Genomic DNA, 144,179 nt, shown 5'->3' on the forward strand with positions numbered 1-144,179 from the left:
TATTGCTCTTTGGCTGACAAGATTTGTCTTTTCAAACTTGCAGCTGGAAAAACAAAACATATCAGTGCTGTATCAGTATGAAACAAAGCATGGCTTTTTTTTTGGTTTGTTCTTTTTTTTTTTCCTTTTTTTTTTTCTTTTTAAATCAAGTCCTCTGTGATTGCAGAATGTCATCCTTATTTCTTCTAACCCTTACAATACACGCATTCTTCGTATGCTGGATAAATTAATCCTATTTGCACACTCCAAAGGGATTAAAGGTCCTCTGCTCTGCACATCAGAAGGAACCCCTTAAATAGCAGGAAGGGTACGTCTCTGTTGTGCTGTTAGCTCAGGGTGCCACACATCCACAATGAATATCAGGCGATAACTTTCAGCATCCTGCCATACTTCATGTTCAAAAGAGTCATCAAAAATAAGTACTTTCCCTTCTTCCCAGGTCCTGTAACACAAAAAAGAACATGCTTTAGTGTAGTATTTGAAGAGCCACGGAGCAGGCAAGCTCTATACCAGCTCTGAAGATGCTCTTTGACAAATGCGAACGATTTAAACAGTATATATTGCACAGTCAGGATTTCACTACCTAATATAAAGAGATTGGAGTATCAGAGTTTTAATTGAAATAAACTACAGAAAGATCATTCTGATGTACCTTCATATTACTGAGGGATTGCTTCCCCTCACTCTATGTAGTTATGCCCACATACACATTCAGACATTTATAATATTTGTTATTTATATACTTTTAATGAGTTGAGTCTGGTAAACAGAGAGCAGGTATAATACCGGTGTAGTAATCAACTTTTCTTCTTTTCTAACCAGATACATACATAATGAGTGATGGAAACTGAGGGAACGACCAGTAACATGGTCATACGGTTTGAAGACAAATTACATTAATCAATCTGCTTTTTCTAAAAATCAGAACAACAGAATTAGGCCCTGATTGTGCTTAAAATTTCAGAGATACTAACAGTCTTGTCCCATAAATCCATTCAAAGCACAGAATCTAAAGATTTCTCTTCACAGCAAGGTTATAATGCCATAGTGTACACTGGCTTAACTATGTCTTTAAAGCTGACCTGAAAGGATGAGATCACATAATTTAAAGCCTCTCTGCTTGCCAAGTACTACTTAGGCAGAGCAGATCACTGGACGGACAGAAGTACCCTGGGTGAGTGTCCACTACAGCATGGAAGATACGAGTTTTAACAGTGGTACTTTTCCAAGATCTGTACCTTTGTTCGGAGAAAAAAAAAGGGATGCACACAATTTATTCAAAGTGTGAGGTTTTGAGCACCTCCATTGTTTGAAAAATAAAGAAAATTACCAGATTTAAAAGCAATAACAAGAGGCAATATAGAAGGGAGACACTAATTGTCAGAAGAATCAATGTTCCTGTCAATTTTATGAAGGATAGAATCACAGAATAATTTAGGTCAGAAGAAAATTTGGAAGGGCATCTGGTCTGAGCTTCTGCTTAGAGTAAGACACTGCAAAATTAGATCCAATTTTGAGGTTAGGTGAGATACGCAGATATGTCAGGTTCTTCACGAGTAAATTTTTGAATATCTGCAACCTTGGACGTTCCACCATTTCTTCCTGTGTTTCACCAGCCTCATCATGAAAATTTCCTTCTATCTAAAAGGAATTTCCTTCACTGTCACTTGTGTTCATTATCTCTCATTCTATAATGGCACGTGTCCAAAAAGAGTCTGGCACTGTCTTCTGCACTGTCATCATTCATTAGTAGTTGAAGACAGTAACTATGTCCTCCTTTAGCCTTCTCTTTTTCAGACTCTAAATCAGCTCTCTGAGCTTCTCCTCATGTGTTGCATGCTTCAGTCTCCTGATCATCATCTTCATCCTCCACTGGACTCCCTCTAGTTTATCAACGACTTTTTTTTTTGTACTGAAGAGCCCCAAACTGGACACAGTAACTCCAGAGGCAGTGTCTTGAGTGCAGAAAGAAGAGAAAAATTGCTACCCTTAAACTGCTTCCTATGCACTTGCTAACTCGGTCCAGTAGGCACTTAGCCTTCATCAGACAACAGCACATTATGACTCCTGTTCACCTTGTCCTCTAGGACCCTTAAGTTCTTTTCTTCAAAGCTGCTTTCTATCCAGTCATCATCCAGTCGGTACTGGGGCAAGGTGTTATCAGTTGCAGGGCTTTGCATTTGCTTTGTTGAACTTCAAGAAGATGCACTGGCACACTTCTTCAGCCTGCTGAGATATGGATTCATGATTTCGAATAGAGGATTAATGCCTGGTTACATGCAGTTCTGATACTGCGAAAAATCAACAACTGGTCAGTGACCACTGGTGTTAATGTCACAACATGTCAAAAAGTCACTGCGCTGGTCGTTTGTCACTGCCTCTCACATCTCAATCACTGCATTTAGACATAGCAGCTGATGATGTGTAATGTGGTTTGTCTGTTGTAAAGTCAGGCAGCAGCCTGAGCAAAGAAAATTTATTTTGCATTGCAGCAGGACAAAAGTGTGCACCTGATCATACACCTTCAGGTGAGGCTGGATGAACAATAGTCAGTCGAGTCAATAATGGTCAAAGAAGTGTTATCTCCTAAAACCATTCTACAAGGATAACATAATGAAGTTATTTAACAGGATCCCTTAGGAACTGAAGCAGTCCATAAGGACAGATGCCTTCAAAGGGAATTAGGAACTGTGAACAGTAGTGATGGTAAAGAAAGAAGATCTTCCTGTCAAAGATAAAAATACATTTCTTAGCTCATTTAACTGTTCATTCACAGAGAAAAAAAAATCTCTTTTTTCAAAAACAGGGTGAAAACAGGATTTAGACTCCTAAGTCATCTTGGTATTTTTAACTTTTAATTCAACAAAAGCAAAAACTAAGCATCAAAATTTATGAGGTTATGCTGTAATGTTCTGAAGAGAAATGGAAATTGAAATTGTACCATTTCAATTGAAATGATCATCTAACATATTTTAAACAAGAATACATAAACCAGAAAGCATAACAGGGCAAAAAATTCTCACTTGCTTGCACACCAACATCAGCCTTGAAGGCCCATAATGAGCCTTTTGCAGGTTTCAGCCATGATCATGTGTTTTTCCTGCTACCAATCAGTTACCTGGTAACAAAAATGTTTTATGTCAGATACCCTCAGTCTCTGCTAGGGCACTAAAAGTTATGTTGGTATTATCCAAATTAATGGGAATCAACCACTTGCAGTGCTATAATGCAATAAAAAATCAGGCTGACTTTGGGATTTTTTTGGGGATGTGATTTTTTTTTGGTTTTGGGCAGGTTGTTTCGTTTGGGAGGTATTTTGTTTGGGTTTTTTTGTTGCTGTTTGTGGGGCTGGGGTGGTGGTTAGGTTTTGGGGTTTTGATTGTGTTTTTTTTTTGTTGTATGTTGTTTTTTTGTTTGTTGGGTTTTGTTTGTTTAGGTTTTTTGTTGTGTTTTTTGGTTTGTTTTTTTTTTTTTTTTTTTTAATTAAAGCAAGCCTGAAAAATCCTGCCCTAAATAGCCTGAAAGTGCAGCTCAGTTAAGGACAATAAAAACTCCAAGCACCCAGATGGAGTAGCTTCAGAGGTTAAAACCCAGGATCTATCATTTGCATCATAATGGGATGGGATGTTTTCCACAACAAAGAGAAAGTCATAAAGTTGACAGAACTATTAGCTCTTTCTGAATAGATAACAAAACCCAGCATTAGCATGCAAATAAATATTTTCCAGATGCCTTCCTGGTGTGAGAAACACTTCACAGTGGGACCATAGGGACGATATTATTCTGGTCTGGTGCTGGGGCACTTTGGAGTAGCTTATATCACCACCTGCATAGCTCTAGTGTCACCTGTTACAGGTGAGATCTTGGACTGGCTTCTGCATAAGGCTATAATTCTGCACCTTCATTTCAAAACACAATTACGTTGTCTGACAGAGATGTTCAATTTTGATAACTGGACATTATTTACCCACCATTTTTGTGCATTGTACCCTGCACTTTACAGAGCTGGGACTTCAAAATGGTCCAACAACCTAAAATTACTATAGCTGTACTGACTAACAATGAAGTGTATGAGCTCCTCGCAGCTGCAGAAAGACTCTTCTGCAAGTGAAGGATTAAAACACAGTACTAGACAGAGTTGAGCTGCTTGCCCATGGAAGGGTAAGTTGTGTCGTAACGTTGCGTCGTAACGTTGCTCCTCTAAACATCCACACTGGGTGGCACAGAGGTAACCAAGCACAAAACTTTCATTGTTTCTGTTCTCTCATACGCAGAGCAGTGGGACAGGAGGCCAGTTAAAGCCTGACCTACGCTAACCTTCATATTTGAGCCAGCTCTCCTATTTGAAACCACCAGTTTAACACTGCTCTGAACCAACAAGAGGGGAGGAACTGCAAATGCCCAAGGCAGGATTTCCTCCTGGCACCTTTCCCTTCCACAGGAGACCACCCACCTCCTCTTCCATGGGGGAAGGGATGTAAGAAAACCTCCTTTCATTGCCATCAGTAGACACACTTTCAATGCTTCCAGGGAAAATCCTGTCTTTGATTCTCAATGTATAGCTCTTGCCAAAACCAAGGAAAGCTAACATATTCCATCACAGGCTGTAGTAAGCTCTTAAATGTTTTACATTTCAAATGAGCAAGTCTGATGCATAAATATGAGCCCAGTTCAGGAGCCTGGACACTGGAGCGCTCTGTCCACAGTGTAACATCAGTAACAGGCGTTTCTCCACTCTGACTTTGAGGGAGTATTGCTACAAGGAGGAGGTGGTTAAGTTTATTTTCCATGCTGCTATCTCTTCTGTTCGGATTAAGACAAAGAAGGGTGCCAGCCGTAATAACGGGTGGCAAGTCGTGGACACCTGCTGTTTTGGAATGAGATCAAAACCACCACCTCGTTCACACAGGCTACTAAAGGGCCACCTAACAGTAATGCCTTTCAGTCACGATGATCCAAATCCACAATAATGTCGTAAAGTGAAAAGACTCCACGTCTCCCTGTTACTTCTCTAAGTGCATTGGCTACCACTCCCTCCATCCACATGTCCATCTTAAACTTGATTTGGATATGGTATACTGAAAGCCAACATGTTCATTACCACCTAGATGTAGGTAGTGGAGATTGTAACACTGATTGACAGATAATTAAACAAGCTGGCAAGAGTCCTAACGTGTCTATAGTGACATTGTTGATTATTAACAGTTAGATACTTCTAACCTCAAAAATTCTAAAAAACTACAGCAAGAAATTTTTTTAAATGTTCTGAAAAAAAACCCTTTGCTATGTATTGCAGTCATGCAGACAGAAGTGGCATTTCATTTCTCAGTTATCAGCTATGTCTGTGCATTAGTACTATGAAAGGAATTCAAAATCAATGCTTGTTGCACTCAAATGGTACAGACAAGGCACAGAACCCTCCGAAAATAGACATATAGATACTCAGCATCATTAGAATTCCACTTAAGTCTCAGAAAATTAAGTCTGTAAGCAAAAAGCAATATAGTTAATATATTTTTCTGTCTATGTTTAATAATACCATGCAAAAATCTATCACATTTTCTCACGTTTCCCAGGGCATTATATGCCCTGATTGTTAATGTCTAGCTATTGCTTTTTTTTTTTTTTTTCCACTGAGCAAACAGAGACAAAATTAGTCTTCAAGTCAGCACAAATCTTCCCTGGGGGGTAAGAATTCTTACTTAGAATGCACTTCAAAGAAATTTGCTACCTGCGTAACTCATTGGGCCAAATACTTCATAGATTTGTTCATCTTCAAATCAACTTCAACTGGAATACTTTTAGCTGAAATATAACGAATAACACCAGCTAGGAAGGAAGCTTCTGCCAGAAATACAAGAGTATTCTATCATGGTGGCGAAAATGGAGGTACAGCTCAGTTTCAGCTTTTGCTGAATAAGTAATGAATTCTAAGCCCCTCGAGATCAAAACAAATAGAGGAACTCCGTTAGCAGTTACATTAGACTGGCATTGTAAAAGTAAACAGAGAGACTCTGGACTAAACCCACAGTTACTTTCAAGACACAGCACAGAAGAGCAGCTTTGTCTCCAAAGATTCTTCTGGTATTGTTTGAGAACTGATATTTGCACGTTTGTTCCAAGAGTTAGGGTGCAAATTGCCTGTTTAATGAATTATATTACACCTCTTCATCAGTAAAACACCTCTTTTCTTAAAAAAAAAAATAAAATTACACAGTCCCACCCCTTTTCAGCCTTGAGGAAGGTGGAAAAAAGCCCCCAAAAAAACAAACCATACCTGTTCTCTTGGGCACACCGAATTCTGCAGCCTTCCTTAGGTATCACCAAGCCCAAATGCATCCTTAGCCGACAATTGGTGGGCCCTGTGTGAGGCCAGACATGAGTTCCCGGGTGCATGATAGAATATTTGATCTGCAAGGAGAGAGAGGCAGGCCTTCAACACATTCATCTTCACAATCATAGTGCTCAGAGTTCAGGACTTCGTTACATCTCATCCTTGATGACGGGTCAAAAGTGCAATGTCACCTTTTGTTTGAGTCTCAGCAACAATGTGCATTCTCACATCCTAAAGGTGTTCGCTACTACAAAAACCATGTCTTGAGGGGGTGATGGCGTGGTGTGTCCACTTGTTTGCGTATGCGCGTGTAAAAGTACATAATTTTCATTTTGCTTAAAATAATCAGTATTCGTATTTCAACCTAGAAATAATTATCTCCTATCTACAATCAGAAAAATACCTTCTTTTCTGTGGAAGGACTCACAGATACTCTTCTCATTTAAAAGGATGGACCACAGGAGACACAAAGCCTGTGTTAGCCAGACTGACTGGCCCTTCTTAGATGACATCTGGGTTGTGAAGATTACTCTCAGCCTTGGCTGGAACAACTATGGGATGGTGGAGTTCAGGATCATGAGAGGAGGGAGAAAGGCAGAAAGCAGGATTACTACCTACAGCTTCAGACGAGCAGACTTTATTCAAGGATCTGCTGGGACAAAAATCCCATGACATGCAGTGCTGGAGAGAGGAGGGGTCTAGGACAGCTGGTTGATTTTCAAGGATCACCTTGTACGAGCTGAAGAATGGTTCATCCCCATGTGCCGGAAGCATGGACACCCAGACAAAATTGAAACACAAAAAAAAGGAAGCACACAAGAGGCGAAAGCAGGGTCAGGTCACCCAGGAAGACTGTAGAGACACACTCTGAGCATGTAGGGATAAGGGTTAGGAAAGTAAAATCTCTCCTGGTATTGAGTCTGGAGATCGAAGTGAAGGGCAACATAAAGGTTCCCACAAATACATAAGCAGTAAAAGGAAGTCTAGGGAAAACATGGGCCTGCTGCTAAATGCAGCCAGAGATCTAATGACAAAGGACAAGGAAAAGGCTGAGGCACCACATGCTGTCTTTGCCTCAATCTCTACTCATATGACTGACCTTAAGGAATCTCAGGCACCTGAGACCAGTGGAAAAGACTGAAGCAAAGATGACTTAACCTCAGTGGACGAGGATTAGGTTAGGGAACATTTAAGCAAACTCAACAAACTGGTCCATGAGTCGTCATGGGATCCACCCGTGAGTACTGAGGGAGCTGGACAATGTGAATCCACACTCAACAAGCTTTGAAAGGTCACAGCAACCAGCAGAAGTCCCTGAGGACTGGGAGAAAGCAAATGTTGTTCCTATCTTCAGGAAGGGCAAGGAGAAGGATCTGAGGAACTGCAGGCCAGTCAGCCTCACCTTAATCCCCAGGAAGGTGTTGAAGCAAATATGAATGAATGGTTTGGGTTGGAAGGGACCATTTCCAAACACATGAAGGCAAAGAAGGCGACTGGGAGCAGTCAGCATGGATTTACAAAGGAGAATTCATACTCAACCAGCTTTCTGTGGTCAGATGTCTAGCTTGCTGGATGAGGGAGAGTTATGTGTGTCATTTAGCTCAACTTTAGTATGACTTTCAACACTGTCTGCCATAAATATCCTTATTGACAAACTGATGAAACAGAAACTAGGTAAGTTGACAGGTGGATTGAAAACTAGCAGTTCAGCCAAGCTCCAAGAGTTGTGATTGGAGGCACGAAGTCCAGTTGGCGGTCACTCATCAGAGGCATACCCCAGGGCTTAATACTGGGTCCAACACTATTCATTAGCTTCACAAACAATGCAGATGATGGGAGAAAGTGCATCCCCCTCAGTAAGTTTGCAGATGATAGAAAATGGGGGAGAAATGGTTGATACTTTACATTGGGGTTTTCTGCCATTCATAGGGACACTGGCAGGCTGGAAAAAGGAGCAAACAGGAATCTCATGATGTTCAGCAAAGAAGTGCAAAGTTACTCAATGGGCAGGAATAACCCCATGCATCAATACATACTGGTGGACAACTGTCTGGAAAGCAAATTCCCAGAAAAAGACCTGGGGTCCTCACAGACAACAATTTTGTAGAATCATATAATAGAATGGTTTTGGTTGGAAGGGATCTTTAAAGATCATCTAGTTCCAACCCCCCTGCCATGGCCAGGGACATCTTCCACTACATCAGGTTGATCAAAGCCTCATCCAACGTAGCCTTGAACACTTCCAGGGATGGGGCAGCCACAACTTCTCTGGGCAACCTGTTCCAGTGTTCCACCACTCGCATTGTAAAAAATTTCCTCGTAATATCTAATCTTACTTTCCCCTCTTTCAGTTTAAAGTCATTACCCCTCGTCCCATCACTACACGCCCTTGTAAAAAGCCCCTCTCCAGCTTTTCTGTAGGCCCCTTTAGGTACTAGAAGACTGCTATAAGATCACCTCAGAGCCTCCTCTTCTCCAGCCTGAACAACCCTAACTCTCTCAGCCTGTCTTCATGGGAGAGGTGCTCCAGCCCTCAGATCATCTTTGTGGCCCTCCTCTGGACTCACTCAGGAACTCCACATCCTTCTTGTGAAGGATACTTCTGAAGGTAGTATTCCAGATGGGGTCTCACGAGAGCAGAGCAGAGGGGCAGGATCACCTCCCTCGACCTGCTGGCCACACTTCTTTGTATGCAGCCCTGGATATGGTTGGCTTTCTGGGCTGCAAGCGCACATTGCTGGCTCATGTTGAGCTTCTCATCCACCAGCACTCCCAAGTCCTTTTCCTCAGGGCTGCTCTCAATCCATTCTCCGCCCAGCCTGTACTTGTGCTTGGGATTGCCCTGACCCATGTGCAGGACCTTGCACTTGGCCTTGTTGAACTTCATGAGGTTCTCACAGGCCCATCTCTCCAGCCTGTCAAGATCCCTGTGGATGGCATCCCTTCCCTCCAGCATGTCCACAACACCACACAGCTTGGTGTCATCTGCAAACTTGCTGAGGGTGCACTCAATCCCACTGTTCATGTCATCAACAAAGATGTTAATTTAAACAGCACTGGCCCCAGTGCTGACCCCTGAGGAACACCACTCATCACTGGTCTCCACTTGGACATCTAGCCATTGATCGCAACTCTTTTGAGTGCAACCATCCAGCCAATTCCCTATCCACCGAGTGGCCTATCCATCAAATCTGTGCCTCTCCAGTTTAGAGACAAGGATGTCGTGCAGGACAGCATCAAATGGTTTGGACAAATCCAGGTAGATGATGTCAGTTGCTCTTCCATTATCCACTAACACTGTAACCCCATCATAGAAGGCCACCAATTTTTTCATAAGCCAGCAATGTGCCCTTTCAGCAAAGACGACCACCAGCCTCCAGGGCTGCATTAGGGAGAGCTTTGGCAGCAGGCTGAGGGAGGTGATCCTTCCCCTCAGAGTTGGTGAGACATCTTGAGTGCTGGGTCCAGCTGTGTGTTACCTACTATGAGAGAGACATGGACATAACGATGCAAGTCTAGTGAAGGGATATAAAGGTGATTAAGGGATTGGAGCATCTGAAATACAAGGGGAAACAGAGAGCTGGGACTGCTCAGCCTGGAAAAGAGAAGGCTCAGGCAGATCTTTTCAATATATACAAATATCTGATGGGAGGAGTGAAGACGACTAAGGTAGGCTCTTCTCAGTGGTATCCAGTGAAAGGAAACAGGCAACAGACACAGATCGAAACCAAGCTGGGAGGCTGTGTCGATCTGCTCGAGGGTAGGGAGGCCCTTCAGAGGGATTTGAACAGACTGGATCGTTGGGCTGAGGCCAATGGCATGAGCTTTAATAAGACCAAGTGCAGAGTCCTTCACTTGGGGTATAAAAACCCCAAGCATCGCTATAGGCTCGGGGAGGAGTGGCTGGAGAGCTGCCTGGCGGAGAAGGACCTGGGGGTGTTGGTTGACTACCGGCTTGATATGAGCCAGCAGTGTGCCCAGGTGGCCAAAAAGGCCAATGGGATACTGGCGTGTATCAAGAATAGTATGACCAGCAGGAGCAGGGAAGTGATCCTGCCCCTGTACTCGGCACTGGTGAGGCCGCACCTGGAATATTGTGTCCAGTTTTGGGCCCCTCGCTTTAAGAGAGATATTGAGCTCCTGGAGCGAGTCCAAAGAAGGGCGACTAAACTGGTCAAGGGGCTGGAAAATAAAACTTATGAGGAGCGGCTGAGGGAGTTAGGGCTGTTTAGCCTGGAGAAGAGGAGGCTGAGGGGAGACCTGATTACGGCCTACAAATACTTGAGAAAAGATAGTGGGGAGTTAGGGGAAGAGCTCTTTACATTAGTGACGGGTGATAGAACAAGAGGAAATGGGCATAAGCTTAGTCAGGGGAGATTCAGGTTGGATGTTAGGAAGTATTTCTTCTCTGAAAGGGTTGTCAGCCACTGGAATAGGCTGCCCAGGGAGGTGGTTGAGTCCCCATCCCTGGATGTGTTTAAGAATAGGGTGGATGAGCTACTTGAGGATATGGTTTAATGGGGATTAGGGATGGTTGGACTCGATGATCTCTAAGGTCTTTTCCAACCTAGAAATCTATGAATCTATGAATCTATGAAACACCGGAAACTCCATTTAAACATAAGAAAAAAACTTTTTTACTGTACACTGGAACAGGTTGCCCAGAGAGGCTGTAAAGTCTCTGTCCTCCAAGGCATTCAAAACCTGACTGGACACAGTCCCAAGCAACCTCCTGTAGTTCATCATGTTTTGAACAAGATGTCCCTTCCCACCTCTGTCTTTCTGTGATTCCACAACAACCCAACACAGGAAGTGTGACTATTGCATGTTAGTGGTGAGAAGCATCTTTTCAACTCAGAAATCTGCACATCAGGCTTGGATAGGATAATTTTGATAAATCTTAAGAGTTTAAAGCGTTGCCTGCTCTCCAACTGTAACAAGTCAGCATAAGACAGAATGTGTCTAATGTGTTAGCCATTCCCACTATCCGAGGTTTCAGCTTACCAGCAGTTTCTTACAACAGCAAGCAATAAGCTCCAGTGACCACGATGAACACAGATGCTCCAACCCACCACCTCTTGATTGCCCTGTCAGACTCCAATGCAATGCAAATAACTGGCTATGCAGGATACTTACTAGTATCTCAGAGAAGCATTTTTTTTAATCCTAATATACCAGCACTGCAGAATGATTACTGGCATGTACTTTATCTGTCCATGCAGATCAGTCCAGATATGTTTGTGGATTATATATGTATGCCCTGTACTCAAGTACTATATACAAAGAGTTGTGAACTAGTGACGAGTTATACTACAGTTGTTTAGTTGTTAAGTAAAACTCCAAGAAGCTAAGAAATGATCAGAATTAAAGTTACCTGTGTACCACTTTTACTTAACATCTATTTTTAAGAAGGATAACTTCTAATAATATGATCACTTGCTATTGTTCTACAGTGTTTCTCAGCAGCACTGAGTGGGTAGTTGATTTTTCTCATTACTTTTATCTTTGTCAAAACACAAGGTGCCCAAAGAATCCAAATGGTCTATCTACCACAGAATTCCTAATTTCCTGATTGTGTTTGTTCCCAGTGCTTCAGTACATAAATAGAGATTAAGTGATATTTTAGATGTAATTTACCAGTAAGAATCTGAGGCATGACTAGCATAAGACCAAAATTGTCCCAGGCATCCTAATATTGGATATAAAACTTCAGACTTCTACACTATTTTACATTTTATATGTCCAAAGCACATGACTACAGCTATAGTTGTTAATACATAATGCTTCCACAAACCACATCCTGGTGATAACGTGAAGTGCCAAAAAATGATGAACAAAATAGTAGCTGTCAAAGAGAATTTGTTTTCTGAGATAGAACCATTTTGGCTACGGATGCTTCAGAAAGCAGTTTTCTTGCTGTTAGCCACACTGAGCATCATGACCTTTCTCATCAGTTATATTCACTACAACCAGCCTTTGCAACAAATCAATGAAACAATAACCATGTTCATTCCCAGAATAGTAGCCATTTAGTGCACTTCTGCACATCAAAAGCAAGAGTCTGATGAAAAAGTTGAACACTTACACAGGAAGCTCTGAATTAGGATTATGCTAGCACTGTGATTTCCAAGTTTTGCATCCTTAATTTTGCAACCTGAAAGTTATTCTCATGTAGTCATTATAGATAAAATATAATAATTTTTTTGACCAAAAAAAAAGAGAAAAATTCAGTCCTACAGAATCATGATAATATGTATTTGATCCATAGAATGTAAATTTACTGCATGCTTTAACTAGGTTAATTTATAGCAGAGCAGTCAGTGTAGATCAGGCAATTGAAACAACCTTTTTTAGCACCCAAGGCTACAGCTCATGGATGTAAAGTTTCTTTCCTTTACCTTTAGGGAAGAAGCAAGTGAGAGCAGTACTGTTGTTTGGCTTCCATGAGTCAATTCTCTTGTCTAATGCAGCCAGGCTGGGGTAGATGGGTGAAATTTATCACAGTGAGCTCACTGGCTCACTGAAAGAGTCTTGTAAACTTAGGTTCAGATAAGAGTAATTGTAGGAAAATTTGGGTTATAAAGGACCTAATCCAACCTCTTTCTCAAAGTAGGGTTAGTTGTGAGTCAGATAAGTTTAGTAAATTATTACTTATTGGTTGACCCATGGCAAATAACGTCTTACCTATCATGAGCTCTCAGCAAACACAAGGTAATTTGGCTCAACTAAAGACGCCATAGAAAGGCTTCAGCTAACGTATTTTACCTTGCATTTGCTGGGCACCAAAATTGGGCATATTTTTACTGTTAACTTCATTGTTTGCCTCAGGCATCATTAAATATACCAAGGTCATGCATCCCTCTATACACATTTCTCAAAATCACTTGCTCCCAGCAATAGTAATTTGCAAAAACAGAGAAGTTTGACAGGTACCTGCCCTCTTCTGCAGCCAGTAGCTTCTGGGAATCTTTCCAATAAAGCACATGTTTTTGGAACACTTTTACAAGCATTCTCATTTTTTCTTCCTAGTGAAAATAATTAATAGAGCATTGGTAAGAGCAACAAACAAATATTTCATTGTTTTCTACTTTGCAGAAGAACAGCAAAGATGTCAAAGAGATGATGCCACAAGGCATGTAAATATTATTATTCCCATTTTAGAGATCATGAAACAGAAGTACTTACACGTTGCAATATCAGAGCAGCCTGCAACGTTTACTTTTAAATTATTTGTGAAGAACAAGCTTTCTATCAATTTTAAACATGATTCTACAAGTACAACCATTAATGAGGCTGCACAGAAAAAAAAAAAGATGAAAAATGCCAGCAACATCATACCGTTTCAACACGAGACTATATTTTTATATAAGTTAAGGTCATTCCTGTAGTTGGGTGTCCCCCTGCACAGTTCAGCGACAGGGCAGCAGCAGGCTTATTAAAGCTCATAGTCTTTGACTTATACCTTTTCTGAATGATACATCTCAGCTAGCTGACAACACAATTTTGAGGATGTGCCTTCCCCCGCGTTCTTGTCTCCCCTCAGGCTGATCCGTAACATGTATTACCATGCAAAATGTCGGCAGCCTTGCCAGGAGAGGAGTCTTACCTCAAGGGAGTCTTAGAAGTGCTTGGGGACAACATGGTTTAGAATAAAGAACTCTTGTTCACTGTCACAGGGGTCCCAGACACTATTTTATTAGCTCACTTCTGCAGTTTCAGTGGTTTCAAAATAGTTCTGGAAAAAACTGTGTTGCTACTTCTTATTACACTATATTAATCTGAGAAAGTAAAATTGGGGAAAGAGAATGTTTTACCTTGTTGCCATAAGGTAAACTGGCTCCAGTCTCCTTTTTCTCGTAGATTCTCATCTTCGGGCAGGAAAAGGCTTCTTTTTTTATCCATCACAGCAAGCCCCTCATCCCGAATGAGCTTCCAGTTTTTTTCTAAGGACTGTTATGAAAGTCATGTTACTGCACTAAGAACTTACTGCCTTTTGCTTTAGTACCATTTTTATTTTTCTCTGCCATCATTAACTTTTTCTTAAATTTAAAAGCACTAAAAAAGTGTTCATCATCATTATAAAGTTTCTTCATATTCAATTCCCTTCTGACACATTAAGGCAGGAAAAATAACTTTCACAGGATTCTTCAGATTCAGTTACATTGGAATCATAAAATTTCAATAACACCCAGCTTCTTTGCAGACGAGGTCTCACTTTTTGATTTTTGATTAGCCTAAGGGCTCTTTAACAGACCTTTTTGTAGAACAACATTGATCTTCTTAAACACAGCGCATGTTACCTGGCAGCACTCCTGAGACTAGAAAACCACTCGCACAACCTGGAACTCCAGGTGTAGGCAAAACATCACGGTTCAAAGAGGACAAACGTAAACAGGCCACTTATCTTGAGAGTTATGATATAGACCTTCAAAAAGGTTTGCAAAGATTCACTTGCACATGCTGATGCTATTGAAAAAGATCAAATACAACTTGAAATGCCAGGTAATGATTTATCGATACAACCATTAAAAATGTGTAAGCTGCCTTGTACTTCATACACACCAAAACCACAAGATGTAGAATTAAAAATTTTGTTCTCTGCTGCCTTACGACATTATATTTGTAAAAATCAGATAGATTAGAAAACCTTTTATTCTACCAATAAGAAGTCATTTCAATGTTATAACAATATAAATGGAAAACCCACAGTGTAACAATGGACTTGGATAAAAGTGACTTCCATTTCCCAGCTGCTTACTTTACTTGCTAAACCTTATTTTGGGTGAATAGTTTTCATTTTTCCTTTGTCCTTTTGAGCAAAGCATTTCTGTAAGACGTTTTAAATCAATTTAATACTGAAAAAGGCTAAAGTGTGTTCCCGCACTACCTCTTGATATGATGTGTAAAGCTGAGTAAAACTGAAAAGTCTGTGAGCCTAGGTGATATAACTGCCCCTTTTTAGCTTTAAAACTCCATATGGTTATTAGCCTTCCCCATATAATTTAAACAGTTGCGTTTTCCATTTGACTTTTTTTTCAATTAAAAGACAAGCTGATCACACAAAATAGGTTGAACCTTGATATATCATAAAAGGCTCAGCAAGCCATGGCTAGAACATGCTGTCTGTAATATGACGACTTTCTCGCACTAGAACATTTTTATGTAGGCTAAGGCATATGAAAATTAGGATTGTTTTCTCTCTCATTTATCAGCAAAGAGGAAGAGTGCTTATCATTCTTCCTGGTGCATTCACCTTACCCTCTTCCACTGAGGGGTTTCCATAACACTTGTTTAACAGTCAACATTTCTACTTAATGTTTTTTAGAATATCTTTGGAAAACTGACTTTTTCCAAAATGCAAGGGTACAAAACAAGACTGCAAATTTCCACCTGATCAGAGATGAATATAGGAACAGTGCTGGTACTGATTAAGCACTACCATATCTACAAAAGGAAATACCAGCTTGAATACCTGATTTTGCACTGGCTGGAGAAGAGAAACAAAAGAATAACTTACATTTACACAGGCCTCAAATTAAAGTGATACAGATCAACAAAACTGGGAAACATTAAAAGATATTACAATGCTTCTCTGTTTCCTCAAACTCCTACTCCCTCATGTGAAAAAAGGTAAAAGGGAGCATTAACCCATGCAGATAAGATGATGCATGAAGAGCACTAGCACTGGTGGTCCAAGCAGTTGCAGGCAACAGCTGCTTTGTCACCTCTAATCCTTCACAAGTGCCACAGGCTGAAAGTTAACCTCCAAAGGTTCGTGTTTGTCTTCACCTTTTAAGACTCCTTCCCTAACATGTGGGATATGAAGTGATTCAAACACATATCACTGATTTTGAACTAGCTCCTCAATGGTTTTAGGCATAACTTGCACTGAAATCAACAGTGTCTCTATTTTCATGGACACTGTCTACAAAAAACACTGACAGTGCTTTACTATGAGTAGTAGGCAACTCCTAGGTAGAAAGGAAGCAGGGAGTTACAGGATTTCGAACACAGCTCAGTCTTGATCTTGATATAGGTATATCTTGAGTGGTAAGAACACATAACACCATTAAAACACAATGACTAAGTCCAGGACTTGGACTTAAGGCTCTTGATCCAAGAGCTGGTATCTACAGAAAAATGGTAAATAAGCTTATGCTCCACAATACGTAGGGATTCAAGCCCCAGGTTAGAGCAATAAATTCTTATTATATTTGGTGTAATATCCTGATTTCAAGTGAAGAATCAGGTGGTGAACAGCACTGGGAGCATATGTACTTGTTTCCCAAAAGCTGATTCCCATAAACCTCCATATGGCTTTTTAAATATCGTTCCTAACAATAATGGAAGTTTACAGTTGCTTTACATCTGGCAATAGTGTAGATTTTTTTGGCAAAGAAGTTACTACATTTAAATAGAGATTTCTTAATATTGGTTTATTTTTATGTGTGGCGATTACATTAAAAGAATCCTGACTCAGTGCTGTCAAACCCTTTCAGTGCATGATCATAAATGACACAGGCAGAGATTAAGAGGTTACTACCCCTCATGTGAGGCATAACGACTGACCACACTTAATCCATTGGACTATAAAATAAAATCATGATGAAGCCTTTAATCTATTTCATTTTGTTACTGGAATGGAGTAGGAGAGTATTCACAGTCAGTTACTGTATCTCTGCTGGGGAACGCTGATGACCTCCAAGTAAGGGGCAATTTTTCAACCTTTCAAACTAGATTCCTTGCACCCATTCAGTCCCTCACAGTGCTTGAACATCAGCATGCGTACACCTCATCTCTGCTCTTTTCAACACAAGGCTTCCCTTGAAGCATCCAGTCACACTTTAAATGCATATTTCAATATAATTTCTCCATTAAATATGAATTTTTAGCTATTATTAGCTAAACCTTTAAGCCCTAGCTGTCACTCCACAGAAAACATTAGGGATATGTGCTGTTGCCAGTACTTTCATTCTCTTTCTGTGCTTTCCTTGCTGCACTTTAAACTTTTAATTGATAAAACCTAAGCCATTGTCCTAGTTTTAGCTGGGACAGCGTTTTTTTTTAACAGCTAGAAGAGCTCCATGTTTTGGTTTTACTCAGAGGCTCACTCTGAGAAGAACACTGATAACAAGCTGCCAAGGACTTTTCAGTGTGCCGGAGTGCAGAAGCACGGCGGGATAAGGGGGGAGCATAGCTGGGACAAGGGGGCCACGCATCCCCTTGTGATTTGTGGTGGAACTTAAGATTGAGGGCCAAACTGGCCAATTAGTATGCCATATCATGCAGCGTCATGCCCAGTATAAAAGCGAGGGTCAGCCGGGAAGAAGGGCTTTTGCGCTTTGGCTCTTTTGCGCTTGCTGCACTGTTGCTCTGCTGGTTTTTTCTTTCTTTTCTCTCTCTCTCTCTCTCTCTCTCTGCCCCTCTCTATTTCGGGGCCTCACGTTCGTCCGGGATTGCAGCTTCGGGACGAGACGGGCTTCGCATACGAGGGGGTGGTGAGCACCTATCCTGTGTATTAAATCATCTGTATTAAAATCATTCTTATCTCAACCCACAGGTTTCCCGTTTATCCTTTAATTCTCTCCCTCATTCCTGGGGTTGGGGGAGGGGGAGTGACCGGCTGTGTGTGGGGGAGGAAGTTTTCAACCTAACCCACGACAGCCATCAGAGAAAACTGATAACAAAAGATCTATTTTAATCAATCAGCTGTTCACTGTAGTACATTATTGGCAAAGCATCCTCTGGGTCCTTACCAAAAGTCAATAGACACAACATGAGGACAGGACAGAGTTACCTAGGTCATTACCTATGCATTAGTTTCAGACTGGTGAAAAGCCTCTAGGATCCACTAGCATTGTACCTCTTTTATGATTTTTTTTTTTTTAAAGGAGCATCAGAATAGAAAAATAATGCAATACTGAGATTCTACAAAAGGTACCAGAAAATGACAGACAAGTAGGTAATAGTGAAGTAAATAAAGAATGAGATTGGCTTTAATCTTACCCACCAGTCAATTAAACATCAGGTCTAAATTAGTTGTCTAGGCTTCTTTTTTTAGTAAATCAGTAGGAAAGTTAACACCAGAAAGGGAGAAGGCCATCCTTAGATAGTTATTTGACATAGTAAAAATTAATCATTCTCTGGAAATACCTCTTTTTGACCTGTAATCTAGATCACTGGCACAGACAATATGCCTTGTGTCTATACAGCTACAGTTAGGTGAGCTGAACGCCCCTCAGAAGGTATTTATGAAAGTGTGAATGCTGAAAAAAAGACAATTTTCCCTTCAAGTTTTCTGTGGCTAAAGCAAGGCATTGTCAAAATTAACATCTCCATCTCCAGTTCTAAGAAACCACATGACACTTTATAACCAAATCAAGCCAGGTCTGTGCTATAAGATGCTACTGACCACAGCTGTACTGGTTAATAGAACGAACCACAAAGAGCTGCCAGAGTCTGGCTTTAGCACTGTCTCAGTCACGAATAAATCCTCAGTTAGTACTGTTAAGCTACTAAAATGTTGAAAACAGCTTGTTGACATTTAACAAGTGGTGAAACACAGGGAGAGGGGGTCTTCGCACTTTGCCCTTCATACAGCAGTTTTTAAGGCCAAATTCTATCATTGGGATTTGGTAGCATTTCCTATGCATCCTGCTCAGATGTAAGAGGAACGTAACAAGATGAAGTAGTAAAAAATAACTGCTGCTTGATTTTTGCTCTGTGGAATAGGGAAAAAAATGTTTTCTTTAACTAAAACATGTACAGAAGTTTGAATATTTCAGAAATTAATAAAACCAATGTCTTCAATGAGTTTTTTCCATTTTCTGGATAATACTACTTCAAATCTTGCTTGCAGAGACATATGTTACTAGAATCAAGTCTGCTTTCTTTCAGAACTTCAAGTACTTTCTTGAGTTATGGGGGAAACACGACAATACAAATACTTTTGTTGATGCACTTATGTTTTGGGTTTATACTTTCAACTGTGAATGTTATCTTGAAGAATATAAATCTTACTAACTTCGCATTATGGTACCTATGCAAGTAAATTAGCAGCCACAATTTAGTCCAGATTCGATGACATATTGCTAATAAACAGCTAAAATATATACCACAAAATGATTAGATTGCAGAGGTATGACAGGATTTCAGAGAAGCAGTTGGGCTGTGGAAGTCAGGTGTGAATTTCTGTCCTTGCTGGTCTTCTGAATGGCTCTTCTAGGAGTCACGCAGGATGCTGATCCAAACTAAGACAGCCATATATGGTCTGATCCATCTGAAAAAATCCCTTCAAGGTGGAGCCCTGGCCATTTTATAACAGGAAACTGAATTCTTTCATCCTTCAAAGCTGATTTGTCTCCTTGCACCACAGGTGAAGGGACTATTACCTTCTGTCACTTAGGAATTTGAATGGTTTACGTGTAAGAGACTGTAAAACATCACTGCAGATAGCTCTAAAGCATCAATAAAATAGTATATATTCTTTCCTTTTTGTTTGGCAAAAGTATGATAAGAAGTTCCCAGCTTCTCCTTCTCTTTCATGGCAGGAAGTATCTATTCTTACATATACCTGAAGAATGAGTTTGTATTGATATACACATTTCAAATTTTCCCAAACATTAGTTCATAAAGCTAAATGCTTTTTTGTGTGACTGAGATTACACTGGAGAATCACACTTTAATCTAAATTTCCTAGTCTTACTTATGTTGCCATCAAAACCATAACAAGAAAAAAAAATTAAAAATCTTCCGGGTTTAATTTCTTTGTTTCTTTTTTTTTTTTTTTTAAAAAAATAGAATAATCCTTTTATAATAAGTGTTTTAACATGTTATGTAACTAAGCACAGTGAAACAATCACTCTCAAGGAATCTCTCTTGCAAATAAACATTTCTGCTTTTAAATTATTTGTGCAGAATATTTCTAAACCACATACTGAGAACTAAAACACACACATTCTTCCCTCCTTTTTTATTTTTTAGGAATTATGATTTAAATTATTAAAATTAAAATAAAATAATAAAAAATAGGCAATTTTGGAAGCACAAACTATTATTATGAATAATAACCAGACTATTTGTCTTGCATTAAATAAGAAAAAATAACTTCAAACAACTTAAATTCTGTGTTGTTATCTTTTGCTAAATCCATCACTGGGAGTCTACGTTTGTTTCTCTTATGCAATTAAAAGCTTCCAAAGAAGTTACCAAATTTTACACGAAGGATGAAGGACACAGCCTTAGCCGACTAATTGAAAATTCACAACAGGTGTCCCAGACATTACCAAAGTTTGCTGTCATTTTGCACTTGAGACATTACAGTTGTCTATCATGCAAACTTCGTATTCATTAATCATTTCAGCCCTACTGTGCTCATTTTCAATTTTGAAAATGCCTGAGCTTGTTTTATAGTATCTTAGTTAAATCTTGTGCTCATTCTGAGATTGGTGTCTGGTACCCACAGCCAGTGATTCAGACCTTATAGATTAGCATTTTCTCTGCTTAATACCTTAGATTATAGTTGTTATTAACAAAAAATAATCAAAATATACAGAAACAAACTCTTACCTTCACCAGTTCCGTATAACCAGTTTCCCTTGCTGTCCACCAAGGCTGAGCTTTCAGTCCCTTTACATTGTAGAGGGAGCGCTGCCAAACTGATGCAAAGTGACCTCTTTGGTATCCAAGTTCATACCACTTGTATGCCTAGAAGATTGCAGTTGTTACCAATCAAATTCATATAGAATCATAGAATGGTTTGGGTCGGAAGGGACCTCAAAGATCATCTAGTTCCAACCCCCCTTCCATGGGCACAGAAATCCTCCACTACACCAGGTTGCCCAAAGCCTCATCTAACCTGGCCTTGAACACTTCCAGGGATGGGGCAGCCACAACTTCTCTGGGCAACCTGTTCCAGTGCCTCACCACCCTCAGAGTGAAGAATTTCATCCTTATATCTAATCAAAATCTGCTCTCTTTCAGTTTAAATCCATTGCCCCTTGTCCTATCACTGCACGCCCTTGTAAAAAATCCTTCTCCAGCTTTCTTATAGGCCCCCTTTAGGTATTGGAAGGCTGCAATAAGATCAACCCGGAGCCTTCTCTTCTCCAGGCTGAACAGCCCCAACTCTCTCAGCCTGTCTTCATAGCAGAGGTGCTCCAGCCCTTAGATCATCTTTGTGGCCCTCCTCTGGACTCACTCCAGGAGCTCTATGTCCTTCGTATGTTGGGGACTCCAGAGCCGAATGCAGTATTCCAGGTGGGGTCTCACAAGAGCTGAGTAGAGGGGCAGAATCACCTCCCTTGACCTGCTGGCCATGCTTCTTTGGATGCAGCCCAGGATACAGTTGGCTTTCTGGGCTGCCAGCGCACATTTCTGGCTCATGTTGAGCTTCTCATCCACCAGCACTCCCAAGTCCTTTTCCTCAGGGCTGCTCTCAATCCATTCTCCGCCCAGCCTGTACTTGTGCTTGGGATTGCCCTGACCCACGTGCAGGACCTTGCACTTGGCCTTGTTGAACCTCATGAGGTTCTCACAGGCCCACCTCTCCAGCCTGTCACAGTCCCTCTGGGTGGCATCCCTTCCCTCCAGCATGTCCACAACACCACACAACTTGGTGTCATCTGCAAACTTGCTGAGGGTGCATTCGATCCCACTGTCCATGTCACCGACAAAGATGTTAAATAGCACTGGCCCCAGTGCTGACCCCTGAGGAGCACCACTCGTCACAGGCCTCCACGTGGACATTGAACCGTTGACCACAACTCTTTGAGTGCGACCATCCAGCCAATTCCTTATCCACCGAGTGGTCCATCCATCAAAACCATGTCTTTCCAGTTTAGAGACAAGGATGTCATGTGGGACAGTATCAAATGGTTTGGACAAATCCAGGCAGATGATGTCAGTTGCTCTTCCCCTATCCATCAATGCTGCAACTTCATTATAGAAGGCCACCAAACTAGTCAGGCAGGATTTGCCCTTAGTGAAGCCATGTTGGCTGTCACCAATCACCTCCTTACTTTCTGTGTGCCTTAGCATAGTCGCCAGGAGGATCTGCTCCATGATCTTGCCGGGCACAGAGGTGAGACTGACTGGCCTGTAGTTCCCTGGGTCTTCTTTTTTCCCCTTTTTAAAGATGGGGGCTACGTTTCCCCTTTTCCAGTCAGTGGGAACTTCACCAGATTGCCACGACTTCTGAAATATGATGGATAGTGGCTTAGCAACTTCATCTGCCACTTCCCTCAGGACCTGCGGATGCACCTTGTCTGGTCCCATGGACTTGTCCATCTTCAGGTTCTTAAGATGGTCTCGGACCTGATCTTCTCCTACAGTGGGCGGTTCTTCATTCTCACAGTCCCTGCCTTTGCCTTCTGTGACTTGGGCTGTGCCACTGGAGCTCTTGCCAGTGAAGACTGAGGCAAAGAAGTCATTGAGAACCTCAGCCTTCTCCATATCCCGGGTAGCCAAGGTCGCACAGAAAAAGAGTAAGTTATGCTTTTTTGGCAAGGTGATAGACTGTCTCTTTTTATGCTGGGCCTATTCTTCTAATGTGAGGTAGTAACGAACACTTTAAGGAAAATGAAAACAAACTCACTCAAAAAACCCCAACTAACAATCCCAAAATAGATCAGAGTCGGCCAAGTCTGTGCAATCCAACATTAGCAAAATAGGATAAACTTCTCACAATCATTCACACCAAATATGGGTCAGTAATCTAGGCGCTGTCCTTGAACTTGGGAGATCCAGTTCTTTGTTATCTTGGTCAACCTTGTTTTCTCTATGTTTCAATTCTCTACCTATGAATTAAAGATGACTGCCTTCTGCTGCCAATAGAGATGCTGTGACGATGAAAACAGTGCTAACTTTGGGGATCTAAGTCGTTACATAATTATCTAACATACGTACATACATATATATATATATGCACTTGCATTTCTCCAAATTTTTGTTGCCACACCAGAATTGAACTGATGCTACTAATTTTTCTTGCTCTTTCCCTGTATTTCACATAGTAGAAACCTACTGAGGCTAATATCAGACCTTTGCTTGTCTTTCTCTCCCCTTCCATAACTTGCTTTATCACTATACAGCAGCAAAACAAGGTCCTGTAAAGGAAGAAAATTGGATATTGGGAAAGAAAAGATCCAGCGTGAGTAGCACTGCAGTGAACCATATACAGGGAAGGCTACATATAGCTGCTTTCTTCCTGTCCAGAATTGCTGCTACAGCTGCAATATTTTAGATAATACAAAAAAAAAAAAAAGAAAAAGAAAAAAAAAGGTTATGACAGGACAGCTAGATAGCGAGATACAAGGTAAGAAGTCCAGAGCAGAGGTACTGAAGCAGACAGCAATCTCTGCCTTGAACAGAAACGGTCCAAAAACCTCTTTACTTGAAGTCACGCAGTCTCTCTTTAGCTACATCACTTGAAATTTTCTCCCTCCCAAGCCTGCAACCTAGCCAATTTCCCTCCACCTAAGTGTCACTCATCCAAACTTGGACCATGTTCTCATGCTCCTTCATCTAACCTGATACTTATTCTTACCTCACTTTATGTAAAACAGCCTTTAATTTCACCCTTGTGACTCCAGTTAATAATACTCCCCCGATATCTCACTGTTAGCTGCCTGCCCTGGCTGTACCTACCTCCTTGCCAAGTTCTCCTCAAAAAAAACATATCTTCCACTTTTCTTTCCAGCAGGAGTATGGAAAATCTGGCGTGCTGATTTTGGCTGGGATAAAGCTAAATTTCTTCATAGTAGCTAGTATGGTGCTATGTTTTGGATTTGTGCTGGAAACAGTGCTGATAACACAGGGATGTTTTCGTTACTGCTGAGCAGTGCTCACACACAGTCAGGGCCTTTTCTGCTTCTCACCCCACCCCACCAGCAAGTAGGCTGGGGGTGCACAAGACATTGGGAGGGACACAGCTGGGACAGCTAACCCCAACTGACCAAAGTGACATTCCAGACCATACGACGACACACTCAGCATGTAAAGCTGGGGGAAGAAGAAGAAAAGAGGGGGACAATCGGAGTGACGATGTTTGTCTTCCCAAGCAACCGTTATGCGTGATGAAGCCCTGCTTTCCTGGAGATGGCTGAACATCTGCCTGCCAATGGAAGGAGTAAATGAATTCCTTGTTTTGCTTTGCTCCGTGCATGGTTTTTGCTTTACCTGTTAAACTGTCTTTATCTCAATCCATGAGTTTTCTCGCTTTTATCCTTTCAATTCTCCTCTCATCCCAGTGGGGAAGAGTGAGCAAGTGGCTGGGTGAGGCTTAGTTGCCAGCTGGGGTTAAACCACAATATTTGAACAAGATGAACACTGTCCCCAGGAACATTCTGACATGGTAGCTTCTCTGTGTGTTTAACTATATTAATTGTTAGTTGTTTTCAAAAAGAGTAATTTCTTCTATTCTAACTCATGAGCATATGATAGTTGTCCATTAATCTGCCCATATTTGACATGAAGGCTAAACCAAAAGACTTACAGGCAAAAACCACAGCACTAACTCTTAAGCTAAGGAGAAACTATTTTATGTACGGGGTCTAATGGAAAGTGAAACATACAATCAAATAAGCACATCCCTAGGAGAACAATTCATGTCAGCTTATTATTTATGTTTACCTTGAAAACAGTAAACTAGAAGGAAAACTGAAATTTTTTTGGATACAGATCAGCCATAAAAACTGTGTGACTAAGACTTACTTAGTCTTAGGAATACGGTCAGTCAAGAAAACAAAAAGCTATTGGAAATTCTTTATGTAATGGATTATTTCTAAAAATTTCCAGGTGTCATCCTAGAGATCTTATTTCAGATATAAGATAAGAAATTACTTTGGGTGGTTTTGTTTTCATGTTTTTACATAAATCTCTATACTGTAACCATAGATATTTTTTTGAGAGTCTGCAAATTTTCTTCAAGCTTTTAAAATATGTGGTACTCTGATCTTTATAACTCTCTTGAAGTATAGAGGAAAAGCTGCAATAAAATGTTGCCTTACGCCACAATAAAACGTTGCCTTACAGTATATATCTGAAATATGCAAAAGCAGTGGGAATGAACAAAATAACAGCAGACCATGTACAAGCTTTCATCTTTTTCCCCTAAAAAAGCTTTGTAAAATTGTGTATGGGTCAAAAAAAAAAATTATGTTTTACCTTGAGATAATACACAGTATATCTTTAAGTTTTGTTATCTTGATTAAGTATCTGAAACGGAAGCATTATGATTTATAACGTGTGTTCCCCAAGATATAAGTTGTAATAGCAGTAGGACATCAACAGATTGTTCATGCTGACTGCCTGCATTCATTTGCAATGTCTGGAGTTAGCCCAAACGATGAGGGGGATGAACTATTTGTTTCAGTGACTGACTGATGAATATGAATGCTGCTGCTCTTTAAGATCCAATAAGCTACAATCATGATGTCTAATACTGTTTATCTTATTAGAAGAATTGTGCTATGAGGCTGCCTTTGAGAGAATGCAGTAGGGTTCGGTTGCCTCATTCATCCTTTCCAGTCTCAAGTTTCCATGAGAAATCTTTCTTTTCACACGTAGATCTTTGCAGCGGAAAGACTAAATAATGATCACTGTACTATTCAGGAGAGCTACAACAGCGTATCTTCTTTTTCAGGAAAGAAATTGTTTGAGATGCACCCAGTTTATATGTTTTGTGTGAACAGTACTGTGTTCTATAATACTTTTCACAGTTTTAATGTATCTTTTTTTTAAGTCAATGTGGCTTTTCATCAAATTATAGTTGGACGCTGTTTCCCTAACACTTATCAAGACCACATTCATAATTCCTAATTTAGCTCTAATAGATGAATATCTACCTTCAAAAAAACCTTCAGTGATAGCAATTTCACAGGTTCCTTAAATATTGTTTTGTTTCCTTGATTAAATCTTGAAGCTCACCAAGACTAGCAAGGTCAGTGAGAAAAACTTAGCTTAACAGTGGACTTTCCACCGATAAATTCAAAAGTCTCCTCTATCTCAAGAAGTTCCTTTGTCATTGATCAAACCATTTTCTACAGCAGATTTGACCATTAACTCCGTAAATATTAACACATAATTATCCTGGGGATTGGGGTGATGTACATCAGTTACATCTCTGTGGTATCTTAGTCAATCACTGCAATGGGATGCTCTAGGCTCAATCACTCAACCCAGGATATCCCACAGAAGCACATAGGGATTTCCTCTTTGGTTTTCTGTTGAGAGAAGGACAGACAAAATCGGACAGAGAGAGCACACATGCAAGCAGACTTTGTGTGTGTGCGTGTGCGTGCATGGGTGTGTGTTTAAGCACAGAAAGAGGCCAGCTAATTCTCACTTTTAAATTCAAAAAATTTCATTGGAGGAATATTTTATTGTACTTTCAGAGAAGGCACCAGACGGGATTCACTTTTCTCAAAGTGGGAAGAGGATCTTTGCTCATGAGCTAGTGGGGCTCATTGACAGGGCTTTAAACTAGATTTGAAGGGGGAGGGGGATAATATCAGGCTTCGCCAAGACAAGCTGGGAGCACCTGATGAGCAGGCAGAAAGGAATTCCAGCCACTTCAGCCAGTAAGTTGGATTCATCAAGGACCCAACTTAAATGCCTCTATGCAAGCACACACAGCATTAAGAATAAACAAGAGGAGCTAGAGACATGCGCACGTCTGCAGGACTATGATGCATTGGTATCATGGAGACACAATGGGCCTCTTCAGGGATCTGCTACGTTAGAGTACCATGGGAGAAAGCCCTGGAGGGAAGAGGTGGCCAAGAAAGCTGGTTAATATTCAAGGATCATGTCCTCCAAGTTCAGGAGTGGTGCATCTCAACAAAGAAGTCAGGGATATACACCAGGAGGCCTGCATGGATGAATGAGATGCTCCTGGAGAAACTCAAACACAAAAAGGAAGCCTACAGAGGATGGAAACAAGGACAGGTAGCCTGGGAAGAATACAGAGAAATTGTCTGAGCAGCCAGGGATCAGGATAGGGAAGCGAAAGCCCTCATAGAATTAAAACTGGCCAGGGAAGTCAAGAGTGACAAGAAAAGATTGTATAGGTACGTTAGTGATAAAAGGAGGACTAGGGAAAACATGAGCCCTCTCCAGAAGGAAACAGGAGACATGGTTCCCCAGGATATGGAGAAGGCTGAGATACTCAATGACTTCTTTGTCCCAGTCTTCACTGGCAAGTGCTCCAGCCTCACAGCCCAAGTCACAGAAGGCAAAGGCAGGGACTGGGAGTATGAAGAACCGCCCGCTGTAGGAGAAGATCAGGTTTGAGACTACCTAAGAAACCTGAAAGTGCACAAGTCTATGGAAACTGATGAGATGCATCCACAAGTTCAGAGGGAACTGGCTGATGAAGTTACTAAGCCACTATCCATCATGTTTCAGAAGTCATGACAGTTTGCTGAAGTTTCCACCGACTGGAAAAGGGGAAGCAGAGCCCCCATTCTTAAAAAGGGGAAAAAGGAAGACCCAGGGAACTACAGGCCAGTCAGTCTCACCTCTGTGCCCAGGAAGACCACAGAGGAGATCCTCCTCGCGACTATGCTAAGGTATATGTTAAAAAAGGAGGTGATAGGTGACAGTCAACATGGCTTCACTAAGGGCAAATCCTGCCTGACTAATTTGGTGGCCTTTTACAACGGGGTTACAGCGCTGGTGGAAAAGGGAAGAGAAAATGACATGACCTACTCGGACTTGTCCATAGCATTTGACATTGACCTGCACAACATCTTTGTCTCTAAATTGGAGAAACATGGATTTGATGGATAGACCACTCGGTGGATAAGGAATTGGCTGGATGGTGACACTCAAAGAGTTGTGGTCAACGGTTCAATGTCCACGTGGAGGCCTGTGACGAGTGGCGCTCCTCAGGGGTCAGTACTGGGACCAGTGCTATTTAACATCTTTGTTGGAGACATGGACAGTGGGATCGAATGCACCCTCAGCAAGTTTGCAGATGACACCAAGTTGTGTGGTGCTGTGGACACGCTGGAGGGAAGGGATGCCATCCAGAGGGACCGTGACAGGCTGGAGAGGTGGGCCTGTGAGAACCTCATGAGGTTCAACAAGGCCAAGTGCAAGGTCCTGCACATGGGTTGGGGCAATCCCAAGCACAAGTACAGGCTGGGCGGAGAATGGATTGAGAGCAGCCCTGAGGAAAAGGACTTGGGAGTGCTGGTGGATGAGAAGCTCAACATGAGCCAGAAATGTGCACTGGCAGCCCAGAAGGCAAATCGTATCCTGGGCTGCATCCAAAGAAGCATGGTCAGCAGGTCAAGGGAGGTGATTCTGCCCCTCTACTCAGCTCTCGTGAGACCCCACCTGGAATACTGCATTCGGCTCTGGAGTCCCCAACAGAAGAAAACATAGAGCTCCTGGAGTGAGTCCAGAGGAGGGCCACAAAGATGATCTGAGGGCTGGACCCCCTCTCCTATGAAGACAGGCTGAGAGAGTTGGGGCTGTTCAGTCTGGAGAAGAGAAGGCTCTGAGGTGATCTTATAACAGCTTTCCAGTACCTAAAGGGGGCCTACAGGAAAGCTGGAGAGGGATTTTTTACAAGGACGTGTAGTGATAGGACAAGGGGCAATGGATTTAAACTGAAAGAGAGCAGATTTCGATTAGATATAAGGATGAAATTCTTCACTCTGAGGGTGGTGAGGCACTGGAACAGGTTGTCCAGAGAAGCTGTGGATGCCCCATCCCTGGAAGTGTTCCAGGTCAGACTGGAAAAGGCTTTTAGCAACCTGATCTAGTGGAAGGTGTCCCTGCCCATGGCAGGTGGGGATTTGAACTAGATGATCCTTAAGGTCCCTTCCATTCCAAACCTTTCTATGATTGCATAAGGCAATCTAACTTAAAAAATTCAGATATTATTTCATTTCAACATTCTAGATCTACTGTATGTATAAGATATTGTAATAACAGTTCAACAATTTATAAAAAAGACAATTTACCTGATGAACTAGGCTTAAGAAAGGTCACATACACAGGCTTTATTACAGTCCACTTGTTTATTGGAGAACTGCCTACTGACTGGGCCAAGATACTCAAGAAGTCAGCATTCTTTACAGTATTTTATGTATCGATATTTCAGACATATTACTAGATAACTGATTAAAAAGCAATGATTTTCATGTCTATTTCCACTATGCTTTTTTATGCTTATCCTTTTCACATTTCCCACCTAGGAATCTGAGTGAGGTGAGGTTTTTTTGTTTTGTTTTTAAATTCATGCCCATAGTAAAGTTCATTACTAATAACAGTCTTCAGTAAAAGCCCATTGCTCCCCTACCATGACAGTAGTGCTAATTCACATAGTTAAATTTGGTTTTTAAATTAAATAAATTTAAATTAAATTAACAAATTAGAAACTCTTATGGTTTCCAGTGGCATATGTTTGTTTTTGTTCACCACGCAACAAATTTCTTGCACAAATTCCTACTTTTTCTCTCTGTTTGCTACTTTAATTATTGAACTAATATCATAACCTCAGTCCATACATTCAGTCCTCTCATGGTCTTTTATCACGTACTCATTGGTGCTCAAGGTCACTCTAGGAACGAAGGGAGGTTTACAAAAGACTGTTATACCAGAGCTATGACAGAATGTCTACAGTATATACATGGAAGTGTTCTTTTTTAACTCCACTTAAAATCTTTGTTGTAAGAGGTAGGAGAAGAAAACAGACTCTAAAGACATCTTCACTGAAGTTTTGAAAAATTTTTGGTCTCTTGGTTCAAACTGCCCCATGCAAGCTTCAGAAGTTCAGGTTAGTTCTAAAGGAAGGGATTCTAAGAGATTGTATTGTCACGTCAAAGGCAGATTATTTGTTGTTGCTTATCTTGACCTCTACACACATACGTTGGATTGTTATTATTGTTATTGCAATGAGACTCCTCATGTTTTCAACACTGAGCCCATGCTTAAAATATTTTCTGGATTCTGCAGTCCATCAGAGGTTTAGACTTTAAGAAAAGGGTGGACGAACTACTTAGGGATATGGTTTAATGGGGGATTAGGGACGGTTGGACTGGATGATCTCTAAGGTCTTTTCCAACCTAGAAATCTATGAAATCTATGAAATAAAGCAAGAACATGTTAAATGTGTACCTCTTTGTCTCCCATTCTCTGTAAGGCATCACCCAGATGAAAATAAAAGCGTCCATCGTCTGTGCCAGGGTCACCAGACTCTAGTCCTTCCTAAAAGATTTCAAAGAAAAAAAAAAAAGTAGAAGAGAAACTTCAATAGGACTTCTAGAAGTGTTCATTTGACTGCTGTAAATAGGCTGTCAATTCTATGCAAGAGACAGGCAACGAAATCGGCTAAAAAACATAACCACTATGGTAATCCAGAACTTAGGTTGAATTAGTACAATAGTTCAGTAGAAAAACACCGAGAAATGTTATCAGTTTTCCAAATTGCATGGCCTCTTCCCTCAGTACCTCCCAGACAGAGATGTATTCAGAGATGGATGCTTGCCCCTGACCCTATAAACACACATACACGAGCATTTTCGAAAGCTGGATTAAGGTTTTATTTTGTATTATCTCTTCCCAAACACTCAGAAGTATACCATGCCCTCTCTGGCTCTTTCAAGAACCTTAAGTTGCAGCACAGTGCCAACCTCAAAACAATTTGAGGCTCACAGCTGTGTACTTAACGGTTAACCACTAATAAAATAAATACTTGATCTTTAAAGAAGTCTCAGTGTACAAGCTTGTTCCAGTTCCTAGGCAGTGAGATAGAAATATAACTCCAACAAGTAGCTTAAACTGTGATTTACAATTAGTACGCCTCTAGCCTGACACATTTTATACATTCCAATTCCACCTTTTACTGCTAAAACATTTACTGTGGGTGAGAAAAGAAAAATACCTTTAGATAGGGTATGCTCTCTGCTATCTTGTTTTCTGCCTTCAGGATGAAGCCATAATGTACTTTGGCAAAGCCATCATCTGGAGCCAGGCTTAAAACCTGTTTGAGAGCAATGAATTAAATACTTAGGTATGAATCTATGCAAATTAACAAACCTGTGCACATATTACTATTTAGTGATGTAATGACATTTTCCTCCCCTTGCTGACTCTCAGATAAATTATTGGCTTGGCTGTAGTTCCTTTTCCCCACTCACTTTTGTGCTTCTCCAGAAACATCTATTACAAGCCACACTTTAAAGTCTCAGAAGTAAAATTATTCCAACTGGAATTTCTGAATTGCATTATTTTTTTGTTGTCTGTCTTTCTCCATCCTCTCTCTTGAGTTACAGCATGCTATGTTACAGAATTAACACCATTCATTAAAACTGAAGTTACCTATCCCAGGTTTGACTAATGTGAAGGAAAGCAGCTGGTTTTGAACAAGCCTACAGCACAGTCATGGGAAACATAGTGCAGAAATACATCTGAAATATTTTTAAATTAGATAAGTTTATACTTGTGGCAAACTAGTCCTGGCAAGAGAAAATACACTACCCTGTGAAGCACAGTAAGTACAATTTAGAAAGATACTGTAATATAATGGTTGCATCACGTGATGGGACTGCACAAACCCTAGCAATATAAAGGGCATTCTCCACACGTGAACTGAGTGCTCTCTGGAAGAGCTTACACTCGCCTGGCTAAGAGGAAGCTATCAGCTGGTAACGTAAGGTCTAACGCAGTAGTGATTCAATATGCTTTCACACTAGGAGGTGATGGATGAATTATCCTTGTATAGTTGTGTGCTGCACTCTTTAACCAAGACCTAGCGTGCCAAATTAAGCTAAGAGATTTTGTATCCTGAACAAGATTTATATAACATCTAAATTAGGTTACCCAACTTCATTTTGTGGGAAAGCAAAACCCATAGGCAAATATTCACAGATGGGTATTTCATGGAGACTGTGTAACAGAAAGATTTGTGAGTGCAGGGACAGCTGTAGGAAAGGATCACTGTATGGAGCACTGCTTCAGGGAAAGAAGGTGTGAAGCTGGCTGGCCTGAGTTCTAAGACATGTACCCACAACATTACAGAGATAATTTAAGTGCATTTGGTCTGCGTCAGCCAAGGGGAAAATTAGAGATTGCCATGATCTACTTTCCAGCTCTACATTTCTATGATGTATATGTTCAATATCATTTGTAGCTCTACGTGATATCAATTACATAGTCAAGTCAACCTGTTGTGACACATCTTCCCTCCTTAAAATAAGGATGGATAGTCTTATCAGGATAGATCCTCTGTGAGGATCATCTCAAGAGCCTGGGAGTCAGTGGAATCACAGAGGCTCATACCTGCTAGATGTCTGGCACAGTCACTAAATACAAAACAATGGACAGATGAGCAATTTCTCTTACCTAAATCCATTTGTGAAGCTACTAAACTTATGTCATGGATAAATGTCTGCATACATTATAGCCATTTCCTTCTGCCTTTTCCAGTCACTGTCTAACCTAATTTTTCAATCAAAATAATTACAAGCAAAACCATAACAAGTCCTCTGGGCCAATTTCTCTGCTTTCTCAAACCTTATTACATACAAAATACATCCAAGCAAAACCAAAAGCAGCGCAACGTGGGTATAAAATGAGTTAAAAATAGCAGCATTTCACTTCTTTTTGTAGAAAAGAGCAACTATGAAGACACAAACAATTTGAGAATCTGTCTGAAGTCTATAATATGACACATTATTAACAAAAAGTGAACTTGGCAGTTCATGGTAAGGATGAGCTTGATCCTTAGTATGAAAATATGCTACCACCTTATGCAACTTATGCTTTTTGACTACAGCATTCTGTGTATAATCATTTTGATCCAAGAATCTGTACCTGCAGGGTGAAACGAAATGACTGACAGAAATATTTATTAGCCATATAATTTCATTACAGTTCCCTTAACTATAGGATAAAGCTATCTGAATAATTAAGACAGAATAGAATTTTCTGTATTACGGTTCATTTAAACTATGCCGAGTTGCATTAAGGGATGATCTACATTCAGAGCCCCTAAAGAGAAGTGAAGAGATACAATCAGCAGAAATTACACTGGAAGTATTTAATGTAAATTGTATTACTCTGTTGCTGTTGCTGCATGCAATATTAATTATGTTTAGAAATAAGTTTTACTAAACTGCTCACAGCCCATTAAATATTAATCATGAATATAGAAATTAACCTCTGGGGCTATCAATGGCTAATTAGCCAGGGCAGAGTACTGTGTTAATGGGGATATTCTGCTTTTGGTACCTGAGATAGCTCAATCAGAGCTGGCTTATTCGTGTCTGCATAATGCTGCACTGAGCCATGCAGACGTGCCTCAGCATGGCAGGCACAAAAAGTGCTATTGGTGGAGTAACTGGTCTTAAAAAGTTCTCATCCACTATATTTTATCATAATCTGTATATCTTTTAAAACAAAAACAGTTCTAAATTCTACTAAGACTACTTTTAATGTTGTGTTTCTGTGTCTCTAAGCGTAATGTTCAAAGGAAAACACTTTAATATTGGGCAAAACTGAAATCCTCTCCAATTGGACATCATTTTCCATTTGTCGTTCAGCACAAAGTCTGGTAAATGCATAATAGAAAAGTGTATTTTGTATCAGTTAAACTATACCACACTACAGCTGTATGTACAAAACTCTCCTGATCTGAAGTTCAATGTTTATATACATTGCTTTTATAAAAGAAGGAACATATTATATTTAAGACTTTTGAAATAAAAAGATTATAATACTTCAATAGCTGCTAAGACATAACAAATTTGGGGAAAATAATTTTAAAACAATTTTGATTTGTTCTCAATTTTTACATATGGTTATACAAAAAGGACAAGAATTGAATAGAAAATAAGTAAACTGGCTATTAAATGTAAAGCAGAAATTTTTCATTCATTCATTCCTTTCATTCAATCTCCATTCCTTGGAGATGATGTCAGCTACAGCTAGCCTGGTCTGAAATGGTATATACTGTAATCCCAATGTAGGCGACAGCGCCTGTGAAGGGTCCACCCAGTTGTGTGTGTTCAGCCCATGCTTAATACAAACTGGTAAGTAATACTGTGTTAAGTTCGAGATGTTATAGCAGATAGCAAGGGAGGACGCTGGTACCTTTTGCCCAAGTAGAGCTCCAGGAAACAGGAAATCTGGAGTCTAGATTGTCCTGCACAGAAGAGTGTTCAACTACTCATTTCTGCTCCTCAGGCAAGTTCCCCAGTACCACATACACAAGAGCTTAGAAAACCACGAAGAAAAGAATGGAACCAGAAGGGAAAAAGCAAGAAGCTGAGCCTTTAGTTGAACAAGGGCTATGTTCTCTTGAGGATGAGTCCTGAGGTCTGCTCTCTCCTCCTAGATGCCCTTGCCTTCCACATTAAAAAATACTTGAATAAAGTGTATGAACATCCTTACACTGGGAACCAGAACCCAGGAATCATAAATGTCAGAGGCACATCCTGTGCAGCACTGAGTTTATGTTCATTGTGCTGTCTTACATTTTCTATCAAATGACTAATTTGCCCTACGCTAGCAAGAAGCAGAATTTGATCATACTACAGAAGTTTCCCAGGCTTCTCAAAAATCATGGGAAGAGAAAGATATGTACCAAAGGCTCTCAGAATCACTCTTCACAGTTTGCCCCTTTTATTGACTATTCAGAGCCCCACCTACAGTAGGAGCTCCAAACCATACGTCAATCATTTTCTAAATATGCATTGCGACAGCTGAGCTAGGCACTCAAGAGCAGACCATATGGCCCCTAAGCAATCTGCCCAAAATCATGTAAGAAGCCTTCAGCATAACCAAGAACAAAAGCAGGTACAAGTGAGCTTCTGTCTGTTTCTTTGGCTATATTTCCTTTCTTATAATTCTTCATGTAAATTTATCCTGAATTACGACAAAGAAAAAAAATTGCATTGTGTTGGAATGCAGCCTGAGGAATAGCCAGAATATGGACAAAACTGAAATGTTTTTTAAAAAGAATACATCCAAATCCTTTTAAAAGGTATTTATTTGTTGCTCTTTACAAGAAGAGAACATCACTATCTATTTCAGTATTTAGTGAAGTGTAAAACAGAGTAATGATACTGGATAAAGTCTACGGAAGCACGGAAAACAATATATTAAAAGCAGACCTGTTGTTATTTTGCATATCTGCTCTTAAACAGAGCAGTATACACTTCTTCTTAAGTATATCAAACTCAATATCAAAGTAATTAGATAGCAAACTCATTACCTTCTTCCATTTATAAAAAATGCTGTGATTATTGATATTGAGAAATTCTAACATTTATATTTTTTGCAGCAAAATACTGAAAAATTGCCAAGGAAAATCTTGCCTAAAAGGAGTGTGTTTTCCTTTTTCCAATTTCCTTGCAGCTTGAGAAGCAGGTCCAGTTAATACATTCTATCTTTAAAACCTGATGTACCCAATCCTCAGAGAAATTTTGACAGCAGGCCAAAAATTATTGAACAGAAATGTTTTATGGAGGGACCTACAAAGTAGCCAAACTAGCAAAGCAAACATTATTCTGGCAACATCTGTGCCTGCCAGAGGAGCTTGAGAAAAAAATGGTATTATCAGAGTTCAGCTCCTGCTTCCAACCATGTGGTTTAATGTCCTCCTCCTCCTCTTTGAGGAACCATCTGAGATGAGAATTCCCTCAGATTCCCAGATGTGGGGGATGGAAAACTGGGCCTTTATTCTCAGGAGGTGGTACTAGTCATGCTGATTTGTCTTCAGTCTACATAACCAGCCGATTACTGTACCCTGTACCGTGTCTGTACTAAACAAGCACTGCAACAAATGTGCCAACATCAACAAGATCATCTCTGATCAGGTGTTGACAGCTTGTGCTCTAATGGTGACGTCAAGCTCCACATCTGTCAGAGTTTCCAGATGTTAACCGGGTTTGTAGATCACAGGAGCAGAGTGGCCCTTCCTGGCAGTGAACTTTCCCCAGCCTGATAAACATATTTAAGATAGCAATATAAATCCAATAAGCTGTCCACACTACAAGCATCGTGAAAGAAAAACAGAATTTAGGCTGCCTACAAAAATCATGAAAAGCCAAAGGTTAAATAGCCATGAGTATTCAAGTACTTTATAGCATGGTTAGAGACGGTGTTCCTGTAAAGAAATAGGCTTACTTCTGCTTTCCATGTCTTGCAGATAAGATATCTGTTTTTATACTATGCATTCCATCTATTTGTTGTCAATATATTCCAAACCTGGCTACCAGAAGATATAAGAAACCAAATATTATTCACCATATGAAAAGCATCTGCATTTCTCTGTCTACAAGGAAAAACATTTAGAATTATAGTATCAGAAAATCTGAATTAAGATCAGAAGATAATTAAGAATTGCACAAGAAATAAATCATATCTATATTAACCCTTCAAAACTAGACATGCAAAGTGTTTAACATCTGAAGAAGTGAAAAGCAGGCAATCTCTAGAATGAACATATAAATGCAAATATTTTTTTCATTGGCTGGAATAGAAGCTCACCTCTTCATACACTTTCTTGGCATTGCTGTTATCTCCTATCAAGAGGTAACCAACACCAAGGTCATTCTTGAATGAAGTATCACCCGGAAACAGCTGAACTAATTTCTGTAGAGTAATCAGGGAACCCCTCATGCGACCTAGTTTGATTGAACAAGACTTAATTACAACTACAGATATGAGTAACAGTAGTAAGATGTTTGCACAACATTTAAGAAAACACAACTCAGAGCCAGGTGTTCCATTTTCACTAAAGATCAAGAAACAGAACTTGAAAAAAAACTTGGGTGAATAGGAGCATATTCAGCTGCTTGGTTGCCACCGGGGGCGTAGCCGTAAATGGAATATTTCAGGAAATCCCTGCAAATGCCTATAATGCAGTGTTATGGTAGCCTCTAGTGGAGAGTTGTTCACAGTGTAGCAGTAACGACATTGTTTAAGCTTCGGTTGCTCTTTCATACATAGATGTCAATGTGATCGACAAAATCAGGCAAACACATCAAAATAAACTTAATCTTAACTGATCAAGTAATTAAATGTGTTTCTAGTGTTAAGTATTCCACTATATTTCCATTACAAAATGAATCACGCTTTATGTGCTTAAAATTAAGTACGTTCCTCGACTTCCTATATGAGGTCTTGCTGAGGAACAGCAAGATCAAAACAAGTTGATATTAAAATTCATCCCATGGGAATAGAATTATTTTCTCCACCCAAGTTGACTGTGCCTTATATTCTAATCAGCACTTCTCGTACATCATAGAATTGAGATCTAAACCTTCAGAAGTTATCCTCAAGTTCAATTCCATTCTTGTCTATGTTTACCAAAAGTTTTTTCTGGGTATGTTTACTCTGCATATGCCATTAATTTCCTCATTATTTTTGTCAGCTTCAATAAAAAAAAAACGTTTTCTTCTTTCTCTGTCAATAAAACTTTTTGACCATCTCCCATCATAGCTTCTCACAGCATCTAGTGCACTGTTGTCTACAGACACTATTATCTTACAAGCAATTATATACACTAGTTCCCTAGAAAAATTTTACAGAATTTTAAAATATTTTTCATAAGCATTTAAGAGATTAGGAACACAGGACCTATCGAAAATTCAATGGAATTGACACTTTTAAGTCCTTAGTGATCTTTTGAAAGTCTTGCTCACACAACTTCCATAATTTTCACATCACCCTCAAATCTTACCAAGAAACTGCTGCCTGTCTGCTTCTCGTTTCAAGCTCAGTTTTATCAGATCTGAAGGGACATTTGGCAGACTAACCACCTCATCATAGGTGTTGATGGCTTTTTGCAGCATCTCATTACTTCTCATTTTCTCAGCTAAATCATCTTCAGACTAGAAAGAATCACAAAACCATCATTAGAACATACAATGATCCATTAGCCTTAAAAATAACTTTCTTCTCTTAAAAGGCAAACTGCAATTGTTAGACTATGGGATTAATTTTAGAATTATCTTTATCTATATGATTTTATCTTAACAATGGAAAACTTATTTGGTTGTGCTTTATGGTAAAGCAGATTAGAATTTCTATTAATTCTTGTTTCCTACAAACCAAAAGCATAAGCATGACAAAATTTGCACCTAAACCATAATTAACACAGATTTTTGGTTAATATTTGTAGAAGCCATAATTTCTGCTTTCAAAAATAAATGAAGCAAATTGTTATCTACAGACTATTTATATAGTAAGCCTCACACTGGCCATAATACACAGATCAAAACACACCATCTAACATTGCTTTCATATATTCTGACACAAATTCGTTTACACTCTTTCTTAGGAAAATAATTAAGAATTTGCTTTACTCTTGCATATGTTGACAGAAATGTACCCTACAACTCTTTAGAACTTAATTTCACTAACCAAGCTCAGGAGCAGACTGAAGGATATAGGAGATTTCTATTGTGAAATTACATCTTCAGTGAAGCCAATGGAAGCTACTACTGATTTCACCTGTGATACGGCATATTCATAACTTGTTTCCACAGCTGAAAAAAAGACTATATCTCAAATGCTGAGCTTTTAAAGCATTTGAATTGTTTATACAAATGCATTTTCATGTGTTTAATGCATTCTTTCCAAATACTTTATTTTTATTAGTTTACATTCTTAAGTTAATTAGCAGAGCATCACAAGCCCTTCAGGTGCAGAAGCTCATATTGGTCTAAATTCACTGTTATATCAAACACATTAATTGAAATAGCTTCAACCATGCTAGCTGCATATGCTGTAGTCAGTAGTTAATATCTGGAATCTTTTGCACTTCTGTCCTTGAGTTACTTTGAAATTGAGTATGGGAAATACTAAACAATATGGTTACTCAGCCAAACAGTTGATTAGCCAGTTTCAGAGATAACTTCAGAAATCAGTTTTAAGAAATAATTAATTTTTCTAATGTACATTCACTAGGAATTTACTTTTCCTTTTTTGAGGGAATTTTAGGGCAAAGAATAGTAAAAGATACATAAGTAAGAGGCAAAAATTGTCAGCATAAAATCTGCATAAATTTACTAGTATAGACACTATAAATAATATAATAAGGTTTAAGATCTATCTACTTTTCTTTTTAGCCTTAAAGATGTTACCAATTTCTGTAGAATGTTTTTTATCTGGCCTAAGTGTAGCTCCAGAAATCAAATCGGGAATTGCTCAGATTTCTGAGAAACACTTCTTAGAAACTGAATCTACAAAATTAGCACGTAATGTTGGCTCGTGGTTCATAGAAACAGAGAACATTGACTCTTGTGGCGAATTCCTGGCCTTTACCTTTATAATCTCTGCAGTTTTGCCTTTAGTGATGAGAGATAGCAAATTTCAATGTGTTCTGTTGGTATAAATACTCCTTTAAAAGTCATGCAGTGTTACAATGTAAATCCTAAGAATAATCCATCTGTCAGGGAAGCCCATGATTTTCCCATTCCTCCAACCAACTTCAACTTAACTGGATGCAATAAATTGTCATTGGCCATGTTAACACGAGTGTTCAGCGAAAAGACTAGTATGAGTCTACAAAGGCTACTGAAAATTGAAATGAATCTATAGTTGTTTTTATACATTCCCCAAAAGTGTATGCTAATTATGACTTCAGATCTTGGTCTGTATGACCTTTTAAGCATTACTAAAGTAGTAGGTTATGACTACAAATTGTTGTAAAGGGACAAATGAAGTTGTGCCACTAGGGGGGAATTCTAAATGAGAATAAGCTTCACAGCTGGCTTCAGTGATCTGCCCCCCTCCTTAAAAGCAGTGAACTAATAAGGAGGCAGGAAGCATGTTCTCTTAGATGTAACAAATAGACTCATTACAAAGGTAAATATTAGTAGAGTAACTTAACAGAGTTAAGTCCATCACATACAGGAAACAAAGTGGTCTCTTACTATAAGATGGCAAATATTTCAGCAGACTATTCCTCATACAGAGCACTAAAGTATTTGGTCTGCCGCGTATCAAATAGTTGTATGGCAGTTTTTTTGGATAATCGTGGCTTTGGTTTTAACACAACTATTATTACCTAGTGAAAACTGGTTGTGACTTCAATTCAAGTGCCTCATTAGTTGTGTAACAGAACAATTCCCTTCTATGCTGAGGGTTTCGCTTTGCTCATCTTGATTAACAGGAGTTCAAGCAGTCTTTTATATTACACCTAGTGCAGTGGGATTATCCTACTATTTATGAAAACACAAGGATTACTCTCTTCTGAGAAATCACAACACGGCTCAAAAGTATTACGAACACAGAGCTTATTTTCCAATGCCTTCTCTTTTCTTGAACAAGAACACCTGAAACAGAACTTGATCCGCAAGAAAAACCTAATTAAGCCTCCTTGCCTATGAGTTTGGGTTCTTTATCCTTTAACATTCTGTCTATAAAAACTCCAAATCCCCTTCCCTATTCCCACTAAGCAAAAAGCACATTTAGCCCAGAGCTGACTGATGTGTTGATTTACCAGCTGCAGCAAACAGTATGTGACAGCTGTGTTCTGCCTGTTCTTGCATTGGGACATTAGTTGGGATTTATGTCTCACCATTCATCTGATTTTCACGAGATTTTCAGGCTGTGTCTTATTTTTGTTATTTACAATACTTTCCACTAAACTACAGTTAGAAAAAAGGTCCCAAAAGTAATTAGAGAAGGATAGAGGACTGAAACAGATACAATATGACAGATTCTATTTTTTTTTTTTCCTTAGCAAACACCCATAAAATTATAAATGAAGTCTGACTGATGTTTAGAACTCTATTGTTAAAAAAGGGTTATTTTATCTTTTTTTTAACACTAATGGTTTTTTTTTTTTAGTACCTGTGCTTTCCCATATCTTGCTCGAGGACTCTGTGGATATTGATTCACTAATGCTTCAAAGGCCGTTAGAGCTTCTTCAACTTTTCCCTGGAACGTAAGTGATATTTATCAGCAATTCTATCCAATAAAAATGCTGAAGGATGTGATGCATGGTCTAATAACAGATTAGTTTCCACAATGAAAAAATAAAACCAAACCAAACCAAATCTAGATTCTAGATCACTCACATCGCTGTTGGGATTGCCTGCTGATTTAAGAGAAATCTGTTGTTATTATTTATGAAACAATATTATTCACTTTCCATGGTTAAAATGAATAGCTTTGGTTTTATTTTACTTACTCTTCCTTTGTTGACTGGAAAAAATGCTGAGATGACAATAGCCTGTCCATATCAAAATGTAAAGATTCTATTCCTCATAACAAAATTCAAACTGAATGTAACAAAAAATAGAAAGGAAGTTTTTTATATATATATATATAAATTTCCTCTCTCCATACCTCAAATATCTAGCAGTATCATAACTGTGGTTCTTCTAGGGGTAGTACGATAGACTCATCCATAGTGTATGGCTGTTTCCTCTGAATGTTTTGAATAATGATGTGCCTCAGGACACCTCACATGTGCTCTGTGTCTCTTTATTGTCCCATACAAAGTCTGAACATAACTGTGGTATTCTCAAGATTGATACTGACTAGCAAGTAAGGAAGGAAGTTGAGAAGAACCAGGTGCATTGTTAAATAGGAGCTAAGCACTCAGCAAAATTTGGCATCAGATCTTACTGTCACTTCCAACTGTTACAGCTGTATAAATATAAGTGGATTATTATACACAACTGTCTTGCTACCTTCAAATATTACTTATGTCTGATTTGTTACTAAACTTATTCTGCTTCCTACAAGACAAGCATCATTGTCTGAAACTCACCAAGAGACATGGGCTATTTTTGTTTATTGTTGAGGTTGGGTTTTTGTTTGTTTTTCATAAATTCAGAACTATCAAAATTGATTGATTGATTGACTGATGTTAAGGTCTTGCTGCCACTGGTGAGAAGCAGGAACATCTGCTTCGTGCTCTAAGCAGCTGTACAGGAGCAGAGACGCTCACAGGACGCATGCAGAATCCCAAAAGAAACAATGCCTACTAAAAAGATTAGCATCTAATACTCATGAAGCATATGAGCACTTACTGAGAGATCCATATTAACACACTTATTTTAAGTTCTCTGATAATAGTTCAATTCAGTATTCAAATGGACAACAGCGATAGGACAAAACTAACCCTGTTCCATGTGATTAATTTAAGCATTTTTTTTGATTATAGGAATTCAACAGTTAAGCTAAATATTTTCAAAGTTAAAGGTGAGCAAACACACATGAACAGACATACACTTATGACTTTAGAAAATGTAAGATAAACTATACAGCAGAAATGACACTTGAAGCACAAACATGCTCTGAATATTTAATTTTAAAAAGTTAATTTCACAGAAGGTAATCTAAAAGTAATTCTCCCTTTTTCTAAGTTAATTTTTATTTAATACATTTTTGTCTACTGTCTACAGTCCTGAGTGAAACATTCAAAACTTACTTTTTTACGTAGTTTTTCTGCAGCATCTAGTTCAGCTTTAATGGTCTTATCAAACTTGTTTAAGAGCTTTGGCTTCTTCTTCTTCTTGGCTAGAAGAGATTTAAAAAAGACAGTTCATTACTTCCTTCGTACTTCACAGCAATTGTTTGGAGTAACATTTAACTAGTGACCTAGAACTGTGCTGGTGAAATGCACGATTTTCAAATAAGGCAGTTTCAAAACGCACTGAAAAGAAATTGATTTCTTACTTATTACAACCACAAACTTCTGTTTGAAAAAGCCATCTCCAGTTATTCAAACAGAATAACTTTGCAGTCAAGTTTTTGACCAAGCATTTTTCATCTCATATAGCCAAGGATTTTTTTTTCCAAATGGTTCAATTGACATGGAAAAACAAAGAGAACTGTTATTTTTCCACATTTATACGGTATTATGAAAAATATCATTACCTAGACATGACACTAATTTCTCAAGTTGTGCCTATATGTGTCTATTTCTTTGTCTAAAGCAATTAAAAGGAGCTGATAGAAATCATTGTTACTCAGGGTAGGAGGGACTCAAAAAGCCTTGTAGTCCAACTTCCTGCTGCAAACAGGTTCAACGCTGAAAAGTCTGATGAAGACCTCCTTAAGCGATCAAGTTTCCACAGCTTAGCAAGCAATCACACAGTTATCAGAGCAGCAGCAGTACGTAGCAAACCAGTCTTGAAGTAAATCGCGTAAAGTAAATTGCATCTGAAGCCAATTGAAGTAAATTGTGTCAATTTAAACAGCTATTTACTTCATAGCAGTTCACTCTTAAACAATGTCTATTTGGCTACATTAAGCATACTAGATGTTAAAAAAATGCAAATACACCACTGAAGGACAAGACAGCAGATAACTGCTTTTCTTGACATTTGCTATAGCTAAACTTTGCTTTTGCACTTCATTAGAAAAAAAACACCTTTTCTGACACAAATAAGGGAAATATATATTGGCTGATACAAGTAACTACTAGTTAGGTATATCTGTAATTAGTAGCACATACTTTTGCTTAAATTATGCATTACTGGTGGGTTTTTTTCCATGAAAAGAAATAAAATCATTATTTTCTTTGTAGAAGTTTAAACAGGGAATACCAAAACTGGTATGTGTAAAGCTAAACCAAATACCATACAGCTTAACATCACAAGACTGCTGTAATGCTGTAGCAAGTATGTTGGATAACAAGGTATTGTAACTAGCTATGTTTTATTCTGCTTCCCAAGTCCTCAGGGATGACAAGAGCCACATGCTACTGGAAGCTGTGCTCATGATTCACTAAACAATACTTTCTCTCTGAGACTCTGATCCTACACAGAGCTTTAGGCAGACAAATCACTTTGTCTATGTTAAATCTCAGAGAAGGACCAAGGCCTTCGTTCATTCTAAACCAATCCTAACCCCTTCCAAGTGTTATAGGATCACTGAGTCTGACCTGCTTCTGTACAAGATGAAAAAACCTTTGATTCTTTCTGTGTAAGACTTCTACTGTCATGTTCAACGCTGAACTCAGACAGCTCTGCATGGAGAGACTTTTTCTTACATTACCTTTATAAACTATTTTCCAGCATTGGTATGCACAGTTAAATAGATGCTCTCGCTCTTCAGGGGCAGGGGGGAAATAGAATTTAAGCAGGATTGAAGCTATCCTACTAAATTCCATTTACTTATTCACGAAGATCCCATGAAGCTTTAAATATGAAAAGGTACTAAGATCTACAAAGGAAAGGTACTAAAGAAGCAGTGCATTGGGATTACTGTATCACAGTTGATCCTTCTTGCAACAGAAGTAACTAATTTTCCAAGGCATTAGCTATTAAGAAGTTAAGAAGGAAAAAACTCTGACATATAGGAGTTTACTCCTTTTTCAGGATAAATCACCAAATAACGTATTTTAATATATTGGGTTTTCTCCCCTAAACCCTTCAGGCTTTCACTGTACTCTATGGCTTGAAATCAAGCATTTATACTGAAGCACACAATAGTGCATTTAAGGAATGTAGTTATCATGGAACTGAATTGATCAAAGAGATTGTTTGCTTTTTCTTTTTCTTTTTTTTTTTTTAAATGTAATATTATAGGTTATAATATTAGGTGTAATATTATATAGCACAAATGCATCTCAATCTGTGGCCAATTCCAATCTTGGTATGTCCTCCTTTAATATTATCCATTTCACAGGAAAGCGATGTCTTTACTGCATTTTCCTGCAGTCGATGATAATGATTAAGGAGCACAGCACTGGCTCTGTTCCAAGTGTTTATACCCCTTGAATCCAGTAAAACTCACAGAACCAGCTCTCACCATGACAGCAAGGATCCCCTCGCCCCACACCTTGAGTCCACAGTGACTAACAAGTATGGACAGAAGTTTCTGATACAATGTCACTGGGCCTGAAAAGAACAATCCATAACATACAAAGGGCTTGTTGGGTTTTATGGCTTGTTTTTTTTTTTTTTTTTCTTTTCTAAAAATACACCAGCTCGGTTTTTCAAGAAATCATTGCTTTCTATCTCCAAGGCCTGGCTTGCTGAACAGTAGGTGTTGATGAAACCAGATGCATTAGCCCAAGGAGCCAATAAAAGCAAGTGGCCCTGAGCCCTTTTTAGGGTGGCTGAGCTCACAGCTGCTACGTGAAACTGTCATTTGTTGTTATCAGGAAAACTGAGGCATGTCAGTTCCTTTGGGCACATGATCTGGGAAGCTTCCAGCTGGACATAACCACCAAACACTCGGTTTATTCCTGTTATCTAACCAAGAGACTTATACCTACAAGAAATTTGTAAACCACAACTAAAAGGTCAATTCTCAGTTTCTACAGAACGAATCAAACCTTTATCTAAGACTGGCAAGCTACACAGAAACCGTGTATTCATTAAGAGAGAACAGCTATTTCTCTGCTTTCTATCTTTCAGTATTCATGGAAAAACATACAGTCATTTGGTCCTTCTCAAGCTTGGTAAGCGTGGCAACAGCAAGGTTCCTTCGAGGCAATGGAAAGAAGCTTTCCCATCCATCAAGAAACTCTCACTGCCTGTGGGACACTGTTTCCACAATTCCTTTGAGTTTACAAGGAGATGAGACAGAAACAGCTCAGAAGAAAAGGCAAATGGAAATCTTACAAGTCTGTGGCACAAAGACATAAGACATCTTTCCCCTCATATCTGACTTTGGTGATATATTGGAAGAACCTTTTTGCCACCCTCCGTTACAAAAAGGTATTATCTTCCCATTTTCAGTACAATTATATATCAGCTCTAGACCAGCAGGAGATCAATATGAAAATCTGGAAAGGAGCTGTTACCATAAATATTATTCAGCTGCTAGGCACCAATATAACACAGTAAACATTATATAACGAGCAAACATTTTCATCTCCCATTCTACTCCTATGTTAAAGGATTCACTGGGGAGCTCTCAGTGTAACCATCAAGCATTCCTCTATATTAATCAGATAGCCTGCTATCTCCCTGCAGGGGTATTTTAATAAATCATCCATTGCCTCCTTCTAGTGTAATAATATTTTAGCAGATGTGACCCAATATATTAAATTCAATGTTACAAAGTTAACGTATCTGCTTTCAGAGGAAAAAAAAACAACATGATTTTTCTTCAGTGACTTACAGATTTCACCATGTAGCTGAAGTAATGCACGATCACACAACTGCTAGGGTGATTTGTAGTCTAAACCTGGCTGAGCATTAAAATGGTAATAATTCTTTTCTATATCATACTATGGTCTTGCAAGACTAATACTGAGGATTTTCAATAATGGCTTTGGATGTAAGGACAGGCTTTCTGTCTAGGATTGCTGTCACAGGACTGCTGAAGACTGCCTCAGAGAAAAGAGGTTTCCACTGTCAAAGTCGCAAGCTAGAAAGAAGTCTTATAAGAAACTACATGCTACTTCTTTCTGTTGGAGAATAAACAATGGCCATGACAACAAGCAATCTTGTATCTCCCTTGAGAAGAAAAAAAACCACAAAAAGCAAACCAGAGAAGGAAAATATTTTGGAAGTGGTAATGTATTAAATGTGCAGTAAACTTAACAGCCTGCAATGTCATCCAATGAAAGATGATGAAATAGCTATTTTATATGCCTATTTTGGTGCATGAAAAATAAAATACTAGGCATATTTTATGTTTTTATGTTGAAAGGCACCTTGTCATCACCAAAAGCAATGTCAGTTTTTTCCTACAAAGAACAGAGAAATACCTTTTGAAAAATAATGAATGCACTGCTAGATACTCTTCAGACCACAAGAGCATCACATGAAAAATAACAAAAAGAAACTAAATGATTAAAGGTGATTAAATCACTTACTTTTGAAGAATGGTTTAAAAATAGGCAAGAATAAAAGGGAAAAAGGTAGTAGTAAAGAGTTTGTCACTGGAAGAAGGGTACACACCACTAAAAACTAGCTACAGAGATGAAAAGAATAAATTACTTTCTGTATCACCATAGTCAGGACAAGGAATAAAAAGGCTTCAAATTGCTACAGCAGAAAATTTGGCTTGAACATCTGGAACTATGATCTATGAGGAAGCACAGCAGAACACATTGCTGAGGGTAGCTGTGGAAGTCTAATTACCAGAAATCTGTAAGAACACATTGTATAAACACTTGCCAGGAATGATGCACACAATTGATAAGGCTGTTGGTCAGCAGAATGGACAAAGTAAGCTTCAGGGTCTCACCTAGTCTTATTTTCTACAGTTTCCATAATACACTGCTATATGTCAATGCATTTTAGTTCCAAGACTATTATTACACGGGGAACATCCATTCTCTCATTCGTTAATTAAAGAAATTGCCCAGAAGCTCGCTGTGCCTGTCATCACTCTGACTGAGATTCCTCCTAGTCCTTCAACAGAATATTTAAGTTCAAAAATGAATGGATCAGTTGCACATTGTCTGATTTGTCTAACAATCACGTTTTTATGTTCTGCAGCTTCTAGTGAACCATTAAGCTTCTGTTCATCTCTTTTCTCTTTCCTTCTCCTGTCATCCTCTTCTCCAACCTCTCTCCTTCTCAACTTTGATGCTCTATCACATTTCTTCCCTTTCATTTCTACACTTGCTCACAATCTGTTCCTTGCTCCAGCTCCCCCTATTTATCCCAACTTGTTCTTCGGTATCTGTCTTCTTCCACATGCTTGTTGCTCATGCCCTTCTTCAAGGGTCTTTTCCCCTAAACTCCATTGCCTCAAATCCTTGTTACTGACCATCTACTCCACCACTACTCTACTGCAGAAAATGAGCGACCCAGGGGAAGATGAATACAAGTGACAAAGCCTCTCTGCTGTCACATAATTACATGTGCCCCTGTTGTGGGTTAGGCCGCTCCAGCAACCAAACCCTACACAGTCGCTCACTCCCCCACCCCCAGGGATGAGGGAGAGAATCAAAGAAGAAAAAGAAAAGAGACCCGTGGGTTGAGATAAGAACAATTTACTACTACCGCTACCAATATATATATATATGTGGATATGTCCAAGGATAAATATATACAAACGAGTTATGGTGCAATTGCTCTCCACCCCTTGACCGAGGCCCGTCTCGTCCCGAAGCTGCAATCCCAAAACAGATAAATCCCGATACCGCAATCCCAGATGAACGGAAGGCCCCGAGACAGAGAGCAAGAGAGAGAGAGAAAACACCCCGAGAGTCCGAAAGTGAGAGTCCCGGAAGGGCAAAAGCCCTTCTTTCCGGCTGACCCTCACACTTATACTGGGCATGACGCTGCATGATATGGAATACTAATTGGCCAGTTTGGCCCTCAATCCTAAGTTCAAGTACAAATCTAAGGAGAGTTGTGGACCCCTTGTCCCGGCCATGCTCCCCCCTTATCCTGTTGTGCACCTGCACACGGGCAAGAAAAAAAGCTGAAAGTCCTTGAGACCTCAGTGCCAACTACAAACATCAGTTTGCTATCAGCATTCTTCTCAGAGCGAGCCTCTGAGTAAAACCAAAACACAGAGCTCTTCTAGCTGCTAAAAAGAAGAGCTAACTCTGTCCCAGCTAAAACCAGGACAGCCCCACACCAAATGACACTAACACAACATAAGTATCCCTTTGCAAGAAACACTTCCCCTATTTCCACGCAATGCATCACTGTGTTAATTACTTGCAAGTTATCACAGCCTGAGCAAGAAGCAATACAACTACTTAGCTCAGCAGCAGTACCTGATGGCATAGCTCTTAACTCTCTAGCTAAAAGTTTATTCATTTAGTCATCCCTTGAGAATTTCACCAGTGCAGTGACAGCTTAAAATTAAGGCAACTAAATTTAGCTTTCTCCATGTAGACTCCTAAATCCTGCTGTAATCTTTAGAAATCTAGTCATTACAGTCAGTAGAGCCTAAAAAGTGAGTTCAGCACAAAGTAAACACGTACCAGGTGGTTAGCTAAAGGCTCCACCAACTCTATAGGTGACCACTGTACATAATGCAGTCTGGACACTACACCAGCACATTCAGCCACATGCACACGTCTGGACCTGGAACTGAGTCCCATCCGGGTTGTTCTCCTCACTCATTGACATTACTGCTAGATGACAACTCTTATTCCCACAGGCTGTTTGGAAGCCAGTAGTGTGAACAGTGAAAGACTTGGGTAACGGTTCATTTCTTCCTTCCAGGACCTGATCTTACAGAAAGTTTCAGAGCTGCAAAGAAATAACATCCGAGGAAATCCTGCTCAGGTCTAAAGATCTAGACCAGAATATGCCATCCACTTTGAGACAAGTGGAGATACGGCAGCAAACAGGGACTGGGCAGAGGATGGATAATGAAATTTAGTCACCAAACTCAAACATCTCTCCACTGATTATTAGCCAGCATGTACATGTGTGAACTAATATTTTGTAGCCATTAATACTACGCGCTCTTGCAGAGGAAAAGCATACACTGTGTTTGCAATAAAAGCTTTTCCTTTTTTTTTTTCCATTTAAACACTGGGAAAAGTCAAAAGGAAAAAAGTGCAAAGTACATCTTGTAAAGCTACTGAAGCTCTTTCTTGAAACCTTCAAAAATAAATTTTTAGAAAGGCATTTCAAAATTAGTTTACCCAATGCAAAATTTCATCTGGGTGGTATAATTTCAAAAAAGCTGTAAGTGATTAAAAACAGTGCCCTGTGATAGAAAGCAATCTCCTTTACAGGTGTCATTATTAGTTTTTTCTGTAAAAACAAAAGGCTAATAACATTAAAAAACATAAATTGTAATCTGAAGCAGATCTATCTTTTTCTCTTAAGTAACTGTCCAGAGAAACAGCATCGGGCAAATAATTTTGCAACTTCTACACTGATTTTAGTCACAGAATTACAAGGCAAATATAATTTGATACTTTACAACTTTTAATGAAAAAAGCTGCCTAAAGAAATAACAATCAAAGGATTAAACTTTTCTAGAATTTCTAGACAAACATCTTCAAATGATCAAAATGTCTGTATGGTCCTGTATAACTGAGCAGAACACAAGGCTTGAAATTGGTGTAAAATACCAAGTAAGCCAATTATGTTAATGCAGTAAGTGCATCCAAACCAATTACATGAAGTAACGAGGAAAAAAAACATATAGAAAAAAGAAGAGCAATGATTACTACATAGCAAAACATTGATTACATCTGACCATAGGCTAAATCGTCTTCTTTTAATGTCTGGAAACTTATGCTGTAGGATTCATAGTGAATGGAGAGGGGCAGTGATTATGAACCCATATTACACTACTAGCATGAGTGTTTCTTGTTAAGCACTTATTCTAACAAAATTTCTAGTTCCTCAGAAATGGCAAGATGGTAATGTCACAGCCTTGCTGACGGTGTGGAGAGAGAAAGTGAGGATAAAAAGACTCTGCTTCCTATCTAATAAACCACCTCATGAGTACATTTTAGTTCTTGCCACAGGATTCTTTCATATGTATTTTTTTTCCTGTTATCATTATAATGTCAAGGGGGCATTCTCGGTGGCATCTTCTATCACATCTGCTACTACTGGCATGCAAAACAGAAAGCATCTAGGACTCTGGCTTTTAGTTATTTACCTTTATAAGGTGTAAGGATTCAAGATAAACCATGGTCTTCACAGCCACCTTGAGGACGCACAGTCCCCAGCTTTTGAATTGAAAACCACACTGGAACAATCCTGCTGCACTGACTGTATGTTGTGCTTACCACTAGTGGAAAAGCTTTATTTAAAAGTTTTAAATAAAAGTTATAACCTCTACAGTTATAGCTGTATAATGATGTCTCCTTATTTCTCTCCCACATTGACAAAAATAGACATGTGGGTGGTGCCAACTCTAAACCAAATCTGAAATAGAAACCCCCATGTGACAGTCTCATAGCCATTGGGAACGAAGGCTCCTCCTGCCAGTTCTCCATCTTAAACTGTCAAATTCCAAGGAAGTAATTTCCAGGGGAGCCATAGGCTTTCTTTTCTAAACACCCTCCTATTCCTGCTGTGATACAAATTCAGTAATAATGTTCTTGGCAACTTGTGGATGGGCACCTTAAAAGACAATGCTAAGCAGATACCGGTGATCATGCTCTGTAGAAGTTTTCCAATGAATTTTATGACCTTCTGTTTTACTAATTCCCCCTGTCTCTCTCCCTCAAATACTCCAACCTTTTCAATCCAAGTTTCAAACTTTCAGTTATTGGTTGAAAAACGTACATATATATTAGCAGACCAACTACTTTTACCTGGAATTCAAAATTTGCCCAAGTAATTGCCTTCCCTTCTCATACTAGACCCATATTGTTACCCAAACTGGTTTCTGAAATTGTGCTGTCTCTCAGTGGGTGCTTGAATGAGAATTTGATGACGATTAAAAACTCCCATCATTGTCCTGTTGTTTGGGAAGCTCATTAGGTGAGATACAGATAGTGTAAGCGATCCATTTCTTTCATGGGCTTCTGTAAATGATAACTTAGAAGGTATAAAAATAAGTAACTGCACCTAGACAATTTAAAGCCAGTAGCACTACAATAATTAAAAGATCTTTCTGAACTGGTACTGGTAGAACAGGAAAACCTCTATAATCAACTTATCTGAGGAAGCAATCAGACAATAAAAACAGAGGCATTTTAGGGACTAATAAAGCTGTGGAATCTAATGACTGTAATAAATCTTTAGCTGCAGTTATTCCAGAACAATTTCCCTTGCAGTAAAAAGTATTCTACAGGGTTTTCTGTGTGAAATTACTGTTCGTTGGTTAGATGTTGATTGTAAGATACGACAATTTTGGTTTTGGCATGTATTTCCATCATTCACCTCTTCCTTTCACCATGGAGTCTTTTGGCTTCATTCAAAGGCTAGAACGATGCAAACTTTGACAAGGCCAGAAATAAATTTCTTCATTGATTTTCTGTATGAAAGTACACGCTAATATTCTAGCACTTATACATTTAGTTCAGCGTGGTGTTATGCAGCAGTTTTGGACTTGGAGAACTACACTCCTATGAAACCTACAGGCCCTAAGACTTTTGTGTATCACCAGTTGCAATGATGTAGCTAAAGTCAGATAAAAATCTTGATCCCAGTGGCGCAGGTTGTGCGAGCTTCATGCAGCAACAGGGAATGTATGGGGCCAGCACCAACGTCAGCAGAGGGAGAACAGGTTCATGGTGCTCTTTGTACCACCCACTCCTTTTCCACCAAACCTGCCTCTGTGTGTTTTTACCTAACCCAAACCAGACAGAAACCATTACTGGGTAAACATCGAGTTGATGAGGACTGATTTTAGTGCCACCTGGTCTTTCTAAAGTAGCTACCAGTGCTCCCAGATGGTATCTTCTGCTGTGACAGGATGGATAGGCGAGGATGGACATAACCACCCTACACCACAGCTGCATCTGTTTAGACTTACGATTTAATTTTATCTGTTTTACTGGTTGACCTAAATTACTTGAATTACATGATGTGGCAGTACACTGGAGCATCCACAGGTTGCTTCTATGGTCCTCGGAGAAGGTGTATTAGATCAGACCGTGCACAACACAGTTCCAGCCATCTCCCCACGCCGAGCACAGCAGACAGTGCTGAGCTCAGCTTTTGGGCTGAGGCAGCCCAGGTTGCCTCTCGCCCACTGACGCCCGAGGAGGCTGGTGAAGCTGTGACCTCCAGAGTGCTAAACTAGGAGCACAGCATCGAAGCTTTTTACTCCTGAAACTGCAGAAGTTTTTAACAGCTGCCTGTGAGCACATAAGAGGGGAATACATTGGTGTCAGCTTTGAAAACAACTGTGCGTTTACTTACAAAAGTAGATGCACTCTGGATGCTTATTTAACTCCAATTTATCTATATATTATGTATAGGAGCTAAGCTTCACTAGTATTTAATCTGATTTCAATGAGTCCTCCCAGAAAGCATGCTTTTGAACTTCGGAAGAACATAACATTACTTTCAGACTTACCTTTTTCTGCTTTGTCTTGTTCAGTTTCTTTTTCATTTTTTCCTAGAATATTAAAAATATAATTTCATTGAAATAAATTTATGTTAACAGTTTATGATAAGAAAGATTTACAATAAAATTATAGCTGACATTCAAAATATGATTTGTCCAACAGGACTTTTCGGTTTCTTTTTTTAAAGAATCACAGATTACTGTCTGAACTATAGTTATATAAAAGGCCTTTCTCCACAGATGCTTCAAATATCACATAATTGCTTCTATCACAAACATTTCATACACTTTCTCCTTCAGATATCTGGTAGATTTTAGTGATGCACATTTACAATGTAAGCAAAAAAGCGTTCACTAATTAAAAACTCTTGGGAACACTAACTTAATATATATTTTTGATTAAAATGTAAAAATCATTTAAATAAATTGGGAAAATAGGTCTCATTTTCAGAAGCGACTTGGGCCCTTGGAAGCTTTTGTCTTACTTCTGCTTTTAAAATAATTTAACCCAGATATTTTGTAAACACCTGAATGCACAGGTAAATGTTAAATAAGCACCAGACAGTCTGTAGCAGAAGACAGACTGTACAAAATCATCTATGTGTGTATCATGAAAGCAGTACATACATAGACGGGCTTTGATCCTGCCCTTCTCTACAACATTTAAAGCATCTTGCCTCACCTTTCTAACATTATCATTCTGTTTCCAATCTTGTCCCAATAAGCTTCCAATATTTCCTTCCAATAAACTTAGCAGAGAATACTAAAAGGAGACATCAGTTGGCTTTTTAGTTACAGTTATTTTTCTCTCTAACTTATACTCTTTAATTTTGATGTATTCTTATATATAGAAAAAACTTTTATTTTAATTTCTAAGTCAACTAGAGACATCTTGTCATAACACTCAATCTTTACAGTTTTTGAAACTGACTGCTCAGAAGCATTATATTGTGAATAAAATACACCGTGTGAAAATGCTGGAAACCATTTCATTTTTCATGGAGAAACTGGCTTATGCACAAACATGAAACTTATATTTGTAATTCCACTCTTTACTACAAGCTGACAACTGCTACTACTGAACATGCAGACAGCACGAGTCCGATTTTTATATTCAGCACAAGGCAGAATGAGTATTAACTTGATTATATAGTAAATTAAATAAATATGGTCACATTGAAAGTCATTCACCTCTTCAATTACATTATAAAATCCAGATAGTCAATTAAGTTGAAAGAAATTACAAAAAGATCTATAGAGAGACAGATACGTGCTATGGGATAACTTGGAGAAGCAATATTATAACAGTATATTAACAAAAGCATTGTTACAGGAAGGCTGGGGAGAGACTTTTTACAAGAGTGTCCACTGGTAGGACAAGGGGAAATGGGTTTAAGTTGAAGGAGAACAGAGTTAGACTAGATCTTAGGAAGAAATTCTTCAGTACAAGGGTGGTGAGACTTTGGAATAAATTGCCCAGCGAGGTTGTGGATGTCCCCTCCCTGGAGGTGTTCAAGGCCAAGTTGGACGGAGCCTTGAGTAGCCTCATCTAGTTGAGAGGCGTCCCTGCCCATGACAGGGAGGTTGGATTAGATGATCTCTAAGGTCCTTTCCAGCCTATGCCATTCTATGTTTCTATGATTCAGTACTAGCTAAAATACTGGCTTTTTTTTTTTTTCATCTACCACACAATAAAAAAAAGTTATGTCCATCTCTATGTCATCAGAAATACTGTAGTTTAAAAAGAGCAATAACACAGTTCCAGTTGAGACACTACAGCTTATATACTCATATTTCTTTTACTTTTACGAACTCAAAGCACGTGAACAACTCATTACAGGACAGTAAACCATGGCACAGCACACCATTTCCCACCGTATCTTTTCCATTATCAGCAACACTGATATTCTCACCTGACCTCTTTTCTCTAACTCAATCACTGACCCTCTTCCACCCATCTTGGATATTCCTATTATTTCTGCAACATCTTTTCCAACACAGGAAGAACAAGTTACGATCTCATCATGCTAAAGCCTGCTCCTATCTCCCATTTCTTGTCAAGAGTCACATTTCTTTATTGCTGAGGCTCATGCTACATATAACCTACAGTTCTGTAAACTCTTTTATGCACTAGGATCAATTCTCCAAATTCTCTCTCAGAGTTTTCTCAACCTATATTCTGCCAAATTAGCTGCCATTTATTTCACTAAATCCTCACCAATGATATTTAGATACTCCTGCTAGGTTGCTGCTCTTGAAATTCATCACAACTTGACCTTGTTAGCTCTGAAGATCTTGTTTCCCTCTGCTCTTACCATACTTAACTAAGGACTCACTTCAGCATCATATTCAGCACATACTGCTTTGTTCCTTCCACACTAACCCCTAGCTTACTTTGATGGTGCAAATGGTTTTAATTATTTCTGACAAAGGTTTGAAAACGTGCTGTCTCAAAGACAGGGATATGATAGTAAATCTTGAGACTATTTTGTTATCAACTTAAACCAATCATAGCTCAAATAAAACATTTTTCTTAGCTCTTGAAACCACTCTCATCCTTTATTCAATTTCTTTCTGTTTCCAGCAAAACAAACCTAGATCAAAATCATAGACAAAACTGTTTTATCCAATCTCTGTGGGCTAGAACTTCTACCACTGTGTAATGTGTGCACCAGGTATTCCCAAGAAAGTTTCTACTATAAAGAATATATTTATTTTCATACTACAATATGTCTAACTATTTGTGAGTGCATGTGACAATGACTCAAGTCACAACTAAAACGTATTTCATACCTGGTAGATTTTACATGAATCCACATCAAAAATATAAATGTACAATACAATTTATTTACAGATGTGTAATTTTTGAAACACATGAAATTCCACAATGACATTCAGTAAAACATGACATCTTTCATTATGTTTCCAATATCCGACCTTATTCATTTTCTTTACTTGTAGAAAGAATAGTGTCATGATATCATACCTTTTCAACTACTGAGCAAGTGGAAAAAGTCACTTAGAATTGTAATAAATTTTTGATATTAAAACTTCAATATCCTATTTTTATTTAAATCTTGCTTTCCTTATTGGTATTTCTTCCTGTGATTTCCAAAAAAGCAACTGAATCTAAGACTTCATAGATTCACTGATATAGCAAGAACAATGCAGCAATGTGAAAATATAAAGACAGATAATCTTTTGACTTTTTCCTTAAACCATAGTTATTTATTCAGCAATATTTCACCATAAAAATATGGAGCTGTTAGAATACTGAAAAGGTCAAGGAAGATTTTTGTTTTCAAACAGGGAACTGCACACACACAACGTCCTTGCCAGAGTTCTGATTTAAACTATGGACCATAACCTGGAGTATTTCTCTTAAGAAATGTAGGCATCATACTTCCCACACACATTCAGCTTCGTTAAAGACTGATAATTCATCCACTTTAAGTTACAAATAGAAATTATGTATCATGGGCAAATTGCAAAATAGCTAATAATGCAAAAGAAGAAACACAACACAATTACAGAAGTAACGGATCTTAGAGTAATGCCCATTTCCTTCACATAATATCACCCAGAAATAAAAATTACTTCTACTTGCTATATTTCTTGCTCCTTGCAATTAATATTTTCAAATATAATTTTAAACATTCAAAATTATTACTTTGAAAAATAATAACATGAATTAGTGGCTGAGGCAAATATTTATTCCAATAGTTAGTATCTACCACATTTTGGAAAAAATAATGACACTAGAAAGACAAAGATATTCTTCTGTGTTTTATTGCAGCCAAACATTAAAACAGATTAAATACACATTTTTTTAATAGTCCTCTTGACCTTGCTCAGCTTGGCATATTTTTGTAAACATGAAGCACGTAAAACCACATACCCAGTTACAAAATACTTAAAATTTGATCACAGCATAATATACTCTCACAGTTCCATAACTCTACAAATAGGCTGCCAATGTTATATAAAAAGTCCTCCGTTCACCATTCTAAAATTATTCCCAAGCTTCCTCACAAAATATGGCTTTGTAAAAATTATTGCTCTGCAATTCACAATCACAAGTAATTTTACTAGAATATCCCATCCCAAATCACATCACAGTCTAAGAGTATTATTGCTTTCCTGAAAAGTCTAAAGAAATCACTTTGGGACATCATCTGTGTTTGTTGATCAGATGTAACACTCACTTATGTGGAGTCTTACTGAAATCCCAAACAAAAGAGGCAAGCATATATGATGCCCCTTTCACTATAAATGTAAGCAACTAAAAACCTGACTTCAAAATAGTGTTACACAAATTTCCAAAGGCAACCACTGTTAGGGTTACCAAACTGATTTTTCTTCTTAAAAATTTACCTTATTTCATTTCTTCTAAGCTCCCATATCAGGCTTGGCAATTTCCTAAAATCATGGCAATTATTCCTGAGCCAAAAAGGAACACATGCAAAACGCCAAATAATAAAATATGTCTTAGTAATTGTGGAACAGCAGCACAGAACAGGTAAAAAGTACACCTGTAATATTAAAATTCTAAATCACCTGAAGTCTAAATTTCAGACGTACCATTTACAAGATCATTTATGACTGCAGGTCTTAAATTTTGACACCCTATTTTTCTTAAGGTCGAATTTCCAAAGCTTTTTTTTTCTAATAAATAAAATTTACAAGTCAAGTATTTATGCAAATCTGACCTTTCTAATAATTCACTGAAAATAAATCTTACTAAACTCAGCTTTGTGATTATTATATTGGTAGAAAAATGAGAAGAATTTTTCTGAACTCAACCTGATTCCGGTAACTCAGTTTTGTTGCAATTTACACTGACTCCCTGCCAGGCTATTTATGTAGTATCTAGAAATTTTTGCTTTAAAAATCAAATGTGCATAAATAAAAAGTTCTAATTCACACATAAAGGGTCCCTGAAAAAAGTCATTTAGTAAACTGCCCTTTTACTAGTATGAACTAATGCACACAGTTTGTATCTTGTTAGAGTATTTTAAAAATCGCCTGAAATTCATGTAGCGTAACTGTTGACATAACATCAGTGCAAAGGGACAGAAGTCAAACTTCACAGCATAGTGTGCACCTGGTTAATGTTTTCAATACAATGCAGTTAGGCTGTATGCTATATCAGCAGTTATAAAACATTTAAAAATTCATAATATTATGTTTCATTTGACCAAACTGCTCTGTACATACTGCATGAATCCACAACAAAAGATATATATTAAAATCTGAAAAAATGTACTTGCTGCTACATTATAAATACAATATAAACAATTGCTTGAACAGCACATATGAAATGCAGCTCAAAGTTGCAACTCTGTCAGAAACACAGAAGAAAAATAATGAATTCACTAAACTTGACCAAAAAAAAAAACAACCAAAAAACAAACCAAAACCAGACAGGAATGTAAATTAAACATCCAAGTGTTAAAAAAAAGCTTACTAAAATGACAGTTGGCTACAACCCATTTACAATATCTTAGTGTTCGCTCCCCAAACCCTGAACTGCTTGGTAATTACATCATAAGATCTATTACAACCATCTGCTCCCCTTTTGTAGCGTATGGTTAGGGCTGGTCCTCCTGATGTAGGGACTTTTCTTTTGAAGCTTTAAGTATCTGAAAAAATAAGGGGAAATCTATATTAAAGGACCAACCAAAACACAACTTACTCTATAATAATAAAAAAAAAATGTTAAATGCTAAAAAAATGCAACTTTGTATCAGACTAGTTAATTTGAGAAAGCTATAATTACTAGGAGCTATCATGCTGAATATACACAAAGTTGCTGTATAAGGTGGGAAATGTGAACTTTATTTATTGAAGCAGTAATTTTTCTTTCAGCATATGGCACTTCATTTACCTTGTAAAGGAAATCTAGGCCATGTCACAAATACATTAAAACAATTTCTCCTTTTTTTTTTTTTTTAAGTCAAGGGCATGTACAATTGGAAAAGAGGAGCCAGGGAATGAGGAAGGGTCAAAGTTGTAAAGCGGAAACTTCTCTACACATAAGGGATTTCAGCAGTTGGTAAACTAAACGCAAGGTTATAAAAATGTCAAGGATACAGGATGAAAGGGGTGGGAGGGGAAAACAACCCTTAGATATTTTAAATCTGAACATATACAAGAGGTATCAAAACCCAAATACCAGTAAAGGTATCCCAAAAAACTGTAATATGTCTCCATCAAGTCCCACTCAATCACAACTACTGCAATTTACGTATTAGTATAACTAATACAGGATTAGCAAAAAATCCTAAATTGGTAATATTTCAAGTTGGCCTATCGTACCACTCTAGTGCATTAGTTAACAAAACCAGACTATAACTGTAGTTAAAATAGCTTACTGCTGGAAAGTAGCATTGGTAATAATTTTAGAAGTAAACTTAAAAGAATTGGAAAAGAGTATACAGAGATATCTAAACATGCAGTTGCCTAGAATTATCTTTTTTGTGACATGCCCTGAAGTCAGCAAAAAACTTTTGACTTGTACTCCAGCATATTCAAACTCCACGCTCAACCTCTTCATTGACAATATGAGAATGGTTCTCACAGTTAAATTAATCCTCTGAACTATTTCCTGTTTCCTTTCCAAAACAAATAAGTTCCCATGTTTCAGATAAAAATCAAACAACTGCTCCTAACCTGATATAAACTGGTGCCACCATGCTTCAAAAGAAGTTGCATGAATTTATAGTACCTGAGAAGAAGGACTCTATAGTGATGTTTCTGAATATCTTTTACACTACCTGAAGTTACGTTTTACATATTTACGTTATTTTACATATTTACGTTATTACCTAGATACATCTTTCATATATGTAAAGAGTGTGTATGTGTATATAGGTGTTCTCCACCTATAAGAGAGTTCTCGACTGTGTCTAGTACAATGAACTTCATATTATTATTGCTGAAATAACAGGAAATACTAGCTTTGAATACCTGATAAAATTAAATCACATGAACAAAGGAGAAGAGACTTTTGACAACAAAACCCCCCCATACTGAATTCTCCATCACAAATAGAAAAAAATAAATTGGTAAATATGAATTTCATATTCTAAGAGGAAAATATGAGAAAAATGTTGCCTCCAAAAAAATTTTCACATCCAAAAAAGGCAGGTAAAAATACTTAGTAGGAGGAAAAAACAGTAATTTAATAGTAATAAAATTTTTATTCCTGGTCAGTAGTTTAATCAATTTCCGCTTCTTTTCTAAATTTTCAGAGATGCTATTTGGATTCTACTTTATGTGCTGACACAATAAGCTTTTTATAAAAACTGATAAACAACGACTCTTCTGCCTTCAAAGTGGTTCACACATAACTACACAAATTACTGCAGATTCCTGAGTATGCTGGTACACTGTTGCAGATTTTGTGCTGATGAAATTATTTTAATTTTCTACTTCCTAAAGGAAGAATTACATACATGGTACTATTTCTAATAGTTACTGGTGTGTTTAATAAATTAATAAATAGGTTTTGATTGATTCTCTCACTTTTTCCCTATGACAGGAAAAAGAAAATATTCACTTCTTTCGGTGCTGCTATTATTATCTATTTCCACAAGACATACCAGGACAGAGCTAACACACCCTTGAAGCTGATCTCGTGGTTTAAAAAATGCGTTACACTGGTTCTGAAAACAATGGAAGGTAACAACAATAAATCTAAGAAAATCTTTTGAAATAATCAGAAATACATACTATTTCAGAGGAAAATCTCCCACTGTAGGATAACATCAGGTCCGAGACCATCTAAAGAACCTGAAGGTGCACAAGTCCATGGGACCTGATCAGGTGCATCCGCGGGTCCTGAGGGAACTGGCTGATGAAGTTGCCAAGCCACTATCCATTATATTTGACAAGTCGTGGCAACCTGGTGAAGTTCCCATTGACTGGAAAAGTAGAAACATAGCCCCCATCTTTAAAAAGGGAAAAAAAGACGACCCAGGGAACTACAGGCCAGTCAGTATCACCTCTGTGCCCAGCATGATCATGGAGCAGATCCTCCTGGTGACTATGCTAAGGCATATAGAAAATAAGGAGGTGATTGGTGACAGCCAACATGGCTTCACTCAGGGCAAATCCTGCCTGACTAATTTGGTGGCCTTTTACAACGGGGTTACAGCGCTGGTGGAAAAGGGAGGAGCAACCGACATCATCTACCTGGACTTATCCAAAGCATTTGATACTGTCCCACACGACATCCTTGTCTCTAAACTGGAAAGACATGGTTTTGATGGACGGACCACTCGGTGGATAAGGAATTGGCTGGATGGTCGCACTCAAAGAGTTGTGGTCAACGGTTCAATGTCCACGTGGAGGCCAGTGACAAGCGGTGGTCCTCAGGGGTCAGTGCTGGGACCAGTGCTATTTAACATCTTAGTTGGTGACATGGGCAGTGGGATCAAGTGCACCCTGAGCAAGTTTGCAGATGACACCAAGTTGTGTGGTGTTGTGGACATGCTGGAGGGAAGGGATGCCATCCAGAGGGACCTTGAAAGGCTGGAGAGGTGGGCCTGTACGAACCCCATGAAGTTCAACAAGGCCAAGTGCAAGGTCCTGCACGTGAGTTGGGGCAATCCCAAGCACAAGTACAGGCTTGGCAGAGAATGGATTGAGAGCAGCCTTGAGGAAAAGGACTTGGGAGTGCTGGTGGATGAGAAGCTCAACATGAGCCGGCAATGTGTGCTGGCAGTCCAGAAAGCCAAACGTATCCTGGGCTGCATCCAAAGAAGCGTGGCCAGCAGGTCGAAGGAAGTGATTCTGCCCCCTCTACTCTGCTCTCGTGAGACCCCACCTGGAATACTGCATTCAGCTCTGGAGTCCCCAACACAACAAGGCCATGGAGCTGCTGAAGCAAGTCCAGAGGAGGGCCACAAAGATCATTCGAGGGCTGGAACACCTCTGCTATGAAGACAGGCCGAGAGAGTTGGGGCTGTTCAGCCTGGAGAAGAGAAGGCTCCAGGGTGATCTTATAGCAGTCTTCCAGTACCTGAGGGGGGCCTACAGAAAAGCTGGAGAGGGACTTTTTACAAGGGCGTGTAGTGATAGGACAAGGGGCAATGGATTTAAACTGAAAGAGGGGAGATTTAGGTTAGGTCTAAGGAAGAAATTTTTTACATTGAGGGTGGTGAGGTACTGGAACGGGTTGCCTAAAGAAGGTGTAGATGCCCCATCCCTGGACGCGTTCAAGGCCAATTTGGATGATGCTTTGGTCAACGTGGTGTAGTAGAGGGTTTCCCTGCCTATGGCAGGGGGGTTGGAACTAGATGATCTTTGAGGTCCCTTCCAACCCTAACCATTCTATGATTCTATGAAAACAAGTTATTATTGATTCTAACAGTGTTCGAAACCAGTAAGGACGCTATTCATATCACAATACAATAAAAGGAGAGTGGACAATTGGGTTCAATTCCATCATCACATTTGAAAGTCCACCTGCAATTAAAGGAGTGACTGTTCCCCTGTATTTGGCACTGGTGAGGCTGCACCTCGAATACTGTGTTCAGTTTCAGGCCTCCCACTACAAGAAAGACATTGAGGTGCTGGAGTGTGTCCAAAGAAGGGCAACAAAGCTGGTGAAGGGTCTAGAGCACAAGTCTTATGGGGAGCGGCTGAGGGAACTGGGGTTGTTCAGCCTGGAGAAAATGAGGCTCAGGGGAGACTTTATTGGTCTCTACAACTACCTGAAAGGAGGTTGTAGCGAGGTGGGTGTTGCTCTCTTCTCCCAAGCAACAAGTGATAGGACAAGAGGAAATGGCCTCAAGTTGGGTCAGGGGAGGTTTATATTGGATATTATGAAAAATTTCTTCAGCAAAAGGGCTGTCAAGCATTGGAACAGGCTGTTCAGGGAAGTCACTAAGTCATCATGCCTGAAGGTATTTAAAAGATGTGGTGCTTAGGGAGATGGTTTAGCAGTGGACCTGGCAGTGTTACGTTTATGGTTGGACAATGATCTTAAAGGTCTTATGCAACCTAAATGATTCTGTGATTCTAAACAGAATATTTGGAAAACTACCCACTACTGTACAGTACACTAAAGATTATTTTTTAGAGAGGTGAAGGTAGGAATTTAATTTATTTCTGCAAGACTAAGCCATAAATTACAGTATAAATAGCAATAGAAATATGGTCCACGAAAACAAAAATTAAAGATTTCGAGTTCTTGGATTCTGAATTCAAGTTTTAAGATTGTATATGTAAGTCAAGAGATCATCTCAATATCCTTATATCAATACAATTGACACTGTGCAGTGTAATTATCCACTGTCAAAATTTTGCAATAGTCCTGTAAAGGCCTTTTAACTTTAAGAAGCAACATTTTCTGAGAGAAAATAACTTTCCTAATTCCAACTTAAAGCACAACAAACCAACTTAACACTACCTTTGCTGAACTTCTTGCCTATGCTGTCAAAGGTAATTACTGCTTGTTCCTGCACTGATTATAAGCTTTAGTTAAAAATTTCACATTCATTATGAAACAAAATATTTTTAGATAAGGCATCTATTAATGAAAACCTATGGCTTCAAACATTTCAACATATCATGTGGCTGTTGTGATAAACACATTAGAAAGACTTCACAGACAATACAGTTACGTGTTGATACCAGCATTTTAAATCACCTCAGTTAAGGTAACATGTAAATTAAAACACGAACTAAACCATGCCTCCAATTCATACTGGGCAACCACAAAGGCCTCCTATGGTTTTTCACTTCTCTGGCTACTTTTGGCATGGCCAAGAATGAAATACAAGTCTCCTCCCACAAAGAAAAACAAAACCTTACAGAACTACCTCGGCACCATATCACTTAAGAGCTGAGTATTGCAAAGATTAACTAACTCAGAAGATGCTCAGGCTAATCAGAACAAAACAGAAATATTGCTTTCAGGGCTTCTGGATTGCAGCTTCTGTGATTTACTGCCCAGAGATACAGCTCAGTGTTTCACTCAACACAACTGCTTTGTTATGAAGAACAAACTAGAAACTTGTAATAATTAACTCCAAAAAGTAGATGAAATCTAACAACATGCAATCTTCAAATTTAGAAGTCATTTAGCTACTCCAAAAATGGTCTGAGTAAACTCTATGTTTACTACTGTCAGGCAACAGATGGAAGAGCTGGAAGCACTCTTTTTCTTAAAAGTAGTTAAGAAAAATGTGATGGCATGACACAACAGTCCTGTTTCCAGATCAGCCACCAAAGAACATGTCGAAGTCAGACTCCAATAGATCTGACTGATACACAGAGAAGTGACAGCATCACCACCCATGATCAGTTACTCTAGAAACGAAGTACGCGCATATTTTGAGACCTGAAATGTTTATATTTCCCTTTATTGCAAATGTATCCAGCTCTGTCTGAAATCATTAAAAATTAAGTTGTAAATTAAAACTATGCACAGTTTTATCTGGAATGCTTCTGTATAAGCAGTAACTATTAGTAGCATTTATCTAGTACAAGATAAAAATTATTGCTTCAAAACCAGGAAGTAACTTTAAATGAATTTAAATTATATCCCTTCATTCCTCTCCACAAAGTAATTTGCAAACTCTCCATGTAGCGATAGCTTCATTTTTTTTTGAAATAAAAACCAATCAATCTTAACTTACCCACTAGATCGTCATTTGAGTAATCCTCAGCTTGAACAGGCATTTCTGTAAATCAAAAGTGTACAAACAATTCAAAAGGACAGTTTTCTAAATATTCACAAAACGCTGCATTCTTTTCCCTGATGCTCAAAACAATGCCCTATCAAGACTGCTCTGTTATACCACTTTTGCAGAAGTGGGATGCAAATTTTTCTCAGCTGAATTTTTCCAGAGGAAAGATTAATACTTAAGAAGACCAACGAGTAAATTGCAGGATTGCATAGTTTCAAAAATGATACTTCAAAATTCTGAAACTATAATAATCTCCCACAATTTCACGTTACTACAGTATTAGCTTAGAAAACATTCAGGTACTTATGTTCCCAGCTGTAATTGTGAAATATTCGACTTCAAAATTTAGTTCTTTTTAATTCCATATGTATGTTTAAATTAAACATGTCACCAAGTTTTATCACTGCTAATAGACTGAAGGTTGGACATAGCTTCCTATTCATGCATGGAGGGAGTCAGGCTCACCAGAAAAGAATTCATAATAAGAAGAATCGAAGAGAGGGGAATATATTTTCTGATTTGAGAAACCCATAAATAAAGTGCTTAAATCAGGGGAGACATTTTACTCTATTTCTTACATATAATGCTCTTTCCTGATTATGCACTACTGACTGGCTGGTGGGAAACAGAACATAGCTTTACACGACCTCATATGGCCACTTTTATTGCTATAAGTTTTTCTGAAGTGGGAGCACTCAGCTTCTAAAACCGAAGAGTCCTCTGTTAGACATTAAAATATTATCATTAAAAAACCCAAATGCTAGATTCCAACAACAGTTATGTTTGTTTTTAAAAGAAAAAAGTTGCATAGACAGTTATGAATGTACTTTTATTGCAGTACTGAATTCTATAGTATGATATTTATAATTCTCTTTTTTTTTTTAAATAGCAAACACATGCAAAAGATAATATACAAACCTGATTCCTCTGGTTCAGTGGCCACAACATCTTCTGTATGCTTACTTTCTATGGTTACAAAGAAAATAAGTGTTGAAAGTTACACACAGTATGTGCACAATTTTGCTTTTATTCCCCACCAGCCACCCAATCAAATTAATATCAAACAAAATGGCAGACTTAAGTTAACCTAGTTGGTTGTTCTGTAGTTTAAGAGTAGAAAAAAGGTACTGAATGTATTTCATGTCCAAAACTTTATCTTATCCTTGTAAATTATTTCCATTGCTATTATGCCCCTTCAAAGTGATTTTGGTTACAATTGTTATTCATGTGAAACAATGTTTTTTTCCATTTAATTATATTAGAGAAACATTTTTCAAATGGAAAACCTAAATAAATACAGCATCAAGTCCTACACACTGCGCTCAGACTAAACTGCTTAGATCACTTTGCTCTAGATTACTGAACTAACATCATGTCTGAAAAAAAAAAATAAATCTTGCTTAATGATATTTTTAACTTTTTAAAGCAAATTTTCACATTATGTTTGACCTAGCTGACACCAGCACAACAAATAAAAATTTACAACTTAATCTTTTTGAGTAGTAATGTGAGAAATTAGCATATTCCATTCCTGAGATTGAAGCTCTAAGCACTTCATAAGAATGTCATAAGGTTCAACAAGGCCAAGTACAAGGTCCTGCACTTGGGTCGGAGCAATCCCCAGTATCAATACAGACTGGAGGATGACTGGATTGACAGGAGAGGGGATCCTGGTGGATGAAAAGCTGGACATAAGCCAGCAATGTGCACTTGTAGCCCAGAAAGCCAACCGTATCCTGGGCCGCAAACAAAGAAGCGTGGCCAGCAGGTCAAGGGAGGTGATTCTGCCTCTCTACTCTGCTCTCATGAGACCCCACCTGGAATACTGCATTCAGCTCTGGAGTCCTCAGCACAGGAAAGACAAGGACCTGTTGGAGTGGGTCCAGAAGAGAGCCATGAAAATGATCAGAGGGATGGAACAACTCTGCTATGAGGAAAGGCTGGAAGAGTTGGCACTGTTCAGCCTGGAGAAGGCTCCAGGGAGACTTTACTGCAGCCTTTCAGTACTTAAAGGGGGCTTGTAAGAGAGATGGAGAGAGACAGTTTACTGAGGCCCATAGCGACACGACAAGGGGAAATGGATTTAAACTGAAAGAGGGGAGATTTAGATCAGATATAAGGAAGAAATTTTTCACTCTGAGGGTGGCGAGACACAGGAACATGTTGTCCAGAGCAGTTGTGGATGTCCCGCCATTGGAAGTGTTCCAAGTCAGGCTGGATGGCGCTTTGAGCAAGCTGATCTAGTGAATGATGTCTTTGTCCATGGCAGTGGAGTTGGACCAGATGATCTTTGAGGTCCCTTCCAACCCAAACCATTCTATGATTCTAGATAGTACATTTCTCTTTGGTTTTTGTTGTTGTTGTTTTTTAATTTTATCAACAAATATAATGGAAGAAAAAAATCTTTTCTTTCACAAACTAGAAAAAGTCATACCTGACAGCTCCTTATCAATACCAAAATCTTCAATAATTTCATCTATAAGAGAAAGCATAAAAAGAAAAAAATATATAATGAGTTGGTTTTTTTTTTTAACATCAGATCTCAAAATGCATATTTTTCAATAAAATACTTTATGATCACAATTAAAAAATATATACCTGGCTCTGTGGCTTCATTTACCTCCTCTGGAAGGTCCTCAACAGCTAAGAAAACATTCAATTCAGAGCAATAATGAATTCAAGCCCCCAACTGATGAAACTTATATGCAACACAAAAGAACATAGCTAGCACACAGATATGTTTAACTGCGAACAGTAAACTATTATAAACAAATAGGAACTTTGAGGAGTTAGAAGGAAAAAAAAAAAATTACTTCTTGAATTTTCTTCTCTGTTTCACTAAAGAACAGCTGTATTCATTAGGTAAGTATTTCAGAATTGTACCTTCTGAACAAATGTTGTTTTGATTAAGACTCAGAAACTTTAAAAATTGAAATTTTAAAAATACTGTTCAATCTTTCTAAGTATAATTAGTACTCCCACTTTCATCTTTTGCAACATCAACTCCATCTTCTAGACATACTAAAAATAAAAAAAAAATCTATAAACTTCTACTTTAAAAGTCTTTTTATTTAGATAAACATGCAGTTCCTCAGTGCGTCCTACTTTCATTCCTGAAGGACAATGAGCAAGTTCAACTTAAATTATGGATTCTACGGAAAAATACATTATTTTATTTGAACATGGCACCTTTTAACTCATTTGACTGTACTCTTAATTCTATGATTACAAAGCTGCAAAACAGATACTTAAAATTTATTTACAGTAGAGAATTTCTTGACTTCATTCTAAACTAAACAATTGTGTCTTTCAATCAGCTGTTTGAGGTAACTGTCAAAAGAGCTGGTATTTAAAGACAACAAAGTATACAGGATCCAGAAAGAGGACTACAGACAAACAATTTTTCAATTGATTCTGCTAATTAGACAAAGGTACCAGCAAAACATATGCATCAAAGCAGAGCTAGCAGTGACAGCCTGTAAATTTTGAATGATCTTAAGCACTGGTTACAAGGTTACAAGAAAGGCTTATAACAGGCAGGAAGTTGAGTGTCTAAGCTGAAATACTGTTCCAAATGTCCACAAAAAGCCTCACATGCTCCACTTTCTGCCACTTGAGACCTCAGGTGACTTGAGATCTTAAAGATGAATCCTCAAGGATGGTAAATTAAAAGAAAGTGTCTCAGTTCATAGTCAAAAACCTAACTTTATAGCTACATAGACTGTAATGTACATTTGTCATAATCAGCAATATATTGTAATTAAAGATCACACAGATTACATATTTCACTATATATAAATAGTAAGATAAAGTTAATTATTTTTATGCCAAGTTTACTAAAATATTTCTCTAATTTTGAATATAATTTCTATTCCAATAGCATTCATTTTAGAGGTATTTCTCTTTAATTACATATGAAAAAAGATTTTCTGATATGCTTCATATATATAAATATATATATATATGGTGGGATGTGTATGGGAGTGTACACACACTTCACCCACGCACATATACACACACACACATATATGTGTATGTATGTACCTGTATCTTGAGTCTCAGTCTGCTTTTCGTGTTTTGGTTCTGAAAGGAAAGAAAAATAAAGTTCCTGGGTGGTTGATACGCATGGAGTATCCTAAAAATTTCGTTGTTAAGCATCCAGGTAATTTCTGTAGTGATAGATGCAAAGCACTCAAATACTTGCTCTAGTTTTAGGGCCTGAATAGATATATGAACTCTTACTGGAGCTTGTAGTAGAAATTCTGCATATAAAACAAATACCAAATGCGAACATTATGCTGAAATTTCAAGCATTTCTATCTACATAGATGAAACACTGAAAACAAAGTTATTGTTCAGTACAATTGTTATAATTCACCTACATACCTAATCTTTGAATAAATAGCCACTCTAATTTTTATAACTCTGAAGAAGTATGTTAAAAATAGTCATTATTTTGCTTTAGATATTGTCTGAAAACAGACAAATGTTACTCATTAATTGTCTGAAATTTCAATATACATTTATTGTGAATTTTACAACTGAAGAAGTCCAATGTTCATTCAGGGTTTCGGATAATTTTATTATCTTAACAGTACTAACCATCATCTGAAAAAGGTTATTTCCATAAGATTTTTTTAAAAATAGAACCTTCTACTATCCAATGTTTTATCTTAAAAGGCACTAATAGTCACTTGGCTCCCCCTTTGTCCCTTTAAAAAAAAAAAAGTTCTTACAGCACATTCTTAAAAAAAAACAACAAACATGCAGAACTCTGCAATTTTAATGAAAGATCTCAAACTTGCCTTCTTTCTCTAGTTGCACTGCTACAAACCATATAAAACTCTTCACAGAACTACCAAAAGCTATGTACAGTAAGTGAGTTCCTGTATTCTGAGTTAAACGATCAATCCATCTACACACTTCACTGTGGGCACATACACTTATTTCAACTAAAGTATTTTTAGCATTAGCAATAACCACAGAAGGTATGAAGAAATGGTTCCTTTCAATATGCTAGACACACAAAGTGGGTGCAGCCTATCATCTTGCAAATGTCAAGAACACTCAATGCCTCATCTGATTTGTCTTTTTCTTCTACACCGCTCCAGGCTGGAGCTCTCAAATGAAATTCCTCTAAAATATACAAAGGAAGCACTGTGCTTTCTCTCATAACTAGAAGGGAGAATTTGGAAGCAAGGCAAAATTCTGCCATGAAAAGGTGAACTTTTATCAAGAGAAAAGCAGTTTGTCATGGATTATGTTGAACTACAGGCATAATTTGCTGCGTAAAAAAGCCTGGCAATTTAGTAGCCAAGAATAATAATTTTTTGACAATCATCATCTACTTTGGAATTTCCTTTTGAGAAAAAGAATTAAAACTCCTATTATCTTTATCAGCCTAATCAGAGGATTTGGAATAGTAAAGAAAGACTAGAAAAAAAAAACAAAACACTTAAATCTGTTTTACCTGACACTATTTAAAACTCTCATCGTAGCACACAGTAGCAATCGCACATGAAAACACTGCTTGCCGAAGCACATGAACTACTCACAAAATAGACTCACTCACTGCTATTGTGCCAGGGCCAGAAGAGATTGCAGAATATAAGGTGGTTTGGGGGCTGACTCTATGGAAAACTAGTGCAAATTACTTTGAGAAACTCCATGATCATCTTACTCCAAAAGCAGGTATAGATGACACTTCTCGAGGGCAGAGACCATGGAAGCGTTCTCTGTTCATGTCACCACAACATATGAAGGAGCATGAAAAGCACAGATTAAAAGTTGTGCTTCTCATTCATATCTAGGTGCGAGAAGCAAGAGAAGTGATTCTAAATTAGGAACTGATTGTAAAATAAGCATCTGCTGAAAAGGAGATTAAACAATAAATCCAGGAAAAAAGTTAGGTGTCTCTTGCTTTTCTGTCCAATTGATGCTGACACATTTCGTCAAGAGCGTCACAGCTGACGCACACAGTTCTTTCATGCAGACTGAGAGACATGGACTAAGGGCTGAATACTCTGTTGGGCCACCAAAAGTCCCTCAATGGGATTTTGACTTCTATCCCAAAGGTGGACGTCAGAATTTCCCTCCTGATTGACAGAGATTGAACCTCAAGATTTTTGGTCTCAAATATTTTGAAGTGAAGAATTGTTGTCCTTTGCTCAGGTTACATAAACATGGAAAATAAACAAGAGTGCTTTGAAGACATGTTTAACTTTTCTGAAGCGCGGTAGTCCCCAAAAGGATGTCACAGAAAGAATCACAACCACATACCTTTGTTTCAAGACTGTGACCACTAGTCGTCTTCTCATTCACTTTTTGATTTGGTCTCCGAAATCATTAGCAAACCATAAACCAAATCAAACTAAACCAGAGTAATATCCAAAGAACTGGTAGTTCTGGACAAGATGAAAAGCTAATACTGAGCTATAACAGATGCAATGAACAACAACTAACGTGGCTGGGGTTTCATAAGAAAAAGGGCATGCAAACTCTTCAACGTTCTGGAATACTGTGTTCAGCAGGTCCAGAGGAGGGCCACAAAGATGATCTGAGCACTGGAGCACCTCTCCTATGAAGACAGGCTGAGAGAGTCGAGATTTTTCAGCCTGGAGAAGAGAAGGCCCTGGGGAGACTTTCTAGTAGCAGTCTTCCAGTATTCTAAAGGGACCCTACAAGAAAGCTAAAGAGAGACGTTTTGCAACGGTATATAGTGATAGGACAAGGGGAAATGGCTTTAAACTGAAAGAGAGTACATTTTGATCAGATCTAAGGAAGAATTTCTTCACTCTGAGGGTGGTGAAACACTGGAATAGGTTGCCCAGAGAAGCTGTGACTGCCCCATCCATGGAAGTGTTCAAGGCCAAGTTGGATGAGGCTTTGAGCAACCTGGTGTAGTGGAAGGTGACCCTGCCCATGTCAGGGAGGCTGGAACTAGATGATCTTTAAGGTCCCTTGCAATCCAAACCATTCTATAATTCTATTATTCTTATTCCACACATGCACAATGTATGACAAAGAGGACATATATGGGAATGTAACCTATATGTATACTCTAGTCTTGTTTCAGTGATAAAAAATGATTGCTTACATACACAGCGGATTTAAACATAAAAACCCCAAAACCTTAACTGAGAACTTGCAAAAGAATGTGACAGCACGGACAATTTTAAGACAAAGCAATTTCACCTTCATATTAATGAAAGACATTAATACTGTAATTTCATTAAACATAGCAGTTGTCATACCATAGTCTTCATTATAACTGTCATGCACTCTATCCTCTGTTTAAAGAAAAAAAAAGAAAAATCAGTAAGAAAATTCATGGAATTTTAAGACAATAAATACTCACAAATAATACAGCATCAAGTTTATTCAGAACAAAAAAGATATTCAAAACTATAGTATTTTATACCATATTAAAGTTAGTAAGAGTTCAATAAAGGTGAAGATTTCTAAAAGATCCTGTGAAAAGAATACAATCACTTTCTGGCATCACAAGGTAGACTTAAAAAAGATAAAGCACTATAAGTAGGCTTTTCTTATACAGCTCATGAACTCATCTACAAATTACCTACAATTCAGAATGGAAATACTCATAAATCATTTCTATATGCAGCAAACTTCTACAGTGGAATTTTGGAATCCACTTGTTATGGCTTGCTTGTATTTTTAAGAAAATTTTTTTTAAGATACTACTGTTTTCCTGACACTTATCACACTAACTTCAACATCTTTGGTAAATTCAAATTATTTTTTATTCACAGAAACATTTCTATGCAATTTAAAACACAAACATCCATTCCTCTGGAAATTTAACTCTCAAAACACTATTCTGTCCATTTGGCTGACATCACAGAAAAGTAGTATTCATGTAGGTCTTTGAATTTTTTCAGAATGTAAACAAAAATATAGATGTAATAACTCATTAAGAAACTGATGCTATCTATAAGCTCCAAGGTTTTGGGCTTTTTTTGTCTTGGTTTGGGGCCAAAATTCAACAAAACTTCAATAAAAAGATATAAGACTTTGGACTATACCTGTGTAATGTTCAACAGCATCTTCTAGCATTAGCTCAGAGTCACCTTAAATAAAAATATTTCATATTTTATATTCTAATCAGATTTTCATGCAACAGCATGAAGAGACGTTAAAAAGGTCACAAGACCAATAGCACAAGGTCAATAGCACAAGAGAAGTTAAAAAGGTCACATATTTAGTTCAAGAATAACAGAACTAAACATACTGAGTTAATACTACAATGTTTTATTTGAAAGTTAACAGCTGGACTGTAAAACATCCAGGAGCTACACTGTAAGTCCCACAACATGTTAAGTTCCTGTATACTTGTATTTAAGCTTAACATTAGGAATACAAGTAGGTCTTTGACAATCCATTGATTACACTGTGTTGACAATCCATTGATTACACTGGAAGACTCCTGACAGAAAGATATTTGTGCAAGCATTTGTGGATTGAATTCGTGGAGTGTTGTGTTCACAACTGCAATGGCAGCACAGCTGCAAAAATCAGGCCTATTTGAAATGACCAGAAAAACTTTTTGAAAATAAAGCTGTAACTAAACAGTCAATATGACATTACTTCGAAGCACATTTAGAGAAGTATAAGTGACTATATTATAATCGGAAGTCATGAAAATTTACAAACCTGGAGCTTCTGGATCACTTTCTGTCTTTTCCACATCCATATCATACTCATATGAAACTGTAAAGTAAATATGAAAAATAAATATTTTTAAAATGAAAAGTATGAAATATTTTTAAAATGAAAAATATGAAATGTTTGTAATACTCCATTATTTTAACTTGCATACATAGTGTGTCTCTCAATAGCTAAATGTACCTCCCCAGTTCAAAGCTGACAAACTGAAACCTTACAGATACTTGGCAACTTGACAGATGGCAACCTAATTGAAGGTGTTGGGCCACCCCTCTCTTCCAGTCATCTGTTATACCATCAGTATGAAAACTAGATCCACAAGAGCCATTAGTCTCTATGAGTGTTTTCTAATCGTTCTTCTAATATGAATAAAAAAAATACAATCTTCCTTATCCTTAAAGTTCTAAAGTAGCTTCTTTTCTAATGTGCAGGAGGACCATCGGTGATGATCTACAGGAGACAAGATAAGAGCCAGAATTCAGACCTTGAGAAATATGTACATTCGCTTCTGGTGTCACAGATTTAGAGCAATTTACTTTTTTTCATTGCATAGCTAAACATGTGGATTATTTTCCTCTGTAACTACAATTGTTTGATGTTATTAATATATTCACTATCATATATCCGACAATACATGGTTACTGAAGGTAAAGTAACTATCTTTTTACTTTGGCAGCATTGCAGCTTGGATTTTGTATTGGTAACTGGAAGGCAGCAATCTCCCACAAAGATAAGAAGAAGCAGTGTTAGCTGTATCAAACAAATAAATTTATTTTTCTGTCACATTGGGCATCTAACAAGACTGTAAAGTCCAGAACTAACATTGAGCCAAAGGCAAGAAGCCTAGTCCAAAGAGAAATCAACATCTAATGTAAATGGAAGAGGCTGTCTGTACTATAAACAAGCATTATTTTCTTATCCTGAAGAAAATACTTAGCAGATAGCAAGGAAACTGCATTATCTACCTAATGTTTCTTCACAATGGGAAAGGTGAGCTAATGCCATTGTATGTGACATCAAGCACAATACTAAGATGACTATAAGCTAATTGAATTAGTCCAGGTAAAATTTCAAAAAGCTTTGAAGACGAATTACAGTGTGCAAAAAGACAGTGCAAGGATAGTTCAAAATGAAGCCCCTGGTGCTGACTCACTCTCTAACAGCATAATCGGCCACAAAGAAACACACAGTTCTGAAGGAAAGGTTACCAACCGGATGCTTCTGAAAGGTGACAGGTTGCATGTGAGAACACAAGTTTCTGACTAATGCCGAGAATAGGATAGAAGAACCTTAGCATTGTAGACTGTAAAACGACAGTAATACAAGCAATAAATCTCCTTCTCACTTTCTTCAACTGTACAACCATAGATATCTTGGCTATCCAGATCCCAATCATACACAACAGCCAGAAGCACATAAAAAAGATGAAGTTTTTTCACAAATGAAAGCAAAGTTTCCATACCTATCACTCCTTTTTAAGAACCGTTTGTAATAGCATACATGATACAGCCATCTCAGTCAGAGTAAAAAATATCCAAGACAATAAAGAACAGTTGTTTGGAGAAGAAAAAAAAAATCAAAATTATATATGACTAAGCCAGTATAACCTTTTCTAGTTTGCTTTCTCATATAATTTGCTACATTAAGGCAGAAAAACAGTATAACCAAGTTTGAAAAAAAAAAAAAAATTTATACCTGGAGCTTCATATGGTTCAGCCTCTGTTGCTCCAAGATCATCCGTCAAAAGATCTGCATCTGAGAAACAAACATGTATTTACAAATTTTAAAGTTTTAAAATCAAGATATGATACAAAAATTATTAACAGAGTATCATGTAAGAACAGTCAAATTTCTAAGCAGAAATTCTAAGTACATTTATTCTAATGCCTGCAAAGTATGTATAAGGATTGAAATTTATAATTTTATTCTTATATATAATACTGAGAATGTGTATACACACATAAACTCTATATACATTTAAAAAAAAAAAATCACTCTCCACAGAAATTTCTGTGTAAATGTAATGAAAGTAGAACATATTCACTTTGCCTTCTTAGTAGTCACTTTAAAGATTTAAAGTAACTGGAATTTGAATCTCTCATCTATTCCCCTGCTTCAACTTGCACTGTGGATGAATAGAAGAAATAAAGAAACAAGGAGGTATAACAGATCCAGACCGAAGAGAATTACTTCAGTTGTGAAGAAAGACTCTCAGTGTACTTCCAGCAATCAGAACTTTTAGATGACATCCATTACATGAGTTTTTCAAAAAGCAGTATTAAGATATATGTAAAATTTTCAGTACTGCAGATACAAAGCACTCAGAAATATTTTTCCCTAAGTTGAATTTAGATCATAAGATTCTGTTTTAACATTTCGACCACAGACTATTCTTATCATCCCGTCAATGCCTCAAGGCAGCAGGGTATAAGCATCTTCTTTATGTGATGTCATGTTCTCAGAACTGGCAATATAGTTCATGTATAACATTATCTTGGTGAGCCACATTAGAAGGAAAGTAGAGTGAGAATAAGTCTGTTTACAAAAGGCTGTGCTAGTAAGCTCTTAAAATTTTTAAAAATTCTTAAAATTAAATTCTTAAAATTAAACTTGAAAGTCCAGAAGAAGACTCCACACAGATACTATAGAAGTCACTCTACTTAGAGGAAGATATGCAAAGCTGGAGCATAGATTAATTTGTTTGGCTGAAAGCCAATAAGACAGCATGTAAACAGTAACAGTTACGTGGATTCCAAAACACATGGCATTAAAATATCCCATTTTGATTTTTAAAAAGAATATTTATTTGCAAATAATACTTGCTATGGTTTACATTTGCCAAATCTCTATTGCAAGTAGAAATTAAGAGTCGAGTTTTTAATGAGACATATTTCCATTGGTCTGCTGTTATTTTTGGCAAAACTTAATTTTCAATATATTTAGTCATTCAGATACCTTTCTGAATGGAGTCTGGTGTCTCATACGCTTCTAGCATTTCATTCTCTAATTCTCTGAGCAAGTCATCTGTCATAGGAGGTTCAAAAGTTTCTCCATGTGTTTCTTCCTTCACTTGCCACTGGTCGTTTATACTTTCATCTACATCTTCATGTCTCTCTCCTAATCAATAATACAGATTGTTAGAGAATACATACTCTTTTGTAAATACTATTACCAGCAAATATTGGGTCTTCAGCACACCCTTTGTGCTTTTCAAGTAGTCCTCAAAGGGTGTGGGGACGGAGACAGATGACTCTTCAGCACTTTCCAGCAGTATAAACCCAAAGTATCTGCACTGACTTGCTGGCGCCTTCTTTGCTCATGCAGAAAACCACAGTAAAAGTTATCTCTGTTTACCCATTCTTGCACTCTACCCAGTATTTTGAGGAAGTTTTTGTCAACTGACTGATTTGAGTAGCTGCTGCCAAACACCTCTTGGTAAGAGGCCACAGCTTCAGGATTTGGTGACTGAACTCTTTGAATTTTCTTGAAAATGATCAGCTGATTAGAATGTCTTGTGTAGGCAAAAGTACTTTAAGTACTTTAAGAAAGCCAACCCACAACACCTGGGCTGAATCCAAAGAAGCGTGGCCAGCAGGTCGAGGGAGGTGATTCTGCCCCCTCTACTCTGCTCTTGTGAGACCCCACCTAGAATACTGCGTTCAGCTCTGGAGTCCCCAACACAAGAAGGACATGTCGCTGCTGGAGCGAGTCCAGAGGAGGGCCATGAAGATGATCCGAGGGCTGGAGCCCCTCTGCTATGAAGACAGGCTGAGAGAGTTGGGGCTGTTCAGCCTGGAGAAGAGAAGGCTCCAGGGTGATCTTATTGCAGCCTTCCAGTACCTAAAGGGGGCCTACAGGAAAGCTGGAGAGGGACTTTTGACAAGGGCGTGTAGTGATAGGACAAGGGGCAATGGCTTTAAACTGAAAGAGGGAAGATTTAGATTAGATATAAGGAAGATGTTCTTCCCTCTGAGGGTGGTGAGGCACTGGAACAGGTTGCCCAGAGAAGCTGTGGATGCCCCATCCATGGAAGTGTCCAAGGCCAGGCTGGATGAGGCTTTGGGCAACCTGGTGTAGTGGAGGGTTTCCCTGCCCATGGCAGGGGGGTTGGAACTAGATGATCTTTGAGGTCCCTTCCAACCCAAACCATTCTATCATTCTATTTTAAGTGCATACCAAAACCAGACTCTTGAGATTTGTCTAGCCTATAAATTTATAAATTCTTCAGTGATTTCTAAGTGTTAATGCATTACCAGGCTGGGAATGGAGAGCTTCATGAAGAACAGATCGAATTTCCTCTTCCAAGTCTATGTCAGCATTCTTGTGCTCTAAAAGGATTATAAATTGCGGTGAAGGTAAGTGCAAAAGGTGAAGTCTACACTTTAGATCAAGGCTTGCAGCTTTTAGTAGCCTTCACAAAGTCCCTATTCTATTCCATTCCACAAAGTTCTGTAGAGATTGGCTTCATGAACCTTTGCAATTCATGCAATTACAAGAAGAATTTGGTTTTGCTTATTCTCCAATATGGAAAGTTTTGTACAAATCAGATCAGATTCATTCTGAAGATGAATTGCATGTATCTTTTTCTCAGTGGCAGTAACATTAATAACTTCAGACAACTATTCAAACCAATAATTCTTTTCTAAGTTACTATTTTACTGACACTTCCATCCATTACTTTCCTACAATTTAGGAAAGCAGCACTAGCATGTCATATTTGACAACAAAACGTCACTTGCAGAAGTGGGGTTTTGTTGGCTTTATAAACAGGGAAAATAGATACTAACATTACAATATCAAGGTCTTCTCCTGGCAATTCACAGCAGAAAAAAAAAAAAAAATCAGAAACTGATTTCAGGGACAAGAGATTGTCACTTAACACACCAGCTCAGGACGTAAAAGCATTGCTTTCATATAGATGTCCTAAAATTAACATTGAAAACACAACAGAAAAAAAGCAAATCACAGCTGTGTTTTGAAACAGAGATCAAAAATGGTACCAGTTATGGGGGAAAAAAGGAAACAGCTTAACTTAATATATTTTATAAGTTATCACTTAAGAAAAGTAACACAAATTCTATATTCTGTTTTGCTGACCACATGGTCCGCATTTGTGGGTTATTCTGTTAGGTTCACATAAACATCAAGTAAGATAAGCCATATTCAAGAACAGGAGAAAATACAATTTCTCTGAATAACACTAAAATACAAATCATGCATCTGAAATCTGATCTCCAAAATATTTTTTTCTTGAATTCCTCCTGAACCTAACAAATTTTACTAATATTTTCGGAGCTTTTAAAACATTTAAGTGATTTTTTTCAACACTAGCAGCTGCATTTATGGTATTTATGATATATTATTGGAATTAGTACAAAAGAGAACATTTGATTAATCATATAAAGTTCGTTGTTGAGGTTTGGGGAGTTTTGGTTTAGTTTGTTTTGTTGCTTTTTTTTTTTTTTTTTTTTTTTTTTTTTAAGATGGCAAACCTGCTGTTATTCTGACTGGGTTATACTGTCGCATACATATCAAAACTACAACTGCACATCAGCAGAAAGTTGTTCTGATGTGATATGGTTTCAATGGTAACCATGAGAGCAGACAAGAGCCTTCCACACATTCAAATTATCAACTTTTCATGGTCGGCGATTTAGATGAAGTTACCAACAGTGATTCCCATTAAATAAACTATAGTGGATAAGCAATACATAAAATCAATGAAAGAATTCTTTTCCTACCCAAAGAAATAATACAATGAGTTTGCATGTGGAGGAAACAGAACTATAATTCAAATGAAGCATCATGTCTTTTGTTCACCTATAGTTTACAAAAGGTCTTACCTGATTCAACATATGATTTCTCAGCAGGCTGGATGGTCTCCTCAGATTCTGGTGATGTTGGCTGTGCTGGGACAGATCTTTCTTTAAGGCCTGCATTTTTCAGTTATAAAGTTAACTTTACATTCTTTTTGATCTGATTCAATTATAAACTAAGAGTTGTTTTAATTAAATTAACTGACGTTAAACTCTACAAAATGTATTCAAACAATTAATCACAATTACAGGGCTGTCCTCATATACAGTGATTGTTACAAAGACTAAAGTGTATTCAAGATAGTAAAACAAATCTGTTTGCAAGACAAACATACTATGAGGGGGGAAAAAAGGAACAGAAATTTAAGCATTTGCCTTTATTTCAAAGTGACTATGCTACTCTCAACATGTATTCAGCACCCAGAAGAAAAACAAGCAGCAGGTTTTTCTCACTGTTCTTCTCTTTGGGCAAGAAGTGCTTCATATGATCAATTTTATAGGTTTTATGAAGAACTAATTTGAACTTATAATGTGCTGCTTAGAATGAGAAGAGAGATTTTGAATTGATATATTAAACCTTTTAAGGTCTGATGAAGAGAACTGCAATTTCTTCAAAATAATCTCAATCTCTAGTTTCTTTTGACAAATAAGTTACTACAGAAAAAACATGACTGATAGAATTTCACCACTAAGATGCTTACGATCTATACCACAGAGACTTTCTAGATCAAAACACAATGAAAAGAAAGCAACCGATAACAGCAATGATCAAAACCACAGCAAGAAATAAAGATAATTCATAGCCTCGAAAGATTATATCACATCTTAAGATATCATATCCTCAAGAAAGAATGGATTGGTATTAGTCTAATCCTCCATTCAACTATCCTTTAAGAAGGATTCAAGCAAGACTTAAAAAAGAAAGGTTCAGACTGGGTATAAGAAAAAAAACCAAACAACTTACACACACACACACACACACACACGCCCCCCCCCCCCACTACCACCACCCTCCATGAGGACAATCAAATCAGTGGAAAAGGCTGCACACAGAGGTTGTGCATTCCTGTCCTCAGAGGTTTTACAGACCGCACTGGATAATGGCCAGTGTACCCCGGTCATACCTCTGAGATGACCTTGTTCTGAGTAGGATGTTTGAATAAGGATCTCCTGAAGTCCTTCCAAACAGAATTCTCCTATAATCCTATGTTCCTTTTCCTAGGGTCAATTCAGATAAAACTACAGTCTTAAATAAACACACGCACACACACTGCCCAAAACAAACTAGTTTCTCAAGAGCTGTATGCACAGAAATCAATAGAAAAATAGTATTTAAGAAAGCAGAGGCTACACTGTAATAAACACTCCTGTACCGCTAACAATCTTATAAAAGTAATTTTAAGTGGAACAAAGTAAGTGTATTTCAAGTCAATAAATTAAACAAAAAAAAAATTACTAGGTTCCTACTGAAGTCAAACATATCTAAATACAAATAGGACCATTATGCCTCAAAATAACTTTGTGTGAACTAGAGAGATTTTAATTGTTCATGCATCATGAGAAAAACATATATTCATTCCATTACTCTATATAAGTAATGAGAACAGGAAAAATAGAGTTAATCCTACTTACACATTTTTGTATTATTTATATAGCACGAAGATAAGTAGTTAGGCTATATCTAAAAGAACTATAATTTAAGAGTCCACTACTAAGGAGTCAAGATCAGAGGGTAGAGGAAAAAAAAGCCAAATTTACACTTGATTTTTTACCAATTTTCTTCCATGTCATAAAAAAAACCCCATTGAAATACTCAAAAATATTATTAAAACTTACATTTATTTTTTGCTGCAGTAATATTAGTGGCTACAAGAGTAAGTAGTTACTTCCTTCTACAACCATCTTTAACTACATACTGAGATAAAACCAGTTACTTAGCCACTGCCTCACACTTCAGAATCTGGAAGCATAGAAACAGCCACCCTGCTTTCACAAATTCAGTTCACTTCCCTCACATATACATCTCTAAATAACTCCTCGTATCCTTCAATAACCCATACCTCCAATTCCACACAACCACCTGCTCTGCTTCATGAACAATAAATGGATTCGAAGTATTTCACAGCCAACAAGCACTTAGGGTGCGTAAAAGGAACGAAGAGACTACCAAGAGTATTTTCTTTGTTTTGCTTGCACATTTCTCAACTTTGTTCTCAAGCTTTTTATACATATCTATCATGAAATCATATCACTGATTCCTATTCAATCTTGTTGAGTACACAATATGTTAAGTAATTTAACTTCTGCAAGATACTATTTTCTCTCACCTTTTTATCAAAATAAAGTTGTACTCAGTTTTTACTGTGTGGTGCACTTTTTGAGCTTATGTGATAACTTGCCATGTTAAGTTGAATGACAATAATATTTCATAGAGATATAAAACGGCACAACAGATCTCTGGGGCAAAAATCTCATTTTATTGTTTGGCTATCTGTATAGCTTGAAGTGTTGCTCAAATAAAACATTATTGGAAAAAAACACAAACTTTTTTAGAACCAGACAAACTTTGAGTCATAAATACAATAGTATGTTAATCAGAAAGGCAACTCATTTCAAATTTCACTCCCAGATCTGTCACATTAGCAGAGAAAATAAAAAGTGATGTGCACTATACCACTGTGCCACCAATCTTGAGAAGTGTGAGTTGAGTGCTCCTCTGTCAAATATGTAACTTAACACCTATCACAGCAAAGACGAATAAACACGTCTATCATCACCAAAATCTCAAAGAGAATGCTCATTATGCAAGTGCATTTTTTAGATCTTCATTCTGCCAAGATTTTTGCTAAGAACTATAATGTTCATAACACACACACGTCTTCCCCTCCTTCTTCATACTATTTAGAAAACAGCTTAGTATATCATCTCTGTTAGTTATTACAGCTCGAATCTTAAGCTACTGCACTATTTTCTACAGCTTTTATTTGAACTATTTTTCATAAGTTTCCTATAAATAAACACCTAAATAAATAAACTATCAGATTATATCTTACCCTGTTACCACATCTTCTACCTCTAGGGATCAAAGGATCTTACAGAGACATATATGTGCTGTATGGAAAGTCTGAGATAAGTGTATTGCCAATTCTTATACACAAAATTTAAGCAACACAATGAACAGAATCAGCCTTCAGGACTTCAATCTTATACCATCACCCACATGCATACTCATGCTCAATTTCAGTCCTTAGTTTCGTTTTCTTTAAAACAATACTGCAGTATTACAATAATAAATCTTCAACTTTCATTATAAATTTTGTTCTGAGTCTTGTGTAATTTTATTGTGCAATAAATATTTCAACATACGAAGTGATATGATTTGTCTAGTAAGATTAGAAAATATTCCTTTTCCATATAAACTTGAAAGCAAGTATAGATTTAATAACATACTGAAATATCTCTGCAGAAACATTTTGTAACTTTGTTTATTCTAATGAGACTGCTGGATAAATCATTCCCCGGTGCTAAAAATACAGAAGCTAGAAGAGCAAACTAACACAGGAGCTTGCCCACATAAGCATTATGTACTTCAAAACTCTTGTTTGCAGAAAATAATAGTTGCAAAAATACATTAGTTGTTCTTTAATCAAGTTTAACCTGAATATAGTAGTAGTAGCACATCACTTCTTAAAACATGACTGGAATCCAACAATACCCATCAATGGTGAAATAAGTGGCCTAATTTTCAGAATATTCATTACTAGAAGCTTGGAAAACTCAGAAAAAATCAGGACACAGTAACCTGAAAAGTGACATTGAATCAAGTTTTCAGACCTAAAGACAGCTAAAAAATAAAGAAAGAAAGAAAGGATGAAAGAAAAGCTGAACATATTGTCACAGGATCAATAAACAAAAGCATTGCGATACTTTGGTTGAGCGTACACTGAAGTCTTACAAATAAACGCAACACTAAAGTTGGTTTGAGTGTTTGTGTATAAAATAGTTTTCTCAGTCTACTCAAGGAAAAAAAGTTTAGCAGGGAATAATTTCCATTTATTTGCTAAGTTCCTCTGACAATACATTCAACTGATGTTCCTCTTGGCTATTTTTTTGAAATAGAAATATTTTTTTGTGAGTTTCCACTATATGTGTCAGATAATCCTCTTAATATTGCTTTTAAACTTGCATTTGATACACAACATTACATTTTCAACCCCAGATCAAGAAAATAGCATTTTAATACAAGAAAACAAAGAGAGGGAAAAAAACTCACCAGGTTTAGCGTGTACTTGAAGTAACTGGCATCAATTTGACATTTCTGTTTTCAATACATATTGTTAGCCAGGCATATTAACATATGTACACATTTGAGTTTCACAGCAGACATTCTTGCTTTGTGTTCACAATGCCAGTACACGCTTAACAGTTTTCAAAAAATAATTATATAGAGCCTTTGTTCACAATTATTTCCAGAAAATATTATATTCTTACTGCCATATTTACCACATTCATATAAATATGCTTAATTTCTCATTCTTGAGGTCTGTTCCTCATTAGCACAATCACAACTCCATTTATTTCTTTTCTTTCTTGTCTTCCTTGGATGGGTTTTTAACTATCTTTTTTGTTTCTTTGTCTTTTCCCACCTGAATAGTACCATCCTTTTCACTGACTGATTTTTTTGTAGTCTCCTTGGATTTTACATTTTTGTCTAGGCCTTTTTCCTTTTCCTTTCCTCTGTCTCTTTTAGCCTTGTCAGAATCTTTCTTTAATTTATTCACATCAACAGCCTTCTTGTCCTTTCGACCAGTAGCATCTTTTTCTTTCCTGGCTTTCTTTTTTTCTTCCTCATCTTTAATTTCGTCCTTCTTGGATTCCTGCTTCTCCTTTAATTTCTTGAGTGGTTCTTTAATTGCTTCTTTTACTTTTTAGGTTTTCATTTATAAAAGAGGAAACGATCAATAAAAGAATCATTCTTAGATCAGAAAACATTAGCAACTATCTAAAAGCTTTGACTGAATTCTTACTTAATGTTTGTTAGATGACAATTTAAACCTGTATAATTAAATATTGAAGCTTTAAGCCATTTAAACAAATTAGTTCTGACTTTTAGCAGTAACTCACACCATGCAGCCAGCCAACCTTAGCTTACTGTGACCACATCCAAAAAAAGCATTAATCTAGTGAAAACCATGCCTCTATTATCTTACAGTTAGCTAACTTCTGCAGACTGCTAGGAACAGTTCTGTCTGTGAGCACAAAAAATCACAGTAAATGTTGTATCTTTGACAATGGTACCACCATTGTAGGATCTAGAAATGTCAAGAGCATCACCAGAAGAATTTTTTTTTCCACAATTTTCTCTACTTTCTAAAACTACAAATGAATGTTGTAACAACACAAATGTATACTACAACAACTTATTGACATTGTTACTTCAGATCAGGCCAAGACTTAAAAATGTATCTTAAGTATGCATTTTACAAAAATAAGAAGTAGAGCATACAACAATTCAGAAGAAACAGCAGCGCCCTGGTGAATTAAATCAACTCCAAAAAGTTAACTTGGTTTGACCATATTCAGTGAAATCAAAGTAATAATTGTAAATTAATTCTTACATCTTTGCTTTTCCACATGTGGCATTATTAGTAATACTTTTTTAGTTTGTTTTACTTTTGGAGTCGTATTTCTTGTGCTTATTTTCTCTATTTCTATTCACAGTTGGCTGTGATGTGGTATCTAGATAATATATCAGAAAAAGTTAGAACAGCATTCTTGAAATCTAAATGTTCAATATTTACTTCCACTTTCCCCACAAACAACATTGCTGCTGGTACTGGCATTCTCCAGAATAAGGAATTTTTAACTCAATAAAATTTAGAAATTTTTCTATTAAATCTCTGTATGCAGTATTTGTATTTAATTTTAAAATTAATACACTCACATTATTAAAAAAGGCAATAAAGATTTTATATAAAAAATACAACAGCTCTATATTTATTCGGACTTTTGAGAGAAACTGCAGTCTGTTGAGGTAAAAAGCAGGCAAGTGACAACATTTCTCCTGTAACATCTGCCTCTAATCGCTGTGTTAACGTTTCTGCGAGTGAACAATTCAATCACACAGCTCAGCCTAAAAGTCGTAATATCACGGTTCCTTCCAACTGTTTTTTGGCATAAAGCATTTGAAATACATCATACCATTTCTTCATTTTCATATCAAATATTGAAAAAATAATTCAAAACTCAGGAATGAACTGTTAAATGACTTTTGCTACATTCTTGGAAACACACAACTTGCAATCAAGTCATACCAAGCACAATGTGGAAGAAACACTAAAAATTTCAACTTGCATGCAAGATGCTAAGACAAGTCCCATTTCTACGATCAGGAGAGTTTCCCTCAGCAAACGCACTTTTTTCCTAATGAGATTTTGTATTACAAACAACATGCATTTTTCACAGGCTAGGAAAAAAACCCCAACATATTAAAGTCTAAGTGTCTTTAACGCCACAAAGAGACTGTGTTCTTTACATAGCACCATGCTGTGTGGAGATAACTAAGCACATCTAAAAATTTAAGCACCTGAAGTACAACTGGTAGTCTGGTCTTTTGCTTAGGCTAAATGGCCTTTTTAATTTCTCTGTTGCACTGAACACGTTTAGACTATTACATCCTGTTCATACAGCAATGTAATTACAAATAAACATGTGGCATAAATCAGTTGCAAGTGATCCTACATTAGGCTTTTGGAAAATTTATAAACATCATCACTGCAATCAATCCTGCAAATAATATTAAAGAGGAAGTTATTGAACTTCACCTAAATTTCTCCTCCCATAAGAAAGAAATAGATGAAACTATTTAAGTATAGACTTACTTAAGTAGAGACTTAAACAGAAATTAAGGTGTTCAAGTCCAATTACAATATAGTAATAGTAGCATGAATTAATGCAAGATAACTAAAGGAGGATTTCACACAGAGCAAAATTCACATATACATCAGAACTACTTTTAAACATGCAGTATATGAAGTTAACAAACTACTTATAATCCAAACAAGGCAACTGCTGTAAAATCATCTGCACAAACAAAATCTGTTCTAGTAAGGAAAGCGCTCACATTGCCATTAAATTACAATCGGTAGTGGAAAAAAAAACAAAACAAAACAAACACAAACCTTACAGAAAAATGGGGAGGATAATAGTTTGCTACACCATTAGAGAACACTTAGCCAACACAGCTAGTATTAGTAAACATTATTATAACCTGCAATCTGTATTTGCAATGCGCATGCATTTCAGACATCATTATCTGCATAAAGTTCCACAAGAAAAAGAACATTAAAAATACCTTTGACTTTAGGTTTTTTCTTGGCTACCCCTCCTGGCTCCTCACCTGATTTGTTGCAAAATGGAAATAGGTTATGAACATATCTGTGATGTTCAACAAACATGACATAAAATTTTCCGATCTGCCATGCCTTGTAAAAAGTTATCTGTACATAGCACACTGCAATGCTATGGGGAGACACCAAAAGTCAACTAATTAAGAATAAAACATCTTCATTTGCAAGACCACCACAAGTACTGAGATGGAAGACTAATTAATCCAAAAAGAGTAACACATTACCAGATGGATGCTACTCGAGATGCTTCTTAACTTCTTAGAGCTAGCTCAGTTCTCTCCGGACAGCACGATGCCACCTCTTTATAACCAATATCTCCACTGATTTCTCTGCTAGGTATTCTGTCAGTTCTCTCTCAAACCCACTAACGTATATTTCTATACATTTTAATAAATATTTAACAAACATATTAACTCAAAAGATCTTCAAGCATCTATGTATTGTAAATTATATAAACTGAGTATTTTCTTACAATGAAGTACAATCTATGTTTCTTTATCCAATGGAAAATATGTGTTTTAGCAAAGGTATTGCTCATATTCCAAAATACAGTTGCCATTTCATTTCAGTTAAAATACATACTACTTTACTTAAGACTTTTTAAGACTGTTAAGACTTCTATTAAAAAAATAAACCTCACACTCCAAATTCAGGTGATGACCTTTTTCCCCATTGTAGGTAACAGAAATCGAGGTCATTCAGCATCTTGATTCTGCTTTATACCTAGTTCCACAAGGGGCAGAAAGGCAAAAGCCTTCCTCAGAATACAGATAATAGCTAGCCTCATCTTTCTAATACCATAAAAAGAGACTGGATTATCACCATCATATTGCTGTGGATTAAGACAAACTCCAGAAACACAACTACCTTAACCACAAAAATCATGTGCATTGCTACCCAAAATCCAACCAGAAAGTTAAGAAAAGTTATGGTAAACATATTTTTAGAATTCATGCATAACGTTATTAAACTGGAAGAGATATTTCAATGTCTCAACATTAGGCTTCTCAATCAGACATATAAAGTGTCTACACATTGGACATTTGAACCACCAGCTTAGGTTTCCAGAGAACGATTAACACCTACAGAAACTGCATCAATATACCTCAACATTTATTAAAAAAAAAAAAAAAAACAAACAAACAAAGAACAAAAAAACTCTCTCATATTCTACACTAAAAAAAAAAATCATAAATTTAAAAAATATAGCCATTAAAGACATTAAAGAGAGTCCACAGGAGGGCCACGAAGATGATCCGAGGGCTGAAGCACCTCTCCTATGAAGACAGGCTGAGAGAGTTGGGGCTGTTCAGCCTGGAGAAGAGAAGGCTCCAGGGTGATCTTATTGCAGCTTTCCAGTACTTAAAGGGGGCCTACAGGAAAGCTGGAGAGGGACTTTTTACAAGGGTGTGTAGTGATAGGACAAGGGGCAATGGATTTAAACTGAAAGAGGGGAGATTTAGATTAGATATAAGGAAGAAGTTTTTTACATTGAGGGTGGTGAGGCACTGGAACAGGTTGCCCAGAGAAGCTGTGGATGCCCCATCCCTGGAAGTGTCCAAGGCCAGATTGGATGAGGCTTTGAGCAACCTGGTGTAGTGGAGGGTTTCCCTGCCCGTGGCAGAGGGGGTTGGAACTAGATGATCTTTGAGGTCCCTTCCAACTCTAACCATTCTATGATTGTAATCAACTTGCACCTAATTCCTATTTTCCATGTTTTCAAAGCATTTACATTATGGCCAAAATTTCCTAAAAAGGGGTTACATTACATTTTTACATGAATGTCTTTACAAACTCATACGTACTCATAAGCTTCTCCCTCACAGATTACAATCACTGCTCAAGTCCAGAGTTCTAACTTGACTAAATTCATTATTCGATCTTATTACTTCTAACCACTGTGTGGAACAACAAGTAAACATTTTTCTCATATAAAAGGAAGAATTGTCTCCAACCTTGTTATACTACAGCATTAATGAAAACTAAATAATAAAAGGTACTCAGCAAAGTTGCACAAAGCCATATTTAAATTTCCAGCTCCTCCCCTCTTTTCATAGTAAAAATAAATGTTATTGGATATCTTAAGATACACTCTTAAAACCATGTCTTGACAGGGAAAACAGAAAATTTTACAAAGACCTGTATACACAAGAATTATCATAGAGATATTTGGAATTATTTTTAAATAAAAGTATATGCACTATGCTGAATGATTACAAAATACCTTGTTCACTGATTATTGATATTTCACTTGTTAAGTATTCAGGTAAGCAGTAAGCTGTTTCAATCTGCTTTTATACAACAAGTAGTGTTAAGATTCTCATCAAATTATCAATGCATGACATAATTCCTAAAATCACGTATAGTTTTACATATTATAAATAGACTCATTTACAGGAAAAGTATGTACAATAATACATTTCAAAATTTTAGTATTATGTAATAATCACAAGACAGAAATCCTGCTGCATCTTGTTTTCCACCTGGACTGAGTCCCTACAATGGCTACAGCACAGGGAAGTCTCATTTGTGAACCCCAAACAGGCTGAAGCAAGACATGGGTGTAAAACACTTCGCTTTTCCAAGATAACAATGTCCTGGGGCATGTGATAAAGTCTAAGTAAACTCACTGGCAAAGACTTAGGCTCTTACAGTCTGGAGGCACACAAACCAATGTCTACAATTTTACAAATCATGTAACTGAACTTGCAGCTTCTTATTTTAAGTTCCAATTCAAATGTCTTCACACTTTTTTTGAGCTAGTTTTTAAGTTCCTTCTTTTTTTCCACTCAGTCCTAAATTATAGTTGTCCAGTGCTGGCAATACAAAAAGAAATACAGAATTTATAACCACACATGTGGTTAAAATAGAATGTTAGAAATGGCTACTATTGGAATCAGTGAATTAAAAAGTAGACTTCGAAGTTAACATAGCTGCATGGGTTTCCAATTCTTTTCAAAGACCTGCTTTAAACAGTCATACTAAAAATTAAATATTCATGTCACAGTGGTTATTTTTACATAATGCTTAATGGTAGATAACGTAGCATCTTAACTGATTCTTTGAAACTTAGGATATTGCAAAGCATTCCAATTCTGCATCAAAATCCAGTCATTTCCTCTATTTTTCCACACAAAAATCTTCAAGAACAACCTCCACAAAAAGAATCCCTGAAGTGAAAGCACAGCTTTAGAATTTCAACATTAGAAGAAAAATATATGAATACTATTTTTATTCAGAAAGATAAGCACTGCAAAACAAAAGTAGGTAACACAAAGCACTCAGTCTTTTTGAGCCGTTTCACAGATGTTGACAGATAACATCCTCATATTTAACAATATATTGAGAAACTTGAAGTTTATTCTTGCATATGCAAATTTTTTATTATTCATTTAATAATACTGAAAATTTTAATATCCTTGCTATACAAAAGGCTTTGCCACATAAAAAAACCTCCTATAAATCAATTTCATCACAACATCTACCTGCATAATAAGTCCTTTTAACCTGCAGCATCATGCAACACATGTGAGCTCATAAAGGTGGCTTATCCACTTACGTGTGAAAAAGGAAGAGGCTACTTCACATTAATCATAGAAAGCGTATGGTCAAGGTTAGCACTAAGCAGCTGACAGAGAACCTGCCACCCTTCTGCAATCTGTGCAAAGCCTGGATAACAGAACAGAAAGTGTCAAGCTTTAAACACTGGGGCTCGTGTTTAAACCCTTGCCTTAATTCATGAGGTCCCATTAAAGACCTCCTTCACCATACAGAAAATCAGCAAAAGATGTTAATATTTTTCTCTCCTTTTTGTTTTCATTCTCCAGAACTGCAAGTCATAAAAAGCTATGATTGTTTGCATATGCACCTGCACATAATTACTACTATTATTTTGCATTGATAATATTCTGCATTGGATATACAAGGTCTTCTGCTAAACAAAATAGCTTACTGACAGAAGGCTAGCACCCACTTACCTTAAACTGAACTCATTACCCGTATGCAGATTGCTGGGGATACCAAAGCCTGAAACTCTCCCAAATGTAAGAGAGTTTTTTTAATTCATACAACCAGGATAAAAAAAAAAAATTAAAACACTCTCAATACATTCTCAGTAAGTCACTTTAATATCCCTTGCTTATTTAATTCTAAAATTAGAAGAAAAATTCAAATCGAAGATATGAGGCAGAAAGTATTTTTCTGAAGTCACAGATGCCTATGTTGCATTTTGTATGAGAAGATACAAAAAATCAACAAGCAAGTCTTGCCTTTACTAGCCTCATCTTGAGGAATCCATGCTAACTGACCATAAGAAATACAGTATTTAATGTATTTCATGCTGCTGTGCCATCGTTATGATAGCTGCTTAACACAGCTGCTTATGGGAACTAAATAGGGAAAATAGGATGCATCTGTCCAAAATGACTGAACTGTATGCAACAGCTTTCCCCAGCTCTCAAATACTGATCAAACCATGCTTACAATATAAGTGAGGTTTTTGCCCCTCCATCTCACCATAAAATGAAATGTGAATCTTTCTAACATTCCAATACATTCTTCTTCTAGCCTGACATCCAACTGTAACCTATATGAACAACTGTCATAAAAATTCAGTTTCTTCTAAGGCCAGTCAATAGAGACTAACTAATAACATCTCTAATAACTAATAATCACCTCTGTGCCTGGCAAGATGATGGCACAGATCCTCCTGGCAACTATGCTAAGGCACTTGTTAAAGAAGGAGGTGACTGGTGACAGCCAACATGGCTTCACTAAGGGCAAATCCTGCCTGGGTAATTTGGTGGCCTTTTATGACAGGGTTACAATGTTGGGGGATAAGAGAAGAGCAACTGACATCATCTACCTGGAATTGCCCAAAGCATTTGACACTGTCCCACACAACATCCTTGTCTTGAAATTGGAGAGACATGGATTTGACAGATGAACCACTCAGTGCATAGGGAATTGGCTGGACAGTCACACTCAAAGAGTTGTGATCAATGGCTCGATGTCCAAGTTGAGATTGGTGATGAGCAGTGTTCCTTGGCATTGGGACTGGTGCTGTTTAACATCTTTGTTGGCAACAAGGGCAGTGGCACTGAGTGCACTCTCAACAAGTTTGCTGATGACACCAAGCTGTGTGGTGTGGTAAACATGCTGAAGGGAAGGAATGCCATTGAGAGACCTCGACAGGCTGGAGAAGTGAGCCCATGCGAACCTCATGAATTTCAACAAAGCCAAGTGCAAGGTCCTGCATATGGGTCAGGGCAATCCCAAGCACAAGTACAGGCTGGGTGGAGAATAGATTCAGAGAAGCCCCGAGGAAAAGGACTTGGGAGTGCTGGTTGATGACAAGCAAAACATAAGCCAACCGTATCCTGGGCTGCATCCAAAGAAGCATGACCAGCAGGTCAAGGGATTCTGTCCCTCTACTCGGCTCTCGTGAGAGACCACCTGCAGTGCTGCCTTCACCTCTGGGGTTCTAAGCACAGGAAAGACATGGACCTGCTGGAGCAGGTCCAGAAGAGGGTCATGAAAACGACCAGAGAGATGGAACAGCTCTCCTGTGAGGAAAGGCTGAGAGAGTTGGGGTTGTTCAGCCTGGACAAGAGAAGGCTTCAGGGAGACCTTATTGTCATCTTCCAGTACCTGAAGGGGGCCTACAAGAAAGCTGGAGAGGGACTTCTTACAAGGGCATGTAAATCCATTTGCCCTTGTCCTATCACTAAACTGAAAGAGGGCAGATTCAGATTAGGTCTAAAGAAGAAATTTTTCACTCTGAGGGTGGTGAGGCACTGGAACAGTTTGTCCAGAGAAGTTGTGGCTGCCCCATCTCTGGAAGTGTTCAAGGCCATGTTGGATGAGGCTTTGAGCAACCTGATCTAGGGCAAGGCGTCCCTGTCCATGGCAGGGGGGTTGGAACTAGACAATCTTTAAGGTCCCTTCCAACTCAAACCATTCTATGATTGTATAACACAAAATTACCATAAAATGAAACCTACGGGTGGTAAGCCTCGTTCACTGACCTCGAAACAAATTTCAAGAGTGAAAGACTGAACAAGCTCTCAAAAAAGCTCATTTTTTTGATTTAGAAAAAAAAAAGGTAGTACTGGCCAAAAGTTGTAACAAGAAGAATTTTAAGAGATAAGCAAACAATTTTCTGTTTATTCTATTCAAATCTAAGTTACTCTCTCTATTACGAACCTTGTGATTCCCCCTCCCTCCCCATATAAAATTAAATAGTTGAAGGTGGTCACAGAAATCTGGGGTTCAAACCTTCCATAAGTTCTCAGCCATTTCAAATATATGGATACTAATTTTTCTGCCTCCCCTACAATTTCTTTACATTAGTATCACAACAAAGAAAGCAAGAGCTTATGCTACAAAGGTTAATGCAATATTTTGTCTGAAGGTTGTAAACTACTGCTGAAGACTGGCAGTTAAAACATCAAACATTTACTAAACATAAGAAAAAGGCAAAGCAAAACATCCAACATATTTCTAAAAACGCTGGCCAAATTGGAAGACTACAGCTTTAGTCATAGACATTTACTTCTGCAGCTCTGCAAAATTTAATACAAATGACCTGTAAGGAATATGAAGGTAGCTAATGTAAGCTCCATGTCCAATTTAACATAAAAAAAACCCCTAAATTTTCATTCTTTACTAGCTACAAAACCTACCAAGGTCCTATTACTTAAACAATGTATTTTCCTCATCAAAAATATTTTTTGCCACTAATTTGCTCCTATTTTAAACTCTCAAACCAAAAACTGTAGGTAGAAAACAGCAGCTCTCCCTTTTAAAATAATTATTCTAAAATAATATCAGAAGGTAAAGCTGCTACAGCTTCCTACCTACAGTTTAAAATCATCTAAAAGTTTTCTAGAATTCTTTTAAAACATTAATATTCTGACTGTATTTTATATAACTGATAGTCACCAAACATCAAACTAAAAATTTAGGTTTCTATTTACTCAACTAATTTCAAACACTTTGTATGGACTTCGAAGCAAGAGTTGAGACACAGTTCCATCTTCCTTGTTTATTTGCATATCATGCTCAGCTTAACCTTTTAATTGTTAAAATGTTTTGGGTTGTTTTTTTTTTTTTTGTAAACTGCTATGCTGATACAACTGAAAACCATCTAAATCTCATTACCACCCTTACTAGCCAAGTTCTGCTTCCCATCACAATAATTAATACAATTTATTAAAATCGAATTATTCTATCCCAAACTTTAAGAGAGCTTTGACAGCTCTGCTCACCAGTGGTGAGAGTTTAATTGTTAACTCAACAAGAGTAACACCAGATAAGAGAGAATATATGGGGGGGGGGGGGGGGGGGAGGGGGAAACACAACAAAAAACCACAACTGTATTTCAAAAACTAAACACTGCAGAAATCTATTTACTGTTACTGTTTCCCTTGGGTCTCCTGCTCCGCCCCTTTTTCTTCTCATACAAACTCTTTATTCCCACTATAATTATTTTTGACCAGACTTCCACACACTTAGTAAAATCAACAAGGAACTTCCATGATACCAAATCAGAACTGTCTTGGCCTGCATTTCATCTCCTTAGCCCGAATTAAACTTATTTGCTGTTTACTGATGTAACCATCATCTATTTCAGTGCAGCAGCTTTCTCATGGTTCAAGCAATCTATTTATCTCTTTCACTTGAAAACCCATCAGAATATCAATGTGCATTTTAACTATTTGGAACAAACTTCATGATACAGAATTCTCAGAGTAGATGTTTTCCTTCTCTTTCTGGCTATCTAGTTCCATTACTGAAGCATCTAAAATAGAGTTTAATGTTCCATGATGATTTTTTAATTCATACTGAGAGATACTATGCCACAATAGCAATGAAACTCTTCTAATTCAAATCTGCTTCTAAAAATCAAACAAACAAAGCTTGATTTATTTCCTACATATCAGATACTTTGCCAGTTTCTTCCAGTTGCTAAGAAACTTCTTAGTAATATTCCACAGATCTACTAGCACTTATTGTCATAATGTAGGTTTTTTTTTTTAATTTTCTTAGCTTTATGCTTCATATTTCTCACACTAAAAAACATTAAATTTATGTGTTATTAACTTTCTTATATCCTAGTCCTCAAATATTTGGTAGAAAGTGTGACTAATGTTTATGTGGCTTTTTCATTTGTAAATCTTCAGCAGTATTAACACTTCACAACTTTTTTTTTGTTTAAAAACCACTAACTTCCTTAACATTAACAGTTTTTCTTTTTTATTACTTTTTAAAGATTGAGTAGAACCCTGAGTTGGATGATTTAATGAAAGATTTTTTGAAACAGGCATGTTAAAATTGCTTTAAAATTGCCATGCCAAAGCAAGTGAAAAAGCATTAAATTTAAAAACAGGTTAAAATTTCAGCCTGCATCCACTGTGTTCAAACATGAGTATAAACTTTATATGGGAAACAGATACAAACTTAAGCATAGCAGGCATCACAATAAACAATTTCATATAATTTTAATAATAATCTGATTGAGTACACTGTTCATATATTTAAATGACAGTTCAGTTTCAGCTTTTAGTACCAGATACAAACTGCAGAACATACTTATAAACTCTCTTTTCTATACCAGTAACTTTATGATAGCAGACATGTACATGAAAAATATTTTTGGAACAACTATCATAAAACAGTTTCACAGGAAAAGGATTAAAATTTGCAAAACCGCATTAATTTCTTGAATTTGGCAAGGAATATAAGCCATTACATTCTAATTTCCAATTAGTCTTTAATATATTCAGTATCACATTAGAAATACAGAATCACAGATTCCCACTTCCATGAAATGCCCACTTTAAAAAAAAAAACTCAAACAAATTTAGAACAGCCCTTTTGGTGTGATTGTTATATTTAAAAAAAGACTGAAAACTTAGTTTGAAAACAGACAAATCAGTGGGAATAAACCATATAGTTACATCATATTTTCTGAAAACAATAGACATTAGTTAACTTACAAATAAATTTTCAAGCACTTTTAAATTAAGTGCTTTTATTTGAACAAGTAAAAAAAAAATCTGAGAAATCAGTGAATCACAAAATAAGTTATTTATTAAAATTATATTTCACAAGATAATTATCATGTCATGTCTATATTAAGGTTTAACACATAAACGCTATTTATATAACGCAATCATGCTAGAACATAATCAAAGCTGTTACAAAACACTTCAGTTAATATTTGCTAGAAAGACAAATGTTGTACTGTGAACAGCAGAGGTTATTACACACAGCTTTGTGCACAAAATGCACAAGTTGAAGCACACACAGAAACCAACTACACAACCGCAGATACACACTTTATTCTACATATTTACACAACTGTAGAGCATTTGTCGTCCTGTCACAGAAACGGAAAAGTCACTGAAAGGCTTTCAACTAGCAGAACTACATTGCATGGCTGATTTAGTTGAATCTTTATAGCATCCATTTGTGAGTTTCCCCTCAATGACATAAACTCCTATGTATATTAAGACTGATGATTTCATGGACGTTATCGAAAGCCAATCAAATTAGTCTCTGAGTCACTGGTTCTGTAAATCCAAAATAACACAAGTCTTTTTTCCCTGAACCCCTTCATTCTGTGACGTACCATCAACATCATCTGCAGCTTCGCTCTCTTCTTCTTCTAGTATTTCAAAAGGAGTCAATACATCATAGAGAAATGAGAGAAAGCCATAAAACCAATCAGAGCTTTCCTCTGCTAAAATATTAAGGACTTCCTCAAGGGAATCAATATTCTCATTACTGCCATCTTTGGTCAGGCCTACACAAGAATAGAGGAAAGAGAGAGAGAGGGAAGGAGGAAAAAAAAAGAGACAGCAGTTAGGTGGAAAGAAGAAACTGTAAAAGGAGGACCTGTGAAAGACATCTCATGTCACAGAGAGCAGTCTTTACAGGAATGCTGACCAGGAAATAGAAAGATGTTAAGAAAGTTGAATCTTTCAAAGTATAGACTAGAATTTGGACAATAAACATGCACAATATTATGCCAAAATCTTAAAAAAAGGTGGCAGCTTTGCTTTCCCTTCTTCCCAATCCTAAACCAAAATCCATTTATATTCCATTTTCTTGCCACAGCATTTACCTTTAGACAGTTTTTTTTAACAGTAATCCTCTAAAAAAAGCAAATTGTATGATTTTAAGTTATATAAAAAAAAATCACTAAGTTCAAATTTGAGAGCTTGCAATTTATAGCTGAGAACAAATATTTAAAAGCAAAGAGTATTTAAACTTGTCACAGACATACTGTTAAGGATAACATTTATTCTACCATGCAGAAATTTGATTTTGCTTAGAAGTGAGGACTTTATTTGGCGGGAGGGGTTGTTTTGCAGTTCGTTTGCTTGTTTGTTTTTTGTTATCATGCTTCCGAATAATTTTCTTCTATGGTATATATTCTACATGACATACTTGATCCTTAGGAATTAATTCCAAACAGAACGCTAGATAAAAATGAATAGGTAGCCAATGTAAAGGATGTATGTATCATTACACAGAAAATCTAAAGCAAGCTAAACACAGCTAGAGATGGTCAGAGCAGTGAAGAAAGAGCTTGTCAATTCTAAACTCTCTGATACCAAGAGTTGCCATTTTGGGTGACAAGACCCATTGATCTAACTGGTGTTTGTAAAATACAAATAAGCCATGATTAATGCTCTCTTTTTTTCCCTCCTCTTCTTTTTATATTGAAATCCACTGTTTTACAGTTATTACTAAATAACATTTCAACTTTTCCATTTTGGGAAAAGTAAAACAGAATGAGCAGCAATGACAAACATCAATTATTGGCAAGCTTTAAAGCAAGAGAGGGAGGAATTTCCCCCACTTCTAACCAGAACAAACCTTTGATTGTGTTGGAAAAAGCAGAAAAGTGCGCTAAGGGTGAATATGAATTGTTGAGACGTAAAATTAAGTGAACGTGTTGCACATGCAGACTACAAAGCAATATTAGGTGCAGGTTAATGAAGCATTCAAGATAGAGGAGTTCACGGCAGAGACATCTAACACATTTCAACACGTTTTTCTTACAGCACATAGTGAAAGTATCAATGATAATTCTGAGGAAACTTCCAAGTCCATGATGTTCCACATCCTTGTACCTGGATGTCCAGAACCTCTACTTGAGTGACCAGCCATTGTCTTTAATTTTTCACTGGATAGCCCATAGGTTTAAAACTGACAGACTGAATCCAGGAGGCAATCAAGGTATTATAAATATCCCTCTCTCCAACTTCTTCCATGGCTTAGTTCTATAAAAATTAAATTTTATAGACTTAACTTTATGCACAGTAATCAGTCATCATTCTAATTTGTTTTCAAAACTTGGACCAAGCAAGATGTAAAGACACAAATCAAAGTAAGTATATTTACAGAAGAATGAAATCTCAATTTAAGAATTGAAACCTGAATCTAAAAAAAAAAAATTAAAAATCTAAGTAATAATTATAAATATTTGTATCATTCTATTCTGTCTGAATCTGGCATTAAAGAAAAAAATAGAAAGAAAAAAACAGAACCCCACTCACGAAAGACCCCAGGCCTTAGATTGGATTTCTGTAAGCACATGAAAAACCATATAGATGCTCTTGTTCTTGCACTAAGTCAAGAATAAGACTCTTGGGCAATTATCTTTATAAAATATTACATGGAGTACAGCAGCATATTTTCTTTGAAAATATTAGTACACCAAAGAGATCCATAGAAACCGGAAGAATACGTCTTATAGTCTTTACCACAAAGAACACCAAACAACAAAACCCCAAACCCTTTGTCTACAATTCTATACAAAAACTATACAAGATTAATATAATGGCCTTTGAATCTGAGGGGGGGGGGGGGGGGGGGGGGGGAGGGGTGAAAAGAGAGATGCTTCAGCTGGAGTTACAGAAAGTAACACATTATTTCATAAATTTTTCTTTTTTCTTTCTCAGAAAGAGTTAGATTTTAAAAACTCAAACTAATCAATACTCAGACTATTTTCCATCTTCATTCATCTCCGTAACTGAGAATTGCTTTTCAAAGTCAAACTCACATACTGATAAGCACGGTAAGAAGTGCCTGCAATTGATGACAAAAATGGAACTGCCCAATCAGGCAGCCATGCCATACTAAATCAGTGACTCACAGGAAATTAATTTATTTCAAGAGAAGTCTAAACATTGCAATTTAAATCAAACAGTAATCAAAGAAGTCAAAATCTTTATCTATTCAACAGTGCTACCGCAACCAACGGGGCAAAGGGCTTGCCTACGTTCAATCTACAAGACAAAGTCTTTCTTCTCCTGCAACACATCTTTTACGAGATCGAGCAGATGCAAACCCTCAATATTTGAAGGTGCTACAGCAGAACGTGAGAAAAACAGAGAAGAGTATGAAACTTATCCTAAACAGCTGAACCTTACAAAAGCAATCTTTAAACTCCTATTATCTCACCACAGATTTTCTGAACACACAACCTTTGTACAACTGCTTGAAAACATCTTTTTCTACTATGGGTGAACCAGGGGAAAAAAGTTGGTTTTCAGAAGCTTCTACTGTTTATTAAACTTTGTTTGCTCATACACTAAGTTGTGGGGTTTTTTTTCCATTTTCTGCATAGCCAAACTACTCTAAACTAAATGCACAAGAACAATATAGTGATGTCTTTCTGTAGCTGCTGTTCCAAAATGGTACTAACTACTGCGGCCATTAAAGTAAAATTTCTAAGGATATTGTTTCTTGTTAAAAAGGACTGAAGTATAAAAAAATGTCTCGGCTCCAAAGAGTCTATTACAACAGACATTGGTACTCCCAATACCTGCATTTTATTGTAACACTACTAAAAGAACAGTTCTCAAGTGCAGCGGTATAACACTCCTCCCGAGAAGAATACTTCCTTCAAAAAACAGAGTGAGAAGGACAAAAAGTAGGAAGATAATTACCAAGGGTTGGTAGGCTGGCTGGGTTTTAGGTGGGTTTCCCCCCCTTACTTGGAGGGGGGGGAAGGGAAGAGGGGAAGATCATACTTCTTGCACACCATTTTTAAAATTACATTAATACCTCAAGAGAACTTACTCATTAAACCTCCTTTGATTTCAACAAATAGAAAGAACAGACCCTATCATACATTTATACATACAAGAACCAAAACAAGAAATTAAAATTCTTCTATTTAGGTGTGCTCAAGTAGTACAGAAAGCTACAAAGTTACCAGCTACTAAACCATTCTTTGAAATATAAAATATATTCATGCTGGTAGAAGCATTTCTCAAAATTAAATTAACTTAAAACCATATTTATTATTAATACACAAATTAAATATTTACATTTGTAGGGAAAACTAAAGACTATGGAAGTGGACAACATTGAACTACTGTATATGCCACAATTTCAATATACAGTAGTTTAGTACCAGCTAAAGAACAGAAAATAAAAAAGTATATGACTTCCTAGTATTAAACATCAAATAGTAGTATCTCCTTTTGAAGTCAATATTAAACTAGTAGAGAAACCACTTGCTGTTAGGGTAGTTTAACCCAGAGAAAAATGCCAGAAAATAACATGTCTTCAAACACAGCATATGTACTAACAAAATCCTCATAAATAAAATATAAAAGGAGCTACATATTCGATATTTAGAAAGTTATGCTAATGCAGTTGAATACAGGCTTACTATCTGATTTTCTTTACTACAAAGACTGAATTCTGGAAGACAAATTCCTCAAGAGGGAATCTAGTATTCCAGTTCCTGCATCAATGAAGTAATTTTAGTTTTAAATAAAATTTTTAAATTAAATAAATTTAGGTTTTTTATTTTGTTGATTTTTTGGTTCATATTAAACGTTAAATACAAACAAGCACAATATTTTACTGGGAACTTCAGTTAATAATATTATATGCTAGTTATGAGAAAAATATATTTTTATATTCATAATATTTGTCAATATCTTGTAACTTTTTAAGTTTTATAATTTCCTTAGTACTGCAGAAAATATTATTAAACTTAAATGAGATTAAATCATATTTCTAAGCAAGTACTCAAAAATAATAAAAATCATTTTGATCTGTGACCTTTTAATGTCACATTTGAAGTATAAGGTTTAAAGGCGTGGTAAGACAAGCTTAGAATAGAAACACTGTCACGTACTGGCAGAATTCCCAGCTATATCAAGTCGCATAAAACAGAGAGGTAACAAAGCAGCAGCATGATTCTGGCTACCACCCTGGCAACATTAATTCAACTAACATGACCCACAAGAGATTGATATGCACTTCACATAAAAGACAAAGAAAGATTAGGATTATAACTGTATAAAGTGTTATCTTATTCACCATTTATATTTAACACCCAATTTGTAGCTCTGAAGTCATTCAGAGCACTGGAGATTCTTTGGAGTGCTTCTCACATTCACACCACTGCAAACTGGTTCAGTAGTTTTATTGCATGGGTTTTCTTTAACCATGAAGGGATTAAACAAATGAACTCCCAAAAAAGACTTGTTTATTTCTGCAAACATAAGTGGGGAAAAATGAACTGATGATAAACTAAATTTTATGGAGTATGAGTTTCTAACAGCAAACCATAACATCCTAATATATTATTGATAACTTTGACTAGTTTGAGACATTCCACTTTGCCCTCTGCTCAAGCTATTATTTACAATGCCGGGGTTTTTTGTTGTTTATTTAACTTGCTAGCTTTCTGTGCTCAGAATAGGTTTACACTTGAGCAAATCATTTAACCTTTCTAACATCAGGTATGCAAGAAGTATCTATCCAACGTTTCATTATGAAGCTGAAGATGGCAGTGCTTTAACTAGTAGAAGATGTAGGTAGAAGGGCAATATCATGAAGTATGTCTATGATGGAAATTTCTCTTTGAAGATACATAGTGAGCAGACATTCTCCCAAACTAGAAGAAACAGAAGCCAGTGTTTCAACGCAAAAAAAAAAGAAAAATCAATGTCATGTAGCATTTCTGAAGAGCAAAGAAAATCAATAGATTTGTGAACTCAGAATAGAGGATAGTACAAAAATATGCTAAACAAATAGTCATCCAAGAAGTACAAAAGCCTGTTGGAAGTCATTTTAAAATGGACCTGGCTTAACACGTTAACATAAAAAAATGTTTTAACTCTTGAGACATCATAAGCCCTGCACCTGATAAATTTATTAATAACCACAACCGTCTTTCAACAGTTGAGGCAGCAGAATCAACCACCTAACTCCAAAATCATCCTGCAAGTAATTAAATGCTTTCCACTCACATTGCTGTATTAGGAGAAAAAGAAGACAACTTGGTACAACAAGTTGCATACACAATACTACAACTTGCATTAAGAAAAAATGCCACCAAAACTAAATCAATTTAAGTTCTCCAATTAGGAAAAAACAGAAATACTGTTTGACAGCAAACAAAAAACAAACATGAGTACGACAACTGAATTATACAGATTATTTTGCCTGTGTTTGTACTTGCCTAGCAATACTTTAGCATCTTCCACATCAAAATCTCCGTCTCCATCAGCATCATATATCCCAAGCTTGCCTAGAAACGCAAAGACAGGAAAAAGAGAGAATTAGGGATTCAGTAATTTGTTTCTAGCACAGTGTTTTCAACGTGTAATGGCTGACTGTCAATGCTAGGTTGTTACCACACTTTTTAAAATTATTTAGCCATACTTTCAATCTGATTTTAAATTTACTGAAAAACACTACGTATATTTTAAGTTTCTTTCTGCATTTCCTAGACTTCAGACTGAACACAAGTTAGTCTTTTTTCCACACGTTTATTTTGGTGCTCGCAGATTTAAAACAAATCTGTAATTAGGTGATGCATTTTATGTGAATGTGCTTTGCTCAGACTAAACTTTAAGTTCACAAGGAACATTCAACATGTTTGAGGGAAAAGAAATAATAAAGCAAAAATTAATCAAATAATCTCCATTTGTTTTCTGATTATATGCTTCTTGCTATTCTAAATTCTCAGGAGAAAAAAAAAAAGGTATATAATCTTTAGTGCCAAGTTAATAGAAGGTAAGCAACCTACTTCCTGGACAAAGGAAAAACATTCATAATTTTATCAACAATTGTATAACATTCACTGCAGACAAAAGAGTTGTCCATCCTTTTATAGGTGACCCATACATCAGACTTCTCACTTTTATTTTTGAAACTGCAGCCCTACCAGCCCCAAGCATGTGTAAAAGGAGAACTCAGTTTCTATTAAAAAAAAAAATTTAGCATAGAATTGTGGCATTCAGGATTAGAAGTGTCCTAGAATCACCAAGTAGAGAGCTATCTAATTAGTTTTCACAAAATTCAGACATAACTTTTAATAGGATTGAAACTCTACACACCGTCTGCAGGAGAACTCTAAGTCCTTACAGTTTGCCAGTTTATTATTATGCTTGTCACTCTCTAAATGGAGGCAGAACTTGATTGCCATTAAAATAAATTAAACATAGTTCTTCATATGATACTTCAAAAAAAATCAGAGAACAAGTTTTGTGAAAGAAAAAGTTCAGACTTGGGTCTAGAATAGAGAAAAATAAAGCCATCACCATTGTTTCGAAGCAATCAATTAGAAAGGATCTCTATTGGTTTATGGTTAAACACAACAGACTGGTGGAATAAATATAATTCTCTAGAAATAAGAAGATTTATATCATCTTCAAAACCATGAAGAACAAGACAGATGAGAAATGACGCTGTTTGATGTTGTAGAAGAATTGTAATTCACAAAAAAATTAAAAATATAAAAAAGCAAATAAAAATTTTTAGCCAAAGGACTGTAACACAAGCTTATTTCTCTGATATCCTACCTTGTAGGACCTCTGACAAGTTATAACGGAAATCCTTTGCTTTGGCTGCATGCATGGCAAAAATACAGAAACCATTATTTGCATCACTAGACCCAATTAAGTTTCAAACCAGAAGCTTCTCTTAAAATCAATCCAGATCAAAAAAGCATGTACCAACAGATGCGTAAAGCTGTAAAGCTTGTAAAACCACCAGTTGCAAAAGTGCATGTTGAATCCTACAACATCAGGGACAATAGCTTTACCTATGGACATACATCTTGAAATCTGAAACATTAATTTTCACCCTCGGATATTATATTAACACTATCACCTTATGAGATACAATTATCACCATTATAAGCTTAAACCTGAGGTGATTCAACAGCTCATTCACAAGAGGATGACTGGTCAGCTGTCCTGACTCTATAGGCAACACAGTCCATGAGAGGAGTGGTAACGTTAGCTGTCTGCTTCCAACCACTGCCGCACGTTTCTGAGAGCTCAAACTGAAACGATGCATATTTAACTGACATTTTGAATGAACTCCAGTATATGCATTACAAAGGGACCCAGATCCATCCTTGGAGATTTCTTCAATTCTTTAATAAATGTAGTAAGTTAATAACTTTTCCCAGTCTTATGAGAATCCCATTTTAACATGATAATAGAGTTCAGCATTAAAACGTACTTTTTGCACTACATTTCCTGTTCTTATCATGTAGGTCATTTGCAAACATCACAGTAGTCAATTCAGCTATCTAGAAATTTAAAACAGTCTCCATTTAAGGTATATCATCATAATTATTAGAAGCATTGTAAGATTTAAAATTCTTACCTAGAACTTCCTCATAATCTACAAGTTCAAACCAGACAACTGCTACTGATGTCCAAACTCCCAGCAAAGCAATTACCATAAACCAGGTGAAAAATGAGCTTCCAGAGAGGCCGTCTTTCTTTCCATTTTTGCTTCCTCCATGCTTAGCCTCTGTTAAAATAAGGCAAACAAGTAGGAAAAACGGTCATGATACAAGTAAGAAAGTTATGATTGAGAATATAATTATAAATCTTGTTTCTTATGACCACACAGAATACAAGACATTTGAGTAACACTTTTTTTTTGGTTCTGTTTTTGTTGGGTTTTGCGGTTTTGTTGCTTGTTTTTTTTTTTTAACTGCACCACTATTACTTGCTTTTCGTATCACTGTGAATTCTAGTGGGAAGCTCAATGATTATCTAAGTAAAAGCCCTATAACCAACGAAACACCAAAACTCACATGTAATTTATCTTAACAACTTAGCTGGAAATCGCCCCTTCCTCCCCTTTAGTGTCTATTTATACAGAGCTTAACATTTTTGAGATGCTTTGCATTTGTGCCAACAGCTCGCCAACTGCCACCAGAGGGCAATATGACCAACAGAAACAGTTGGGAAGAAAAGCATTTCTTCTGAAGCAAGTTTCAATACTAGTTGAATTAGCTCACGGAATCAACATGAAAATTCAAATAGCCTAAGACGGCTTCAAAATCTAAATCATATTAAGAGTAAAACTCCAAGTTCAGACACTCTAGCAACTAAAAATATCTCCCCTGTTGCTTAGAGTCAAACAGAGATTCATTACATGCTGAAAACCTTTAGACTTTCAGTCCCATGAAACATACAAGTAAAAAGAGGACACGGAGATTTAATGCAAATCACAGCTTCAGCTATAACTGCACGTATGTAAAGTAAGCGTATATAAAAAAATCAGCAGTTATACTCAAACCACTGAGAAAAGACAGACCTCAACCTAGCATACGGGCAGGGGGTTTCAAATGTGCATCACCACTCGAGAAGACAAATTTCTTGGTCCATTGCTTTACAATCATTTTAGGGAGAGCAGGATACACGTAGGAAATACATGTGCATCCAAAAAAAATGCCTGTGGCCTTTCTCCAAAGTTCAAGGTCTGTTCTTCTGCCTCCTGATACTGTTGCTGCAAGGCTGTCACTTGGCTATAGTTTCATGTCTACCAGCTTTTGCCCGTTCAGCCACATTCAATCCCAGTTATTGAAGTAGAACTATTTCTTACATATCTTTAAATAACCCATGAACTTCATCATGAATATTGTGATAACATAATAAGGTACGGAATTAACTGTATCATACCAACTGCAAGTAATGATTGATGTATTTATCAACACCGATCACAGAAAAAGACATAAAATACTCTCAACAGGTAAACATCAACACAATTGGTTTTTAGAATAAAATGAAGTAGCTCTGAAAGATGAGTAACAAGAAACTAGCTACTGGTTTACTTATTTCTATAATAGATACTACATAGAAGTACTTTCAGACCATGCTTGCCATGAGATTCACAGCTGTGATAAACTAACCTTTTATTACATTCATTGTGATATACACCAAGTTCAGACCAATTAAAAAAAAAAAAAACGAAAACCAAACAACTGACATCAGATCTTACTCAGCTCAACATTTTATTGGAAAAAAAAAAATCTTTTATTAAGACTACTTCGTACAAAGATCAAATATCAACGATTCATTTTCTTTTCTGCATTAAACACAAAGTTGCCTTGGTGTAGGTTGTGATACTCAAGAGAAACAGAGGCAATTTAGCCTCACCTGTGACATGTATCACTTGCTACTGCACAGTACTCTAATTACTTATGTGCAAGGTCCACATACCTAACTTATCATACTATCTCTCTTGTGGGAAAAATGTACAGGTAGCCTGAAAACAGAAGCAAAGACAAGCAGCATGTGCCAGCACATTCAGAAATATCATCAACTATATATGAAAATTATTTAATGTACTCTTGAGCTGGAAATTTTCATATTCAGAAATAAACAATGATACTATGTAACAGCAGAACGTGGGCACTCTTGTGTTCCAGTGTAGTCAAGGGATAACCCTTAAGCCTAAAAACATTTTAAATGATTCCAGGTTACAACTATGTTCTAGAGCAAACTAGGTATTAGAAAATGCAAGCAGGAAAGAGAATCTTACTATATTTCACACTTACTCATTTACCTTACTGTTTTCTACTGTTTACTGCTAGTTGCCCTTGAAGAAAGGGGCATTACATATTAGAAGAACAGGAAAAAGAAAGAAAAAAAAAACCACAACAAAAAAAAACCATACTAAAATCCAACTTATTTAAGTAATCAAGCATAGCTGTTCATATTTTTTTCCAGTTTAAAAGACTGTTTCATGCAAATCACTCAAAACCAGATCATTCTCAAAACTCTTCAAAAATTCTGCTAAGAATTCAACCATGGCAGCGTGATTAGGCAATACTTTAATACAAACGGAAGTTATGTAACATAAAATTTACCTATGTTCTGCCCAGATAACCCTATAGAAAGTCAGAACAAAACACTGCAAGGACCGACACTGGCTGCGAGCTCATTCCAGACAGTTAATTCTCAATTCAAGCCCTTTCCCTGCACACGCTGCCAGCCATAGCAGAAGTAGGTCACTTGCCATATCTGGTAAGCCTGTGCTTACACCACCAGATGTCTTTAAGCAGACATCAGAAAGTCTTAAAGCATGCTCCATTCCCCAACGGCAAATCTTTTAAAAGTCCTATACCTCATCCACCCCGCACTAAGAGTCACATCTAGATAAAGAGGTAGGAAAACATTTTTCCTTTTACTTTTGCTTACGTTAAAGACACCCAGTAATTTCACATACTCAAAAAAAAACTTTAAAGCCAGATATTTGAAGATAAAACTTCTCTTATGTTAATGTGTGCTTTACTCTAGCAAAAACTAAGTTACAGTTAATCACCTGCCACAAACTCAGAAATATCTCTACTCCAGAGAACATTTAATCAAAGAGAACAGAGGCAGCCTGTAACGCAGACTAGAACAGCAAACTGGCTGGAAAACATCAACATACCACAGAAAGCCGGCTATTTTGCCGATTACAAAATCAGACATAGCCGGTATTCGTGACTACACATTTTCCATTTGTTCACAAAAATTAGGATTATACCTGTGTCGTCAGCCATAATATTAGTGCTTGATTTCCACAGACAGAGCGAGTGTGTCGATATCTCCAAAAATTAATGTTGAAGGCAGAATAAGAAACGATTTGTCCTCACTGTAGTCTTGCAACAGGAGCAAACAAGTTTCCTAAAGTCAGCTCAGCTGGAACCCGAAACTGGACCCAAGAAAAACCTCTCCTCCAAATCTATTTTTAGAGCAGTTATCCTCAGGAGCCAAATGCTTTTCAGAACTCATATGGCAATCTAGTTCTGACGACAATCAAATTCACTTACTCCTCCTAACAGAGCATCCTGGGTAGTCGATCCTTTCCCCTCCCCCTTAATCCTCCAATATCAAACACAGCAGCAAATGAAACTGAGCACATTGTACTGTAGTATTTTTGCTGCAATGTATGCTTCAGTGCCTGAGCTCTAAGGACATTAAATCCAACAGCATAAGCTGAAACACAAGTCTGGACACAAAGCTTGCCTGCTCGCATTTGTTAAGTTGGCCCTCACCCAAGAAACTTTCTCCATGTTGGCACCCCTCTACCAGGCTTCCCGAGTATCCTGTAGAGACTACTCATTTGAAATCTGCTATTTTAAGAATAAAAGACAGCTAATTTCTAAAATGCAGTTTTGAATCAAGAGTTACTTGAAACCAAGCACACGCATTCTTGCCAAAGAATTTTCAGATCAGAACTGTTCCCCTGCTACACCTCATGTTCACTTCTAGCAGACCCAAAGGAATGCTACTGATAGTTTTGCCAAAGCAAACCCTGTTTCCCCAGAGCGCAATACACCACATGCCATAAAGGTAAGCCAGGCAAAACTGCTACTGCATATTTGTTACAAGTAGCAGAGGTGTTGGTTTTGCTGTGTTGCCTTCCCTTTCCGGAAAGGACTAATACTAATTCATCTCACCTCTCCTTTAAATTCTGACAAACATGCACGCTACTTGTACAATTTAAAGCTAACACAAACGATTAATGATCAACATACTCTTTTCTTCTCGAGGACCAGAAAAGGAGGTAAAAACCCACTAATACACCAGTCAACTTATTTACATCTTCAATTTTACCAAATTATTCTTTTCCCACTGCATTTCAAACAAAAGCAAGCTCCTTTTGGGTGTGGGGAAGACAGAAACAAGCTCGTGTCTCATTAACAGCAATTCCAATTAAAAACTTTAGGATCTAGCACTCTGCCCTTACTCCTCCATGCTTCTTAAAATAGGCATCAGGTTGATGGAGAGAACAGTAGAACACTTCAGCTAGTTTGAGAAATAACACATACCTCGTGTGGTTTTAACATTTGACAACCAATTCCCAAATCCAATTCCCAATAGCTCAACAGAGGTAAAAAAAAAAAGAGAGAGAAACAAATCCCAACTGAGTTTAAGACTTTTCAAATGGATGTAAAGAAGCTACAGGCCGTTGATTCTATAACTAGTGTATCTTTTAACTATTTTTAAAGTCACTTGAATATTACCAAACAGAACAGATGCTTCAAGAAAGACCTCCTGACTAGTGTATTTCAGCAACTTATATGATGACTAGTGATTTAGAACAAGATAGAAGAAAAATTTAAACAAAGGGTAAAAGTCACCCAATATACACAGAAATGAACAGCTTATTAAGGGAAATAATTTTACATGCAATTATACGTAGTCTATTGCATATAAAACCTATATTGTTTTGACAGTCATTAGATTTGACAATTTGTTGCAACTTCAGTTGCACTTGCATTTGCAGATATCAGATCTTACTACGTGAATTCATGGAGCATACAAGTGATGTTGACAACTTGAAGTTCAGATTCTACATATTTGAGAGGGATTGCAGCAAACTAGATCTTAGCTGGCTGAATGCCCATAAGCAGTTACTTTCCTGTTACATTTCACCCAGACATAAGTAAGTACATTCAGGGACACCAGCACAACGAATGAAACCAAAGTGAGTGGAGACAGTCAAGAAATCAATTTCAAATGTACACTCCCAATCCAAACTAACACACATATGTTGACCTTTAACCAAGTACCCACAGTCTTACCTTACGCCCTTTAAAAAATCAATCAATTGCAAGAGCATGTATCCCCAAGAAATGACAGTATCTTCCTTCCTGAAAAGGGAGTTACAGCTAAAACAGGGGAACTCTTCAGACTCATCAAAAGGAAGACAGACCAAAAGGCCGCAAAACTAACCATACATCCCAGGAACAACACATGTTAATGCTCGCCTTGAGAAATGCAGCTTACACATGTAGCTCTCTGAATGCTATCGTTCAAAATACAAAACAACATAGTTTTGGTTAGTTTTGTGAAAGACAAAGGTTTAATTGAATAGACACACATTTAAAATACATTTTAAGATTGGGATAGCTAAGTCAACAGTGCAGACTTCTTGCAAGGTCTCATTCTACTGTGTTCAAATGCTGTGACTACAGGTTTTTTCTGTTGGTTCTTCTTTGAAGCAACTCAAATTGCTTCACTAATACTCAAAATTATTATTATTCATCTCACTTGTATATCTGTTTCAAATTTAAAAACTATTTTCTAGTTAGTTTTGCTGCAACTACGCACTCCATGCTATTTAGTTAATTTTAGAAAAGCATAACTCACAATCAAGACTAGCAGCATTAATTCCACTTGTAGATCACTGCCGAAGTGCAAGCAAAGAAGCTTAGAGGAAAACAAAAGTCAACTATGAACACAAAAAGAAAGGCAGGCTTCAAAGCATCAACCTAAGCTTTAATAATGTGCATAATTATAATTATTTCCCACAAAGGTGCATTAGGAAGTAATACGGAAGCAACTATGGATTGCCACATGAAGAGAATTGTGCACACCAGCAGACAGTTACTAGAAATCAAAAAACACAGTTAAAGGAAAAACTTCTAAAATATTCTAACCTTAAATTTTCACAAACATCCAGACTCAGAAATTTTTGTTTGTTTTACAAACAATCATGACAGCAGGGTCTTTAGAGATAAGATCTAAAGTTTAAGGTAAAGGTTTACTTTTAATAAATTCGATATAAATTCTTTGTGATACAAAATTGATTCTTCCTTTCGGTATCCAAGAAATCGTCTTCAGCATTGCAACCTTAATGGAAATTCAGAACAACAAAAAAAGCTTTATTATTCTTCTCATTGAACGCTAGATCTTTGCTCTGCACTTTATATAATCTAGTCTACATGGTTATAAAGATACCTGTGCACATTATCAAGGCACTTTAATAACTAAATCAGAAACTTATTGGTTAGGAACAAGGAAACAGATGGAAAAGGAAGAGCTGTAAGTTCAAAGAAAATACAAAGACCAGAACTTAAAGCTGAAATAATGAATTAGCTAAATTAAAGGCAATTTTGTCTCTCCTTCTGCCACTTCAGATTTTTACTCTAGTGTTTGAGGAACTTTTCCTTATTCCACATCTAATCAGTCCACACATAAACCTTTAAGGTCCTTAATTTTCAATCCCTACAAGATTTCTCATAATAGAGTATCCTATATACAAACAATCAAAGAAGAACATAAATACTGAAAATGAGAGCGAAGTCAAATTCAGGATTCAACAACTAAGCAGACTGATCGTGGAGATGCCGCGGGTGGTCCACTGGAGGGAGGAGAAGAGAGATGCATCACAAAACATGTAAAAAAACCTCTAGGACGGTAAGTGCCCTTCTGAACTTCCCTAGTGAAAGGAAGCTCCTCCCTTCACCAGGTGAAACAATTCCATTGAACCACCTCCTGGAATTCAGCACTTAACCAGGATGTGAAAGATCAGAGATTCAGTTCTCTTCTCTGCACTGAGGAAGAGTGTTTGAATTTATCTGGAGGTCTAAAGCACATTTTTAAGCATACCCGAGGGTATGAGAACAAAGCCATTTTAGTCCTTCAAAATGAAGCTGCTTATTTGTACACAGTCAAATTCTAACTGGCCACAACAGCAACCTGTAAGAGAGGACCTCTCTAGAACAGTGACTAAAGCCCAGTCTTACCCCTCCTTTCTAGGTAAGAAAGGGGACTCTGGACATGACTGGCCTATCTTCACCCTCACACTCAGCAGGCCCAATCTCTGTTTCACATCGGATTGGAACAGTTTCAACAATGAGAATTTAAAACACACACCCTCACTCCTGTTCAAGTATGCTCCATAAACAGCAGCTGCAACACTGAAAGTCTAATAATAATCTTCAAGAAGAAAACGGAATTAATTTTTTTCTCCCTAACTCTGGCTGAGAGGTCCAATAACCAAAGTATTGCCCAGGAGTAAGAAAGCACCCTTTCCAGCCCTGTTCTACACAGGATCAGATCTGCAATCCTATTATCTGAAAATACATTTCAAGTAAAATAGATACATGCAGGGTTTTTTTCCTTTTATATATTTAGTTTATAAAGACAGACAGTCAATACTTTTAAACCGTCAGCCCATTTCTGAATATAAGCTGTTACAGTTCAAAGTATATGGAGGTGTTCAAGGCCAGGCTGGAAGAGGCTTTGAGTAACCTGGTGCAGTGGAGGGTGTCCCTGCCCGTCAAAGGGCGGTTGGAACTAGATGATCTTTGAGGTCCCTTCCAACCCAAACCATTCTATGCAAGTACTTTTAAGCATATAGATACTTTTCGGGTTCACAGGAAGCACCACAATATTTAGAAGAGGTTTTTTAGTTGCAAACCAAGGTGATTTGTTACTAAGAAGTGAGAATTAGTTATTCTTCAGAAAAAATTCCAACATAAACAACACCAAGATTATCATCTGGCTGATTGATGTCAAGCCTCATTGTCCCAGAGTTTTTTGGGTTTTTTAGTTATTATTCCTATGTAGTGTCACGGTTTGATGTGGAGGGGGGGGCTGGTTCTGGTGGCAGGAGAGGGGTTTTGCTCCCTGCGACCTCCCCGGTTTTGGAACCGGGTTAGGCTTAGTTCTGGCCACCAGATCAGACTGCCATCCCCCTCGGGGTTGAGCCAATAGGGCGCCTCTGCAAATTGCCCTATTTAAGTCAGGACAAAGGAACCAGAAAAGGTGCTTTGCCCAGGATCGAGGAGAGAAGGGAGGAGGGCACTGCCCCCGCTCCCTGGCTCCGGCCAGGCGGCTGCCTGCGTCGGGCCGGCGCCGCCCACGGACAATGGCGGCGGCGGAGCCAGCTGGGGAACTCGGAGGCACCCCATTCCCGGGGTGCCCACTGGGCTGAGTTCACCTGGAGAGGACTGAGATCTGAGAGAAACAGCCGCATCGACAGCAGGTCAGTGAGGATGGAGCGGGAGGAGGTGTGCCGGAGCCGAGTTTCCCCTGCGGCTGATGGTGAGACAGCAGGCGGCCCCCCTGCAACCAGGGCGGCCTCAGTGGAGCAGAGACCCACTCGCAGCCCGTGGGGAGAAGATCCCTGAGCCTGAGGATGGTCGTGTTGGGATGCACGACAAGGCAGAGAGGCATCTGGAGTCTGCGCGATGACCCACGCCGGAGCGAGTGGCTACAGCCCCCTAAGTACCCAAGACTGTGGTAAAGCCCACACCGGAGCAATCTGTGGGGAAGGATTGTTTCCAGTGGGTTGGACTCACACTGGAGAAGTTTGTGGATTTTTCCTCGTGGGTAGGGGATCCATTGGAGCAGGGGAAAAGGGTGTAAGGACTCCTCCTCCTTTAAGAAAGAAGCAGCAGTAACAGCACGGAATGAACTGACCTGCACTCCCCCAGTCCCTGCCCCCTGCGCTGCTGGGGGCAGGAGGTAGAGCCGGGAGGAAAAGGAAGGGGGAGGGGAAGGTGTCGGTTTTAAGATCTGGTTTTGCTTCTTTCTGTCCTCTCGAGTAATCGGTTTTGTTTCCCTTGGTCCTTCTAAGTAATCATTAATAAACTGTTTTGCTTTGACAAAGCCCTGTCTGTTTTGCCCAGGACCATGGTTGGTGGGTGCTCCCTCTGTTCTTGTCTCAACCCTCAGTCCCTTTGGTTTTTTTCTCTCCTCTCTACTTTACTGGAGAAGGAGAGACTGTGTGAGTTTTAGTTGCTGGATCAGCCTAAAACCACGACAGTACTCACATTTATTCTGACTAAAACCAGTAAACAAATTCTGATTGCTTTACATTTAAGTGATTATTCTGAGACACAGATACACAACAAAAATTGGAAAACTTATTCAGAAGAAATCTACTCATAAAAGACATCACAAAAATTACTAGTTTGGGTTTGGTTTTGTTTTTTGTGGTTTTGGGGACTTTTTTTTCAAAGAAACATAAGTTTTTCTCTGAAAAAGTCACATATTAAGAGACAAAAAGAAACTTAATGAGAAATTCTGTCCTAGTAGGTTGCTCAGTTTTTTAAGACTAGTCAAAGGCACTTTATCCAAATACAGCACAACACTGAATTCTACTTGCAGTGCTGGCTCTGCACTTCTCATTGAAGTTTGGAGAGGCCAGCTGTTTGCCACCGTAAGAGCTGCTGCTGTTAACTTTCCTCTGGACTTTGTCTATGTAAGCATGACTGCTGAAGTCAGCGGAGGTGAAAAAGAATACAGAGATATATGTTAATAAGAGAAAATTCTGGATCTGCACCTGCTTCTTTTCCAAATGTGCTAGAAAGATGATTACTTTCAAAAGCTAGTCAAATTTTTGTCCAAGCCATGTTTCGGGTTTTTCTTTTTGGTTATTCAGTTGAACATTTTTTTGAATAGTTCTTCAATTAGGATTTATTACAAGGAAAAAAACACACACAGATGTGCACACAGCTTAAATGACTAATAATGATACTGCTTACAACTTGACAGAGTTTTATAATGAACACTGACTATCAGCAGGAATATATTTAAAGGAATATTTAATGCATCCATCACATACTATCTGAATAGTTTGGATTACTTTTTAAAACAAAACAAAACTTTTCTCCACAAACTTCAAGATAGTACAATAACAGGCTTAGAGAGTTAGCACTTCAGGAAAAAATAAAATCCTGTAAAGATAGAACAAAAATATTTTGTGTTATTTATCTAATCTAAATATATTTGTACAGACAAGTAAACCTTCCTACATCTATATTTTACACAATCATTTTAGTCAATTTTCTCCAGCTTTGTTTTATATACAAACACAAAATAGAATGTCCAAAACTGAAGATAGAACTTGCCTCTTGTAAACTTACTTGACTCAAGCATAGTTTTTGTACTCTTTTTACTGTCTCCCCTCTTTCGAGCCTCCTCCCAAAATTCTGACATTTTAAACATAAAGCCAAGAAATTTGAGGTTAAGACTACAAGCTTATAAAAATATTTTAATTTGTATCCTGCTACAGGATCAACACATCTATATCAGTTACAACACTGAGGAGACAAAATTAATTCTGATTTTAACTGTGCAGATGACTTAAAGATTTTTAACAGCTGCTATTTTGATTAACAAGCTCTCTCTCACAGAACATTTGGAAATAAGAAGATTTAAAAATCACAGAATGGTTTGCGTTGGAAGGGATCTTAAAGATCATCGAGTTCCAACCCTCCTGCCACAGGCAGAGACACCTTCCACTAGATCAGGTTGCTTACAGCCTCATTCAACCTGGCCTTGAACACTTCCAGGGATGGGGGTGATCATACAATCTCCCTATCTTGTATTTGAAGATTTAACGTATCAAATAGTCCTACATAATTACTAGGTTAATTGAGTATTTGGTTGCATTTAGGCCAAAGCAGAGTTCAGGAAAGGTAAACGTGGAGAGGAAATACAAGAAATACTTAAGCCCAGAACATGCAAATTCTGCTGGTGGTGACCTTTAAAAAAGTCTCTATTACATAAGGTTGAAAATCCTCATGTCTGTGTATAACATGGTGGCATTAATTTTAGGGTTTTTTTTCCCTTGTTCCATTTTCCTATCCTGTAATGTAGGTCATATCAATTTGTTTTAGCAACGAGTCCTAATTAGGCTACAAAAGAAAGAAAACAGAGGACGTAGTTTCAGTTCTTTCAATTTTCTCATGGCTTGAAGGAGTTTCAAATAGAAGCAAATAAAACTGTAGTTGCCATGCAAGTATCTACAACTCTGCTACTCACAAGTCTCTGCTCATGGAAAAAAGAACTTTTTCAAATCCTTTACTTAATGCCTAAAACTTATCAAACTTTCAAGCCTGTTACTACGTCAATTTAATTAGATGCTAGTTCATAAAGGTGCTACGCATCTGCAGTTCCTACAGAGTTCAACAGCGTTTGTAGGTGTCTCATACCTACAGTCATTACGTAGTCTTGGACTTATAAATAGTTTTTAAATATATTGTTAGGAGATCTCAGTTGCAAAAGTATTGTTCTTTTTACAACCTTCTTACTACAAAAGATATAGCTGTGTCCTCCGGTTACTATGGAAAGATACAGTTCCACAGTTACAAACTGCCATCTGAGCTTTCTTTAATAATACCAAAGAACTACCTTAAAAGCAAGAGAGATATGTTACATTAGTAATTAATTGTTGATTATCATTTAAACAGAACCTCAGGAAATAAAATTGTAAAACAAGAAAACTGCTACTGAATAGTCATAAAAAACCCAGCTACTAAATATTTCGTCTTCAAACAACTTGGTAGCATTTGTTACACTGGGTAAGTACATGCATAGTAATAGTGCAACTGCATATGAAGGAGAGACTACAATTTGTTTTATTTAAAACAAAGCTGAACCACACATACTACAGTCTGTTCAAACTCAGTCTATGCTTATCTGCATATTTAATTTCAAGTGTGTTTAAAGACACGTAACAGAGTTATGACTTCCACTTCAAAGCATAGCTCAAAACTCTTCCATGCAAAGAGCTAGGCTGTAGGATGCAGTTAGGAAAAAGACTGCTGCAGGCTATCACACAGATTACCAGTTTGTGATCTTCATCAGGAAAGAACCACTTGGGGTAAATCAGAACTTCACTGCTCAAGTTTTCTACAATGAAAAATTCAACATAAGAATTAGTACAGGAACACTTTTTACACGTTTCAAAATGATTCAAAAAGGTTGAGCTGAAAATGAACTTTTTTCGTTTTCATACAGTTGATCAGTAAAGGGTTTCAGTTTAAAGAAACTGCAATATTGAACTCTCACCTCTTTGTGCACCCTGTAATTAGAAATAATCTTAACACACATGCCTTTTACTGCTAGTAAATTTTGTTGTCTTTACCAAAGCCCTTAAATATCCAGCCATTAGATTTTCATATCTAGCCAAACTGTTCACCTTCTATGTTCATACCATGGCTCCAATATGACATGATCAAACATAAAACCCTAGATTCAACCTCCCCCTCCTCTGTTGCCCAGCCACTCTTTGCCATCTCTCTCCTTCTACCCAAATGGCTTTCCATAAAGCTGTGCACCGAGCCAGTCTGAGGGAAGAGTCAGCTTTCGGCTTATCAGTTTCCTGTGTGGTTCACCTACCACCTGCACAGCTACTAAATTCAGGTACAAGGGAAGGGAAATTGAAAAGAGGAAGACTGCAGAGCAACCGCAGACTAATTAAGCTGATTGCAGACCTATAGCATTGAGCTGTAAAAAGATTTAACTCCTTAATCCCTCAATATGATACACACCCCTGGAGTCTCAACCTAGACTAGTTACTACCTCTGATGGGAAATTTTCAGGTGCATTCTCAGAGTAATTGTCAAATTCTGAGAAAATATACTCTAGCTTTCTGTCTCCCTGAGATTATTAGTGATACTAATAATACTTGAGGTTCACCACCTAGCCTTTTAAACAAACTCTATCCCCAACAGGCTATTGAAAAGATTACCTCTCTTATGCATCAGTTAAACTCTTAAAGAAATGCTCAAAAAGGATACAGACATCCTTATAGCTGTCAAGCGCAAGGCTCCTCCACATTGCAGCCACCTTGGCAGGTAAGATACATAAGACAACACAGAACAGGCCCAAGATTTCAGCCCACATTGGATCAAAAGAGGCAGGAGAACTTTCCTTGATATCTTTATCATGTAGCAGCATCTCCAGAAACGGGGAGAGGAATCTCCCAGTGCTCCAGAATTCTTAAGGAGAAAAAGTACTGATACAAGATTTTTTCTTTTTTTTTTTTTTTAATTAACCCTGCTACACTTCAGTCTCAATCTTAAAACTCAAAATACTACTTTCTTGAGAAAAAGCAAAAGGAAGAAATCCATATACCAGGCAATACGGAAAAACAAGTCATAAAAGCATACACTGTGTTCAAATCCATCGTTTTTCACTGCAGAGTGATCTCAGCATTCAGCTACCGTGCCTTTCAATAGGTAATGGCATAGAGACCTAAGAGATGACATGGTTGCCTTTTTAGAGTTTAGAGCTCATTTAACTCCAGTTCTAGACAAATGAATGAAGAGGTATATCAAGGACTCACTATTCCAGTGCAAATCTGCTCATGTATGCAGAAGAATACCTGTGTTAACAATTTTACGAATGTTATTTACATCACTTCCATTTAATCAGAGATAAGAAAATTGACTTGTTTGAAGAGTTACTGCCTCAAGTTTCCTACAGGACATTTAAAAAAAGAAAAGGGAAGAAAGCTATTTAAAAAAAAGAGGGGGTGGGAGAACCCAGAAAAAACAGTAATTTCACTGATGACACTGTTGCAACATACCATGTAAATCAGAGATGCTTAGATCATTACTGTTGCTACCACTATTGAATTTGGCAGACTACTTTACAATATGTTAAAATGTTTCCCAGAAAAGCCACCCTGGACAAGACACAAAGCAGACAGATAAATCATAAAGAGGTGGTTGTCTGCATGTTCATGGTTCTGCTGTTTGTATTAGCATATGTTTTAAGGTTTCCTGAAGATTTAGGGAAGAAACATATACACATACATACACAGTTGTTATTTAGATGCTTATGTCAGTGACAAAGTAATTCACACTTTGAAAGCTATAGTTCGCTATTAGATACCAGGTATAAAAATGCCATTAAAATTCAGAGATGTAGGATTACTCTTACAAGTCACAACCAACTTTCCTGGTTAAATCTATCTAATTCCAAATACAGAGACATGATTTTTACCAGTCCGTGACAAACTCCCTAAAAATTAGCAATATTTGGCACTAATGGTAAAAAATTCAAGACGTTTGACTAATTCTAAGCAACTAAATTAGGCAATAGGGTATGCCTGGCGAAGAAGTAACTGTAATATTTCTAAAACAGTATATAAATACTCTACAAGAGAGACAGACAAAGAATTTCTCAATTGTCTGCAATAGTTATACAGCAACTCTAACAAAGTAACAACTCTCCATTGTATACTCCTGAATACCACAGACATTACAAGAAAACATTCTAACATTGAGTTTAAAAAGCCAAATCAAAGCACTGAGCAGCACACTAACTGAATTCACAAGAATTTGTATTAGTTCAGCAAACACTAGGAGTTAGACTTGGACAAGCCAGTTGAAACATTTAAGCCCCACTGAGCATCCCAAATTTACACCTCTCTCACAATCTCCACCACCTTAGTACCCTTCATCCTAAGGATCACAACTAAAATGAAGAAGGAAATAACGGATAGATCGTAATACAAGAAATCAGATACACTACACAATTGTAAAGTCAAACTCATAAAGCCAGTACACTGGCCAGTAAATCAGTCCAGAAATTAGAGAAACAGAACTTCTAGACAGATGGAGGCATCACATTTACATGGAATCCATGGTGTAAGAAAAGCAGATGTCATATCACAGCACAGCTGGGTAGCTGACAGAGATCAGAGAAGGCTCAGGCAATCCCACTACAAGCATCAGCAGCAGTGATGAGAAGTTCAATGTTCCCAAGAGCCAACAAAAGAACTTCAGTGTGAAAAAAGTGACTTGTTTAGCTGATGAACTTTCTCTGCTCTTCAGGTAAATTAAAAAGCTAATGGAGAGCATCACCCAAAGAAAGTACACTATAAAGTAGCCTTTACAATAGAGATAAGATAAAATATCAAAGTTCATGTAAATTAACAGGCACAACTATCTTTCTAGAAGTGATACTACTCACTAAAACAGAAGTAATATTAGCACAAAACTGCATTTAGATGAGGACATAAAGACAACTTGAGTGCATGCAAAAAAAAGAAAACACAAAAATTTGAAGAAAGCTGAAAAAAACTCAGAAATTAATGAAAGGATTAGATTAAGGGACCTTAAAAGGTCCAAAAGACAAGTAAAAGGAGTTAAAAGCTTGGCAATACATTCACATTTAGATATATAAGGAAACTACATGGTTAAAATAGGAAAAAGTGAAAACAATCATCTTCTGGAATCTTGCAGACAAAAATAGGGGATGTTAGAACATAATCTCAAATTTTCTTTACTCTCCATAATAACGACTATCAAAGCAACAGCAGAGTTCTTTGATTTCAGTCTGTGTGATGACACACAGCATCAGAACTAGCAGAGGTAGGATTTTATTTTTTAATATAAAACACAATTGTTTGTAAATAGAGACGATGCCTTGTGTTGGAAACGTGTTTTTTCTATAGTGCCTGGCTTACTGGAGAACTACTCTCCCACTCGCAGTTAGAAATACAAAGAAAACAGACAGTGAGAGTTATGTTGAAGTAAGTCCTTGCTTACGTACTATAAGACAAAAGACAGCCACAGAGCAGCATAATGACAGATGACTTATCATCAGTACTTTTACTTCTACAAGTAAGCATAGCTTACAAAGTAATTAATGTTTTTTCAGCCATCTGTATTTCAAAAGTAGCTGAGCTACTAATCCTCACTGTTACTGGAAGGCTTCTCCACAGCCACCTGCTAATGCCCAAGACATTTCCAAATTTCACATCTCATGAAATTTGAGGGAGTTAATTCATGACCAGGTGACACGCATTTGTTCCTGTAGCAAAACTGTCCCTCGTGTAACAAAGCTTTAAGTAATGTTCCAGTAAGTATCTATTCCTTCATCTAGCTGTTTAAAATTGATTTTCTTCCTTTTGAAAGGCCACAGTTTTTACAATGGATTCTGTACGCTAGTGACAAGAACCCACACTTTCCACTAAAGATAACAACAAACACATCTCCCACTCTAAGTATCCCCAAACTGTCAAATTTTGACCTGTTTTTTGCTTTTTACTCCAAATAAAATCAATGGCATATTCCTACAATTCTGTAAAGGTCACTTTCAAAGAAGTGTCCTTCAGTAGCAGTACAAAGCTTAAATACAAATATTATTTTTTTTTTTATTGGCACTGATTTGACAGCTTCTAATACGTGACTTTTGAAAGTAAAAGGCAGAAATCTATTTCTTAAAAATATTTAGTTCTACTTCTGACATGTCAATGAATCTGAAAACACCTATGAAGCCACTACATTTAGAACTATTTCAGACTTGATCTATTTGTAAGATTACTATCAATATTTTCTGATGCGGAAACCTAAAAGATTACTACATGTGGATGTAGACACTGTTTTCAGCACACAGATTTTTACATGTGCTGTCAACTTCAGTGGTTTCACAGCTATGAGCAATGCTTTGGCAAGAAGCCACGTTCTCTTCCACAAATTGCTGTGAAAGTGAAGACTACAACACTATCAAGAACTGCTTCAAACTTGAGGTTTCCATACTTCACAGTCTCAATTACCAGTCATCTCAAAATGATTTCCTCATTTTGTTTCCACATCTCTCAACTGTGGAATGCTTACTGGCTGCTGTGAAGACTGCCTCTCTAGCTGTTCCTTTATTCACAGAGGTGATGGATGATTACTCCTGTTTCTGCAGCTGCAACTACAAGAACAGCATCAGCTTCATGCTGTAATTTCTACAGTTGCCCAAGGGATTCTAACTAGGAGTTGCTGAAATTAACAAAACATTTGCCTAAATTTAAGAAGTTACATCTTAGGAGAGCGCCTAACACATTACTCATACTGCTTCATCCCCTCATAGATAACAGTAAATAGAGTCCTCGGTGCAATTATACAAAACAGATATCTTTTAATAGAAAGAGATTAAATTTTACTCAGACTGAAAACAAAAACCTCCTAAATACTTTTTACTTAGTCAGAGATTTAGTTTCCTGATAAATTGATCTTACAAATGTTGATGAACCTTTAAAGTGATATTTAAAATATTAACAGAACCATGCTTAGCACTTGAAATTATACCAATGATGCATGTTCTTAATGCATTATCATTGAAAAAAAATCTGTATTTAGCATGCTTAATACTGGACAATAATCAGAGCACCTCCAGTCCAAGCAAAAATTGTAATACAGACTCTACAGCATAGGCCAGCAATTGAAAAAGAAGGATTTAAAAAAATGAAAATAAAAATCACTTCTATGAATGTTTTAGTATCATTGTAATATTATCTCTAAAATCTTTTATGTTTAAGTATATTTGAAATCTTTTTCTCTTAATTCATCATGTGATAGGTAAACTAATCCTATATGGTTCATTCTTTAATCAACACGGTTCTCCATATTACTGCAATACTCAAACAGGAACAACAGATATTATTTCAGCATCGTCACCACAATTCATCACTGGAGCTCTGTGTATGTCAAGCTCAAAATCAAACAACGAGCAAACATGCAATTTCTGATAAGCACTTCCTTTCTTTAGCACAGTCTGCATAGTTGCATAGTGACTCTAGAAGTATTTACTTTTTTCTTCTTTCAAACATGCAATGTTTAAAAATGCTACTGGACATAAAGCTTTCCCTGCCTAAACTGTCCACACGTAGTAGTTTGTGAATAGGCAGATTTGCTAAGACGTTCTTTATTGGAGGCAGGGGGGAAAGTATAGGGATAGCTGTTTCGGAAAATCTTCTGTCTGCATTTTTCCAAGCTTATTCCTCCTTGCTTCTATACTTACAGAAACCATAAGCTTAGATGCCACATCTACAATAGATCTACTAACTCTAGACCAGTGTCGTTAATCAGGTCAGCTTAAGGAGGTATTCCAACATCCAAGTTTGAACACAAGAATAAAGACGACTTCACTAGCATCAGACATTGCGGATGCTGGTTCTGCCGCCGGATTCTGGAGGCAAAGGTCTGAGCACGCTTTCCCGGGGGACCTATAGATGTCGAGACCCGCCCCGGGCAGACGACCTCACCCCAGTCCTTCTGGGGAGCTTTCGAGGGGCGTCCCCACCGCCTGGGCCCGGCCACTCAAGTTTCTCCTCCACGTGAACTCCTGAGAAGGGGTACGATGGAAATGCGAGACTCAGCCATCCGCCCCCGCCCCGCGCAGCTCCCGCGGCGCCGGAGGAGCGCGGCCCCCTCAGGCCCACGGCCCGCGGCCGAGGGCCGCCAGAAGCGGAGGGGGGGGGGCGGCGAAGGCTGCACCTCAGCCCGCCGGGAGGTGCGGGCGGAGAGAAAGGCGCAGCATCCCTTCGCTTCGCCCGGGGACTCCCGCCCGCCGCGGTGAGGGGTGAGGAGGGGGGCAACAGCCCCTGCCCCTCCCCCAGCTCCGGCCACCGCCGCCCCGCAGCGGTGCGCCCCGCTCCGCCCCGGCGGCCGCCCCTCGCAGGGCCGTGCAAGCCCCTGCCCCTTCCCTCCGCCCCGGGCTGCAGCCCCGCGTCCTGCTGCGCTGCCACTCACCTCTCTTGGAGCCGGGGCCGGGGCTGCCGCCGGCGCCTCTGGAGCTCTTGCGCGAGGCCATGGTACCTCCTGTCAGGCGGCACAGGGCGGTGGCGGCGCGCGCGACGGTGGCGGGAGGCGGGCGGGGGGGAGGGGCGGAGCCGCAGCCAGAACGAGTCAGGAACCGCCGCCGCCACCTGAGCCCCGCGTGCGGGAGCGCCCCGCGGCCACAGCAGCGTAGCGCCGAGCGCGCCGCCACTCGTCCCGCCCGCCCGCCGCCAGCCAATCGCGCAGCGCCCACGGGAGCGAGGCGGGGCGCCTCTCGGTGCCGATTGGCGGCGGCGCGAAGGGGTGGAACGAGCGTTGCGCGTGCCCGGCGCGCTCCCCGCCGCCGGCGCCTTTGAACGTGGCAACGCGGGAGCGAGCGGCGGCCTCTCGCGAGCGTTCGGCCGGGCGGGCGCGCGCCGGGAGGGGGCGGGGCCAGGGGGTGTGGCCAGGGGTCAGCCCCGCCCCGCCCCGCTGCTGAGGGGACGCGTCGTGGCGGGCGGTTTGGGCCATTCGGTACCGGCTGGCGCTGTCCCCCCGCCGCGGGAAACAGCCGCCTCGTTCCGTTCCCTGCTCACAGGGAAAGGGCCTCGGGCCCTGAGCAGGAGAGAGGGGAGGGGGGGCGGCTGCCGGCTGTCGGTGTGGGGCGGGGCGGGGCGGGGCGGGGGCGGGGGCGGGGGCGGGGGCGGGGGGGTGTGCGGCCCTGGGACGTCCTCGCTCGGTGAGAGACACGAGAGCGGGAAGGGCTCCGGGCTGCCCGTGTGCCCGCCGGGGAGGCTGGCTGGCTGGCTGGCTCTCCAGCTGCCCGGCCGGCGCTCCGTGCCCGAGCCGAGGGCCGAGGAGAGGCCGCCGGCGATGCGGGTGGGCGAGGCCGGGCCCGCGGGGTGCCCTGCGGGTGCGGGGTGCGGGAAGCTGGGGAAGGTAAAGCGGGCAGAGCGGGGGTTGGTCATTTCTACGGAGGTTCTGCTTAAAGCGTCCTGTCTTGTTTCTTGAACCGTCCTCCGCTGTGCTCAGGCGTTAATAACGCATCCAGTTAAATGCCCAAATTATGGGAAGTAGCTCGTTAAGCCTTTCAGGGAACGCCTTGTCAACCGACGTGCTAAAAGAGTTGGAAGTACGTTATAGCAACGGATGAATTCCCAAACAAGCTTTTTAAGGCTTTTAAAATACTTAAAATAGCCTGTGAGAAAATAAGCCTCTTTTTCACAGGAGTTCAGGATGTTTCTTGTTACTGAGTGATCTGGACTGAGACTTAAGTAGCAGTTTGACAAAGCAGTAAAACTCTGAAACAGAAAAGCAAAACCCACCTTTGAGTCCTGACCATAAATACAGTGTTTCAGGTCAAAATAAACAACTTTGGAAATTAGAGCCTTTGCAAACGGATGTCTGGAGAGAGAAGACTTTTCCCAAAACAAAGATTGGCACTGTGTTTTGAACCGAGTAACGCAATGAAGCTAACCAGAAATAATAATTTACTGAAAAGCATTAACCAGTAATTTTGAATGGCATTTGAACTTAAGTGCTTGGTCAAGTTAGAAGACGGCAGTGTGGGTACTTTAGCCAGCAGAAGTAAAAGCAACTAGTTTTGTGAACATCAAAACTAATGAAGCCTACTTCCTGGTATCTCTCGTGTGAATTAATTGGAATATAGTACAGTTGAGTACCTGAACTTTTCACTTGGTTATGGCTCTCTGCCAAAGTCTGATTTTCACATGATGTTTAAGTACTTAATATTTTTGAGATGTTTGCCTGTTGTCTAGGGAGGCTGAAACTGCCAAACAAATTCAAATGCTGCTAGGAAGGAGCAGATATACTCATGACCACATGCAATTTATCACAGAAAAGCTAACAGGATGATTTATTAACATTTCAGCAAACTAGAAGGTATGATATAAGGAACAAATTGTCCTAAGGAAGGCAAGAGAAAACTGATAATCTGTAATTGGGACTACTGAAAATGTAATAATTAGTAGAAAATAACTGCCTGTGTGACTATATTCTTGCGAGTAGTAACTACTGTCAGGTGAGACAACAGTTTTTTGAGGTTAATCTGGGATATGCTTTCCTGAAGCTGTAGTTTAGGAAGTGGCAGTTTGATAAGAAAAGAGATATTACGAACATTGAAACAACTGGGTGAGTGGCAACACTTACAAGGATATTGCTAATGATTTACTGTGAACAAAATTTTTGAGTGTAAATGGACTGCAAAATTTCTTAGTTCTGTTTTCATTGGCACACAGCTGCCAGCATTTCGTATTTGGTGTATTTGATACCTGCTTGTACGCTCTTCTGTCCAAGAAGACTCTCTTGCAGGATTAAAATACACACACAGAGGTGCAAATGCTCATGGCGGTATTGTATCTTTATGCTGATCACCAGCCTTCTGCATGATCTTGTTATTCAGAGGTTTCTGTTGATCTCCTATAGCATAAGGCTTTTTCCTCCCAGTCCACAGATAACTTTAAACCAAAGAAGAATGTAAAATAAGAGGGGCTGTTCTAGCAATCAGAGAATCTTCTTCTTATATTCCTACCTGATATCTCTGATCACATACTTAAAATCTGATCATCGTACATGGTTTTGGACCAAGCAGCCTTTCAGCTAAACTTAGCAGAAAGCAGGCCTGGTTATCTGACCGGGATCACCTAAAGACAATTCGGGTATAAGTTGTGCCATTGAAGAAGCTTGAGACAGCTTGGTGTGACTTATTCTAAAGACAGTACTGCTTAATTTGATTTAAATTTGCCAGGGTGACTGTTGCAGCAAATGATATGATGATCCCTTCTGATCTGAAGTGTAATGAAAATTGAAGCAAATTTTTAAAATGTCATTTTGGAAAAGAGGATGGAGAGAAAAGCAAACAATGTGGGTAGCTGAATGTGCATGGTAATGGCTTGTCATTTTTTAATCTGCTCAGTTGTTTGAGCTACGTGTTTGGTGCATTGTAAGGGTGTGCAGTAATCCACAAGAGGAAAAATATCGTTTTTTTTTATTCACAGGAGAAAAAGAAACAGGGCAGAAAAAGAGGATAACAGTGAGAAAGGAACAAGTTTGTAAGGCAAAGGCAAAGAAGAAAAGACAGAAAAAAACAGGAGGAATAAAAACAGAAGTTACGTAATAAAGTCAAGAGGTATGAGACAGAGCCTGCAGCCATCAGTTGGATTCTTTCCCCTTGGATCAGGCTTATTTAAAATAGAAAATAATAAATCTTCCCTCTTGGCAAGAATTACATTTACCCACCCCCCACCCCACCCCAAACTGTCCTAATTGACTGCTTGTTGAGACTACAGCTAAATTAAATTTACATTATACTGCATATCACAAATCATTGTATTAGAAGAATGCCACCAATTAACGAGCCCTGCTCGGAAAATAAATGCGTGTTTTTACTGTGCATTTTGTTTCCATAAATACCTTTGCATTAATGCAGTCACAGCTGTTTTGGTGGCCTGATTCATTCAATAGCACAGTGACTCTGCTGTTTGACAGAAAGAGACACTTCTAAGGTGATAAGTGGAAGCAGCAATGAAACAATTACAAAAGAGGATTCAGTCTCTAGTATCCTAATTTCTAAAAGAACTGTGAATATATGACCTGTGTTTAGCAGAGAGAAGAGGTGCTGAGTAAAAGAGGCATTATTAATATGATAGAACGAGTGACATCTACTGAAAGCAACCATTAACTTAGCCCTGTATTTTTCACTTCCTATACTATAGCTGAATAAGCCATTTTAAATCTCACTTCACCTGTGCCAAATTCAGTGCTACGGTGTTCTGAGTTGAGGCTGTGCATTCTATTGACAAATTTATTTCCATTCACAGTTTTTATCTAAATTTGTCATAAAGTCATGTTCTACTACTAATAGGCCATGACATTTCTCTTATGATAAAAACGTGAAGAATAACTGAAGGAGTAGAAGGCTCAGCCTTGTTCTGTTGGTGTTCCTGAGCTGTATTATTCATGTGTTGATCATTGTAACTGAATTACAGCTGCCCATTAAATTATGTACATTTCTGATAAATAACAGTGTTAGTTGATCATTAAGGGAAAGCCCATTCTCTAACTGGATGAGAAAAGTATTTTTATGACTTAATACGTTACAATTAAAAGAGGTAAAGAATTCTTGGGATATGATAAAAATAATGTTAAAACTCTAAGGTTGTTTAAGATTTTCGTTAGAAAACTTTGGAATGTGTAATTTTAAGGTTTTTGATTGTCCAGATGTTGTGTTTTAATGCTTGCAGAGTAAACTAAGCACCTTGCTAGCCAGTTGGAAAAGATGTTTCCAGCAGCAGACTTTGTATTCAAAAACGTGCCTTGGGTGAACTTAGAGCAAAGAGGGTGATGAACAGGTTTTGCTGTTTGTTTTCTGGATTATCAAGTTGGCACTTGAACTGCTGATCAGCTTTCTGGTCTCTAATGGAGTTACAGGGAGTACAGTGAATCAACATCCAGCCATTTGCATTTGTCAGCCAAAATTCACTAAGCACTTACGGAAAACCGGATCAGATGTTTTGGGAAGAGGGAGAGAAAAGAGAAAGTAAAGAATGTCTCAGTTATCCAGACCTAAACAACTGCATGATCTGTGGTGGTGTTCCACATATAGCTAGTTGAATCTGCAGCAAAGAAAGATGTATTTGAGTTGGTTATTCTTAAGGAGGAATTATCTCTCTTTTTAAAATTTATTTATTTATTTTAACAATTCTTTTATGGCAATAGACACCTGTGATTAGGTTTGTGCTTTCTTATATAAACAGAGAACATTTTCTAAATAGTTGGTGATAGTGACAAATGGAAATCAGCCATTTGCTGGAGAGGCATTCAGAAGGATGGAATTGTCTGGAATATAAGGGACACAAAGAACTTGAGCCAGATGAAGCATTTCTCGTTCAGGCAAAACTGAAGTTGAAGTTTGGTTTAAAATTCCCAGGGTAAAATGTAGGCTATCTATTATGAAGACTAGGTCAAAAGCTAGTTGTCCTTGCTCTCAGTTTACTTGTATCAACCACTCCACTGAGTAACTCAAAGAGCATTTGGCCTTCTTATCAGTACTATGGCCTGATAGTCTGGGATTTGTTACAGTGTTGCTTGGATTATGTGGGTTTTACTGCAGATTTTACCGGGTCTGATTTGGCTGAATTGATCCCTGTGAATGTAGTTACAGCTAGGAAGGAAGCAAACTTCTCAGAGCAAGGTTTTGCATCTGGTGATTAGATTTTTCATAAACTGTGAAGATTATTTGGAATGTAAGCGAGGTCTTTTGTCGTGTTGTTATGGACCAGCACAAGAATGTCTGGATTTGTCTCCTACAGCATGAGAGGCTCATAAGAAAAGAACAAACTTTTTTTGTGCACCTGTAACAGTTACTTGTAATGTGTATTGTTGGAAGGACAATCAGAAACCAGCCTTGAAAGATTTTTGAACTGAAAGTCATACCTTCCAGATGGATTGAGAGCAACTGATGGAGCTCAAATAGAGCAAAACACAGGCTGGCTACAGATAAAGACTGCAACAAACCAGGATCAGTGTTATTTCAATTGTCTTGGATAAAAATAAAATCCTCATTAGAGTGGCAGCAAGAGAACGAGGCTTAGTCAGCCATTCCCAGCACTTACCATCATACCTGCTACTGAAACTAGGAAGAAAAATAAGAAGTAGAAGATACTTTCCTGCCAGGGTGCTGCATTCTCTTTTCCAAAGACTTGAATTTTTTTTGGCAAAAAGACGAAAGCATCAAAATGGTCTCTAGCCTACAATTGCATTTGGTAAAATTGCTGTACAGGCTGCAGCAAAAGTAGTGTTATTAAATGAGCTATCTGAATTGCAAAAATTGCTAATCAGACATTCTAGAGTTTTGTTTGTTTGTTTAAGAAAGAAAAGCCTGTAGAAAGAAAGACCATCCATAAATTAGGATGTTCGTAAGCTTGCAAAATGTGTAGATATGAACAGAAATAGCAATGCACTTAATAGGTTGTCCTGATGAATTGTTCTTTACTGAGTGAATTAGCAGCTTTCCAGAATCAACCTGGAATATTCTTATCAAATCAGCCACCACCCATAGCTGCTTACCCCAAATGCCATGCTTTACCTTCATGCTTTCTAATATAATAATTTTGTGAATTTTCGACATTAGAAAAGAAAACAAGTTATCCAAGGAGCAGCAGAATATGATATGCCTAAATTCCTCGCAATTTGTTTCCTTTGTCTCCCAAAACTCTCTCACACCTCTGCTTCAATAGCCTCCCATCTTCCCCTGAGTATTGCGATCATCCCCATGGGAGTTCAGATCAGTGTGCTGTCTGGTTTGTGCGGAGCTGTAAGGCTGGCATGTTCTGGCATGGCTGGCCAGCACATTCTTGCTGATTAGTCATCCTGTTGGCAAAGTAAAGAACTGAGTCCTCTCTAATGAACTTTGTATCTTCATTTATAAATAAATACCTTTCAAGTTTATTTAACATACGAAACATACTGCAGCCTTCAGAGGCTTTTACATACTCAATCATTGCAGAAATAAATGGAGAAGTTTCCCTTAGCTGTATTTAAAATAATTTAAAAACTGAAAGCACCTGCAGGAAATAGGTGAACAATAACTAGTGTGATTAAAAACCCCGAAACCCTGTAAGTGATAGAGCTTTCCCTGTAGGAGGCCTTTCCAGTACAGAGCACTTGCTTAGGGATCCCTTGCAGCTAGTTTTAGTTTGACTGTAGGATGAGGACAAGGCAGCAAGTAAGATGAGTAGTATCCTCTTCAAAATTACAAATTTTGGTAAACCAGAAATGATCAGATGTCAGAACTCCCTCACGCTCATGTCTTTGCAGGTCGTTCTGGGGGTGTATCCTGTAACATGAGCTCACACGCCCCCCGAGACTTTCCTAGCCTCTGGAGACTACTTCTGCCAAGGGTAAACACACAAAAGAAAGAGATGTGATTTTTTATTGGAGAGATGAATTCTTAGTTATATCTTAGCATTTCCAGGACCCTCATGACGCTCCTTCATTTTACAAGGTGAAATAATACAACTTAAGGTTCCTGTTTTCATGAAGTAAACTTTATTTCTATTTCTCTCTAAGCCTATTTCACTTTTCAGTGATACATGTAGCAGTTTAAGAAATGTAACTTAATCATAGGATCTTGGCACACTCACTAGCCTATATTCACTAGGCAAGAGAATTTCAGAGTTAAAATGTCCTCTGTTTTGTTCATTAGTCTTTGGAGCTTCATGGTACGAGTAGGACATGGACAGATCTGAATGGCGTTGGCCTAAAACTCGCTGTATTTCATGACTCCTTTGAGATAGATAATGAACACTCTCCTACGTGTTTTCTGTCTGGTTAGCTTTTTGTGCATGACTGTAAATAGCATATTTGAATGCTTCTTTTAAAGTTGTGGATTGTTAAAGTGTTTTACAGTAAGCATTTTCTGCCAGCTGTGTGTTTCCATTAGGTCTGGTTTGATTTCCCACAGGTATCTCTTTCCCTCCTACTGGAGCAGAACACTTTCAAGAGTGGTTCATTTTACTGTATGTTTAAATAACTCTCCGGGTTTTTTTTTCCCTTTTAAAAAAAATTCTTCTGTGTATTTCACTGTACTAGTTCCAGAAATTGCTATTAAAAAATTATACTAAACTGATAAGATTTATACCTGATTGCGCTTACTGACAAGTAAAACCCAATTTCTTGCCAAACTTTTCGAATTGAAAGATCAATTGCTTCATTTATTTGAAGTAGCTAGGCATGCTAACGCTTGTTTATGTTCAACCTAACTTAAGAAAACACTTGGCTGTACTGAACAGTCAGTGCAGCAATAATGCTTACTGAATTATTAATCTTGGCCCCCTTCAGTGAGGGGATGGGGATACATATTTGGTAATCAAAAGACTAGAGTCTGTGACATAGAAATGTATGATTTCATTTGCTTGATGTGACACAGCCAAAGCAGGCGGAGCAGGCACCTTTTTCCCAGGAAAAAAAAAAAAAAAGAAGTTTTATTTATCTATTATTCTCTGTAATAGTATTTCCAGAGAAGACATTTATTGCCCCTGTTGAAATTTGCAGACTGGAAGCAATGTCTTTGACTAAATGCATGCAATTAATATTTGCTGTGATGAAATATATATGCAAATATTAAAAATATTATGGGTGTGTGTATTAAGCAGTCTGAACTGGGCAGGAGCAAAGGCTAAGTCCAAAAGCCAACCGAGGTGGGGAGTGGGAGCCAGAGGTGTTTGAATTGAATGGAATGGGAACGGGAATCCAGAATACACGTGTTTGTTAAGAGCTTATTCACAGAAGGACTTTGTGGGTGTTGAGTTGCCAGCTGTCAGTTCCATCTGGCAGGTATAAACAAGTGCCTTCCTCTGGGGAACAGGTAGTAATAATTTACCTTACAGTTTGAGTATCCTGTAGGTGTGGTGGTCATGATAATGCATCCTGTAGATTATGAGGAGAGACTTGACTTTGCCGTGGAAGTGCACCATCATCCTGATGAAAAGTTTTCTGTTTTGTGGATGTAGAAAATCAGTTGTATCGAAGGGTTGTCGTTCACTTTTGATAATTCGTATGACTGTGAACTTCAAGACTGCTCCTTTTTTCATCTGATCGTTCAAGCTGGTCAAGGTTAATACTAAATCCAGGAAGACTGACATTTAAAATGGCAAGTTAAAAAAAATAATTAAAAAGGACTTCAAACAGAATCTAGCAACATTACACATGCTAAAGTTACTTCATTTTTGAGGGCCTTCAGCTTCCCTTCCCTTGCTTTGTATGTAATGGAGGCAGGGTGCCAAGTTCTGTATATATATTCTGTATATTGTATATACAGTCAAGAACAGAAGGTTGGCATTCAGAGCGTGAGTGGGTCCCAGCTCCACAAGCTGACAGATGCCTGTCATTTGTCTGACATCTGACTTTCCATATCAGGAATAAAGTTATTGTTTCTCATCAATTAAGACGCTGACTTCATTTGCCCATATGTTAAATTTTATAATAAGCACTGATGTGCATTCTTCCATGCTCTCCTTTCTTCTTCCTTTTCCACCTTAAAACCCTTTTGACCACAAAATAATTAGCCCAGGGTGAGGACTGGTGCACTGCCATTAGTAGGATGGTACTGTTCCCTAGTACTCCTTGACCATCCATATGTGGTCCTCCCTGCTGCCTTACAGTGTGAGTTCCTTTGAGGGGCGAGCCCATCTTTTATTGTGATTGCGTAGTACTTGTTGTTCTTAGCTGCTACTGCAATATGAGTGAGGAATAACTGCATGGAGTAATGCCGGAGATGGAATCTGGCCTGTGTTGTTGCTTCCCTGTTTCCTACATTGTGGATCCAGCTGCTATCAATGAAGTTAATTATCGATTAAGGTGAAGGCCCTTCTTACAAAAGGTGGGCCATTTCCTCCTGGCTGTGGGAGATGCAACAACTTGCTGTGGTGCTGCAGCCTATGTTGGTGAGTAACGTTAATCTTTGAAGCTATGTAACTGGCTCTCTGCTCACCTTAAAGCCTTAAAAAAACCTGGCAAACAAAAAGGAGGAATTATGGATATGCATCCAGCTGGTATGAATTTGTAATTATGTAATTAATTAAGGTTTAGGCCCTTCTTACAAAAGGTGGGCCATTTCCTCCTGGCTGTGGGAGATGCAACAATCTGCTTTGGAGTTGCAGCCTGAAGCCTTCTTCTGGTGACGCTATGTGAAATTCATAAGCGTAGTTCCTGTAATGGCTCCCAGATAGTATTGAGTGGCACATAGAGCTGGATCGTACCAACTTTCTTGGTTTCAGTAAACCAAACTGATTTACCTCTGTAAAGTCTCTGGCCATAGGTTTGTAGCCTTCCCATTATGTTAGCTGTTTTGGAATGTGCTCTCCTGTGGTGTTTAAGAGAAAACTACCTTTGAATCTTCCTTTAGGGTAAAGACTTCACAATTCTGATACTTTTTCCTCAAGGTTCTTACTATGTATTTCTCTAATGCAAACTCAAACAAACTCTCTTGTTAGTGGTAAAATTTCCACTGACTTCCATTTGCAAAGTAATTCTTTATGTTTCTGATTTTATCAGGCCGCTTCTTTCTTTGTAATAAGCTGTTTTACAAATTGTGCCATTATCTGTTGCCAATGGGGGAAGGTGATGTTGTGAATGTCCGATTACACTGCGCTGTGAGACTTAAATGCAGATGTCCAGGAAGATGGTAATATGAACCTACAACACCTATCACAACTCATTAACTGAACTAGTGAAGTGTTAAGCCTAATTTTGAAAAGAAGATATCTTATTTCAAGAACCTGTTTGCTTTACTCATGACTGGGTACTAAAATGGCATGAATGTTAATTTAGAAAAACAGCCTGTGAACCTTTTGCATACTGGTATGTTTCGAACAAAATATTTTAATAGAAAGGTATTTGAACTCTGGGATGGAGCAGAGAAGGATGGGGTTGCAGGGAGCTAATAGGCAAGGAAGGGTGGTAAGAATAGAGTAAGGGGATTTTATGTGCTTAGGTGGATGAACATGATGCAAACAAAGTTTTATTTGCTCAACCCCAAATATACATTACTAAATTGATTTAGTTGGTCTTAATTACATTTTTACAAAATCTAAGGGATTCTGTGAATGTGGGCATCATACGGAAGTTACCAGAAGAATACAAGATAGCAGAGAGTTCCTAACTCCAAGAACTTGCTCTGCATGAGGAGGACAGATGGTAAGAACTAAAAAAAGAAGTAGAACATACCCATAACTGAGATTAATGTGATATTAGCAAACACGGTGTGTCCAACAGGTTCTTGGGGGAGAGTTGGTGGTTGTTTGAAAGGGGAAAATACTCAGAAGCTAAAGTGAGTGTAGAAGCCAAAGAAGTAGCATCTGACAAGTTCACATGCAGTGAAGCTGAGGAGAAACTTAAATAGATGACACTGTGCTTAGTTAATCCAAACAAAAGCATTAATGAGCATTTAATATTCTATTAGACAAATAGACCCATCAGTAACCTGGCTGGAAGGTGTTATTATGGCAAAAAGATAAGACAGGTATTTGGCTGTCTTATTCTGCCTACTCCAGAAGCCCATGGCATTTCTTATCATAATTTGATGTCACAAATTAGAGCAGCCTAGAGACCATGGGTTAGTCTCACAAGCACAGCTGAGTCCGTTTTGAATCCCTGTTGTTGTAGGTCCTCCATTTATAGTATCCAAGTATAGACCAGCAAAGGCTGTTTCCTCTTCTTCATAGTAGGCTCCCATTTTCACTTGGACTAATGAAGAACAGAAGAAGATAGAGCAGCATGACTGTAATGCAGTCACAGAAATGAACTGAGGGATCGTGCCAGGGAAGGTGTAGGATCTCGGTCTCTGTGAAAGCAGGTAAGACTCTGAAGTTTTATTTCTGTGAGAGGGGAAATGATGTTTGCATTTCCACCTGGAAGACCATTCTATTCTTGCCCCATGGGGAAAAACTGCACAGAGTTTAAGTTAGACCAAAAAACTCCTTTGCATGCTTGGAGTGTCTTTCTTCAGATGGGTTTGCCCACTTTTAGCTTTGCTTCATCCTGGGATCCTGTGAGGAAGGAGAGGTGTGTTAAGACATAGTGAACTTTGCATTCAGTGCTCAAATGCTTAATGATTCTCAGCATTTTGAAATTGAGCCTCTCTGATGTCATCTTCACATGTTCTTTCAATGGAGCCCACTCCAGGCTCTCACTTTAGTCCTCCCCTGCCTTCTTGTCTGAGTTTTATCAATATTTTGTTATTACAGAATACAGATACTCTTCTGCTAAATAAGCAGACAAAAGCTGGCTGATACGGTTTAAATGAATCAGTCTGTTTGACAGTTAACCTGCCTGGCTGATGCTGAGCAGACACAAGTTAATTGTCCAAAAACCTGATACATTTAAACTGTATCAGCCACCTTTTTTTTGCCTGTTCAGTGGATGTGAGCTTGTGCCTCTTCAATTCTGCTCCTTCCTGTTGTAATGTTTCCTTGGCTGTAAGAATAATCTTTCACTACCAGAATTGATTCTCCTGATAGTCGTGGTCACTTTCTCTTTCCAAAACAGGGCATGTGTTTGTTTATTTCTGGTCCTCTTTGTAATTTGATTTAAATGCCCTATTGAGGAAAAAGGAAAAGGAGGGAAGGCTTGTCACTCATACCTCAGCTTTGTTGTCAGTAGAGCACAACATTGTTCAGAGCATTGTTTTAAAAATTATTCTTCTTCTTTTCTCTAGCTATCCATAGCTATTTTGTTCACATCGTTCAAAAGGCAGTGTATAAATACCATCTTAGAGTTTGTACAGTATAATATTTGAGCTCAGGCTCAAACATAGTTTATATGTGATCCTAATCTATGAGTTTATATGTGGTGGATTTGTGTGTGAGTATGTATATGTGTGTGTATATATATATCTTTGTGTATTAAAGTCTTTATGTAAACAGACTATTGATAAAACAGTTTCTCATAGATGTTCACAAGTTTTTAAACTGATGGTAAAGTATTAATTTTGACCTACAGATAAATACATATCTCAAGGTGAATCTGGGAATGTTACCCATTCCATGCTAGCATATACTGCCAAAGGAGAAACTTGACTTAAGGCATTATTGGGATAAGAAGAGAAAGTGACAGGTGAAGTATTTTCATTTGTTTTGGTTTTTTTTCTGCCTGCCAAGATCTGTAAGATACCTGAGCATCCTGGACTGATAGCAAACCTGGCCCTTCTACTCACCCCCATGACTGTGCGTAGCTGGATTTTTAGTGGGCATTGCCAGTGGCAATATGGAAGCTACAGAGAGTAGGAGGGTCTGTTTACTTTATGTTGCTACTGATTTATCTGGTTTGGTCTGAGGAATATTTATTATTATGGGTAGCTTTTAAAAGATTACCAATGATGCCTACGGCATTGAAGGGTGTCTTTTAAATCATGTTATCTAGTAGATAAAATCCAATTAAATTGTGTAAGAAATATATACACACAAGTTATAATCAAGAAAGTCTTTCATATTTTTTATGTATTTGAATGACTTTATGATGCTGAGCTTATTTTCCTGAGTGTAAAGCTGGACATTTTTATTTTGTGTAATGTGCTTATTTACAGTGTCTAGCAGACCATAAAAATACATTGGAAGCAAAACATTTAATGTAAATGAAATTACCTTGGAAGGCATCTACGTATTGAAGTGTATAATAGGAGTGCTTTCTTTTTCACCAAAGAAACATATAATAGTAAAAAGATAAGAGAATAGGATTTGGTATACAGAGCCAGTTCTGTTGTGTACCTAATCTAGAAATGCTGATCATCTTCTACTCAAGGAAACGGTTAAAAAAACAAGCATTAAGATCTGTGATACACAGAGCCAGCTGCTCAGGACTACACATGTGAGGAACATTCCTTTCTAATCTTTGTAGGTGATCAGGTTATGCCCTGACATGGAACCCGGGTGTGCTTATATTACCTTAAGCTGGCTCAGCAAGTGACTGTTCTTGAGTTGCCAACTAGTCATCCAGCCCCTTAAGTCTTGCAATCCGTATGTGGTATATGCATGTTGTAGGGAATGTAATGTTACTAATACAAATCCCTCTTACGTTAAACCAACGTCCTTTAGTTTGAAAGGTGATTCATTACTTCTAATTCCACAAAACAGAAGTCTCTTTTCATTAGGAACTTCATAAATTTCTGGAAATGTAACTTTTTTTCCTCATACAGAGATGCTCTACTGTTTATTTTTTTGTTTCCGTAGGAAAATCTTGGTATTCCACTGGCTTTATTTTTGTTCTTTTCTCCTGTTGAGCATTCCCTTATTTTAAACTGAAATAACAGAAAGAACTCTAGATGTTTTCAATAGGCTTGTATATTAATATGTTTAATCCTTCTAGACGTAAACATCAGAGCTGGGATGGAAGATTAGCTGTTTGGCGCCAAAGGCAAAGGGGAACAAGCTATTGTATCTAACACAATTTACATGTATCATTGTGTTATTTATTCCTGGTTCCACACAGTACTGTTTCGTGCTGCTTTAGATGTTCTGACTGGGTTAATATTTTGTACTAATGACAGGACAAATACAAATTTTGTGCTTTGTTTCAGGGTTAGAGGGTCATCCTGACTTAACGTACAGGGAATTGAGAATGGTATTTAAGTTTGGCACGATGACCTCCAAAGCTCCCTTCCAGTCAGAATTTTTCTGTCATTTTGAGGGGAAGAGTATGGAGTTCTGTCCAGGAAACCATGAAGGCATCTCTGAATAAATAAGAGTAACCCAATGATAGCAGTCTAGTCTAGCATTCTTGTTCCGAATCCTTTACCTGGAGGACAGAAGTTGCGGTCTGTGAGTCTGGAGGATCTGGTTTGGTGTTTGGGATCCTACGGGCTTGGACTGGTGTGGAGCCAGGGTGAACTAGTGGCAGTTAATGCAACACAAAAAGGACTTTTATTGTCAGGCTTAGGAAGATGAGCAGTAGTTGCCCGATGGTAACACTGAGCCGATGTGCAGGGAGAGAAGGGAATTCCGAAGTGTAGTTGTGCTGCAGTGCAGAGAGTTAATGCTTTCTCTTACACGAACAGGCAATGCAAACCTGAACACCACAAACCAGGCGGCAGTGGCAAAGTTCATGTCACAGAAATTAATCATGTCGGAGCACACTGGAGCAGAACTATGTGATGCGTATGTTGCTGGACTGAAACAGAGGCAGAAAAAGAGCCAACTTGAGATGATGACTCAGTGGACCCATGGGTGCAATTCTTTTGTGGCTAAATTGTAGCTCAGTTAAACCAGATAGCATTAGGAATGCTGTTATGACCATGCTCTGTTACGCAGTAGATTTTGCTCCTTTTATTGAGTGTACGGTTCGTAAATGTGCACATTTAATAGAAATATGATTGTGTGCCTTCTTTCCTCACTCCTCTTTTCCTTAAGTACTACCAGCTCTCAATTTTGCCAGTGGCTGGATAAGGCAGAAATGTGGTAAATGTGATTAATAGACAAGCTAACCTAGCAAACCGTAATGTGATTGGGAAAGGGAGAAAAATTCATTGGCCATGAAATACAGAGATCCTCTAGCTGAGCCAAAATGGTAGGTGTGGATAGTGAAGATGTGACTGCACTGCTTTTAGACTAACACTGCCCTGCTCAAGACGTTTCAGATGACTCTGGCTCCAACAACATGATCGACCCACAAGCTAAAGTCACCGGAGACAGACATTCTGAACTGTCAAGCAAATGTGTGGGTCCATGCTCACAATGATTCTCAGGATTTATGAGTAAAGAAAAGGTGAACAGGGAGATAGTTTAGCGTCTCAAATTCAGAAGCACAATTTCTGAGTGGAAACTCCGGTCTTTTTTCTGTTAGAAGAGAACATCTAGCAGATTGGACCTCATCTTTATTGTTCTAGCACTTGTATGAACAATATTTATATGCCGTATCTTTTGTTCACCCAAGTATCTTGTTTGTATTTTTAATTGCTGTTGTGTGACTGGGATAGGCGGAGGAATTTCTGGGAAAAAGTTTTATAATTTGTCCTGCATAGGGATTAGAGTACCATCATGATCACAACTGTGATGGGCATGATGGGCGCAGACTTTCACTGATCTGGTATATCTTGCATTTCTTCCCCTTGAAGGTACAAAGCAGGTTGTTGTGTAAGATGTGACACAGTAGGGTTACAGAGAACATGCAATCCCAATAGTATTGGGATAGGATAGACTTTCTTAAGTTTTATGTGGTCATAGCACCCGTATGAACAAAGAGTAGCTTTGGGAAAACAGTTATTGCAGCAACATGGAGATTCAAGGCTGCTCAGACCTATAAAAGCATCTTGTAGATGGTACTCAGGCGGCTGCTGTAAATGAGAATGGTTCCTAGCTGACTAAGTAAAGTGTAACTAAGCACCAAAGAGTCATCTCTGGTTTTGTGCCAAAATCAAGCAAATACAGATTCAGATCACGCAAGAGAATGTGAAAAATCTATAAAAGACACTCATCACAGAAGATCTCTACAGTAATACTTGCACATATCCCTGCACACTCAGCCATTGTATTTAAAACATCTCATCTTTTTTGAGAGACTATACTTTAGTCTAATGTTCTTTTTTGAAAGACTATTTCAAGTAAGTATGCTATCCAAAAAAAGATAAAAAAAAAAGGCTACTGTTGTAGTCACGCGTTTCGTATTAGTAGAAAGGTTTTAAATGGGGCTGTTGTATGCCTAGGGATAAAAGGTCAGGTTCTTTTCTGAGGTATAACTATCTATGTGATGCTTAGATTGGAGAGTCATTTTGCACTTCCTCAGACCTTGGCAGAGATCAGAGGGGACATCTGCTTACTGAGAAGTGGCATAAAGCTCAGAGATGCAGTCTGACCTAGTAGGTTCACAAATACAGTTCAGCATTTCACAGACTTAGCAGCTTGGCTTTGAAGACAGCATGTGTATAAATGAGCTTAGCACAGTTCCTGAGCTAATGAGCTCTGACTCTTGCTGCTGCACAATGACTGGGGCATAGGGCTGCACTAATGCAGCTTTGTTGCTCCATGGCCTGGAGCTGGCCAATCGTTCTTAGATTTCTACATGGCGTGCTGGCCCCACACCATGTTCAGCACAATCTGAGCCCGTTGAGGTCTGTCTTTACCCATCAGCGCAGAGTGATTTAGGAGGTTGTTTTCAGCATCCTTTGAATGAGTCCCAGATGAGGCTGGTGGTTCTGCTCTTCAGAGCTCCTCTAGTAACTTTTTGGACAGAAAGTGGCATGTTCTTCATTCAGGATTGTGATTTACCAGAGTTTGGTAAAGAATAAAATGGCTTTGTTCTAGACAAAGTCGAGTTGAAGACACCTTACTGGTGTCTGGGTTCTAAAACAGTGACCAAGGCTGGTTCAAACTACTGGGCTTAGTTTGGTGGTTGGTTTGGAGTTTGGTTTTGGATGTTTGGGGCTTTTTTTGGTCTTTCAACTCTATTATCAGATGCATGAATGTGCCATTTTGGCAAGGTGTCATTTTCCAGTTCATTGCTTTGGAATGCCATGTGAGAAATGTGCATTCGCATTACAAACTGCTTTAATGAGTAATTGGGGAAGTGCAATCTAATGACAGAAATTAATTTTTTAAAATCAATGTTTATGTAATTCATCTGTCAAGAAATTACCCTTATTCTATAACATAACATTAGAGAAGACAAAATAAAATAATGAGATGAATAAATTATCATGCACTGAATGTTCATGTTAGATATTCTTGTTTCCAGTTGTGGCTATTAGTAATGCTTTTCCAAGCAAAGAAAATAATGATGGGGCAAATAAAGGTTTAATAGAGACTTCCATTTTGCTTCAGTCCAGATTTGGACAATGGCTTCTTTGCTAGGACTTGCCAAGTTGTCTCCTGTCTGGGACTCAGAACCCCAATGTTCAGATGCCCAAGTGCTGGTGTACACCACTTGACCCACAGCACAGTCCTGAGGACTTCTGCTGTTGCTAAAGATGTTATGCTGATACATTCAGGTTTCTGCTTAAGAATGTTCTGTCTAGTTCTTTTAAGCAGCATGGAAAATATTCTTGGACTTCCTGGGAATTAAAAAAGGAGGAGGCCCTTGGATTCATTTTACCTGACTTTGGTGATCTAGGCTACTTACATTCAAAGATCAGAAAAATACTCTTGTCAGAAGGCAGAAGGTTTTATCTGAGACAATGATGAGTGGAACTGCCTGCCTTCACGGACTGGCAATGGGGAGGCTCTGGTAAAGGAAGGTATTTGTCAGTCTGTGTGATCACTTTTGGCTCTTGAAGTTAGAGGATGTCTTACAGTTCTGTTTGATGCTAAGAATGTTCTGTCACTGCTGTTAATTAAACATTAACTCATATTTTTTCCTGAAGCAATGTTTCCAGTTTTATTTCTGTTTGGTGTAATGACAGTCCTTTCGGCCAGTGCTTTGGGATTTGTACTCGGGACTCCTGAATGGAAACGTGTGAACTAAAAAGACAGCTTTCATGCGTCAGGAATCATAGAATGGTTAGAATGGTTTGGGTTGGAAGGGACCTTAAAGATCATCTAGTTCTAGCCTCCCTGACATGGACAGGGACACCTTCCACTAGATCAGGTTGCTCAAATGGAAATGGACTTGTATCTAGATTGAAATGGAAATAGACTTGTATCTATTACAGGCTGAGAGCAGAGTGGGTTTGCAACAGCCTCTCTAGGGACTGATATACTACCCCACTATTTAGGAGACTGTTGACAGTGGCCAGGATGCACCCTATAATTTTATCCTGAGGTGAAACTCTCCTTTATGTGACCACTGGTTGCAGTTCCCAAAACTAGTGACATGAATGAGTTTGAGCTTAGATCTGACATATGTAACAAAGAGCTTTACCAGACCGCATGTATTCTTCATGGGGCAGGCACTGAAATCCCTGTTTTGTTTGCATTCGCAGGTGTATTCTCTGTTGTTCTGCAATAAAAATGTTTGTAATAAAAAAACCTTGTTTTTTCCTCTCCAAGGAATTTTAACATCTCATCTACTCTCAAGCATCTCCCTGAGACCTGAGTCACTACCCAGTGAATTAAACTATCTTTTGACTCTATGGCAACAAATAAGTCCTATTTATTCTAGCTGAGCATGTGTTTACATTTTAGCACACCTACATAGTGCCGCTTACTTTTTTAGTAAGAGAAGAGTTGAAATGTTATTTATTTTGGAAAAGGAAAGTATCTTGCTCAAGACTATTGATCAAGAGCTTTTTTGATATATTAATATGAATGCTTTTGGGATTGGTTAACATAAATATTCATCTGTACTGCTAACAAAATGTGGAGCTTTGGTGAAATACGTAAAAACATTATGTTGCTATTAAACAGTCTCTGAAAACAGAAGGGGAATTAACTTCTGGTTCTCATGGTCTATTTAGAAAAATGTCAAAATGCTGTAACGCAAATTATGTCTTTCTCCAGACAGAGCTGTTATTTGTAGTAAGGGTAGAATTATTTTTTGTTATTTTCGAAAATATGTTAGAAGTTATTATCCTCTTTGTATCCTACTTATTAGATATGTTGCACACATCCAACACTTATTTTGTGTTAATTTTTCAGTTTATACTAGTTACTTGATTTTTTAATTTTTTGAAAATAATTATAACCATGCTGGTTTTCTGCTGTTAATATGTTTTTTGTCTCTAAGGAAGACAAAAAAGTAATTAAAATTTTAAAAGTTGCACTTCTGCAATTATAATTCCATAACCCCATTCGTTTGTTTTCTGTCTAAACTATTACAAAGTAGGGATTAGAAAACTTCCTGAAGTTTCTGTGAAGAGAATTCTACCCAACAGTAATACTCAACTTGAGGTTGAGGGAAGGTGTGGTTCCCTCTTTTCCAGTTTAAGTTCCTGCTGTGTGCAGCCAGGTTACATACTTTGTAGCTCCTGAAGTTGTCTCCAGAAGCATAACCATGACGCAGTTCCTGCCCAGGCTCAGTGGACGGGTAAGAGCCTCCCTCCGCCTTGGGGAGGAAGTGAACACTGAGTGAAGTGTTGGTGATGCCTTGCTGTTGAAGCAGGGACTGTAACAGTGGTGTCCTGCTGCAGCCATGTAGTGCAACACTGCAGCATTAACTGGAAAGCCCTAATTTCAGTCATAGTACTGACAAAAATCTCTGCCCTGGTCTTCCTGCCTCTCCTAAACAGGCGGCACCAAGGGCAAAGAGTGCTTCCAGCTCCTGCTGAGTGATTCAGCTTTTTTTCAGCGTCTGTTCTCAGTGCTGTGTAGGCAGATAGCTCATAGATATGTGTCTTTTTGTAGTGTTGTTTGTCCTTTTCCCAGGGGTGTAAGTAACATGCTGCGGCTTCCATGACTTTTACCAATCCTCAATCTATGCAGAAGTTGAAAACTGCCTACAGCCTCCTCAATAGGGGAAAGTTATTATGCAGTGACATAGTGAAATTAAAACTCAATAGCGCTTCTGGAGTAATACCCTGTTAGGACTGCTTACTCCAGAATACAAATACATTCTCCAGTTCGGTGTTTGGTTCCTTCAGGAAAGGGCATGCAGAGCTGTTTGGCACTAGCTGTTGTGAAATGGCTTTTAATGTAGCATCTGGTTCTGGTTGAGCTTGCTGTATGTTGCTGGTCCAAAGAGACTGTGGGCGCAGCCCTCTGGGAGGGAGTGCAGCTTTACCCTCATTTCACAATATTTTCTTTGGAAGTACATACCACCCAATTGACCCTGTCATTCACTTGCGCTGATATCCCCTTGTTTCTTCTTAAAAACAGCTTCTTGTTCTACTAATTATTACTAGTCTATTTTAGGAAATATTATGTCTTCCTCTGTTTTTTTGATGGCAGTTGAATACGTTACAACTTTCTTTATTCTTTTACTTTTTTTTTTTCATCCTGTGAATATCGTTATTGTTACAGATGAAGACAACAATTTAGGAAATACTTTGTAGCAATTTTCAGGTATACTGTATTCTTCCTGAGCGTTGAATTGCTCAGTCAATAGAAGTAGAAATTTTGTATTAAACTGACTACAGAGGACTAGAGCTAGTGAAATTCTCCTGGCACTCTGGCTGAAGGGATGTGGCAGTCCTGGAGAAATGCCCACAATTAGACAACATTGTCAGTCATTGGGTATCTGAAGTTGTTTGCGACATGAAAACATTTCTGCTTTAATCTTACCCTTGAATGGAGGTTCTTTCAATGTCATGTGAAGATAGCTGCTTAGTGCAAAAATGTGACAACCTTAATAGACTGAAGGTAGAAGGACTGTAATTGTAAGAACTGTTGACCTAAGTATTTTTACCAGACTGTCAAGTTATACAATAACCACTACATTATGAACTAGGATGAGGGGTAAAAAGCTAAAACATTAATATAATTGACAAGCATTTAAAATAAATATTAGAACTGAAAATACATTAACCATCTGAAGTCTATGTAATACTTGAAAATGTAATAAGGTTTTCACTGTCATGTTCTTGACACGGTATACAGTATTCCTCAGGAGCAAAATTCCTGACCAGGCAAGCACATACCGAGGAAGAGACATGTGAGACTATTTCAACAGTGTGCTATT

General features: G+C 38.0%; 1 protein-coding gene across 2 annotated transcripts; it reads right to left on the reverse strand.

Annotated features, from left to right (window-relative positions):
• Positions 1 to 291: 291 nt before the first annotated feature.
• ASPH (aspartate beta-hydroxylase) lies at positions 292 to 107,618 on the reverse strand. Of its 2 annotated transcripts, XM_086609352.1 has the most exons (27): positions 107,603 to 107,618; positions 104,441 to 104,590; positions 102,282 to 102,350; positions 79,398 to 79,487; positions 77,808 to 77,882; positions 76,510 to 76,671; positions 75,250 to 75,309; positions 73,543 to 73,599; positions 72,915 to 72,959; positions 72,123 to 72,158; positions 68,914 to 68,952; positions 67,468 to 67,512; positions 67,304 to 67,330; positions 65,788 to 65,835; positions 64,819 to 64,863; positions 53,180 to 53,221; positions 42,741 to 42,829; positions 41,153 to 41,239; positions 38,034 to 38,184; positions 36,839 to 36,975; positions 31,230 to 31,328; positions 30,464 to 30,553; positions 20,903 to 21,040; positions 14,149 to 14,284; positions 13,268 to 13,359; positions 6,278 to 6,411; positions 292 to 442 (listed from the first exon to the last, which is right to left on the reverse strand). In XM_086609352.1, exons 1-27 carry the CDS (start codon positions 107,616 to 107,618, stop codon positions 292 to 294), a joined length of 2,310 nt encoding a protein of 769 aa, XP_086465478.1. The 2 variants fall into 2 exon arrangements, with proteins under 2 accessions (XP_086465478.1, XP_086465479.1); XM_086609353.1 differs by lacking the exons at positions 292 to 442; positions 6,278 to 6,411; positions 13,268 to 13,359; ... (19 more) ...; positions 77,808 to 77,882; positions 79,398 to 79,487 and adding exons at positions 96,346 to 96,587; positions 103,627 to 103,671.
• Between the last annotated feature and the right edge of the window lie 36,561 nt (positions 107,619 to 144,179).

Source organism: Tauraco erythrolophus, chromosome 3 (genome assembly GCF_009769465.1).
Source record: "Tauraco erythrolophus isolate bTauEry1 chromosome 3, bTauEry1.pri, whole genome shotgun sequence".
Classification (NCBI taxonomy): Eukaryota; Metazoa; Chordata; class Aves; order Musophagiformes; family Musophagidae; genus Tauraco; species Tauraco erythrolophus.

Excerpts from the sequence above, each read along its gene's own strand:
- ASPH (XM_086609352.1), bottom strand. Across the intron at positions 68,953-72,122 it reads CAGTTATAATGAAGACTATG|AACCAAAACACGAAAAGCAG; the intron begins GTATGACAACTG and ends CTTTCCTTTCAG. Across the intron at positions 21,041-30,463 it reads AGAGAATGGGAGACAAAGAG|GCATACAAGTGGTATGAACT; the intron begins GTACACATTTAA and ends GCAATCTTCTAG.